General features: G+C 37.9%; 5 protein-coding genes across 8 annotated transcripts; 2 read left to right on the top strand and 3 right to left on the bottom strand.

Annotated features, from left to right (window-relative positions):
* The first annotated feature begins 4220 nt into the window (after positions 1 to 4220).
* On the top strand, positions 4221 to 28253 carry entpd1 (ectonucleoside triphosphate diphosphohydrolase 1). 2 transcript variants are annotated; one of them, XM_032573467.1, is made up of 10 exons: positions 4221 to 4420; positions 13684 to 13811; positions 14227 to 14344; positions 18885 to 19035; positions 21333 to 21492; positions 21612 to 21815; positions 21946 to 22203; positions 23136 to 23249; positions 23388 to 23525; positions 27672 to 28253. In XM_032573467.1, the coding sequence occupies exons 1-10, from the start codon at positions 4405 to 4407 to the stop codon at positions 27876 to 27878; spliced, it is 1494 nt and encodes a 497-aa protein (XP_032429358.1). In that variant the 5' UTR covers positions 4221 to 4404; the 3' UTR covers positions 27879 to 28253. The 2 variants fall into 2 exon arrangements, with proteins under 2 accessions (XP_032429358.1, XP_032429359.1); XM_032573468.1 differs by lacking the exon at positions 4221 to 4420 and adding an exon at positions 11201 to 11779.
* A 675-nt stretch (positions 28254 to 28928) lies between these two features.
* LOC116726651 (potassium channel subfamily K member 1-like) lies at positions 28929 to 35533 on the bottom strand. Its single transcript, XM_032573469.1, has 3 exons — positions 35008 to 35533; positions 31781 to 32185; positions 28929 to 30400 (listed from the first exon to the last, which is right to left on the bottom strand). Exons 1-3 carry the CDS (start codon positions 35357 to 35359, stop codon positions 30099 to 30101), a joined length of 1059 nt encoding a protein of 352 aa, XP_032429360.1. The 5' UTR covers positions 35360 to 35533; the 3' UTR covers positions 28929 to 30098.
* Positions 35534 to 36673: 1140 nt separating this feature from the next.
* LOC116727637 (thrombospondin-2-like) lies at positions 36674 to 54870 on the bottom strand. 3 transcript variants are annotated; one of them, XM_032575170.1, is made up of 22 exons: positions 54417 to 54870; positions 54065 to 54227; positions 53858 to 53923; positions 53621 to 53757; positions 52133 to 52324; positions 51456 to 51549; positions 51211 to 51372; positions 48954 to 49130; positions 48704 to 48877; positions 48237 to 48367; positions 46448 to 46582; positions 46144 to 46362; positions 45947 to 46054; positions 44195 to 44354; positions 43291 to 43409; positions 42958 to 43192; positions 41303 to 41530; positions 41101 to 41231; positions 40643 to 40783; positions 39873 to 39970; positions 38443 to 38582; positions 36674 to 37080 (listed from the first exon to the last, which is right to left on the bottom strand). In XM_032575170.1, the coding sequence occupies exons 3-22, from the start codon at positions 53919 to 53921 to the stop codon at positions 37073 to 37075; spliced, it is 2853 nt and encodes a 950-aa protein (XP_032431061.1). In that variant the 5' UTR covers positions 53922 to 53923; positions 54065 to 54227; positions 54417 to 54870; the 3' UTR covers positions 36674 to 37072. The 3 variants fall into 3 exon arrangements, with proteins under 3 accessions (XP_032431061.1, XP_032431060.1, XP_032431062.1); XM_032575169.1 differs by having other exon boundaries at positions 54065 to 54870; XM_032575171.1 differs by having other exon boundaries at positions 51211 to 51369; positions 54065 to 54869.
* A 4541-nt stretch (positions 54871 to 59411) lies between these two features.
* On the top strand, positions 59412 to 110536 carry psme4b (proteasome activator subunit 4b). Its single transcript, XM_032575103.1, has 47 exons — positions 59412 to 60081; positions 61495 to 61635; positions 64748 to 64864; positions 66862 to 66906; positions 67125 to 67274; positions 67900 to 67963; positions 69894 to 69968; positions 70075 to 70197; positions 70287 to 70379; positions 70488 to 70666; positions 74016 to 74102; positions 74232 to 74418; positions 74773 to 74862; positions 76149 to 76213; positions 76453 to 76603; positions 78283 to 78381; positions 78627 to 78696; positions 79322 to 79389; positions 79838 to 80041; positions 81567 to 81724; positions 82010 to 82105; positions 82187 to 82242; positions 82365 to 82421; positions 82502 to 82557; positions 84160 to 84258; positions 84359 to 84421; positions 84522 to 84617; positions 84714 to 84845; positions 87497 to 87706; positions 87800 to 87936; positions 88151 to 88204; positions 89502 to 89631; positions 92549 to 92630; positions 93443 to 93596; positions 94062 to 94128; positions 94230 to 94355; positions 95543 to 95695; positions 95804 to 95908; positions 97404 to 97495; positions 97646 to 97777; positions 98500 to 98702; positions 100137 to 100222; positions 100417 to 100545; positions 102631 to 102786; positions 104460 to 104598; positions 104751 to 104884; positions 108386 to 110536. The coding sequence occupies exons 1-47, from the start codon at positions 59888 to 59890 to the stop codon at positions 108518 to 108520; spliced, it is 5439 nt and encodes a 1812-aa protein (XP_032430994.1). The 5' UTR covers positions 59412 to 59887; the 3' UTR covers positions 108521 to 110536.
* Positions 110537 to 112050: 1514 nt separating this feature from the next.
* Positions 112051 to 114546, bottom strand: chac2 (ChaC, cation transport regulator homolog 2 (E. coli)). Its single transcript, XM_032575102.1, has 3 exons — positions 114215 to 114546; positions 113124 to 113159; positions 112051 to 112825 (listed from the first exon to the last, which is right to left on the bottom strand). Exons 1-3 carry the CDS (start codon positions 114347 to 114349, stop codon positions 112427 to 112429), a joined length of 570 nt encoding a protein of 189 aa, XP_032430993.1. The 5' UTR covers positions 114350 to 114546; the 3' UTR covers positions 112051 to 112426.
* Positions 114547 to 144179: the final 29633 nt, after the last annotated feature.

The raw sequence follows: 144179 nt of genomic DNA, 5'->3' as shown, positions 1-144179 counted from the left end.
ATCCAACCTCCAAAAATGTAACTGATAATTTATCACATGTGAGTGAAATACATTGTTGGAGCATTAGAACATACTAACTGGCTCGTAGTTCTTTGGTTTGAGTGCACGGTTGTACTAATGCTACAAAATCAATGCTTACAATCTTTATTCCAGCCACGGACATGTGTTGAATGCATGTTAATCTTCTTGTGTACAGTTCAAGGACCACATTACAGATGAGCCTGAAACATCTCTTAAAAACACAGGCGAGGTTCTTTCTAAAACATGAAAAACAAAGCCACACAAATGGAATGCACCACCTTATGACTTTGTACAGGAGGAAGCTTAAATCATTGAACATCTGCGCTGACATGCCAAGCAGCATAATTACACAGAAAAGCCAGCTGAAGTCTTTGATCCAAGTATCAGATGAAAAACAGGAGGTCAGTGTCAGCTGAGATGTCTGTCCAGCTGTCTCTACTCCAGCAGGATGCACACTGAACCCATTTAAATCGCCACAGACATGAACCTTTGATGTCCTTTTAAAATAAGTACAATTCAAACTCTTCAGTTTATTACAACAAACCACTAGTCAGTAAGTAAGCTAGTAAATACAGCCTTCACATGCTATGTGGCTTCTTCATGTGGATAAAACTGTCTATGAGTTAAACTGTGTACATTGTTTCTATTTACAATCTCTGAGCAGGCAAACAGGAAATATTAAACATTAAACATGATATACTGCCTGTACAGTTGGATTTCATTAAGCAGTCGCTTTCCAGCTGTAAGTCTTCTAGCAAGGGAGGTCAGAGATAGAACAGTGATTTATTCACTTTTTATGTGATTAAATTGACAAATATATGTGGTCCAACACGCATAGCTCCCTCATGTTCTTTCTCATCTTCTGGAGGCCCTCACATGTCTGTGAGGAACTGTTACATAAACCCTGGAAGCATTTGTAAAATGAGGAAACACTGACATGTGACAAATGACATTACTGCCTACTTGCACAGTTTCAGAAAGGTAACACTAATAGACAAATGTTAAAGACCTCACTACACCACACTGCACTATTTTACTATTTTTATGAGGGGAACTGTAATGTTAATTGGTAACAATTATCATCCCAAATATTTGAATTTGTAACTCACCATTTTGAAAACTATAGTATATTTTGTCTTTCCTATAAAAACAAAAAAGAATCAAGAAAATATAAGGATTAAGTCCTGAGTAGCTAAAAAAACAAATAAGGAGGTTTGAAAGTGGAAAAAAATATTAAAACTTATTAGGCCTAAGGGTAAAAAGTGTAATTAAATCTTAAAGATGCCTCATGGGAAAAGGCCAAACCAAAGCATCTTAATTGAATTCAAGTCAGACTTGACTTTAATTTGTCATAGGCATTAATTTTTCCAGAGACAACAATAATTTGTCTATGACAAAATAATGTTGTCATAGACCAGGACATCAACATGTAGAGATACCAATGTATTGATCTGCATTTTGTACTTCCAAACTCTGTGGCAACATATTCATTTACTGATGTTGTACAGTAGTCTGTGTGAGGACAATTGTATTTCAACTTCTGGTGCATTTCAGATGAAATCTTCCAAAATGGAACATCAAAATTCTGTGTTAATTAGATTTAGAATAGTATAAGGCATGCATGTAAACATATTTTTAATACAAAGCAGAAGATACATATGATCTAAAAAACAAAACAAATTTTAAGCCTGCTGAAACAGTGGGTCAGTTCTGTACAATAAACAGGATGAGGCTGAGGTGGGCATTGTTTTTAGAAGATGTTTTGCTTCAGTGCAACCATTTCCATTAAAATTACAGGAAGTTAAAAAATAACAGACCCCTGGCTACAACCCCCCATTAAGTAATCTTTTAGTCTTGGATGGAGCACCTCCCAACATCAATTTGTAGCTTAGACATTTTAATTCATACTAGAATATCATATAATTTCTGGAAAATTACACTTTCTGTCAGATAAAGTCCACAAATTACAAAAAATATATATATATATTTTTTCAATTTCATCTCTAACCGTTAATCGTGAAAAGACGACCTCAGTTTCAAATGTGATCTCTGTAAGTTGTTCTGGGCATGTGTCTAAAGGTGTGAATTGCTGTTAAACCTCCTGAGGAGACGAGTCGAGGCTGCATCAAAGGTGTCAGACAGGCCTGAGGTCACCGCCTCCGTTCAGTGTTGGTTTTTATGCTCATCATACTAGATGGCTTCTTTCTCTCCTCTCATAAACCATGTGTCTTTCATGTCCAAAATTCACATTGCCTTTTTTTTTAAAGAGAGCTCCTTGTCCTCGAGTTGTTAATTAACTACAGAGCTGTGTTCTACTTTAGCACTTGTTCTGTTTTGAAAGACTGATTATTTTCAACAGTGTGTTATGGAGGACCTAATTTCAATAATTATCTTAAAATGTAATTAATATTATCAGATGGTAATTTAGGCTTATTTTTATTTTTGTCTATCTTCCTATCAAATCAACAGCTTCTCTGTCCCTGCTGAAGAAAAGGTTCTCCATAGCATATGCATTATTACATGGGATGGTGTGTCTGATCTGAACTGAGCTCTTTCCACATTTTTGTCTTTAGCCTGCTACAAGGCTGGAGCAATCTGGAAACGGAAATTCCTTGGCTTTCTTTTGTCTTGCCATACTTCCATAAGAGCCAATTTAATGGAGCGTCTATGACTAAGAGTTGTCCTGTTGAAAGATTCTGCTATCAGAGCTATGGATCTCTGTCCCTCATGCAAGGGTGTCAAGAACGTCTTGGCTGGTTCTCTGGTAAAAGCTGTCTTACTCTTCCTTTTAGTTTGGGTAGACAGCAACCTCTTAATAGATTTTCTGAGATGTTCAGAGCATAGGAAATTTCTTCCAACTTAACCAAGCACTAAAAAAGGCTTCGCTGCAACACAAACCCATCTACTGTGTTGCAGGGTGGATGCTCTTTGTTCACTAATGCTTTCTAATAAACGGCTACTGTGATCAAAGAGAATCTATATTTATATCGAAATTAACTAACCCATAAGTGAACATTTTATCAAATAGGTGACTTCTAGAGACAAGTGGTTGCACTGGATTTTTATAGAGAAATTGGAGTAGAGAAGACTAACATTTTGAAAAATCATGTATGTATTATTTCTTCCACTCCACTTCTGGGTGCTCCTTTGATTTGGCCAGTCTCATTAAATCCAAATGAAATACTTTAAAGGTTGTGGCTGTAAAGGAATAAAATGAGTCAAAAATTCAAGTGGTATGAACACCTCTGCAAGGCACTGTAAAAGATTTTTCCAACTAATGATGATTCTTATATTAAGTGACAGACTGATGGAGCATTACGGCTAAGCATTAAAACCTTCCTGTAGGAAATATCCTGCCTGTCATTTAGAGCATCATTAAGTGAGGATTACATCTGTCATAACAATGGGTTGCTTTTTATTTCCAAACATTGCACAAAGCAAACATTATGCTCCCTCTGTGGTTTTATTATTAGAAGTACTGTTTCACTACCAGCTGTACAGAATGTGCTGTAGGGACAGCATGAATACAGATCACACCCATATATCAGCCATTTTGTGCTGATGTTGAGTCTAGTTCTCACACGATAAACAAAGCAAGAGGAAGAAGGTTTATCACAGTGGTTAAACAGCAATATCTGTTACAAAAAAAAAAAAAAACACGTGAATGTGACCAGGATTTGATACTGTGTGGCCTTGTCAGAGGCAAGTAAATACACCACACAGGTAAACAGAGTCACGGTCCCAGGAGGGTTGTGGTCATCCTGTGTGAAAAGCTAACAATGCCTGAAAGTTCATTCTGTGGGCATCAATAGAGGTCAGTAGTTTTATTCAGAAAGCTTAAATATAATAAGCAGGATGGTGTTTATGTGCTTTTAGGCTGAAGAAGGAGTTCAGCATGCCTTCAGGTTCAGTTCCAGATTCCATCCAGATCCCAAGTGTGCCTTCTTGTTGACCCAATTTAAAAAAAAACAGACAACAAGAAAGAGAGTTATGACAGTTATAAAGAAGCTGCCAGTGAGGGAAGACAGACAGTTTGGTCAGGGAGAAATATTAAAGGAAGGTGACGAAAGTGGAGACATATGAAAGCTGTGGCAGCCTTTCAAAGAGTGACATTAGTGGAGGGAATGACAAAGGTATAGAGAGGGAGATGAAGAAGAAGGGATAAACAGAAGGAAAAGCTAGAGGCGCCTGGAAGAAGGGGGGACGTGGGCTGAGCAGGAGGGAGGAGAGAAGCTCTGCTTCTCCTAATAAAGAAAGTGTATTTGAAAGGAGGTGCTGTGTTACTACAGAGAAAGAGGAAGAGAGAGAGGAAGAGAGAGAGAAGGGGAAACAGCAAGTGGCATAGGATAGAAAGATCATTGTGTTACTGCTGAGAAAGGACCCATGTCTGCACAAAGAGGTAGGTGTACTTCTGTGACTGGGCGCAAGCTCTAACTAAAGTAGGAAATCCGTTTCTGTCAGCATGACCAGTAGTAGGATGTACAAGCAGCATGTATAGACGTATATGTTGAGCATGTGCTGTATTTAACTGTAAGACTTGTAGAGGATACTGTAACGGTTTGAAGCAGGTGTGTGACTTTTACAGAGTGTGTTATTGGAATCTTACAGACGACAGAACCATGTGCTTATTTATGGCGGTCTTCTTTCACTATGACTGAATTAGTGTGACGAGTGTTCTTGTTTGTTTTTATAATCCAGCCAGTGGCAGATCATTTGGTTAATGATGTTATCTGTTGGGGGTTGCCTTTAGTTTAATTGTTCGCATATCTTAAAAAAGCAAATAGCTGAGTAGAGTTTCAGCTTGAGAATCTATTTTTGTGGAAAAAAATCCCATTAGCAGAGCTTTCAGGTTCAGTTAAAAGTCAATAAAACAGTATTTTTAAATATTCCCTTATCAAGCCAAAGTTATCTCCCTCAAATGTTCAGTTAAAGAAATTAAGCCATCAACAACGGAATACAATAATTTCTTAATTAGTAAAAAATATTGAATTAAAAGATATTTTTAAATCTAAAAAAGATGTATTTAAAAATATATTTGTGTACTGTATGTGACTTTAGGTCAAAGAGTAAGAGGGGGAAAAAAAGTTTTCCAATATGGTACTTCCTATTTATCATAAAATTAATGTTATAACAATAGTTAAAGTCTAACTAGTGTAGTCAGACATTGATGACCCAGTTTTTAGGACTTACTAACTTCTGGTCAAGCTCTATCTAAAGCCCAGTTCACACTACACAATTTTAGAATTGTTGGCCGATCGTCGGCCGATTTTCAAAACCTGAGAGACCACACACTAGCCGACCAAAATTGTAGGTATAATGCGTTCGATCGGCCCGATCGTGCAGTGTGTGGTGTTCAGCTAGCCACACAGCAAGAGCAACACACCACACAAGAAATGATTTCTCACCGACATTCAGATTCCAGACCGAAAGTACAGGAAAAGCCCACTATAACACACGTGAATTTAGAGTAAACAAACATGGCCGTCAACGTAGAAGCAATAGTGACAGTTTGTGAGCTTATTTTAAACATAAAAGATGTAACAAAAAGAAAAGGCATTGGATATAATCACCATCACTTCAAACTGAAATCTTTGGCTGTACCTGTTTAAACTAGTTCAACAGAGAGTTAGGGACAGCCTGTCCACCCTGACTTTAAAAAGGCAAAACCACTTCCCTATGGGAAGCCCACATGCTCTTTGTTTCACTACTGCCCAAAAATAAAGACCATTTGCTATGGTGAAAAAGATCTTTTAAGGTGTTTAAGAAAGATGAAAGTGAGAAACCTAATAATATGTTCATACTGCAGTGATTTCAGTATGAAATCACTGCCACTGATGGCAGAAATAATCCCCATTAATGTATTACATTACATCTGAAAAAGCCTCAATTAGCTTACAGATTTGACGCCAGTACACTAACCAAAAATTTCTAACTCTGGGTCAATTACAATGTTGCCATCACTTGAGATGCATACTGAGGATTTCCTGAGGGATACCTTTCTAATCAACAACTTTCCTAGACCAAAACTAAAATAACCTTTGTTTCAGATATTTAAAATCTAATGTTCAGACAACCATGATTTTGTTTTTCAACCTAAAATAACCTCTAGTTGGCCTGCTTCAAGCCATTTTTGCCCAGTTCATAAATGTTACTGTCACCGATTTGAATCAAGAGGTTCAGGAGGAGACAGCAGGTTCACCCTCATTTGACTCTGTGGTTTCACAACTCCCATTGGTTTGGCATCCTCTTCCTTTCTTTTCTATGTTACTATACAGTGTTTATTTCTGCTGGAAATCCAATACGTGAGTGTTTGCATTATCAATGGAGCAGAAATGGGAAAGTAAAAGAAATCCCTCTTTAGTGGGGATATTTTATTCTCTCATTACTCTCTGCAACAACGCAAATTCACTAGGATTTTATTTATTCTCATTTTACTAACTGTAAATAATACACCTCCCTATGTAAGTCTGACTCAATCTACTATGGATTAAGTTTCACAGTAAACTCAGTCAGAATGGACTGCCATGGAGAGGAAGTTTTAGGCAACTGAATTCAACTCTGCTTCTTCGAATGTTGCAAGTGTTCTGGACTTTTTTAACTATGAACCAGACAGAAAACAGTAAGCATGTACTGGCAGCACCGTGATGCTGCCAGTATATGCTCCCTTACTTTAATTTAATATTAAACAACAATAAAAAGTGTAATGCAGAATTGCGATTTCATTTATTAAGGGGAAAAGATATCCAAACTAACATGGTCCTTTATGAAAAATTAATTTCATTCATTCAGAAAAAGAACATGGAGGTGGTAGTGCGATTGTCTGCGGTTGCTTCAAGATCTGAGTGACTTGTGGTCAGAATTGTAGGGTTGTCAAGATACAAACATTTCAAACTCAAAATTGATGCTTTTTTATACCAAAGCAATTCTACCCATATTTATAAAATGTTTCATCACTTCCATGTCTAGCAAAACAATAGACAAGATAATGTGTTAATATCAAATAATTCAATTCAAAATTAAACTTTAAGCTTTTTTAATAATCCCAAAAGGAGATTAAATGTTGCTTATAAATCATATTATTCAAGGTTCTTCAAGGAGTTGTAATTGCTGATGGCAGAAATAATCCCCATTAATGTATTACATTACATCTGAAAAAGCCTCACTTTTTTTTTAACATTGTTATACAGAGGATAGTTTTTCTTAATTTTATTTTATTTTTTTAAAATCCTCACTCTTTACACCATCACCTCCAGTGGTTCCAGTAGTCCCCAGAACAGACACAACTTTCTATCATGTTGTTTGAGCATTTTAAGTTCCTGGCTCTGATGCTGATGCTCTAACAGGTGGTGGCAAAAGAGATTACACTCATAGTTCTAGAATTTATGCAGCATCTTACCGCAAACATTTAAAGCCTCCTCTGTCCTTTCAGTGTTGCGTTTGACTTTTTGCTTAAATGTTCTAAATGTGATTTAAACTGAGTCTCTAACAGGATACAAGCATTTGTCTTCCCCATGGTTTCAGTGCTGTTGACTAACATGTATTACTCTATAATGACCAAAGACAGAACATGTCAACACAAAGCTGTTATGAGCTGTTTGTCCTAACCACCAAAGAGCACCATAATTTTAGAACCTGCCTTACAGACACATTATTGTGATGTCTTCCTATCATTACAAAACCCCACTGATGATCCACAGCTCTGTCATTTCTCGACTCACTGCTGAATGTAAAGGAACACTATTCAGAAGTCTCTCACTCATCAGATCTTGCCCTCAGGCAAACAGTTAGAAGATCAGATCATCAAGAGTGAACACTCTAGTCATAAAGTCTTCAATTGAGCAAATATATATGCTAGGTTAATAGAACATTACTTTGGTGTTTGAGTGTGTGCAGGTCTCCCGTTTGTTCTTGCAACTAAATGCCATGTAACTTTAAATGACAAGTTTTAATTGTAGCCTGCATGCTTGTTAAATAAGGCTGTTTTGTCTGGTGTCATATGTTACGCAAGTTTTATAGGTTAGAATTAGGGTTTAACATTTTTAAATGTTAAACCCTAACATTTAGGGATTTGTCCAGCCATGTGGTAAGCTGTTATCATTAGGGGAGAGGATTTGAATAAAGATATGTTGTTCATTTACATTATCCTCATGTTCACTGCACAAAATAGGTCATATAAAGATAAATATACATCCTTGAAACACAATTTTAGGGACTTAGTTTGCTCAGAACTGACCAAAATATTTAGTCAAGACTCTTGACATATACAGAGTTTCTAACAAATGGTTTTTGCTCTTGCTTCTCCTGCACCTCTTCTCTTTGATTATGTCAACATTAGGGACATCCTAGTCTGAAGTTAACACTTGAGTTTTTGTTAAGACAGGTCGGAAATGGAAACACTGGCGAAATCCTTGCGCAAGTGTGTCTTGACCTAGAGAGGTGTTTTGAAGCCAGTTTTTGGAAGTAAGATCACTTTAGTTGGTAGCCACTTCTCCTTTTGAAGCCAGTTTTTGGAAATAAGATCACTTTAGTTGGTAGCCACTTCTCCTTAACCGTTTGAGATCCATTATGAAAACATGGAACAGACTAAGACTTGGACTGATCTGATAATTTTGAAGTCATTGATAGGTAAATGCATTATGCAAAAAGAGACTAATTTGCAAGTGTGGGTGTATCCCACAAGTCTGTGGATATTCCAAAAGAGTTTCTTTATGATCTCATGCACTAAAACTCCTCCTTGGCAGAGCCCTTGTCCTCTGCCTTAACAAGCGTTTTTAGGCCGACATTGCTGCCAAACGTGTCAGGAAGCAGAGATGGAAAATGTTGATCTACATGGACTTTAATATAAATTTAGTTTAAATATTTCAAAATGCCCATTTCTTAGATTTGAAAACAATTGTGAGGAAGACTGAACTATTAATTCAGTGAGCATCACATTTCTACTGTAACCACTGACAGTGATGCACTTTGATTTGTACTCTATTAAGGCTTAGAATGGTAGAAAACAGTTATTCATACAAAGGCGTGTTGTTTTCCTCACCAGCATATAAATTCCATGTATCCTCATGCATTTATAATGTGCAACGGATAGGAACTGCTGCATAAATTAGGGCCACATATGGAAAACATGTGATTTCATTCTTTTTTATTATAGCTCTAAGTCTTGGAGGAACATTTTGTTGGATTTCGCAAGACTGATATTGCAGGATGGAGGAGGTCAGACACACATGCAGACACTGTGCTTAAATCAAAGTTGGCTCTAGTTGATGTTGGATGATGTCTGGGTTATATTTCCTCTTTTTTTTTAAGAGAGGTTTTTTTTCCATCCCAGACAGTTCATGTAAATGTTTAAGACATTTTGAAAAATAATTCAGGTGCAATTTAGCTTTAAAGAATATTAGGAGTAGAAATGCACAGATCTGGATGATCTGAATTTTGTGGCCAATTTCCATTTTTGCAAAACTTTGACCTACACATGTTGTTTTTAGCTTAACCCAGTTGTACTTTAAGACAACTTAAGAAAAGCATTGAAAATATTTATTTGGCCTTCCTACTGTGGATTTAATTATTTAAAATAGCAACAGAGGCTATGTCAACCAACTAACTCACTTCTTACAATGCAGTTACATACCTAGTGATGCACTGAGTCACACAGGAAACTGCTTGGCAGGAAAATGTTCCTACTGTTTTGTGTGTGACACTGAGCTGATAATATTGAGTCTGTGCAAGTAGTCACCAGGACATGAAGCATGATTGTCACTCTATGCAGCACTGACAGTTATGCGGTGGCTGCCCTGGTGGAGAAGAAACAGGGCTAGGCACCCAACTAGTTCTTCAAACTTGTTTGTGTCCATTAGGATTGTGGGAAAAGAAGGAATTTGCCACTAGAAAAATAAACAATCGGTATGGTCCAATAGACTAGAGATAGAGACGTTGCTAGAGCTTTTGAGAAAAAAAATCACTGAAGGGGTCTGAAAAGTCACTAAATACAGCGACAATGTTGCTAAGTTGGCAACAGTGTTATTAACAATAAATAAACATATAAATGTGATCCCTTATCAGGTTGTAATGCCCAATTTCAATCGATTCTGATGCCATCTGGCCCAATTTCAGATTACATGATTGGATCGGGACATTCCTAGCGCTATATAAATAAAAAGAATTGAATTGAACACTTGAGGATAATTTAAATTGGTTTTCCTATATACTTTTGAAAATCCAGTGACCTAAACAACATTGCACAGCCTTCCTTTAAGGAAGTTTCATAAGTTAGCCAGAGTTTGTGGTTCTCACAGTATTCAAAAGTCATTCAATGGTTGTCTTTGATTTTCTTCCTTAGCCTGAAGTTAAACAATACAAATCACCATTGATAATTAAACACATATGGTAGTTTTATCAGCCAGATAAAAGGTTTGATTGTTTAAGTGACTCACTTGTAACAAGTCCAATTCATTATTTGTGGTTTTAGCTTTATCAATACTTGCAGACTGACGTATTATGCAGCTCTACTTAGACACAACTAGTTACAAAAAGAGGGACATAAGTGGCTCACTTTTATTATCTCTGATAACAAATGTTCTGCAAAGAGATGCTGCATCTCTATTTTTAAATAATAGTATTTTAAATAGTTAAAATGTAGTTTAGAAAACCTGTTGATTTTAGACTGCATGAACTGCCCAGATTGAAATAGAGTCATGATTTTGTACGTTTTGAAGGTCCAGAGGGAGCGCAATTGCCCATAAACTGCAACGTTCTGTTTTTAATAAATCACCCAAACCTCTCACAGGTTGAGCAAGTTTAATCATAGAATCTAATCAAATTATTGAGTGAATGTGTTTTTAATAAAAAGGCCCACAAGCTCTGGGTCTTCTCTTGTAAACGGAACTTGATGAATTGCGTTATACTTCTGGCTTAAAGTTGATACTTGTCATCAATGAGCAAAGAACATGCTCACACAGCTTTTTACAATTTTCCCAAACACCGTAAAAAGGCAAATTAACACAAAATAATAGGCAATCAGCTCAGCTTTTGAAGTCATTAGAAAAAAAAAATCTAAAAAAATAAAGCCTCCTTAATCTATTGGGTTTAGAAAAATTAGAAGGGGCAAGCTGACTGTGTGTCTCCTATGTGTGTGTAAGCACAAGGGATTGCGTATTTGGAGATGTGTGGCAAGGAGAAGAAATAAACAGCAAGACCATCTGTGAATGGATCAACATATCTGCAGGCAAGTCATGTTTTGAGTCTGCACCAAAGTCAGAACATGCAGACACACGCACAACCAAAAAGAAAAGGGAATTCCAATCAGACAGTGAGATGACATCACAGCCTCCTGGTGATAAAAAGCGAGCCAAACAAGGGAGTCCCCACTTCCCCTCCCACCTAAACGTCCCGCCGGGAGAACTAACAGTTAGAGCATGTGGCTCTCGTTAGTTTAGAGAACTTTTAAGGGGTTCATGTTCGCATGAGCTTGCCCATCAACAAACACTTGGCTAGCTGTGTTTCCACAGTGACCAGTTTTACTGCTCCGGGTAGGGGAGGAAATGCCAAACTCAGACTAGAGAACTGCTCCGACAGCAGTTAGTTTTATTCTAATTCTCTGTCCAGCCACAGACAGAGAACCTCACCTTTATCGCTCTTTCATTTCCCTATGTCCTTTCTCTCCTCTGCCTGTATTTTCTATCTCTCTCTCTCTTCCCTCCCTTTTTCTCTCTCTGGATCCACTCCCCTTCGTTCACTATCATTGCCAACTTCACTGACAGAGGTAAGTGAAGCACTCTCTGTGTTTGCCACTGGCTTGTTGTATTGCTACACTTTAGGTTTTGGAGTTTCTGTGAGGATAAAGGTCAGGGTTACAATCAGAGCTGCAGGTTCTGCTGATGCAGTAGAGCTTCTCGCTCATATTTGTACTGTGTTAAACGCACAGCACACTGTGCTGGGGGTTGTTTGACAGGTCTTGAATAGTGTCTGGCAGTTTGTAATATGCAAGCGTGTGTATTTCTGTGTGTTAATGCAAGTGTGCGTAAACTCAGGTTTTAAAGCATTATCTTACATTACAGTAACTGGATAGAAACAACCTGTTCTTTTTAAACACACTAATGACAACATTGCTCTGCTGGAGACCATTAATCATGCAAACAAAAGTTTTGAAAACTAAAGGAAGTAAAAACAGCTCAAATCTTCCCAAAATGTTGCTGTGTATTTCTGGTTAGCTTGCTGATGGAAGGCTGCTAGAACATTCACGCAGAAGTTGCAAGAAAAATAAAGGTAGATATTTTGCAGCTGCAAAAATAGCCAGTTATGGACTGGAAAGTAAAGAAGTGCAACAGTCAGCTTTTCGGATAAAGTGATAAAATAAGATTGTTACACCTTGGTTCTGTGTACAATGAATGTTAAAACTATCACCATATTTAGCACATCTTTTGGTAAAATATGCAAACATGTGAGACCCCCTCTAAAAATCCTCATAACTCCCAATTTTAATAGTTAAAACACCAAATATACTTTAAGTTTCAATGTTATGCACAGCAGAAACTGTCTTAGAACTATTGTAAAAGCTGGCATCTACAGCTAATCAGCGATAAGGAATATAATTGGAGCTCCTGGCCTTATTGCTTTGCAAATGCCAGCCTATAATGTGTCAAGTAGCACAATGCCAAGGTACTTCAGCTTTGCAAGCTGTATTTTCTATCAAATATTTTACATATGCTCTATGGAAAGATCTGCCAATAGCTGGATTTCTTGCAGTAAACCTTAAAGTCATGTTCGACAGGAAAATACTGAACACGAATAGGCGGGTGTCCTATATTTTGCTTACATCTATGTATCAGAATAAATAACTGTTATAAATTACATTATTGTAAATGTTATGCACAAGTTATTAGATTATTTAGATTATTTTAGCAGTCAAAATAACAATATTTTTCTATTTTAAATATATTGGAGGGAATTATCTCCCTTGTGCTGTGAGACCTGCTGTCACCGGTAGCCTGTCCCAGATAAATGGAGGGCAATGGTGGCATGAGCAGGTGATGCAAATTCAGTTACTCTATGAAACCATGGCAGATTTTATCCAGAAGAAGCCAGAGACAGAAGTAGCAAACCGAAAAATATTCATTTTAAAATTTATATCTCAAATAAGATGCTGTTTAAGATTAATAACTGCTTAGTGACACATATCTAAACATGTCTTAATAGGTCTGCATAGCCCTAATAAAAGCATCTGTTTGATTTCAGCCAACTGTTTCCCTATGCCGTGTAAACAGCTAAGCTATTATTGAAACTAGGTCTTTAAACTCTTTCCAGAGTGGAAATCCTGTTGATCTTTCAGCATTACTCAAATACTTCAGTGGAATAATATCTCAAATGTTCTGTGTCTGAGATAACCTCCCCTAGAGTAAATGAAGAGAATGGAGGGAGATCAGACGCACCAAATCAGAAATCCATCTGCAACCCTTGGTTACAAACAAAACAATTAAACACAATACGCAACCTCCAACAGACTCCCACATGCTGTGACTTAAACATCTGGATGCAAGGCTGGCTTACATTTCCCCCCTAAACCCATATCCAATGTGTTCCCGTCTACCCCTTTTCTACCTTGGCAACCCTCTGCCGTTTCCTTCCTGTCTCCCCCTTCTGTCTGTCTGTATCCACCCCCGCTCTCAGAGATGAAAGAGAAGAACCCCTGGCACAAGCCGCTGACCATCATCATCACTGTGATTGGTGTCATAGCGATTGTTGCCCTGGTGACGGTTGCAGTTTTGCAGAACAGACCTGTCCTCCAAAAGTACAAGGTATGCTAAAAGAAATTCTTGAAGTGTGGAGGTCATGTGTGGGAGCAACCCTAGCCTAAAACCCATCTACCAAATTTGGTATGCAGTCAGTATGACCTCAGCTTTTCAACCTGTACTATTGATTTTAGGAATGCACAAGCAAATACACCCAGCAGATGCTGATAAGATAAATCCTTGTTTTTTGTCAGAGTTTGATCTTAAGCTACCTAATTGTAGTGGACGTCATGCATTTACTTGATGACTCTTTTCCTGTTTCACAAACTTTAATGTGCTTGGGATGCAACTCTAGTATGTTTGTCTAAGTGTTATGCAATCACTACAACTGAGATTCAAAATGGCACATCTGGAAGGAACTGTTTCAGAATTAATGGCTCAAACAGCATAAACAGAAATTCCTCCTCCTGTCTCCGCTCAGTATGGGATTGTGCTCGATGCCGGCTCTTCCCACACAGCTCTTTACATCTACGAGTGGCCAGCAGAGAAGGATAACAACACTGGAAGAGTTGAACAGAAGCATTCCTGCAAAGTAAAAGGTAAAGTATAGACAGCAAAAGCTGTGCATGCATAGTGTTGAATCATTTAATACTACACTACATAATTTCTAATGAATATGAATAGGGTCCATGATATCAGGATAAAATCTGATATGCGGTAATATTGGTGAATGTTGCGATAACAATATGAATTGTGATAAACAACCAAGCCTTGAAGTCTTTCTGTGTTGGCTCAAGAGCAAAATAAGGCATAGAAATAAGTGATATACCAAGCAACTGAGGAAAAAAATGAAATTAACTGCTTCAGTTTCAACAAGGCTTTCCTAGAAAATGTGCTTCTGTCTAAAATCTGTAGCTTTAGCAGTGAAACAGTTTAGTTGTATTTTCTTAACGGCTTCATTAGCCTCTACGACGTTTTATGCTGGATTAGCAATAAGGGTCAACTACTTCTTTAAATTGGTTGGTTCACTAAAAAGAGTCAGCTTTTAATCATAATCAACAACATTTCATTAGGATTGAGGTCAGGACCATTCCCGAAGCTCAGGATGCACGAACACAAGTCTTACTCAATTTTGGTGTTGCCGCTAAACCATCACCCAATAAAAGGTAATCATGGCTTGGGGCTGATCATTTCAAATATTTTAGGAGGCGCTGTAGAGAAATTAGGCCACGCCCACCAACGATTCTTGTGGATTCCTGTCGGGGGGTGAATAAGGATGTACCCTAGTGAGTTTGGTGCAGGTCGGCCCGAAACTCTGGAATTTAGAACCAAACGTATGGCAATGGCGTTACAACTCACTTCGCCACGCCCTCCTGCTCCATCGAAACCGATCAGGGTTGGAATCCACGTCACAACAACATGTCTTCTGTCTCTGAACACAGACTCATGTTGATGAGGTCAAAGGGGTCAGATAGAGATCATTGACAGTAAAACATGACACTTCCTGTTCTCAGGGGGCGTGGCTTAAGTGATGTCATCATTTGACCATTGGGTATTGTAGCGCACCTGATGATAATCAAACACTGAAAGTTTGGTGCCTCTGTGAGTTTTTGTGTAGGAGATATAACAGTTTCGTGTTTCATGGCGGGTAGGTCTTTTGAAAATTGTTAGGTGGCCCTAGCTAGTGTTACCCTGCAACCTCGGATAGCTGAGGGTAACGTAGATGATGATCTTCCCTCAACGTGTGATGCTGCGATATGAAAAAGACGAGACACACACGTTGAGCTCTTTTTAACTTCAACAGGAAGATTTATTCTTCTTATGATGACCATACTCCATATACAATACTTCATATCAAATACTTATATCAAATACTTCAGTCAAATACTTCAGGTATCACTGTATAACTTACACAAATAACCCTTCGATTCATTACATTACAAATGACTGTAATATCCCTTTAAACCGAACGAGAATTATTTTAACATGCTCCATCATGAATTTTATTGAATGGCAAAATATTTTAGATAGTTCTTAATTATCCAAACCAATTAGCTTTGTTTTAACTCAAATACCTTGTCCCTTTTCCTCAGACCTTTTATATTTTTAACTGTCAAAATAAAAATATATGGATTTGCTTTTAACTATTTTAATAGCTTTTACAATTTTTATTCTGCACAACATATACTCATTGAGTTTGACTGACAACATTGTTTCTGTGTTTCTCAGCTAGCTCAACACGTGTACAATGTTCGCTCGCATTAGCATTAGTTAGCCTCCAGAAATACATCCCGTTTTCTACACAATGTCCATCCAAAGCTGTACAAAGTGACCCACCAGTTGACTCTCGAGTCTATAACCTCTTAATTCTTGGACACCACATTTATGCATCAACATACATTTTTACTGACCTGCGATATGAAAAAGACGAGACACACACGTTGAGCTCTTTTTAACTTCAACAGGAAGATTTATTCTTCTGGTGTGCTCAATCTTTCCTTGGTCACTAACGCGTCAGCGCCCCTAGCGGCCATGTGTAGCATTGCACGGACTAACTGAAATAACACTAAAGAACTTATTACGATAAGAAATTAAAGATACAAAATGAAAAATTATGTTGGGGTGCCTATTTTCTTGCTTCTTGGTTTTGTTTACTAACTTGTTTTTCACCCCTCTACACTAGGTTGAGCCGTTTCTTGTGCAATTATTGCGACAACTATAAAATACGTACATTTTTCACAGTCCTGATGTGTCCGCCAAATTTGGTGAGTTTTTGAATATGATAAAGCCCCCCAAAAGTCCCCTCTTTAGGGGGTATTAAGGAAGGATAATTTAATATTAACTTTGGACAAAACGTTTGGCTCTTTCTTCCTTAAACTCCCGAGTCCTCAGCGGGCGGCGTGCAGCGAGAGTGAAACAACAACAAAGCGCGTTGACGTCACAGATCACAGAGTTTAATCCCATACAAAGCAACGCATGAATCAATCAACAAAGCTGCAGAGGAACAGAGATATGCATTGTTTACCCTATAGAAACAAAGACAGACAAGACAAAGACAGACAAAAAAAAACAAAAACAAAGACGAACAAAAAGCAAAGACGCGTCTTTGGAGAGAGCCGATGGAAAAAAGCAAAATAGTGGCCGCTCTCTGAATTTTTAGTGCTGACACGAAGTTTTATACTGTAAGCGTGTTTCTTCTGTTTAATATATGCAAGTAAGGCGTTCCTTTAGTTGACCAACTGGAAACTCCCTTAAGCACTCAGAGAAACTTAGGAACTCCCCCTAATTTACAGCAAAGATCATAGGGCCATCTGGTCTCTGGCAAAACAAAAGAGCGAACCGCTACGCCCTGACCCCCTGTGGCTCCACGGTCATTCTGGGTACAGAACAACCTGAGATAAAATCTCACAGATACCTGTGAAATCTAAAGTCTCTCTCTCCCAAGCTCAATTTATTGCCCTGCAGGAAAATGCTAATTTTATGGCCTCCTGTGCTGTGGGTGCTTGCCCATCTGGCTTAATTTTGAATGCTTAACACAAACCTGTTCAAAATAAGAGTGTTGACTATACCTTTTACACATGCCATAAGATTAACTGTATTAAGCACTAAAAATAATCATTTTTCCTCAACAGGGGGCAGAATCGTAATAATAAGAAACAGTATAAAAACAATAGGCCTTCGCAGCACTGTCGCTGCTCGGGCCTAATAAAAATAAATGAGCTTTGATGTTTGTTCATCAAGTCAGAATTGTTCTTGTCCAAATCTCAATATATTGTGAAAAAGATTTTATCTCACATCCCCAATGAGATATGAAGCAACAAAATGAGCAGCACCACTGGCAAAAGCAGCTGCATCAGCAGTCTTCATTAAACAAAATTGCTACTTTGAAATGCTTAGCTTGACTCCTAGTCTGACTGTTAAAATCTGGAAATAATTTGTGATCCAAACAATAAATTGATCCCTGACCCTCAATTTTGTCCAAAACTTTTTGGATTAGATTAATTACAGTAACAGGAAAATCTGTATTGTGCATCCAATTTGTTGTTTTTTTTTTAAATTACTGAGTCTATAAAATTATGCTTATATGGACAAAGAATGATCCAAAGCTAATAATCTGCATGCCCAATATGAATTTATGCAAATATCTGACTGAAACTGCATATGAAGCAGTTTCAGGAGCAGTGCTCCATATGACTGAAACTGCATATGGAGCAGTTTCAGTCATATGGAACTGAAACTGTTCCATATGACTGAAACAGTCATATGGAACAGTTTCAGTCCATATGAAACAGTTCCATACTGGAACTGTTTCATATGTTCCATATATATGTTCATATATATGTTCATATATATGAATATATATATGAATATATGAAAAAATATGAGTTTCAGTCATATGGAACTGAAACTGTTCCACATGACTCATATGGAACAGTTTCAGTCCATATGAAACAGTTCCATATGCTCCAAACTGCATATGGAGCAGTTTCAGTCAGTTTCACTAAAATTCTTTAGTGACTGGTAAACAGAAAAAAATGGGCAGCCATTATGGGTTTTATGAGCACTGATAAGTTAATAGGAAAAAGGTGGTTGAAATAAAGACATTCTGTGACAGAAAGTCTCGCAGCAGCGAAACACACAGTTTGAGGGTTTTAGCTCATAAAATCCAAGAAACCAGAACAGCGGTAGCTGAAAATACTTCAAATTTTAATTTGAACAGCTGCAGACAGGTCAGACTGCCCATATTACATCCTGCTCACCACTTGAAAGGCTCTGTCATGATTACCATGTAAACTGGACCATTAAGCAGAGAAACAAGATGTCCTCATGGTCTGGCTTTGCTTAACATCTTGTGAACAAGGTCAAATTAAATTAACACTTTAAATCACAAACTGACCAGAAAAACCTGTGAGCTATTTGTTGCTTTCATGGATCAGAACAGGGGGCAACGTACGGTACTTCAACCGTGTCTAATTCACCTCAGCTTTACGAAGACCACCTGTAAAACAACTCAAGTCTGGCCTTTTCGTTGCCACCTGTGGAAAATCCTAGCAGATTATTGTCCAAATATCCAAACTCTTTAGAGCTTCCTGTTTTTAAAGATTTCAGCTTCCTCCTAAAATTTTATTATTCTTACAGGTAAAGGTATCTCAAGCTATGCAGCTGAACCAGAGAAGGCTGGAATGTCACTGACAGAGTGCATGCAAGAAGCCGAGATGCAGGTTCCCTCAAGGAGACACCAGGAGACGCCGCTCTATCTGGGGGCTACAGCTGGAATGAGACTGCTGAAGTAGGTTCAACACATAACTACATATATGTAATGCAACTTAAAACATAATTTTAAAAAAAATAAACAGATTCGAGTGCCAGTTCTCACAAGCCCCAATACACATCATGGCAACATTGTTATGGTCCAGTCAAGCAGAAATGAAAGCAGAGTAATCTCTCTGTGGTAGTTCTACCAGTAACAGAAATCCTGGACCTGAATCTTTATTGCAACACTGATCTCTAATGAGCTCAAATGTCCTGAACTACTGATGAGCTAAACTCTTATTAAATTTGCTTGCCATTTGTAAATGAAATGATACCTAATGCCAACAGTTTTTTGTGAAGATCCAAAGACTGTACTGAACACACAGTATTTTTTGCCAAATCTGACTCAATTATTCTGCTTTATGGTCAAAAAATAAGACTATAAAGCAACTACACATCCTAACATATTCACAAACTCATGGAGAAAGAGTAATACGATCTTCCTTTGATGAGCAGCTAAACCCAGGCCAATATGAAATCTGTTTTGTTCATTTATATATTTTTTCCATATACCACAGATTTCCCTCCTAAATTTTACACAGTCTTTAAACTCAAAAAAGGTTTAGAAGAACAGAAAATAAAATACATTTATTGAAAACAATTTAATGTCATATTATAGCAACAGAACCATTTGTTTAAACTGTACTAAATCTAATAGTTATCTGTAAGCATTTTGTAATAAACAGGTAGTAGAACATGTGCCTAATGAAGCAAAAACAACTCTTAGTGAAAAAGAGTAGTAATATATCTGACTGCTTATAACTGAAATTGCCTAACTAGTGGCTTAAAATATGTAGAAATGATAACATCCACTATTTAAAAGCACAATCAAAAACATAAATAAATGATTTCAAAGCAATAAATTACTGAAATTGAATTCATATATAAGAAAAAAGTGGGCTAAAAATTAAAATCATTTTCATATTAGTGTTGCTCCACCCTGTGTAGCGTTTTATAGAAACAAACCTCGTTTGGGAAATTCAGGTATTAATATTGAAAGTGCTTAGGTGAAAAATAGCTTTGTTGTAATATTTGAATATTTTAATTTTAATAACAGATATGAGAGAAAATGCACTTATTTGGAATAAAAATAACAAATTTATGGTCATAATGTTTGCCTTTAATTGCAGACATGAATAAGTGTTTTCTGTTGATCAGAGTACCTCTTAGACGTTTCTAGGACAACACAAGGATTTATAGTCCCAGTGTTTACTAACAGATTTTAAATTCATTCCTTCACCATGATGTAAATCATGGGCGGGCAATTATTTTTATTCTAAAGGGCGACAACTACAAATGTTGTCCAGCCCCAGTGCTTTGTCTGAACACTGAATTTCCCCCCAGGCATATATTTAATACTAAACCATAAACCTTCTTCTGTCTTCATCAGGCATCAGAAAAACGTTACAACTGAAAAATAATAAATAGATAGCTGAAACTTTATATTTACTTAGTATTAACAAATATTTCAAAAAAAGACAAACTTGTGTTTATCCTGATGATTTAAATTCAATTTGTAATTCCTGAGAACAAGTCTGGGTCCATTTTCCGCAAACACAGTACAACACTTTGAGTTGTCGAACTAAATACTTGGGTACAAGTTTTGGCAATACTATTCTGTCTCTTTTTTCTAAGCATAAGTTGAAAGTTATTATATTAATTTGTATCTGTTTACGGGGAAGTGCTTACAAAAATGCATTGCTGGGGGGGCTGTATAAGGATCCCTTTAATATAAGCCGGGGGGGTTTCAAAATAAAAGCATTTACAATTACCATGTGGGACATTTGATGAGATTATAAGAGGATAAAAAAAGTAACAGAGCTGATCCAAAAGTTTATTTTTCAAATATAGGTTTTAATGGAAACTTTAATTTTAGCACTTAGTGAAACTAGTATTGATGGGTTAGTGTGTGCAGCCAAGTTGAACTTCCCAGTAACATGTCTGTTGCATTGTATGCATTTGTGTACAAAGGGAGACTCAGTGCTTCACATGTAAACACCGACATGATCCCATGAGATTCAACTCTTTACTTGTATTTGCATTGTAAAGAGGAAAATCCAGCTAGCCGCCTTTTCCACTTACAAATGTTATGATTTATGTCCGTGCAAACTTTAGTGACAGGGAAATTAATATCTTGCTGTCAAAGCAATTTTAAATGATACAGTTCATTCATTATTTATGGGTAGCTGCATTGTTTTGAATTATGCATGTGACTCACTGTATGAAATTGCTGATGGTGTGTGTGCGTGTGGGTGTGTGTGTGTGTGTGTACAGTATAGAGAACAGAGTGGCATCAGACAAGGTGTTTGAGGCTGTGGAGAAAGCCCTGCAAAGATTCCCTTTTTCGTATCAGGGGGCGAGAATACTCAGCGGGCAAGAGGAGGGCGCCTTCGGCTGGGTCACCGTCAACTACTTGGATGATCGTCTCAAACAGGTTAGTCAACAGATCTAGAAATAGATCAACTCAAGTCTGTCAAATTTAAAAGTTTTTTTGTGTGTGCAAGGGTGTCACCACTGTGCAATGACTTCATTTCCCGCTTGTTTTTGCTTCAGGGTCTACAAACAACAGGGGCTCTTGACCTTGGTGGGGCCTCAACTCAAATCAGCTTTGTACCTCGTGAATATGACATTTCAGAGTCTCCAAGCAACTCTGTGGCCTTCCGACTCTATGGAAATGACTACAACCTGTACACTCACAGCTTCTTGTGCTATGGGAAGGACCAAGCGCTAAGAATGGCTCTGGCACACCAGACTCGGGTAATCCTTTGAGGTTTTTAAAAGTTCAAAGTTCATTCTATGATTTTCAGTGACTTTGGGTAAAATGTAGAGCAATTTATCAAATTACCTAAACATATTTCCTGTGTCTCTTTTTCAATCTCTTTCCTAGTCAGGTCCAATAACAATGTCTGATCCGTGCTTCCACCCAGGCTATTCAGTGACAAGGAATTACAACACCCTGTATGACAGCCCATGTGTCTCAGAAAGGAAACCCAAAGAAGCTCCTTTAAACTTCACTCACACAGGAGAAGGAAACTTTTTACAATGCCAGGAAGTTGTCAAAAGTCTGTTTAACTTCAAGTCCTGCAAATACAGTAAATGCTCTTTCAACGGGATCTTCCAGCCACCTCTGCAAGGATCATTTGGGGTAAAATAGTTCAGATGTTTGTGTTTTTGTAGCAGTTCACACATCATATGAGTCATTTCTCTAGAGGTCTACAACATTTCTGCATTTCATGATGATAACATTTTTACTGCATGACTTTTTCAATCAACACTTAAATCATTTTCAAAAGAAACCAATTGTTTTTTCCATCAAACAGACTGGTTACTGCATCTTTAAAATAGGTGAAAAAGGCTCTAGGGTGTTTCCACCAACACAGTTCAAGTGTTGGTACCCAGAATTAGAAAAATGTGGGAATTCAAAGTTTTAATAAATAGAGGGAAACAAATCAGTTTTGTCAGTATTTGACCAGCCAAACACTGATCAGAGCCAATCAGGGGACAATTGGCCAATTCCAGTCTTTTTCCCAATCACTGTTTTAATTGTTAAGTGATTACTTTTCCTAAACTTGGTAGATAAAAAGGGAAAACAACTAAATAAGAATATTTTTATTGGTTGTCGGCTTGCATGATCCCGCCTCCTGACAATCGCAGTTCTTTTCTCTGGCCCAGCAAAGACCTGACATACTGTAACACCAATATTTTATGTGAAAGATAGCAATGAAACTGAATTTTAAAAAGATGGTGCTAAAGAAATACAGCTGCCAATGTAGCTCTGGAACCAATTTCCTAGAAATATTCCTCACCATTGTGTGTCAGCTCTATTTTCAGACATATTTTGTAAAACGTTAAAGTTTTTAGAAAAAAACAGTCAAGTTAACAGAATTGTATTTCAAAAAGAAAACTAAAAACCTAATATTTTTATAAGCTGATTCTCTAAAATTCTCCTGGCAGCGAACATAATAAGTCGATATTTTAGCCTTGTGTGTCAAATACAAGAATAGAACAAAAGAGCAATGCTTCATTCTTCTAAATATAAAGCTCATATCCTTTTTCCCATTTCCTCTCTCATTGTAGGCCTTCTCTGCGTACTACTTTGTGATGAACTTCCTCAACCTGACCGATAGTTCCATCCCATTAGAAACTGTGAAGAACCATCTAGCAAACTACTGTGCAAACCCGTGGAATAAGGTTGGGCCATATTTATTTATAAGACACATGTTGAAAACTGATTTGCAGTGTTAATACAGTTCCACTTTTTAATAAACTCCTTCAGTATTTTCTGCACTGTGCATTGATAATATCCTAACATTTAAATTGGTTGAACAGATAAAGCAGCAACACCCAAACATTAAAGAGAAATACCTGGCCGAATATTGCTTTTCTGGCACATACATCCTCACACTGTTGACAGAAGGATACAACTTCACTACGGAGACATTCTCCAAGATAAAATTCATCAAAGAGGTCAGTAGATCACCACCCACACTTTCCTGTTCCCAAACATTCAAGGCCAATGCTTCCTTTCATACTTCTGCTACATCCTGTTATATCCTCACTGTCAGCCATGTCCTTAAACTAGAACTTTTAACGGAAAAACTACTCAGTAGGTATTGATTGGTAGGAGGTTCTCATGGTATGATAATTTAAGTAAAATACAATTTATTTTGTATTTTTGAACGGTATTTACACACTAAATTAAATAAATACCTAAAATGAAACAGCTTTTATTTAAAACTGAAATACATTTTCTTAACTGCTGCAAAAAGAAACATATTTACTACTGGCTGCACCAGATCAAATAGCTATGGCTTGAATGCTTTACTTGACCAGGCAAATATTTCTAACTGAGCAACACGTTTCTTTACTTCGATTACAATCATATAAAAAGAAACAAATCATTTAACATCCACACACTAACTTCAACCAAACTGTGACATAGAAATACACAAGAAAAGCTACAGAAAACTAGTTAAAATAATAATTTAAGAGGAAGAACACTAAGATGCAACCAAACTGACCATATTATCTTGATTTAAAACACTGGAATTGCCTAGGAAAGGTAAACTTTTGTAGTTTAATATGCTTGATTGATATGACTAGACTCATTACTCACATTGAGTAATGAGTCTAGTCTAAACATGCTAAAGTTGTTCTTTTATTCATCTCTTGATTTTGTGACACAAATTAAATGAGCTACCTTATTAGCTGGATTGCTATGTGTGATGGCAACAGCTGGCACATGACCCAGTTTTGCTTTGCACACTTTATCAGCTGGCAAAATATTTCCATGCATGTGACACAGCCTTACTCTTTTTGACTGTCCTGTTCCTCAATCCTGCATGCATGCAATACAGAGTTCCTGTTTTCTCTGTAGTTTGTCCTGCTAAATTTTAATTTTGTCTAATTAATAAAAATGTTTTCCTTAAGTACTTATACTCATCATTGGAAAAGTTCATTTTGAATAAAACAGAAAGTTAAGACACTTGTTCATCTGATTTCTACTAAACTCAAAAGAAATGCATAAACATACATGCTGTTGACTCCAAAGCTTATAGACAAAAAACAGAGAGTGCCCAGTTTTGATCACTTAATGAATAGGAAATATATACTACTATATATTTTATTATACATGACTTAACATTAAGTGAAATTTCACAATTATTTCTGTCCACCTCTATTGAAAACTAAATAAATCATTCTAAATGCTTCATCAGTTATCTGAACTAAAACAATGAAACAACCACTTGCTTAGTCACACAGGAACAAATGAAATAGCAAAACTTCCATAAGACATGGATTAGACTACAAATCTTACAAGAATGTGACTGTAAGGTCCTTAAATTATAAAACAGCCAGCCTCAAGCACAGATTCCATTTCAAGATTTCTCTAGACAATTTTTTGGTCACTTTTCAATATTACATAGGTGTTATTATCCAAATGTTCAAGAATTGTAGGTTGGAGAAAATAAGCTCCTACTGTATGCAGGTACCACAGAGGTTATCATCTTTACTTTTTACTAATCTAATTTTACTAATCTTTTTACATCAGAGGGTGTGTTCAAGGCAGGATAGATCTGTGAAAATGATGAACAAGCATGTACAGTATATCAGTAAAAATGTGCACATCTGAATGGAATACTGCCTGTTCTCTGTCTTTATTTTTAAACATCAGCTGTCAGTTTAGCTCAAGACGGTATGTCCATCTTATATACTGTACTGTAAAAGTAAAGGTAAAGGTAATTTTATTTATATAGCACATTTTCAACAACAAGGCAATGCAAAGTGCTTTATGCAAAAAGCAGTGTTTGTTTGGGTCTTTGATTAGTAGGAAACCTGACATTTTTCTTTATATAAATAAAAATAACTAAAGTATGAACCTCAAGAAAAATTTTCCCAGTCCTTACTTTTCCTGACACATGGAAAATAGAAAAAAATGGTCTGTTACCAGGAGTGAGTCTATTTTGGCTGCAAAGGCTGGATTTGTGATTTTGCCTTCCAGTTGACAACACAGCCAGAAGACAATGATGCTGAATTTTGGGCCAACAAAACTATGTTTGATATTTTCGTCCACTGACTTCCTAAATCAAACAAATAATATGTTAATTGTATGTATAATCAAATTTGATTATACATACAATTTGAGGCAAACACACTTTTTTAAACTTGGTAAGCTCTACTGTCCCTGACAATGCCACCAGACAACGTTTTGTTTTATATTAGTGTTCTATATTGTTCTTTTAAATTAATTGTGAATATATATATATATATATATATATTTTACCAGCACTCCGTGTAGTCAGAAAATGGCAACTACTCTTCTATAAGTGAATATTAAGATGATGAGATTTTTTTCCCCAAATAGCTTCTTTTGTCTATTAGTCTTCTTACTCAATTTTTAAACACCTCACAGATACTGAAAGTAGCTAACTTGTTGGGAGTCAGTAATGTCTACAATGAAGAATATTTCAGGGCAACATGTTTACATCTCTAGATATTTATTATAACATATACATTTCCTCCAAATTTACTGATATTTTTCAGTAAATTGAAGACATTTCAATTTTTATCAAAGTACCAAATGTTGGAAACTTTAGACATTAATGTATTTAAATTCTTTAAGCATCTAAATAATTCCATAATGATTCACAAATATCCAACATCATTCCTGAATGGAGTGGATATCACAAGAAAACAGATGTGCGACACCCAGTATACCACACTGTGGTGTTTAAACGTCGCAAACACACATCACATGACAATATGGGGGGAAATGCACCAATAAATCTACCGGTAATTAGGACCACATTTAGCAGAAACGTCCAAGAGAGACTAAAACAGTGTTCAAACACTGTTCAAAGTAACAACATAAAAACAAAAGCACTGACTAACACTGTTTGCTGTGAACATGATGATTTTTTCTTATGTAGCCATTTAGCTAACGGCTTAGCGGAAACACGCTGATGTGTCTAGTTCTTGTAAATTTGGTGATTTCTAGAGAAGAGGATTAGGGTTACTATTCCCAAAGTTCTGGATTTTTATCATCAGAATTCTGAATTTAATGTCAGATTTCAGGCTTTTTTTTCCACAAAACTCTGATTTTATTATTTTTATTTTTATTGAGCATTTATTTCTGTTGCTTATAATTATGACTTACAATTAATGAAAACCAAAAGGGGGGAAAAAAACTGTCATTTTATAAAACTACAATTTTGTCACCTTTCTAAAGTAATGGCCCAAGTAATTTTTTTTGACAAAAGTGATTTCTTTGTTTTTTTAATTTTATTTTTATTTTTTTATTATTACTTTGTCAAAATAAGTTTTGGCAATAGATGACTTAGGTTATTACTTTGGGAAGGTAGCTAACTATATTACATAATTTAAAACAAATATATGAGTTTTGACACAAATGTGGGCCTAGATAAAAGTATGTCCATGCACTTTACTGTGTATTTATAAAACACTTGGTTAAGTCTCCTTCTTTATTAAAGTACTGGATCAAAGTAGTGTGACATGGAGTGATCAAATTACAGCTCCACAAAGGTTGCTTTAATAGAGGCTTTCACCCTTGTCTGCATTGTTGAGTCAAGAGTGTCATCTTTCTCTAGCTAATACCCCCCCCAAAAAGTGACTTTGATTGTGTGGCTCTCTTCTCTAACAGATTCAGATATCTAGAGTTTTAAATGAAATGCAGCATTTACTTTCCTCTAAAAAAAGGGACTGTGGAACACTGTCCAACAATACAATCATCTTTTTATTCTGCCAAGTAAAGACAAGTAAAGACACCTCTGAGGTTCTATCTGGTTCATGATTGGCTTAGCACAAGGAATGTGACAGTTGTTGTGGATACGTTTATGTGTGTGAGAATAGGCTTTGGATTCCTGTTGGTTGTGCACATTTTTCTACCACACAGAAACAACATTTCGTAAACACTTAAAATAAATATATAATTCTGCATGTAACATATGCACATTGCACATGAACGTGTTTGAATTAAATTACAGCAAGTACCTAACATTTTCTAGTAAACTGAGATGCATCTTTAAGCAATAAAAAGCTTGCTTGAGCGTACTGTGAGAGTATTTAAAGTTATCCTTCGTGTGGTGTTTTCAGATAAAAGGCAGTGATGCAGGCTGGACACTGGGCTACATGTTGAACCTGACCAACATGATTCCAGCAGAGGCTCCAGACTCACCCCCACTCCCACACGCCGGCTACGTCTCCATAGTCACTGTCATCGCATTACTGCTTTTCATCCTTTTCATCCTCAGCTTGCGTCCTATCTGGCCCAAATGCTCCAAGCAACCACAGATTGTATAAACACAATAATGTATCCATGTCTGAGTGCTGTTTCAGTAACGTCTGCAAAGACTTGTGAGTGTGTGTCAGTGTGTGTGGGTGAAAGGTCATCTGACACTGTCAAATGGTCCCTAGCCAAACGGTCCTGCAACTCCTGCTGTTTCAAGGATTTTTCAGAAGGGCATACGTTTTCTCTCATCGGGAGAGTGAAACCTCTGACTGAAGGACATTTTCTCAACTTAAATATGGGGCTGGGACTTAAATGAGCAAAACTGAATGCATGCCTGAAAGTATGTGTGCATCCTCGTTGGTATGCATGTCTGTGTCCTGAATTATGCTGTGAATATGTAACTGTATAAATAAAGTTACCCAGGTTTATATGAAAACCTCCTTGTAGTTACACCGTCATCTTAAACTTTTTCAAATTTTGCGACTTTGCGATAAACTTTAACGTGAATTTTCCGTGATAAAGCAACAAAAAGTCATAATTAGTAGATATTTTTCTACCAATTGTGAATTGGTAGAAAGTGATTTCTATGTTTTTCTATTTGTCTACCAATTATGAATTGGTAGAAAAATATCTTTTTCTTTGGCAAACAAAAATCTGAAAAGTGGGGATGGTATACAGCCCCCTTGCTTCTGATGCTCCTAAATAAAATGTAGTGTCTTATGAAATTACCTAATTAGTAAATAAAGTCTCTCTAAATTCTCCCTAGGTGTGAGTGTGTGTGTGCATGGTTGTGTGTCCTGTCTGTTTCTGTGTTGCCCTGCGACAGACTGGCGACCTGTCCAGGGTGACCCCGCCTCTCGCACGGAACGTTAGCTGGAGGTAGGCACCAGCACCCCTGCCCACCCCACCAGGGACAAGGGTGTTAGAAAATGGATGGATGGATGGTAAATAAAGTTCACTTGTGTGTATTTTAATCTCAGTTCTGTTAAGGTCTCAGCTTCCTGAAGACCAAGAAACAGAAGTTATGTCAAAAGATATAGTTGCCTATGAGTTTATATAAAACTATCCACCAAGGTTGACAAGCGAGGCACTGAGAGCATTAATTAGAGATACAGCCAAGATTATTTAGTTATGTATTCTACATATATGACCTTTATCAAACAGTGCAGGAAGAAAGCCACAAGAGGCTGAATACACATGTACACAACACTTCTCATAATTTTAATTGCGAAATATTTTTAAAACTATGCCTCAGTTTCCTTTCTACTCTAGTTCTGAGCTCCTTTTATTAATCTATAACAAAAAAAAAAGAAATTTATTGTAGGAATACTTTTGCAAGGCATTGCATAAAAACTCAACATCTTTGTACTATGTTTATGCTTCAAGATCTATTTTATACTTAAAAGATTAGGTGAATTTTATGATAACAATTTTGTAGTTGTGTGCTTATTAAAGCCCTCAAACCAGAAAATCGACAATAACAACAGCAAATTGTTGTCTGGAAGTCAGGGCAAACTTTCTCTTTACTCAAATACAAATGGTTACAGGCGTAGAACACAAAAACATCGACTGTGACATTCAGTTCAAAGCAGCAGCATTTTAGCACTTCCTTCATGAAATTACGGGCTGCAAAACATCTGCATCCATATCTTCATTTGAAAGACTTCTCCCTGCAATATGAAAGTGCTGCCCTCTAGTGGCATATCTTGTACACTGCAGTGTAGCTTTATCTACTTGCAAAGGCTGATCCTCCTCTAAAAGAAACCAGGAACTGAAATATTTATTCATTGAAAACAATTGATCTCCTTCCTGGAACACCTGAATGAGATAACAGATGGTAACAGATTCCTCCGACTCTGTTGGCTTTGCTGCTTCCAAGAAGGCAAATTCCCTATGCAAATATGTGTCAGGAATGGATATGAAACCCTCTAGAACTGCCTTTGCTGCTTCAGAGTTAAAGCATGAAGACTTTAGAGTTGGAAACTTGTGAGGTTTCCCTCTGTTGTGGAGCCGGGCCCTTCCTCTGTGATCTGTATCTGCAGTTTAATAAAAGCAACACAGGAGAAAACAATATCGTGCCAATGGTCAGTGGGTGGTTCCTCCTTCCACAACACGTCTGTGTTGGTGTTGGCAGGGAGCAATCAGTTTTTTTAAACAATCTTAACTCCGATAAGTGTCTACTGTCTGTAGATACATCATGCTTCTGCACTAACAAAGCAGGAGTACGAAAGAAAAGTTCATAAACAAGTTCATTAACTTCCACCACACCCTGATATTGCTGTCAGCTGTTATCACAGTTTTTCATTAACAGTGGTTCCTGAAGCCGGAGTGTACGGCGTTGACGTGCCATTCTGGCGAAGCGTATCGGCCTGTTGTGAGACAGAAGAGATGACTGGCAACTGAGTGGCCATTTTATCTGCAGGGTCGGGCTTCTGGTCGCTGAGTTGATCGTGACTGATTATGTTAGTGGTTTCGGAGTCCAACTCCTGAACCTTTTCCTTGTAAAACCTTCGTCTGAAGAGTTTGAGCTGGGGAAGCTCGTAGCAGGTCTCTAACACCACCAGGACGCACACCAAGCCCAGCAGCAAGTAAACTGAAAGAGCAAACAGAAGGAGACAGTGAGGGTGTGAAAAGGCTAAGAACAGTGTGACTAACCAAACCAAGCTATGATCTGGCAAACAAAGAGTAAAGCACTCAATAGCTCTCACTTTTTATAACTCTTTTTAGAAAAAGCACTATACAAGTACAGGTAATAAATATATAGACAGAATCATCACAGCAATGATGTGTAATCAGTGTAAAATAAACCAGGCAACCTCATCTATAGTTTAAATTTAAAACATGGGAATTGTTATTTTGGGGTTTTCACAGAAACAGCATTTATTTGAAACAAACTACTATCTTATTTCAATAGATCTCTGTTTAGTGTAGAACAAGCCCCTTCAGATTAGGTTAAGTATCTTAGGCTTTGAACCAGAGATGTTGTCAAAGTTAAATAAAAAAAAAAGCCTGCCATATTAAAGTCCCTAAAGCTGACCCTTAATTTAGCAACACGAATAATATCAGAATAGAAAATAGAGAAGTTTGTGGTACAAATGCCAGGTATCTTCCTGAATGCTTATGGTATCACAAGCTATATGGTTATCTAAGGCTATAGCGCCATCATGGGCAGTAAGCTACAATTTTAAAAAAACATGGCCACTGACTATATCCCGGATCCACCCTGCTGCAGTTGTTGATTCTAGAGGTGTATCTCTGTTATATTGCACTGAACCAAGGGAGCATTTCCACTATAAGAAATATGGTAGTTTTCTGGGGAAATTGTTCTACTGCTCTCCTTACCGTGGAAGGAGCTAGAATAGTTTCATTGAAAAAATTTTTTACCTGTCATTTACAATTCAGAGGTCAGTGTAGATTTTGAAGGTTGTTCTTCTACTTCTGTTATTTCCACTACAAGAACCAAGGTACTTTTCTGTAGTTGTCGTTTTGCCACAGTTTTTGTCCATTGTAAGGACAGCCGTATTTTCTTGGAGCCATTCTCCCTCCGCCCCCTTTCATTTCTACTGCAGGGATCATGGTAGTTAATAGAGGTTGTTTTTAACCCGTCATTTCCACCAAAGGGAACAGGATAGTTTTTATTTTGTTTCTGTCTTCTCTACACTGCATATTTTCCATTGACTTTAAATTGTAATACAGCAATGACTATCCTTTTTATTTGCAAACAAAAGTCAAATCCAGTTTGTGGTGTTGAATATTTGTAATTTACAATGTTTAAATTGGAATCCATGAATAAAATCAGCTAACCTTAGCAAAAATATTAAATCATAGGATTAAATAAAGTGTGGACTTCCAGTTTCAAATGTCTATGGAGGAAACAGAGAACAATGCTCTTGTATTGAATATTTTTTAGAGATTAAAACACCTTATTTTTTTTGTTTGTTAATTCATCAAATAGTGTTCCACATTTCCTCACCTGTTATAGCCAGCCTATACAGGTGTGGATGTGGGTTGTCCTCTTTACTATGAGTTTCTCCCGGGACATAATCCCCGAGGCCTATGGTCGTCAGTGAGATGAAGCAGAAATACAGAGACTCCAAAAAGTTCCAGTCTTTTTCCAAGGAGAGAAAGATCCAGGCAGGGATAAAGATGAAGAACAGAGCCATGACGATGCTGAGCAAAGTAGCGTGAATTACGGCCAGCTTCGGTCTTGACATGGCCCACCGTCGGTGAAAGTAGGACACTGGGCGTCGGGATATCAGTTCCACCAGCCTCTCTACTATGGCTGAGAGGAAGAAGAGGGTAACGGGGATGCCGATGAGGGAGTAGAAGATACAGAATGCCTTCCCTACATTCGACAGAGGAACGCTGTGGCCGTAACCTTACAAGACAAAAAAAAAAAAGTGTCATCAGCAGTGCCATGTAATCATAGGAGAAGCTTTCCACAAACAACGATGAGATGAAATGCAAAACAAACAGTCTCAGTTAAAAGCAAGACAACTTTTTAAAAAATAAAATAAAACAAGCTTTGAACATGATGGACAAGATCCTAAAGTTAATAATTTGCTTTGTTGTTATCCGCGCTTAAATCACCATGATCAACCAGAGCAGAGCCCACTTTACTGTACACCAGGTCCCAATAAGTCTCACCCCTTCCTTACTCCACCCTACCATCACTCAAGAACAGTACATCAAGATACTTGATCTCCTTAGCTTAAGGCAGCTTGTAGTGGATGACAAAGGTATGTGGAAAAAAATCTTTTAGATTGGTATTAACACTATAGTAAAGTATTGATGGTAAAACTCTCCCTAGCAGCTCTGTTTACAGGTAGAGAAGCAAAGAAGTTAAAGGTCAGCAGAGATGGTGGACATTATTCAGAAGGACATTGAATTATGGCGTCTGAGAGTCTGCAGGAGCAAAAACAATGACAAGGAGCATAGACAGATGTTGGATAAAATGACAGAAACACTGAGGTATAACCAAAAGAAAACTATCAAGGCCACATGTGATAAGAATAATACAAAGGACAGACATGTAAAGGAAAATATCTTTGCTTTCGTTGTTTACACTGCCTGAAAGAAGAGTAAGATGAAAACACTAAATTTTTTAAGATCATATGCTTAGTTTGTGTTAGACTGTAGGTGGTTTGATATCAGTGGATTACAGTGATATGACATGTTGTATTTGAAAATGTTTTTTCATAAATAGTTCCTTCCTTTTGAAACTTCCAGCATCTTCAAGGGTTCTTGCACATTTCTGGTTGCAGGCCTCCTTGAGTCACTCCCATAAACCATTCTTTTGGCCACTATTCACCTTTAATAGGTCATGCCCAAAGCTTAGGGTTGGAACCCAGATGAACAGGTAAATCCAGAACTCAGATCAGCTCTGTTTTCACAGATCGGCCCAACAACCTCCTCTAAAACTCTAAGAAAATGTCCCTGTTATCACTTGAGTTGTGTTTGTGCTTATTCACATTCACTGATGGGGGAAGTTTATCTTCTCACCTTTAACAGATAAAACATGATCATGTGTTGTCTGCCTCCAGGGTTTGATAAGGAGACCCAGTGAAAAAACACATCTACAGTATGGGGGATATTTCCAAGCAATGTTGGTTTAAATTCTGTAGGTCTCAGTTAAGTTGTAGGTCTCAGTTAAGTTGTAGGTACACCTAAATCAGATGTTTATTGGTACCCACCACAAGAAGAGTAAACCAGAAAGGTTAACTGTTAAAAATGCAAACTGTTCTAAAATGCTGCATTCAGGGATATTGATGGAAAGTTGAGTGGAATGGTAGCAACATCAGCCCTGTGAGGAATGTCAAGAATGTCATGGCTTTGAAAACTGACATGGAGGCACACCTGTGGGTGAATTTTAAGGCCACACCTCAAACGCTGTTTTCTGGTTTGACACGACTGTACAGTCAAAAGATATCAGCCAAGTTATCAGGAAGATAACTGTGGAGCTGCACAAGTTTGGTTCGTTCTTGGAAACAAATTCCAGGTACTTGAAGGTGCTACGTTCATCTGTTAGTACAATTATGCACAAACATAGACATGATGGGAATGTCCAACCATCATACCGTTCAGGAAGGAGAGAAGTTCTGTGTTCCAGAGATTAATGTGTTTTGGTTTGAAATGTGTACATCCATATCAATACATCTAAATGTATTGACAGTGAAGTGTGTCCTTCATGTACATGGGCTGACAGAACCGAAAGAAACATAAAGAAAAGCTAAATTGTGAGACCTTCATTATTGTCCTGTGGTCTGATAAAACTAAAGTGGAACTGCCTGGCCATTGTTGTTTCCTCCATTGTTTCATTTGGAGGAAAAGTGTGCAAACCTGGGAACATCATCCCATCTGTAAAGTATGGGAGTGGCATAATCATGTTGTGGAGCCTCTTTGCAGTAGGAGGAACTGGGAAGCCTTATAAAATAGATGACAACATGAGGAAAGAACACTATGTATGGTGTAAGATTATCCAGTAATTGTGTGGAAATATTGAAGCAACATCTAAAGACATCAGCTTTATCCAAGCTTCAACTTGAAGCATGGATTTAAATGGATCTTCCAGGTGGACAATTACTGTAAGCATTGAGCCATTGTGGTTACACAGTGGCTTAAGCCAAACAAAGTAAATGTTTTAGTGTGGCAATCACAAAGCCCTGATTTTAATCCGACAGAGAATGTGTGGTCCGATCTGAAAAGACGCGTTAGCGAGGCGGCTTACAAACCTGACTCAGTTCCACCAGTTCTGTCTGGAGGAATGGGCCAAAATTCCAGCAAACTATTCTGAAAAGCTTGTGGAAAGAAACCCCAAACTGTAGACCCAAGTTACACAGTTCAACAGTAATGCTACCAAATACTGAGGAAAAATAAGAAAACGTCTGACTTTGAAGACATGCATAAATACATCTTTAATAGATTGTCTCTCATTGTTGTGGCATTTACCAAATAATTTCACCAATTTTAACTGACCTAAAACAAGAGAGGTTTGGTCTGATTTAACGTCAGATATATAAAAAAGTGTATATGTCTTTTTTTCTGTGAGTGTAAACTTCCGGTTCCAACTATGTAAACATACACTCTATACAAGTTGTTTTAGGTTTCTCGGGCCTCAAATATTAAGCTATGTGGGGGTCAACATAGTTACAGAATCCCTCCGTTTTAAAGGGAACCACAAAAAGAACAATTTTAGCTCACCTGTTGTGGTCAGCACGGTGCTGGTGAAGAACAGAGCGGACACGAAGTCCCAGTTCCGTATGGTGTCGTTACCAAGGACGGACACCCCATAATTACTGGCCTCCAGCGCTCGAGCCAGCAGCTCCTCCAGTTGCGCGTCGGACACGCAGGTGTTGTTGCTCAGGAAGTCCTGCCTGGTCACTTTCAGCTCCTGCCGAAGCTCGCGTTCATAGGGCAGCTCGATGGCGGAGAAGATCCCGGCACCGATGACGAGGTAGAGGATGTAAAAAACGATCAGCAGCGCAAAGTTGATCTCAGACTGGTGCCGCTCCGCGAAGTGAGCGCACCAGTCTCGAATGCGTCCGATTACCATCACACAGTAAAGCTCCAATTCTTCAACAACTTACACTGAATCCGTCTTATTTAATCAAACTAACTAAACGAAGAGGTTGTTTTATTCCATCTCTGTAACTTATGCTCTTCTCTACCCAGTGTCCGGACTCTTCCTCATTCTTCATCTCTTATTGGGAGCCGGTGGCGTGACGTCATTGACTCACCTTACCAGGTGGAGTGCGGCTGTATGTGTGTGTGGGAGCGCACGCTCTCTTCAAACCGGTTAAGCGGGTTTTGTGTTTCAAGTCAGACGCAACAAAGGATTTGTTTCCTCGGGTCAGTTTTCTCTAGAGACGCAGATTTACTAGTCCTGCAGGTCCTCCATCTTAGTTATGTTCGGAATAACAACAAAATAACAGCATTTCATCGAGTTTATCGAAAGCATACTTTAAGTTTTTCACGAGCCCAATAAGGGTGAAAAAAGCTAGTCTGGTTTTTATTTATTTATTCTCACTGTATCACCTTGCTGAGTTATTTGCACTGCTTTGACTTAAACTTTATCAAACTAATGTTAATTTTTAAGTTTAGCTAATGGAGTGTTTTCCTCTGCTATTTCTCTCTGTGGTGAGATACCTCAGGAATGTTAGGCCATTTTTATATTATGATACGTGATAATTACAAAGTGTAATGTATTATTGATATTTTATATAACTTAACATAAAGCTGAGAAAATTAAGGCATTGTTTTTAGCAAATAAATGTGGGAAAATGTGGTGTGCCAAAAAGGCCTAGAAATTTTTTTACTGTGCATGACTACTGACCTAAATTGGAGCCATAAAATATATCCTAAAAAAAACTATTTTGAAACTAAAAGAAATTATTTGAAACTGAAAAATAAAAATTTAAGCTGGAAATAAAAGCTTTAAAATTGGAAAAACAATGTTAAAACTGAAAAAAGTAAATTAAAAAAAACTTTTTAAAAGATTAATTCAAGAAATTCTGTTTCAACAGTTTTGATCAAACTCATATTTCTATGAAACAAACTGTGTCTTCATATCAGGTTTATGTGCGTAAATGTCTGATTTAAAAGTGCTTCTGAGAAATTTTTAGGTGGATCAGACACAGTACCTCTTGGATATTGGCACATTTTTGCATTGGTCTAAGCTCTACAATATTTTTTTACTTATGAGAAACTGGATACTTTACCCTAAGATTTTCCATTGTTCATCTTCTAATATGCAATAACTTTATTGCCCACCAGAGGGTGCGAGAGACCACTTCTACAGCATCGTGTGCGTTTTAGCGTCACGCACTGTGGCGTCATCAGCCAAAAGAAAAATCATAAAACAAAAGCAGTTGATTAAAAAACATTTTTTTATTGATAAGTTACCACCAAACGTGTGCCCAGTTTACTCGGTCATCATTTTCACCTGTCTTATATCTGGCCTCTCACAATAAATAATTATTTACAACCATTAGGAAGGCGCAAATAAAAAGCAACAAGAAGTGTCATTAGACACGCTGCCAGAGGAGTAATATACAGCGAATGAGACAGACTGGAATCAATACTGTTGCATAAAAAGCTGACAGATGGATAGATGATGGTCACTAGCAGATAGTGTTAGCAGGATAAAAAAAAACTGGTGTATCCTGTTGTCTCCCTCTCTCCTCCATTTGTAACAAAATTCTTTGTGTTTTTGTTGTGGGTCTCTGGCTGTTTTCTGTGCAGCATCCTGAACGTCCCAAAAAGTGCTTCAGTTGTCTGAGAATCAAAAAGAAAGCCAGATCAATGACATGACTTCAAAGGCGCAATGATCTGAAGCAATAATTCAGAGCCCTGGTGCTATGCTTTTTACAGCCGTGAAATATTTCCATTTTCTGCTTCAGACTTTTACTCCATTATACACTAGTTTTACAAACTATGTAAGGCTGTATAACGTACTTCGACACAGAGATATCACCACTACGGATATCTGTTGCTTTAATATTTTCATGCCTTTTTAAGGCTATTCGTAACTCCTGAACATTTTTTTTCTGTGCATCTTATTGGATTTTATTGAGATTACCCCAAAGTAGCTTAGAATTGTGGAGTTGAAGGAAACAAGTTCATTGTTTTTAAAATCTTTTACAAATCAAAATGTGAAAACTGTGGCATATGTTTATATATTTTCCACTTTACTCTGGTCTTTATAAATAAAATTCAGTCCAAACAGCTGCCTTCAGAAGGTGCTCAAGAGATGAAACCAAAATTGAACATTTAGCCTTCATAAAGATAGTGCGTGTAGAGGAATACTAACAATCCACATCATCCTGAGTGCACCAACCTCAGAGTGAAACATGATAGTGGTTTAATCGTGCTATAGAGAGGCTTTGCTTCGGCAGAGACAGGGAGACTAGTCAGAGCTGATGAGAAGATTGATTAAGCTAAATACAAGGCAATCCTGAAGAAAGCCATTTAGAGGAATGGAGTGGCTTAGATCAAAGCATATTTGTGTGTTAGAAAGACCTAGTCATTGTCCAGACCTTTGAGATCAAACCTTTGAGATCAAACATGATCTCAATTCAAATTGAGATCATGTTGCAAAGCTAAAGACTAGCAGCAAAAAGTCTTTGTTCAAAGTGTTGACACAGCGGGCCTAATACAAATGCATGCCACTCTTCCAGATTTTTGAGTTTGAGTTAGAGTTTATCAAACATAGTGTAATAAAAGAATATTCAATGTTATATACAAAAAATAAATTTAAAAAAGCAAACAAAAGCAGAACAGTAATAAAGTATATTCACACGTTCAAAGGAGTGGGTAGAAGTATGAACTTATTTTTTCACCCACCTCTCGTCTAATAAATTACTATTTACTTTAATTTGGTTTTAGAGTTCTTTATAAATTAGTTAGTATTTTCATATCCATATATTTTTGTTTGTAATTTTTAAAAAGGTTTTGTCTTCTGTCTGCTTCATAATGTTGCATGTCTTTATGTTGGTCCAATATACAATCCTGAAAAATACACTGAAGTTTGTCAGAACAAAAATTGGAAAAAGTTCAAGTTTTTTTCACTCCAAGTTTTAATCATTATTTAACAACAGTGATGAGTGGTGAGAGCAAATAGATGGTTGGACATCTTACCTCTGCACTCATATTTTAGATCTGAGAAGATGACCTGCTCCTGAGAGAAGACAAACAGTCCCAGTCTGCCTCCAGCCAGGGTGTGGTCATAAACTGCCCCTGAGTCAGCCAGAATGCCCCGGCCCTCATACACAACCACCCTGCAACAAGAGCACAACACAGGTGAAAACTAGGCAAGTATGAGTTATTCATTCATGTGGTAATCAACTGCCGAAACGTACATTGTAAGAACATTTATTCTTCAAATGTAAACTTTCTACATAGAGAAACTGACCACAACAAGTAAGAGATTAATCAAATTAAACTCTAAACAATGACCCAAGATTTAATGTAAAATTACTGACTAAGGAGTAACACTAGTTGCTTGACTGTCGAGATGTGGCCAAGACTGCTTCCCTCCTAAGTGGTGTTTGATCTAACAGCTCAAGAAAATTAAAGTTCAGTAAATAAACAATCAATAAAACTTGCTGTAATTCTCCAACAACAAATGCAAAATTGTATTTTATTTTGTATTTTAATACATAACAAATGACAAATTGTGTATTATTTGTTGAACAAAGAAAAAAATTAAAAAAATTAAAAAATTACATAATATTTCAACATTACAACCACCACCAATGTAGTGTGTACTTATGCATGTCAATGATCCAATATACTTTCCTATCTGTACAACATCAAGTAGACTATATAGCAAAGGTTACTCTTTTTTTCTGGATACTATAGGTACTAAACATGTATTGTACATCTATAAAGAATATAGAAAAGACTCAGAGCACTTATTCAGAAATGTCAATCAAAATAGGTGTCTTAAAATCAAGGAGTACAAGCTTCTTTTCAGCCTGACCTTTTTAAAATGCCACTTTGTACAAGTGCAAACATTCAGTACCTAGAATGCATGACAAGCGCTTACTGTTTGCTTTAAATTTGATTAAGTAGACATGGCAGCAGAAAAGATTTTTCTCCTTCTAAAGCTAACAGTTTCTGTGGTTTTGATAATCCCAACATCTGCACAGAAACAACACATAGCACAGATACCTCATTTCACAGGGTTGTTTTTCATTTTGTCTTTTACGCTTTTCAAAAGTCATTAATGAGAGGAAGAACTAAGATGAAGCAGATGTTTTAGGTTGGGGTGAACCAAGTACACCAGAAGAAGTGGATTAAGCTGTTATCATAAAAATAACTCCTGGAGATGGATGATATTTCCAAGGCTAAAAACAGTAAAAATCTAGAACTGATTGTGCCAAATGTAAAAACTCTGTTGTCCTGTTAAGAATTTCCTATAAATACAAGCTGGAGAATCTATTCAATTTAACAAGGTTTCCAAATAAGTAAGTCACACATGGCAGCTTGGTTTTTAGTATAAGTGCTAAAGGGCTGAAGGTCTGTTTCACTGAAAAATCAATAACCCATAATAACCTTTACTGTACCTGATGAACCCAGTCTTGGGTCGGTGTATAAGGTGCATGCGATATGCTGTGAAGTCCTTCCAGCCAATTTTATTGGGGTCATGCCACAATGTTCTGACCTGAAACAGACACAACTTTTGTTCTCAAAAGTTTGTTTTTGAAAAACTAGAACTTAAGTTGAGACAATCTCTTTAGTCACAAGTAGAATATTAACTCTTGATTTACCCAATAAAGCCCTACTTTTTTTAATGACCTTATTTCAAAACTATGATTTATCCACATAAATTTTTAAGTATTCTCCCATTGAGAGGTTTCTGGTAAATCTTGGGAGGTTTTTGAAAGAATCCTGATCAGATGCCTGATCCAGATTTACTGATGTCTTTCGATACAAAGGAGCATTGGGTTTACTTCAACAACCCCCAGATAACATTGTTCTTCATCTCATCTCTTAGCGTGAGCCCAGCCTCTGTAGGTAGGAAGCTCAGCACAGCTGCTTTTATTTGGGACCTTGTTGTGGTAGTCCTGATCCGAATCTCGTGATCATAAGTGATGGTTGGAACTAAGACGGACCATTAAATCGAGAGCTTTTCTTTTTGGCTTAGCTCAATCTTCAGAATACCACAATGTGACTGCTTCCAAATTACAGCAGATGAGGCGCCAGACAATGTAGTTCTCCATTCTCCCATCACTGAAGAACCAAGATACTTGAAAGTCTTGTTTGACAGGAACTGAACCCTTTTTATTTTAGTTATTTTTGGATTTAAAGGTTTGTTCAAAATGTTGTATTTTACCTGGTGTCTTGTGTTTCCAGTGTGCCATAGAGCATTACGCAGATACTCGCCTGGTCCTGTGCTAGACTGGACCAGTTTTATTGACAATCCTGCTGTGGCGAAAGCTTTGGAGGGCCTCTGCTCCCAGTAACCCTGAGACACCTGCATGCAAAGAGGGAATGATAATAAACTGACAAGTGAAGGCTGATTAACATTATGTGTGTGAGAGAGGATGGTTGATTAAAAAAAAAGAAAGAATAAAGTCTTTTCTAATGTTAACCCTGACATTTTGTCTGCCAATGAAAGCTGTAATATAAAAAGAAATAGAAGGTTAATACTGAATTAAATGGGTAATTGTGAAGATAATTTTAAGAGTGGTTTTTGATTTAAGGCTTCATGGTGCTGTTGATTAAATATTTATGCAATGTTAGTAATGTCCGTGAAAGGTTTCTTTGCTGAAATCAACATACAAGCCTCACCTGTTTCCACATGACAACGTAGAACCGACTAGTGGACTGATAAGCAAACACAATCCCTGCATAATCGTCATCACGGTTGGTATTCACATAAAATGTCACACTGAAGTCCACAGCGCTGAACTTGTCATACCCTATTCAAATGTAGACATATTAGTTTTCTTGCTAAACCATATCGTGACTATTGCTTGTTTTCATAACTCACCTAAAGCAATTCCAGGGTCAGAGTTGGCTTTCTGCAGCAGCTCTGTCCCTTGACTGCGAATCACCCACAAAGGGTCAGACTGCGTGGTACCTTTGGGGTCCAGTAATACGCCCTGAAACTTCCTGAAGTCTGTCACCCCAATATCCTGGTTGAGAGGACAGGGATCCAGTGCATCTGGAATATTGTCGTTGTCAAAGTCGTCAAAGCATGCATCTCCACTTCCGTCACCTGAGAGTCAATGCACAGGGAGAAAAGAAAGAACTGACTCATGAAGTAATGTAGTTTGGAACTTGAACTAAACTGCCCAGGGCACTATATTGTGAGGGCGTCAAGATTACCTGGAAAAAAGCCTGGAATTTGACAGATACTTCCATAATGAGTTTTCTATTGATTATTTGCCTATCAGTCAGTCCCAGTGTAAGAACTTTAAAGTAACAGTGGCTGTTTGCATATGATTCCTATATTTCACAACTTTTTAAAGTGATCTGGACTGTACAGGCATTTACTAAAAGGTAGTTTGAGATTAATGAAGACTTTATTGAATTTATTTTCAATTAATTCTGGCATCAGGAAATACCTACTAAAGTTAAAGTATAAAGTTAAGGCCCTGATTATTCACAGACATACTCAAAAGAGACTAAAGCAATGTAAAATGAGTATTAACTTTCAAAAAGAAAAACAACTCTTTTGTTATGATTTATATTTTACAAAGAATGCATGAACTCTTCTTAATATTCAGTGGAAAATTTTTTATTGACATTGGAACATCCAAGCAATTCCTAGAATCACTGACCATTTCTTGCATATTTCCACTGGTATTTTAAGAATTTATCTGGTGATGAGCTTCAAGTCTTTGATGTTGGGAAGCGTTATTGCTATTGAAAACACTAGGTATAAAAATAGGCACCCCAACATTATTTTTATTTTTCTATCTTTAATTTCCCCCTGTGATACATTCTTTAATGTTATTTCAGTTATTCAGTGTGATTCTACATACCACCGTTAGGGGCGCAGGTCGCATTCATGGAGTAGAGAAGGTGAAGAAGGCAGAAGAAGAATAAACCTTCCTTTTAGATGCTAAATGAAGCTCAACATGTGTATCTCATCTTGCCTACATCACAGGTCAGTAAAATATATTTTGATGCATATGTATTAACTATCTTTAAGAGTTGAAGAGGTAATTAAATTTAGTGTCAACTGGTGAGTCACGTAACGTTATGCAGTTTGCGATTCGTATTGTGTAGAAAACGGGACATATTTCTGGAGGCTATTTAGTGCTAATGCTGGCCGACTTTGTGGCTGAGGGACTGTTGAGTTCACTTATTCTGAGACGGTTCTCACACAAAGGACATTATTTTGGTCTATTTATTTGTAAAACTGACATTTCTTTATGGGTTATTGCAAGAAACAGAGAAACGGTATTATTCTGACATTCAGTGAGTGAGTAATGGCTGCCTATATGTGAGGCTTAGTAAAGAGACACAACATTAAATTAGCCTTGCACTGAAGCCCACTTTGTTGTATCTGAAGCAATTCAATAGTTAAATGTTGTTAGCCTTAGCACTGTCATGGAAAACAAGCTAACATTAACATTGCAACATTTTGTGTTGTTTTGGTAAATTAAATGTCTCTTAAAAAACTGTGGAAAAACAAACCATCGGAGTCCAGCTGATCTCTATTGGGAACCAGTCTGCAGTTGTCCCGGTCATCGGGGATCCCGTCATTGTCATCGTCATGGTCGCAAACATCTCCCTTTCCATCCTTGTCATGGTCGGCCTGGTTGCTGTTGGCAATGTAGGGACAGTTGTCCAGAGAGTTTTGGTGTCCGTCTTCATCGATGTCCTCGTTGTTGTCGCACAAGTCCCCCACCAGGTCACTGTCAGAGTCAACCTACAAGCCCGGCCACAGTTTTTACACAGTGGTTGTATTCAGTTACAACACTGGGATTTTTGTGCCGTGTATAAATATTTGTGTGTGTTGGTAGGAACCTGCAGTGGGTTGTGTAGAAGGGGACAGTTGTCGCACTGATCTCCAACACCATCCAGATCGGTGTCCCTCTGGTCAGTGTTGTATATAGAAGGACAGTTGTCACGCTCATTCAGTTTCTCTATAGGAAAATTAGGGGAACAGTAAAAAGACAAATTTAGATTTATTACGCCCCGGTTTTATTTCTTCATCTCAGTTCATCTTATAAGGTAAGATGCATCATTGCTTCATTATCTTGTTTTTGGTTTGTCTTATTTTACAATATATTTATACTCACATTTGTGGGTATAAATGTATTTTGTACAATGTATGTTCACCAACAAACATGGTCCACTTACAATTATCTGTATCATCCTAAATCTCAAAAGATTGTCCATACGTTTTATTTCAATTTGTATTTAGGTAATTAAATTCTAAAATATTTTAATGTTTATAATTTTGATTTTGTTAAATGCTTCAAGCCGATTGTTTATTTTTTACATGTATCAGGTCATAGTTGTTTCTCCCATTTAAGCTGAATTGAGTTGTGAAGCATTACATCACCAACAGTCATTTGACATGTTATCCTTGTCCCTTTTATTTATCTTTATTTATTGCTTATGGACAGCTTTCCATAAACAAATGTTGTTATTCACACCCAATAGGTTTTTTAAACTTGAATGTCTTTCAGTTGGAATTGAAATATACCCTTTCTTATACAGTGAAATTGTTTATAGTATGCTGAATGTAATCATAAATCCCAGTCACACTGTCCCCATGAATCAATCAGTCAGGCAGTTTTCCAGCTTTTAAAAGTTGCTCCCTCCCAAAATGTAGAAGTTTGAACTTTCATTACAAAAAGCCAAAAGGCAGCTTGACAGTTGGTTGAAAGTTCCTGCAGATTTAAAGCCACTTTATAGCTTTTACCATCTCCATCAATGTCGATGCTGCAGGCATCTCCTTCTCCATTGCCATCGGTGTCTGTCTGCTTCGGGTTGCTGTCAAACGGACAGTTATCGCAGGAATCCCCGACCCCGTCCCCATCAGAGTCAAACTGCCGAGGGTTGTACCTCAGCGGGCAGTTGTCCTTTGCCAAAAAAACACATTCAGATTCTTATGCTTGCAAAACAACTTCAGATGCTTTGGATTTATGATGCAATAAAACTGAACACAGGTGAAGAAAAACAGAGGAAGGGAAAAAAAGATACAAAATAAAAACAGAAGAAGGCACAGCATGTGAAATGTAACGTAACCAAGAAAATACTAAGAAAAAAAGTTCAACTTAATCTCGACCTCAACATGTGGTACTAGCTGACATTTTGATCCAGTTTTTGGGACAGTACCGCAGATTGCTCTAATTGTTTGGTAATCCAAACATACCAACTTAATCCACCACATTCAAGAAATCGGCACCTATTTTATAACATCATGTTATAAATAACATCAATAAACAATAAAGACTCAGGAAAACAGATTTGAAACTTTTCTGTAAAATGTAATCAAAAAATGCAACAGTGGGAGTAGTATCATTTGCTGGAATTACACACAGGCTTGTCATATCAGGTGAAATGAAATAATTAAATATATTTTTAAATAAAGGTTTTCTTCAAAAGGACATTTGGACACTTTTCTTATTTCATGGTACATTTATTTAATTGCATATTTAAGTATTGAATTCCATATTTAGTTATTGATTGATGTATTTAATTGTTTTTAATAATTAAATTATATATTTAATTAATTATTGGTGTTTTAAATATTTTATGAATTAATACAAGATATACGAGTGTCTTTCATTTTCTAGTTATTTATTTAATTTTGTCACCCCTAGCACTCCATAGAAAGTCAACTGCAGCTTGCTAAAAGAAGTCTTCAGTACTCCTCTAACATTTCTTCACTACAGCAGAAGTTTTATGGTTTGGAGACACTTTGGTGCAGCAGAATCTTTTCACCTTACCATCATAGAATCAACCATAAATTCCACTGTATCAGAGCGTGCTTGAGGAAAATGTGCAACCATCTGTATAAAATAAAAAGAGGCCTATATTGTGACAATGAACAAAAACATACTCGAAAACCCACCGAAGGTTGCATAAAAACTAAGAAATGGAAAGTCTTGAGTCAAAGCCCAGACCTTTATGCTACTGAGATGCTTTGTGCTGATATGAAACAGGCTGTACATGCAGGAAACCCCTCAAACGTCTCAAAGCTGAAACTGAGGAGTGGGGGCAACTTTTTTCAGACTTCAAAGTCTGAAGTCTGAAACAGGGAAAAAATAGAAAAGATGACTATTCATAAAGTTTCAATACCCCTGGAAATTAGATCTTTCAGAAAACTGTTGCCAAGGTCTCAAGGTCTCATATTCAGTTATGTGAGCAAAACTGAATATTTGAGGGGTGTCAAAAATGCTTTTACGCCTATAAACGCCTAGAAAACAAACAAATCCTTTTTTGGCATAATCACAAACAGCGCTAGGTCTTTGTAAATTGGTTGCTTTTTGCTCTGGGTAGAATTTTTTAGACAAACCTAAATATGGGTGAATTTTTCCCTACGTTCATGCACACTGTCTTGTTTAAATTAAGGTAAACTATGTCAGCACAGTGAGGCAAAATTTACTTGGGAATGCAATCAAGCCCTGAATGAGGGCAGTTTGCTTGGTAAGCTGCCAAACAGTCTCACCCTCTCATCTAGGATGTTGTCATTGTCATCATCAGGATCACAGGCGTCCCCCTGTCCATCCTTGTCAAAGTCTTCTTGTCCAGAATTTGGCAGCATGGGGCAGTTGTCCTGCAGCCAGTCAGAACACATCCAGTTATTAAAAAGCATAATTGTAGGAGTATTTTTGTTTTGTTTTTTATTTTTTGTGGTTCTCTCACCTGTTCACAGTGATATGTGGCATTCTGCTTGCAGGGTAGACTCTCATTGGGCCAACCATCCAGATCAGAGTCCTCACCACAGACAGAGCCATCGCCAGCAAAGCCAACAGCACACGAGCATTTAAACAAGACCTCTGATGCCAGGCCCAGGTATATGCAGTCAGCAAACTGGTGGCAAGTGTGTGTGTTTTCTTTGCAAGGATTATATGGTTCACACACCTGGAATTGAGAGTCCAAAAGTCTTTGTTGTGTGTCTGTTGTGGCTAAAAGAAAAAATAAAGGTAGACTTTAAAATCCCACTTACCTGCCTGGTTCTCCTGGCTTCCTGCAATCCAAGGCCGTACAGCTGGTTGCCTTTGTATCGAGGAGGACAAGGAAGGCAGTAGAATCCAGGATCTGTGTTCACGCATTTTGTAAAACACACCTCATCCACTTCACACTGCAGAGACATAGGTAAAGATAGAGGTAAAGACATCATACTCTTGAAACTTTTTCACTTTTTGTGCCATTCCAATTATAAACATTAGTATATTTGATCAGAATTTTATTTGATAGACTCACCAAAAGTAGTGTATCATTGAATGACTAATGTAAACAGAAAGGTAAATGATGTGGTTTTTGAAAAGTTTTAAGAAATAAAAATCCAAAAGTGTGGCATGCATTCCGATTTAAAGACCAAAAATAAAATGGTGCTCAACAAATTGGCCTTAGAAATAATCTAATTAATGCATGCCTAGTGTTTTTTTTATTTGTAAAAGATTAAAAATCATGTACCATTGTCTTTCCACTTAATGTTTACGCACTGCTTTCTGTTTGTTACATAAAATAACAATAAGACACACAAAGGTTTCTTTTATAATATGTCAAGCTGAGAGACATTTTTAAAACTAATGATCAAGCTGATTTGTGTCATAGTGAGAGTCAAAATGTCTTTAGAACACCTAATTAGAGATGAAAGTTATTTAAGCAAAAACATTTACCCGCCAATCATTCCTTAAAATTGACAGCCCATATACAATTTCCACATTAAAAAAGGTTAAAATCAAGATGGCAGCATTTTTAAATTCATTATAGCATGCTTTTATTATGCTAACAGGGAAAAAATTGAAAAGATGACTATTCATAAAGTTTCAATACCCCTGGAAATTAGATCTTTCAGAAAACTGTTGCCAAGGTCTCAAACTTTAATTAGCTTGTCAGAACTACATCTGCAGCCGTTGCTATGAAAGATGCAAATGTCAAGGCTCTTTAAATAATCAGAATCCTCCAACCTTGTTCTTACAGAAAATGTGCTTTGAAAAAAAAAAGAAAAAAATCAATGCGCAAAATGCCAGAGAATGCAGTGAGAGCTGCAGAAATATAGAATATGATAAAGATTTTAGTAAACTAATAAATTGACAATGTTTACATTAAGATTTTTAAGATAACTCATCGGTTATCTAAGCAGACCGATGACTTGAGTTTGTGTTGCAGCCAGTAGCACAGAGAAGCTCACTGTTAAATGTTTTTCAATACACTTGATAGTTTAAAGAAATTTACCTCAACATGTCATCAACCTTGTGCTTCCAGAAAAGTACTTTGAAATAAAGATAATCTATGGAAAAGGCTGTGAAACTTGGAGAAATATATATTTTAGAAAAGATTTTAGAAAACTAACATGCTCAATGTTAATCTTTGGGAGAAAGTAAAAAGAGCAAAAGAGTTCAGACTTTCCTCAAGATACTTCCAACGTTTGAGCACAGGGTTTGGGCTTGTGTTGCAGCCAGTAGCAAAAGAGAGAGTATTTCTCTTGTGTGGGTAAAAATGTTGCTTGTTACAATAAGTTTAATAACATGTAAATGGGATCCCTCAAAATGCACTCGAAGACTAAAGAAAATGTTTTGACTGTCAGTGACTCCTGACTGGAACCCCTGTGGATCTGCAGACTGTATTTCTCCAAAGAGCAAAGACCTCAAATTAGGCCAAGAATTCTTTAGGGGATATTAGAGAGGGCTGACCAAATATTGTCCTCAGATCACTTACTTTTCTAAATCTAAATAAAACCAATTAAAGCTAATTTCATGTCATCTAGTCTGTTGTCTGCCCCCTTTTACCTCATTTTCATCTTTGCAGTGCGTGCCATTCCCCTTCAGACCAACAGGACAATCTCCACATTCCCAAGATCCGTCACTCATTGATGTGCATTTCACCCCAGGAAAACATGGATTTGAAAGCAAACACAGATCTGAAAGAGATTTAAGCAAAGAAAGGATAGTGTCAGTGGAACCTAATATATTGTAGGGTTTTAATTATTTTGTCATTTTTGCCTCATTAATTTCATAAAAGCAGAGCACCTCAGGATTTTATTTAGACCAGTATTATTTTAAATATGTTTCCCAAAATAAAAAGGAGTTACCCATTAATTTTGAGGTTTAGTCTGCTTGTGGAATATTTGCCTTCACAGTTAAAATGAATATTTATTTATTTATTTGTTTCAAGGACAATCCTTTGAGATGTATCATCTCATTTTCAAGGGCGTCCTTGCAAAACATAAAAATATGCTGCTCAAGGTTTGATTTACCAACAGGGCATGGCTGTTTGTTACATGCTTCGTAGTCTGTAGCTTCCCCAGCACAAGGTTTCCCGCCGTTCTGAGGGGCGGGGTTCAAACACTCCCGCCGGCGGCTTATAAGTCCTCCACCACAGGAAGTTGAACATTGCGACCACTCACTCCAGGCTGTCCAGCCTCCTGCGACTACAAACACAGAAACAGAAAATATATAATTTACTTGTAATCCAGGCCTGTATTGAAATCATGTGTGTGTGCTCACCAGGGCAGACTGTGTTGTTGCATGGTTTTGTCTCTCTAGCGTTTCCCTTACAGCCCTTGGCCCCCTTGGATGGTGGAGGATTGTTGCACATACGGACCCGTGTGATGTCGCCTTCACCACATGTGGTTGTGCATGCAGACCAAGGAGACCAAAGGCCCCAGTTCCCATCTGTGCGTCCTAGACATAAAACAATTATACAAATTTAGATAGTAATAACACTGAAATAATTCATCACTTAACTCCCTTTGATTTGATTTGTCTTGGTCAACTTCAGCATATTTAACAAGAAGACTGACCACCAACTTTTATAAAGGTTTCATGCTCTATTTGAATTAAGAGTTAAAGAAAGAAATGGCTCTGAAGAAGAGATTTAAACAACTCCAAAGGCTCAGTCAAATATTGTCTGTATATGGATCATGAATTATCTAAGATATCTACTGGTCTCTCAAAGTGTCGGATCTACCTGGAGTGTTTTTGTCAAAGACTAGTTAGATCACCATCCAAAATGGGAAAACGAGAGTTATATGCTCGTGTTTTATTGTAACCAGTGGAACTGCTGGACTCTGAACTGTAGTATGTTGATAATGGAGACATGCTTGATTTAGCTGGATATCCATCTGCTGTCATCAGTGGGGATCGAAGTTCTAATAAGTCAGAGGCAAAATCAGACAACCCTTGACGTTTTCTAGCTATTCCTTGGGAATCTCAACCGCTTAAAGCCATGTCAGTAGCTTTAAGCGGTTCTTTCCCAGATTCGTTTTGGTTTAAAGATCCTAAGCGGTTCCATCCCATATTTTGGAACCATCTCATAGGCGGTAGAAGCATTGCCATGATATGTATTGTACTCAAGTACAAAAAGGAGGTACACAAAGGTGTCCTGAAAAAAATCCATAACCACTTCAACCCGCTACTTGTGATATTGAGGGTGTAAGCGAGTGAGGATGGAGCACTACTGCTATCTCAAAGGTTTAGCCCAGCCACAGAGGACGCTCATTTTAGTCACTTTTATCCAAGATCTCACACTTTAAGTCATGATCCATATCTCATGATCATCGGTGAGGATTGGAAAGTCAAAATTACCAGAAGAACTGAGGGATTTGGGTTTTTAAAACTTATTGCGTTCTGTCTCACTATCAGTAAAGTCAATATTTAATAATTTAGCATCATCCACACTTTTATATCGGTTAGATTATTTTACAGTTATTTCACTGGATTATTGTTGGAAAACTAATTGGTAGATAGACTCAAATGTTATCGGCAAAGAAATGAAGCAAGTGTTACATTTAGCAAAAGTCTCCCCTAAAAGCAAGATCTATGGCTGGGTTGTTGATACCGCGGTCATCTAAAACATTTTCATCAAACGTGTGAGAAAATAGTTGGTTTGAACCATTAGGTTGTGGTTGCCCAGTGTGGCAGATTCACCAAAGTTTAGGTCTCTCAAGACCAAAAGAAATCTATAGCAAATATCATTTCTATTTCTGCTGTCTTTCATCAAATAAATATTACATTTGTACAGCAAATACAGGCTACTATCAAGAGTTTAACCCGAGAACTGCTGGAGGAATGCAGGATGCCCGAAAGTAATAACACCTTAGGGGGCAACACCACTAGAGGAAAAGCATTGTAAGCACAGCAGAGACCATCCAGAGGGTAGCATCAGGTTCAAGATCTCTTGTGAATACAAGCAAGTCATAAAAAATGAGTTGATTTGGACAGATGTCTAGTCTTCCCACCAGAAAAGATACAAACAGAATTTAGGACAGATGTTGTGGTGCAGTCCCAAGCAACCAAGAAGGTCCAAACAAGTGAGCTTACTCTCCCTAAGGAAATTAGTGCAAATGCGGTGAACAAACTTAACCGGTGCAAATACAAGGATTTGGCTGCAAAGTGCAGGCAAGCTGGCTGGATCAAATCCCTCCACGTCAGCTATCCAGCTGCTGAGAGCAGTTGCTGTGACTGGGGCAATGCTTCAGAAGGTAAATAAAGACCTGGAAGGCAGGGAATGCTGAGAAGGAAAGTTCCTGATGTTGGTTCAAAAGAACGGATAGTACATGAGACATAAAATCCACATAGGGTCAGCGTAAGACAGCAGTAGGGAGAGACTCTGAATAAGCAACTGTCTGGGAGTAGTACTGGATTGGGGCAAAAAAAATATGTCTCCAGCTGTGAGTTTTGCTGCTGCTCTTGATATGAGTGAAATTTCTAAGCAAAGAGGAATTTATTTTTTGTAGAATAGTTATGAAGGCTGATGTCCTACCTTTACGGTCGCACTTCATCAGTGAGCAGCTGCGGGTTTGAAGCGAGGGCCCAGCACAGCCGCTGATGCCGTTGCAAGATCGACCTCGTTGCTGCCCTCCTCGTCCACAGGTGACAGAGCAGTGGGTCCACTCAGACCACGGGGACCAACCGTCTTCATCTTCTTCATAGAGAGAAATCGGCGGTTAAATATTTTTTCACACCAATGGATCCTTGGCAGAAATGAGCGAGTCTAATGCCACTCACCGAGACATACAAGGCAGCATTTTCCATCCACGAAGGATGGACTGATGCAGGAGACTGGGGGACACAGCACCTGCTTACACACCACTTTTCCATCCTGGAATGTGATAAATTGAAATTGGGCGAAAACAGATCATGTTATTCGATCCAGATGTTTCGATTCACGCCAGAGGAATGAAATTCTGTCAGGAATAAGCCTGTCTATTCCCTGAACGCATTCTTGACTTAAACTAATGATATTTTCTAAAGAGAAACAGACTCAGGGAACCGGGTGAAGCAATAGGAAAACAAAGACTGGGTCTCCTTGAGATAAATGTAACCACACTGGACATATTTAAAACTTCCCCACTGAGCAAAAGTTGAAGGTTATGTTATGACTTTCCAGATAAAAAGCTTATTTCCTTCTTTTTTAAGATTGAGACTTAGAGATCGGTATTTTTCGTGTCTAAATGTAGGTGATCTGTTAAAATCAGGGGAAGAGAGCTTGAAACCTTATTTGTTTTAAATAATTTAATGCAGCTTGAGTTAAACACTTTAAAAAATATATCAAAGCTGAAGAAAAATATATTTTTTGGTTTGTTTCTTGCTTTCTATGCTGCTTCTGACAGATCCTTCATCCCACCAGAGGCTTACATTTCACATTTCAGGTTGTCATGACTCCACATTTGCTCTGCACTGACCTGGCAAGCACAGGAGGTGCAACTGTCAACATCCCAGACATCCCCCTGCTCGTACACTCGTCCATCCTGCATGCACCACACCTCCCCGTCCCTGTCCCTGTCCAAATAGTTGTCCTCCTCGTCTCCGTTGACTGTCCTGCTGTCGTTACTCAGCTCAGCCAAGGATATTCGCATACCCTCATTTTCTTTTGACTGACGGGACAAAAAATGAAATACAAGAAATACTAAGAAAGGAAAATAAGATCAAGGTGTTACAAGATATTTCTTGGGGTGTTGAATTAGCAAATGGTCTGCCTTGTGGAAATACTATAAGTCAATATTTTATGATTTGAAGAGAATGTTTTATCCTTTATTTCCCCTCTGAACCACTATGAAGTTCACCATAAATTATAGTTAGTCAATCTCCTGAAAGAAAAGCAGCTCTTATGTTAAAGATCCTTTATTAACATAAGGATCTTTTTATATAATCTCTTTAAGAGAACAGAAATATAACATTTTCTGGTGGGTTTTGCTTATATTTCCAGTCTTTGTCCCAAACGACATCATAAAAAAACCCCATCTTGTACAATCTATTTAAGATTTACAAGTACAGACAAAAGTATCTACTCTAAACTATACTAAACTACATTTTTGGATCATTTAATGATCCCTTGATCCATTTTTCATTATACTTTCAGACATTCACTTAATTACCAGATAAAAATGCCTATTTAAAAAAATTTGAAGTTAAATTGCAAGGATGGCTGAAAACAAAGTAATTATTATTGTTAACCATGTTAATATATGTGTATTGAATAATTATTAAAATAACATAATTATTGAAATAACATAAATCCAAAGATAGGTATTAGCAGCATTTTTTAAGTTGGTAATTCTAGAAGAATAAGAGATTATTGTAGAAGTATATACTATGGTTTCTTTTATGTTGTTATGAAATTAAGTCTTTAAAGCTAATTTTTTTGGAGTACTTTTCCTAAAAGAGGCACCAAACTCTATTTTGATACTGTAAAAAAAAAAAAGTCACGTTTTATTGAAAAATTTAACATAATAAAGTTAATTTACTTTTATAATTTGCAACAAAAAAAAAAAAAAAAAAAAGTTTAAGGGGCTAAATACAACAGCATGCGAAACGTTTCTGCTTTGTAAATAATTTTACAATCCATGTGTCCTTTCCCTTACATTTCATAAGCATAATGCTACTTCATGCTGCTCTGAAGTCCCACCAAAATAAATTAAAGTTTGTGGTAGTAACATACGAGATGTAAAACGTTTCACGGGGTATGAATACTTTTGCAAAGCATCATATGAAGAGCAGAGGTCCAAAAATAGATCCCTGAGGAATCTAATATGTAAAAGAGTCTGCAGGAGAGGAACATTGCTCTACCTGAACAGGAAAAGTAACAGTTCTAATTTAAACTGATAAAATAGTGTAACATAAAAATTTCCAGCAGTTCTGCTACTGTGAGCATCTACTTGTGTGCCTCTTACTACTCTCTCTAGATCTTCCAGCAGGTTGTTAGTCACGATCCGCAGACCGTGGATCTCGGTGATCAAATCCAGCAGCTCATCGCAAGGATGGTGACACATTTCCGTCGACCCATTGTACACCTTCGCACCATCTACACCTGTAAAACAATATCTCCTGGTGATACAAATGAACTGGAAAAGCTGGACTGGTGCTTGCATTTAAACGCAGCGGGGAGTGTTTGTGTGTGTGTGGTCTACCTGCGCACAAAGCCACTGCACACAGGGGAATTAAAAGCCAGGGGAAGTCTCTGAGAGGCCACATTCCTGTTCACAAATGAATCATACTTGTAGCCGCCACGGAAAATGAGATGCATGCATCACTTCAGACAGCTTGCGTGTCTGCTGCCCTCCAGAAAAAATAAAAACACACCTATGTATATCAAAGAGGAAATGAACCTTGCATACCTGCGTATCCCTTGCAGCTCTGCCTTTTTTCCACAATTGAGTATCGCAGATGGTAGGCTCGTCCCCGCCGGAGCTCCACAGGGGCTGTGATGGAATGTCTGTCTCCTTCCCTTTTTCCTTAAATCCTGCTCTCCTTATGTCCTTCTCACCTTGAGATCCACTCCTTGAAGAACATCAGCAAAAACTAGTTCAGTAATTTGTCGCTGTAGCATCCGGACGGCTGAAACCTGAGTGCAGAACATGTGGACAGCTCTGTAGAAACTTTCTGCAGAAACTACGGTGGTTATGTATTTGTTTTAGTGTGTGTGCGTGTGTGTGTGTGTGTGAGGTACGAGCAGGGGTAGTATATTACTCGTCTGTCTGGCACAGAACTGAGCTGCATATCTCCCAGAAATCTCAGAGAAACCCAGCTGGATGGAGGGAGCTGCGTCTGTGTTGAGCTCTGAATGCAGGTTTCCCAGACACATCATTTACACTCCTCACTCCCCAAACTGCGACTCAAGCCATTCAAAGTTATGCACGCACACACCCGCACACACAAACACATAGAGAGAAGCTGATTGGCTTCAAAAATTTTCCCATATTTTTAGTGTGAGAAAACTGGCATCAACAGAAATCATTTGCAAAAACCAAAATGTGTGATGTTGGTATTTTATTGCATGGGGTGTGCATGTGTGTGTGTGTGTGTGTGTGTGTTTCTACAGTGTGCCTTGGATCGTTAGGAAAAGACAACCAAGCTGAAGGAATTCAAAAACATCTTCTTTCCCTGGGATCTCTCTCGCGCTCTGCGTTTGGTCCTCTCCCTGCTGAGTCAAAAAGGCATCATCTTCATCCCGAATCAGATTTTCCATTTGTAGACTCCACTTGTGAAATAACGAGCCTCCCAGATGTGTGCACGTGCCTGTGCCCATACAATCACGCACACACACACACACCTATGGTAATTTCCAACAAAATCCTCTCCTCCCAGGTAAGTAGAAACATCTCAACACAGGACATCCACCATCAGATCACATGTTTCTTCTTGGAGCCGTCTCAACAGACGAGGCTCAGAAAACAGGTGCTGTCTGTGCTCTGGGATAGAGGAAAGAAAAAAGCCTAAAGTAAGAAGATCTGAGGGGACATAAAAGGTAAAGACTTGAACAAGATTGCTTGGCAAAGCCTAGCATGACATTTTTGGACTGATATATATGAGAGGCACAGGCTGTTCTGGGTTTTGTTTGTTTAAAACGGCAAAGCCAAACAGAGGAAACATGGAAATTAATGAAGAGTGATGAGGTTAACTTGAAAACTTCAAGATTCAGATTTATCTATTTGCTTCAGTCATTTTTAATCTTTCCATACACATGTCAAAAAAAAAGACAAGCACAGTGCTGAAAAAAACAACAAAACAATACATCATGCAGACACTTGAGCATCCCCTGTACAAATTAAGATTATTTTAATCGGAGGTATAATGATTATATTTTTGAAGCTTTCAATCTTTCATTAAAACCTAAGATAGAAAATAAAGTAAAATTTGCCCAGTTTGTGGGTTTTGGGCACTCCAGTTATTCTGTGAGTTTATGTGTATCTGATATTGGGATCAAAACAGAAACTTTGCCTTGCTTTTTTCTCACCTCTTGAGAAAGTCCACTGTGTATTTCTCTAATTATCCAGCTGGAAACTTTTTTTTCTGTGTGCGTGCAGATGTGTGATGTTTGCTTCAAGCTCCAACGGCTGACAAAAGCACAATTCATTCATACGTAACAGCTGGTGAGAAGAGATGCTTTTTGGGCCAAGACCACATGTAAGTAACGTGAATTAACTTCAACCTTTTTGTCACTTTTGTAACAATTGTTTCCAGAGTTCCTCCCACTATTTTTGTCTCCTTAAAATATTGTCCTGTACACTTTGTTGCTTGTATTGGATGCAATTCCTCCTGATTTAAAGTTAATTTTGCAGCAGGAGAAACGGCTCACTTTCACACTTTTGTAAATTAAGTCCAACACGACAAGGCAACCAGACTCGCCATGCTGTTCCATGTTTAGATTAGGTTAACTATTTCTCAATAAATAGTGTGTTGCTGGAAAATATAATTATTTGTCTTTTAGACAGCAATATGTCAGTTTTAATCTATTTGGTTATGAATATCTTTATGAATATAACTGTTAACTAAAAGGCACAATAAAAGCTTCAGATAAAGTTTATGTTACTGAGAGGCAATAGGACCTTTCTGGTAGATGAAAATATATATATTTGGTACTGACAGGAAGCCAGAATTATAGAAATGTGATCACACATTTTCTCCAGTTAAAATTTGTGGCTGCATTTTGTACAAGTTGTAAGCAGGATTGAACACTAACTAATTACAAACTGAAGCCCTAACGGCTCCTCAGCGAGAAAAGTGTCGACGCACGAGATCCTCTTGATTCTTAACAGCATGATTTCATTTCAGTTACCTTTAAAATTCAGGTAATACAGTGTCATAAATTTCCTGATGTCAACCAGGCAGTCAAGGAAAGGCAAGGGTGAGTCAGTTAATAGTCGGTGCGCCTAAGAGGAAAATAAACCTGGTAGTCTGCATAAAAAAGAGAGAAAATGCACCAAGTAGCAGCAGGTACACAGGAATCCAGCAAGGCACATTATTGACTCTTGAATGACTCCAAGACTTCCCTAACTTACCCTATTTTTCTCTACTTTAAATCTATAATAAAACAAAAGTGAAACAAGTTTTGACCAGGATCTTTTGCTTTCAGGCTTTTGGATTTAAATTCCTTTGCTTTTGACAGCAGCAGAAATTTGGAAAACAAGAGGCGCCCAGACTTGTGCATTCCGCTGTCATCCTGCTAAAGCAATGAGAGGACTTCTCATGGGACTCAGTCAGAGTCGGATAATCCACGTACTTAAGAAAAAGTAGAACTAAAGCAATTGCCTCATTTCTCTAAAAACAACAGCAAGGGGTTTTCCACCATACTCTAAGCTGCCTTTGTGAGCAGAAACACTTATCCTTCAATTGCCACATAGCACTTGTAGTGGTTGGAGAACTGAATGAGCTTAAAGTAAATTGCTATTCACATAGAACAGTGCACAATGGAGCAAAAAGGGATGAGGTTGGCAGCAGTAGTGCCAGAAGAAAGTGCTGCCCTTTAGTCATGTACACAGACAGACAGGCAGGCAGTGCTCATCTCAGTTTATCTCAGTTACAGAGGGTTACTGGGTCAGTAGAACAGGAGAGGGCATTAATCCAGTTATCAGATCATCCCAATATATTGAGGATTAGCTTTCTATGTTGCTGCTGGGATCCGTAGGTCTGAATGGTGCATTCTGGGACTTCTTGTAGGGATTTACTTTAGTTTTTCAGCTTTTTGACCTACAAGCGTCTTGTGATCTGGACTGTCACTAGTTAAAGTGTGTAAACACCGGCAATAAGCCAATTAAACAAGGGCACAATGACAACACAATCGTCTCATTGAGCCTTTTCTTTTTTTTACTACTGTTTATATTTTATGTGAGTTTATTGGATTATGCTTTCAGCAATGACTGATAGTGATATTTGACTAGATCATCCTTTGGAACCCTGTGGTGTACCTATACTGGCATATTTTTCTTACTGAAATTAAATGGTTATGGTTAAAATTTAGTCATCAATTTGCATGTATGTTTATTTCTTTTTTGTTTGGTTGGTTTTTAAAAAAAAAAAAAAAAAATAGAAGTTTTTTTTTACCTATAAAACCTGTCTGTATTTATCTATAAACAGTTGAGTATTATTTTCACAAATGCAGTGGTTTGCAAAAATATTAACAACTTTGAGCATTTTTAAATTTTGTCAAGATAGGAAAAACTAATTTCAACATATTTTATTGAAATTACATACTTTACGATGCAGATTTCAGGACATGTCTGCAAATTGAAAGGAAGATAGTTTCTCATATTTTTGCAAATATGACAATTGTGGCATGAAAAGATTTTATTTGGGGGAAGTAGACTAAAGAATGATGAACATGCCACACTTTTCAGACTTTTATTTGTTTAAAAAAAAAAAAAAGGCAACCATGTGTCATTTTTGTTCCCCTGTGCTACTGAACTTAAAATGCAGATAAAATACATTGAAGTTTCTGATTGTAACAAAAAATATGAAAAGTTAAAGGAGCATTCACAGATTTGCAAGCACAGATGTTTTCCAGTAGTATCAGTTTAAGAAAATAAAACCAAGTGCAAAATACACAGTTTATTACCTCAACCTTTGCTCAGTTTATGCATATAGCTGGCCACTGTCAGAGTCAGAATTCCCACCTGACGGGGGAAATTCCAGTGGATCTTTACGACTTGGAGCATGGAAATTTTGACTTCTGAGTACAAAAGCCATGTACCACATTTTCTCAAACACCAATGAATTAGAACTTAGCTGATAACTATGTAATAAAAGCAGATCTTTAACAGAACATATATTTTACGGTGATCCTAAAATTTGTGCTTTCCATATTTGTTTGACTTGAATCTGAGCTAAAGATTAGCGGATGATGAAGAGGCCTTGAAACCCCAAAGATTTGGAAATTTGTACCAGAGAAAAATTGTGAACATGTGTAAAGCTCATAAGTAATACTTTGAAGGGTTTGATTGGTGAAATGCCAAGAAAGATTTTTTTCAGATTTTATGAAATATTGCTCCTTTTACATTTTTTTAAATCTTTTGCAAGATGTCAATCTAATTTCTGCGAAGCAGTGTTTTAGTTGGATCCAAAGGTAGGTATGACAGGAGGCAGGAGGTGAAGAGAAGAGTTTTAATAATAAACAAGAAGTAGAACTTACAAAGGGAGTCCCAGGATAACAAGATGTGGAATGATGGCAGGAAGCAGGCAAGAAAAAGAGAATAACAGGAGGAATCAGCTATACTGCATATACACTGAAAAAAAGAGTGGAGGATGACATTTGATGCAGATGAGAAAATCTGGTTATTGGGAACAGCTGTGAACGGGAACAAAATGGCACGCTAAGGGAAGGTGAATACTAAACAGAGGTGGAACAGAATAACACTGATTATTAAGGAGAACAAAATCCAAAAGTACAAATAACAAAACAAAAGGATAAATTAAATAAAGAAAGGAACTGATATAACTCTTTAAAAGTAAATGACCTGGAGAGAAATAATAGAAAAACACAGACAACCAAAACTCTACAACACCCAAGGATCATAAAAATTTCCTGTATAAATTAGTTTTAAATCTAAATTAACCAAAGGTACCAAAGGAGTGACTTTGGGTTTAACTGTAAATGTCAGCAGGTTTTTATTATTATTTTTTTATTGGAAGATCAACCTGTGATTTCTTTTCTACCACAGAGTGATTGACACCACTTTGCTCCTTGTCTGTGCCCTCTACGTTAGAATTAAACATTTACGCCCATGGCTAAACATTAAACGCTTCTTATATCAAAGATCCCACCTTATAATTGGTCTAGGCAGCTCAGACATCAAAGCTTGTCTTTGAGACTATGGCAGACTTTTAAAGGAAAGAGTCATATTCCCACGGACCCCTTGTGGTGAGAAGCGACCCCTTCGACCCCGTTGGTGTTCGGCTGGTTCGGCGCGGATGTGTGTGATATGCGGTGAGAGAGGTGACACCGCGGTCTGACACTGCACAACTGAGAGAAACAGGCCCAGCTCAGGGCTTTGGCCAGCTCAATTAGCGTGACATACTTTCCTCCGGGCTGCTGGACACAGCGGATTATGCCCTCTAACTTCTGCCGCGCTCTTTCCAGAAGGTGCGACATTAACCAGACGCGCGATTTTCCTTAAGGGCCCCTTCAAGAGCCAACACTACAGCGACCCGAGCCACGGTGGGACATGACTGTGGATGGGGTTGTGGAGGGGTTTATTCCCCAGAAGGAGATCGTTTATAATGGCCTGTTGCCTTACTGTGACCGCTTGGACCGGGAGGCTGCGGAGCTGCTGGCGGAGATCAAAGCCAACCTGAGCAGGGCGGTTCTTCTCAGGGAGCTGTGGCCCGGAGTCGCGTTCTGGTCCAGGAAACTCTTCTCGTAAGTGTCCATGCAAAGATGGTTTGTTTTGGAGAACTGAAACCATAATTAGTAACCGGCAATTCTTTACAACTTAAAACTTTTGGTAAACACTCGTGGTGCCATTCAGTTGTATGGAAGTCCAGAAGTGCCACAATTTAATAAATAGATGATTAAAGACAACTGTATTGTGTCATGCATCAATTAAAATAATAATAGAAAAAACATAAATGAATATTTAAAAATCGAATTGTGCAAGTATGCCATTTGTTTTATTTACCGAAAAATAACAATTTCATGGTCAGGTAGTGCTGCACATCAACATTACCTATCAAAGTAATACAATGGAAATCCTAAACACCACAATTAAATGAACATAAATAATTAAGTTATGAATTACTGTGTGAAAAATTAACATTAAATTGGTAAAAAAAATTAAATGCCTCATTATGAAAATAGGTCATTAACACAAAAATATTTGTAAATATTTTATGTCATCTGAAGCAGCGCATCATGGATTTATTTTTTGTGTCAACCTTACCATCAAAGTCATTCTATGGAGATTGAAAATGCCACAATTCAACAAGCATAATTGATTAAATTGTTACATTAATACAAACACTATAAACTGGTAAAAAAAAATTAATAAGCATCTTATTAAATATTCAATTAAACAAATGTGTAATTAATTTATATAAAATTGTAAACACTGCTCAGATTTTAGCTATTTTATGATCATGTGATGTAGAATATCACAAACATTTTTTTTCTGTCAGTCTTATTCATCAAGGTCATCCTATGGAAGTTTGAAAGTGCCTACATTCAACAAATATTGATAATTACATTAAGACAGTTAATATAAATGGATAACAATGATAATAACTTATTTATTCATATTCAGTTACACAGTTATGTAATTAATTAATATGAAATTGCAAACACTGGTTTTGGTCTGAAGTTCACTTGCCATACTGGTTATCCAATGAGCATGGTTGAGTCACAGTAACAGTAATAATTATTTCATTGTTCCCTGCTGTAAATAAACTGTAAAATATTTGGTGAAGTATTGGAATAATGTTTGATTTTAAGATATATGTGTGTATGGAGGTTCAAAAGTGCCAAATTGAGATATAAATAAATTATTTATGTCTTTGCTGTAAGATAAAATTACAAATACTTATCTAAATCATATAATTACTATGCATTATTATTATTATACAAGTTAACCATTCAGGTGTTTTTTGACAAGTCATTGGGGCAGTTTATGTACTATGTTGTGATGCAGAGTATTTTGTCATTTATAGGAGGGATTATGTATTGTTTTGGCTCTGTGGGTCAAAGCAGCTCTTTCTGCAGCTGACCTCTAATGCAGGTCAGCTACATTAAACAGGAAGTGACTAGCTGCTCTCTGACCGCTGTCTCTTCCCCCTCCAGTTTTCTGAAGCTCTATGGCCGGAGGTTCAGCAAAGAGGACCACATTCTCTTCATCAATCTACTCTATGAGTTGGTCACGCTGCCGAACCTGGAGCCCCACATGATGTGCAGCTATGCCAGACTGCTCATTCAGCTTCTCAAGTGGGTGTGGAAACAAAGCATGCACATGCATTATACAATGGTCTCTGTTGAATCCCTGGGCTGAAAGGGCCTTGGGGTTGCTTGAAGAGGAGCTGTAGCTTTATTGAACGAACAGTGCAACAACAAAATAACTGCAAGCTCTGCTAAAACACAAGACAGTTTCACCCTAGTAAGCTGAACTTTCTAGGATGAGCCTCTCCCTTAGCCTTCCTGTTGCTTTAATTAGATCACAGAGCAGCCCTGTTTGTAAATATCACTGTGCTAATAGTGTCGTACCGCCGGTTATCACATGATGTGTTAAAGTGGATTTCTTTCCTGCTTCTGTGCCATTTGGAGGCCATCCAGTTGTTGCTTTAAGCACTCTGGAGAGTTGAGAAAGAAGGATCAATAAATGCTCTGTTAGCTGCATTCAGAGCGAGGACATCTGCACAAAGGCAGCGCAGTTAGAAAGACGTTCAACCTGGATCCTAATCAATAAAATCACAAGGATTTGAAAAAGAGTTACACTGTAGTGCTTAAAAAGCAATAAATCACAAAAACACCTCTATTGAAGTATACACATTGGTTGATAAATTGTGTTAATATTCCGGGGCCCCAGACATGAAATCTGTTATTTGTCATACCCGCATTACTGAACAAGTTCTTTTCACGTAGTTAATATCAAGCATTAATTATAGATACATTCAATATATTTTCACTTTATTTTAATTTCGAGATGACTGGTAATGAGTCTCTTGTGGTTTTGTAATGTCTTTATTCACAAAGTTGACTTGCACTGTTTGAAAACAATATGTATGCAGAAACTGTTAGGGTTTTTCTTTAAGATGCTGATCCTAAACATCTTGTCTTGCCTTTGCAATTCACCTACAGAACATTTTTGTAAAATTCAAGTGCATGATTGCATAATAAATTATTTGATTTGCATTGGACTTTACAAATTTAGGTTAATTGAACAGTGCTACTTAGTCAGATTACACCGTAACCAACAGTTTATTTTATTTAGATCTTATGTTATTGATCAACTCTTACTAAAGCACATTTGTGAAAGAGAAGTGAAATTACACAAAGTTATTAAAATGTTATGTGCATTTGCATTGTATGCTGCCCCAATTAGTCAATACGTGGTAGAGTCTCTTCCAGCTTTGCACATGTACAAACTGGGAATTGTTTTCCCGTTTTCCTTCTCATTTTCTATTAGATTTAGGCCTATACTTTGACTAGACCATTAAAACACATGAAAACTTTTCAATCTAATTCCATTTCACCCAGTTCTGAGTGTTTGCAGCGTCTGACAGGTTTTCTTCCCGTCTTGTCTTGAAATTGGTTCAATTAATCTTCTCATTAGCTCTGGTAAACTGATTTTTCTACTTGAGTCATGCATTGCTGCAGCTCCTCCAGAGTTAGCGTGCATCTTTTTGCTGTCTTTGTGTCCCTTGGTCTTCATGATGCCGTTTGTTCATTAATGTTTTCTGACAAACCTCTGAAACCTCCACAGAAGCATTTATTACTGAATTTAAGTTACATTCATATTTGCAAATTATGGGATTAATTACAAGATTTTGTTTGTAAAACATATAAAAACCTTTAGAGGTCCTTCCACTTAAGAATTTGGCACTACTTTATTAAAATCTCAATAAAATACACAGAAGTTTGTGTCTATAATGCGACAAAATGGTAAAAAGTTTAAGGGATATGAATAGTTTTGCAAGGCGCTGTAGCTGTTCAAAGCGGTTACACTTTTGGTTAGTTCATAATGATGCAGGTCAGTCCATTTCCCAAGCAGTTCCTCTAGAGGATCATAAAATAAATCCTGTGGCTCAAGTCGTGATTAATGAGTGGGGCTTTTGGTTTTTGTGGTTAAAACTTGGAAAAATTATATTTCACTGTGTCTCAAATAGAAATTAGGACAAAGTCAGTGTTAGAAGGAACATATCTCCAGTGACAAATCTGAACAGCTTTTTTTACACTCTGCAGCAACCGAAGGAGTAAAATGTGCAGTGAGTAGGCGATATGTTAGCGAGCTAAAATACATATCCTCACACTCAGAAAGCATTCATTGTGAGCGAGGAATCTTGGCTCTACAGTAAATTTATCACTCTTTAGGCGCCGGCTTATTTGTGTTTCTCTTTGTTTGTGTCTCCTGGATCAGACCCGTCATTCCCCCAGTGACAGGCGAATAGTTTCCGAGGCATTCATCACTTGCTATTAGTCTTCAAGTGCGTTTCTGTGATTTTTGCATCCATCACAAAACAAGGTCTTTATGTTGACGTCAGATGTCTTTGTTTTAGATGAAAAGAGAAAGATCTGGGCTAATGGTGTATCAAGCTTCAGTTCTCGCAGCCAAGTGTTGAACTTGATCCTTGACAGCGAACATCAGGTCTGCAGAGTGTCTTCGTGTCGCACTTTAGAATTTCACGGCCAACTTTGCAGATTGTCTCCTCTTGAAATCTCCCCAGTGAGAGCCTGTTCCTTCATTGATAGATAAATAAGAACAAAAGGACTTTCTGTTCAGAAAAACTGTGCACATTCTCAAGTGAAGGGATTCGGCACGCGTCTGTTGGGTGTAATCCTATAAAACTGGTGATTTAATAAAGAATTGAGTAACTTAGTGTGAAGAAAGCGTGGAAGTTCTCAGGGGGATTTAAAAAAATATTCTTCATTTTAAAAGCTTCTGAGGTGCTCAGCAGTGAAGCATAATTTTGTGGGAAATCTAAAACCTTAAGCGGGTGTTTGAGAAACTAAAAGGAGCAGAGAAAAGGATAATGTTACTTTGCATTAAGGTTTTAAATGTGCCTCATTTTTTTGAAACCACTAACAGGCGATTATTCCAGACCTCTCCTGTGAAGCTGCTAAAGCCTGCAGCTGTCTGTCCAGTTATGCTTTAATAGCTACATAGAATCACCGCATCATGTTGGTGGACATGTTCCTAAGTTGGCAGCCGTGGTGTTGTGAAAGGATGACTCACTCTCCCCTGATGGACACCCTGTAGTGTCCCACCTCGTCGCAACATTTTCACAAACAGGAGGCTTTTCACAGCTTTAAATATCTGAGAACCTGCCAGCGTTTGCACACAGGCGGGCCAGCTGAGGTCTGACTTGTTTTTTCCAAACAGGAAGAAGGAGTTACTGTCAAGAGATGACCTTCAGCTACCATGGAGGCCCCTCTACGAGCTGTACGAGAGACTCATCTACTCTAAAACGGAGCACCTGGGTCTCGTCTGGTTCCCAAAGTATGTACCTTGACCTTCCCATCTCATCAGTCTCTCACTGCTGCAAACCACCCAAATATACACTTTGTTGTTTTTTTTGTCAAATCTCTTGTGGTTTGAAAAAAATAATGCAATAAAGTTAGATAAATGGTGATTTATCAACCAGCTGTAGAGCGCTTTCATGCAGATGAGTGTAACACAAGTGCTTTACAGAGGTTAAAGAGAAATGGACAGGCATGAAAACACATTGGAAATTCATACTAAGTAGTGAATCAAATACAGAAAAAGAAAAACAGCTAAACTGAAAGTCAGAAATTTTACATAATAAAAACCAAATTACAATATGTAATTATAATAGACATTTTTTTTATAAATTATAAAAAAAACAACACTAAAATTCAAAAAGGTTAAGTATTGGTCATGCATCTGATAAATGTGTGGAATAGAATGAAGAAGAAACTAATTTTCAAGTCGTACTGAAACCACTCTGAAGTGACAGCAAAATTATCTACAGACTCCATCTGGTCTCACTGAGCTAGATCTACCTTCATAGAAGGATGATCAAAAGTTTGAGATCTAGATCGGGGGAGTCAAGCTCATTTTCACCTTGAATATTCATATCAAGATCATGAATGTCCTCAAAGGGCTGATTGTTCTGTGCCACAATGTAAAACATGCACCCAAAACCCCTCATATTAATAAACAGCTGTGTCTGCAATTGATAAGTACTTCTTAAAATTAAATATTATTTAACATCTTGGTCTTAGCAATTTGTTTACAATCAAAATCACTAATTTAGAAATGTTTGTAAGAAATTTAGCAATAGGGCTGCGCAGTTGGTAGCACTGTTGCCTTGCAGAAAGAAAGTCCTGGGTTTGGGTCTGCTTGGAGTTTGCATGTTCTCCCTGTGCATGCGTGGGTTCTAAACACTTGACTGTTAGGTTAATTGGTCTCTCTAAATTCTCCCTAGGTGTGAGTGTGTGTGTGCATGGTTGTTTGTCCTGTCTGTCTCTGTGTTGCCCTGCGACAGACTGGCGAACCTGTCCAGGGTTTTCCCCCACCTCTCGCCCGGAACGTTAGCTGGAGATAGGCACCAGCACCTCCCGACCCCACTAGGGACAAGGGTGTTAGAAAATGGATGGATGGATGGATGGAAATTTAGCAATATTTGTTCTTCTGTAATGTGACTTTTCGTAACTTGTCAGTTTGATCATGACATAAAATAAGGTTGAGTATGAACTTAACCGTCACTTAAACTTGATGGTTTTGACCATTTTTGTGGAAAATTTGCAATGAACTTACCATTATGCATTAGCGTGAAAAAAATGCAGAGGTCTGTTTATTTTGTTGTAATTTCTGCACTCGCAAAAGAGTTGAGGGACTGATTAATGTAATTTGGCAGTAAACGTTGATTTGATTGATTAAATAATATTTATGCGTAAAACTGTTTTCTTGAAGGTCTTATTTTTGTGTCCCTCTGGAGACTGGAGAGCCACATAAAAATTTATGGCAGACCCAAAGGCGTTAGAGACATTTCCCAATAGACTTGTAGCTGTTTATTTGTGGAAAAACCTAAAGCTATGTAACATTTTCCTTCAACTTCACAATTATACTCTGATTTACGTTGGTCTATTATCCAATCTCAGTGAAAACACTGCCAACACTGCCAACTGTTTTCAAAGTCTGCAAAAAAAACAAAAAAACACTTTTGAACTGTATTTTAGAGAGGCCTTGCACAGTGGAGCAGTTGTAGTGCAGCAAAAAGATCCTAGGTTCAATTCCCGGCTTGGGGTTTTTCTACATAGAGTTTGCTCGTTCTCCCTCTGGATGTGTGGGTTCTCTCCGGGTATTCCAACATCCTCCCAGAAACATGACTGTAAGGTTAATTATCCTCCATTCCCTCATTTGTGACTTTTTATGAATTAAAATTCTGAATATTCTGTAGTTTTTGCACAAGTTTTTTTAGTGTGACATAAGAGGAAGAACACATGCTCATCCATCTCTTTGCTTGCTTACAGCTCAGTGGACCACATATTGAAGGCTTTGATCAAAAGCTGCAGACTGTAAGTCTCATCTTCTCTCTGATCATATAATCTGTGAAAGCAAAGAATGTTTTCCTTTGATCTTTACTCGAGCTGTGTCCTCCAGATCAATGTGTTTACTCGTATCTTTGCTCGTTCGCATCTATTTATGGCCGCAGCCTTATGTGTTCTGTGCGTGTATGCTTACCGGAGTTTCTCTGTTGTTATTAAATAAATATGTACGTTTTTTTTGCTCCCAGGTATTTCCCAGCATCCTCAACCAAGGAGATGCTGGATGAGTGGCGCCCCCTGCTGTGCGTGTTTGACGTGGTCATGCAGAAAGCAATCAGCAACATGGAGCTGTTTCTGCCCACCATCATGCCCCCGGAGGAACACAGCCAGGGCTTCCAGTGAGTTGGACCAGCCGGAATGGTTCTGTTTGGAAACGGGATCACCCGCTGAGGACTGAGTGTCCCGAGCCAGAGTTAGCTCGCAGGATTTCGAAAGTTTACCAAGAGATCTGCCTGCAGAAAGTGAAAAATATGTAGTTGAAGCTTCTGAGTTGCTTTAAAATGCAGCACTTTAGAAACCACATTATCAGGCTCTGGAAAAACCTGTGCAGTTGAAATTGAAACAGTTTTTGTTTTGCTAATATGTTGCTTTTTATGGAAAAAAATCTCTGCTCCTATCCTTCATTCTGCTCTCGTTGTGGTTGTATTCCAGCTGTCAAGCCTTTTCACGGCTTCTCAGTGCGTTCCACGTTTTTTTTTATTTTTTTGTAAACGATTTGTCTGGATTTACTCTTGGATCCATAAGCAGTTTCTGCACAGTTTCCACAATACATCATCTTTAATGCTCTCTTTTTTTTTTCCATTTTCATTTTGTTGCTCTCCCTCCTCCAGAATACACAGAGGAGAAAATGAGTTCATGTTTAGGGGAAATTGCAGATAAATGAGGGGAATTCAGCCTCAGGTGTATCTCATTAAATTTTAATCTGAAAAGTTATTTCTCTGAGTGTGTGTTTGTGTTTTTTAGGTTGTGGTTTGATGAGTTAATGAATCTGTGGATGTCGGTGCAAAATCAGCCGACCTGGGAAGGGGTGAGTACACACTCGCAGAGCTTCAGGTTGATTCAGATCTTTTACACACACACACACACACCCCCACACAAAGCTTTGGAAAAGAACTGATACCCTTTGAACTCTTTTTTTGACTTTGTCAAAACAAAAAAATGCACTTTTAAGTGATGAACTAACAGAAAGTTGTGCAAAATTGTAAAATGACATGATAGGGGTTCAAGAGTTTCCAAATTTTTACAAAATTAAATCTGTGTCGTATGTATTTGTGTCCAGCCCAATAAGAGGGAAGGTTGCACTTGTTTGCTTTGATATTCAGCAGCCGATTGAGCTGTCAGTTAATTAACATTTTCCTGCACTAACTTGTACTGCAGAGGAAGGGAGCGATGCGGTGTTCCGTGCTTTACAGTCAGGAAGCGCATCTCAACAGTGGTGCTCAGACCAACAGAGTACGCATCTGTGAAGCTAACATTTAAACATTTAGAATTAGCTTGTGTCATCCAGGAGATTTGGTACCTCACTGTTGCAGATGCCGGAGCTTTACTGACCTTTTTTAAGTTGATCTCAAATACCAGTGTTGTAGTGTAAGCTTGTAGCGTCTGTGCAATTAGCATCTGGCATCGTTGTGCATTTCTTTTTTTCCCATCCGTCTGCCTCATGAAGGAAGTACCTTTGAACAGCACAGTTGTGTTTGCTTTGTATTAAAGTGGTCTGGATTTTTTTGTTTTTTTTGGCTGCACTCACAATGTTAGAGTTTGAAACCTCCAGCAGCCGCTCGCTGGGGAGGGGAGAAGTTAATTACTGTCAGAGGAAATGAGACAATTTGGACAAACATGAACGGGTCAGTTTGTGTAGATTTGGATGGAAATCTACGCAAACTTTAAATCATTCATTTTTTTTTAGCTTCAACCCTGAATCACTAAAATCTAGTAGTTTGCAGAACCATTTGTTTCATTTGCTGAAGCAAGTATAACGAGGTGAATCTCTTGACTGAATTGCTTGCTCGTTCTTCTTTACAAAACAGTTCAAGCTCCATCAGATTCAGCAGAGAGCATCTGTGAATAGCATGATACTGCCACTACCGTGTTTCGCCGTAGGGATGAGACTTTATGGTGTTAGATTTCTGTCACAAATTGGGCTTAGCATCCAGTCCAAAAAATTCAGTATTAATATTAGAAAACCACACTACTCCACTTGTATCAAACTGCAAGCAGGACATCTTATGGCGATTTTTTTCAATTGCTTTTCTCATCCAGTCTTTCATAAAAGAACCAAAATTTGTGGGGTGCAATGTTTTCTGAACGGTTCTTTATGGGTTTGCTGATGCAATTCAATGCACAGGATTTTATTCAGGGGTATCAGAGCAAAGAAGGTTAAGTTCAAATGGACCACATATCTTTTGCAAGATAAACAATAATAAAGCTAAATGTCATTTTCCTTCTACCTCTTCTGTGAGAAATTTGTTGTTGTGATGTTACAAAATGTGGAGTATGAAAACGTTAGTAAGGTACAGTGTTCCCTTGGATTTGAAGGAAAATTCCTGATGTCAGAGCAAATTTATGTTATCATGAAAGCAACAAAAAAATTCACCTCTAATGGATTTTTAAAACGTTTTAAATATATTGAGCAAGGGATCAACCCGCCTTCCATTTTCCCAAAGATGGATGGAGTAATTTGGAATGACACGGCTTCTATGTTCCCTGATTGCGATGATTGAAGTGTTGTTGCTGGTTTCCACTCAGCGTGCAGATAAGATTTTCCATTTGTGCCTCCGCTCTGCCTTTATCCAGCCTCCAGGCCCTCAGCGGCCTGGCTGAGCACACGTCCTTCCCTCCCTCTTGAACATCTCTCCAATTTTTCAGGGGCTATATTTAATTCTTGAAATGGCAAACTTCACTTCTGGGAATTTTGCTATAGACTCGGCAGTCACTGTTTTCCTGATGTTGTCTTGTAGCACCTAGTGAACCTGTTTGCTCGGCTTGCCAACGACAACATCGGCTATGTGGACTGGACTCCTTATATTCCCACAGTGAGTCATTAGCAGAATTATGTGGATATACATGTGTTCCTGTTAATGCGTTTTACCAGAGGCCGCTGTGAGTGGAAGGTGAAGCTCTGTTGTTTTGTGTGTGCAGATCTTTACCAGAATCTTGCGAAGTTTAAACCTTCCAGTTGGGGTCAGTCAGATGGTGGCACCGAGATATCTCATCAACTCCTACGACATTGGATACTTGGTTTTATGGATCACGGCACTGCTGGTACACGCTAGTGAAGATTTTGACAAAAATTGTGTCAAAATATTGAACTGCGGCTGCTTACTTACCCATCAATGCTCATTTTTCTGCAGGGCGGACCAGGAAATCCTGCACAGAAAGAATTGACCTGCCTCTTCAACAGCATTGCCTCCTTCTTCCACCCCTCCAACCATGGTCGCTGGCAGGTGAGTTTCTTCGTCCTCTCACTCTTATACTTTTCCATCCATGTTTTGCATGAAGGACTCGATTAAATCCTTGAGGTGTTTATTACAGAAATGTGTGATTTGTTTTAGTCTCGATTGATGAGGCTGCTGCAGCGACTGCCAGCTAGCGTCGTACGCCGCGTGCATCGGGAACGCTACGCTGGATCCAGCTGGATCACTCTGGTGCCCGAGTGTCAAAAACTGACAGATGCAGACCTGCAAGAGTTCACCCGCAGCCTCACTGGCGCCGCCCTCTTGGCCATGTTCAGGTACTGCCTTCTCTTTATCAACTGCATAAGCAACTCACTAAATCTGAATATCTTGAAAAGTTTATTTTAAGTAAAACTGTAATGTAATACTGATTCATGACATACAGACCAATGTTTTTCACATTAATTTGATAATAATAGATTAATAAAAATCCAGGAATCAGTTTTTCAAATAATTACAATATTGCATTAAAACAAATAAAAAAGGATATTTGACACAGAAATGTTATATCCTACACAAAAACAAAAAATACTTCTAAGCTGATAATTGTCCAGCAGTCAGCAATATCTCACCAAGGAGAGCAAGCTACAGATGGTCATCCTTAAAAAGTTATCAGCTGGAGTGTTTTAGCTAAGCATATTTTCAGAAGGTTTACTGGAAGGAAAATGTATTCTATAAAAATGAGCACAAGTAGCAGGGATAACAACGACTTTGCAAGGTTTATGAAGCAAGAGTTTGATTGCCTTCGTGCCGTATGTCATTTGTGCGAAGGGAGCTTCGACTAATTATGACCAATTAGTGCTTTACTGCATAGTATAAGGATATACTGTACTTTACAGTTTTCCAACATTTCTAAAAAAAACAAACAATTTCTTTCTATTTTGCAGATTTTCAGGGACACAATTTTGGGTGTTTTATTAGCTCTAAAAACTGATTGATTTTAATCTGTAATTAATCTATGAAATAGGCATTTCACCTTTTAAATTACTGAAATGAAATCAATGATATTTTAATTGTACGAGATATATCGGGAAGCAATTAGCCTAAACAAATCACAGAATGACTTTAGACCGTTTTTCTAAATGCACTTTGGTATTCCTAATAAAACACGTCCGGGACTCTGGATTTCTGCCACCGAGTCCCTCAGGGCTTGAAAATGGCGTCGTGCATCTTTAGAAGTTTATGGCATGAACATAAATGGCAACAACCTGGCTGGTGCATATTGCTAGGAGTCATCAGGCGAGAGGAGGGCTATAACCTTGAGAGGTCACCAATCTATGACAATGCAACTTAGAGACATGCTGTACAGCATGAAAGAGGCAGATTAACCTAACAGACATGTTTTTGATATTTGGGAGAAAAACTGCAGTGTCAGGATAAAACCCATATGCATCCTGCACACAGAAATTTAAACTCATGAGCCTTTTGTTATACCAGCTTTAGTATTTATTTAGTTAGTTTTTTGACAGGTTTAAAAAACCTCCAAGGGATATAAGTAAAGTTTTACAGATGGAGTTCAGTTTAATAAAAGTTTATTCAGTTAATTAAATCTACAGTTCTCAGAGGTACACCTCTGATTGGCCATAAATGTTGTATTATTTTGGAGCCTTTAACGGTGTATTGGAATAGTTTTATTCTCGGGTGAAAACAACCTTGATGATTTTTAAAGCCAGGGTGTCTGCGCATCCTTGAAAAGTCCTAAAATCATGTACAGTACAGACCAAAGGTTTGGACACAACTGTGTGTCCAAACCTTTGGTCTGTACTGTATCTAAAATTAAGGCCTTAAAATGTTTGAAATTAAAAATGTAAGTTGACCTTAAATACAATAATCACAGGTTTTAAATTTTATTGTGGCAAGACGATTCAATCTTGTATGTAGTTTTTATTGGTTCTGTCAGGCAAAAGTTTAAGGTGCATGCAGACATCTTTACGGCATTTTGTGAATCAAGGCGGTCAGAAACTACCGTAGCTGCTAATATACCCTTGCTATCTACCTTCTTTTGAGCCTGTCATGGGTAAGTGTAAATGTTTCACCAGTTGGCTGGATGATGTTTGTGTTTGCCATTTGCTCACTTGTGTTGCCAACCTGTATGAGCCAGTAAGATCCTCCAATCATCCCATATATTTATAGTTTATTTGTCTTAAATTTCATTCAAGCTACTATTAAAAAAATGTTAAAAAGTCTTAAATTTGGCCCACTGAAACCTGCAGATTACACTAAAAATTGGAACTGGGTGCACATATTTCATGTTATTGAGAAATTTCTGTGATTCACACACAGGGATAAATTACATGTGCAAATTTATAGACACACCAGCCATCAAAAAATGTCTGATATATTTCTGGCTGGAAGGCCAGAAATATATCAGACGTTTCCAGCCACAAACTCTGCTTTTAAGCATCATCCACAAATTTCCATTCATGTTAATGTTGGGGCCAATCCAGAAGCTTAATGTTAGCCTGCTTTCTCCATTCCAAAATTAGTTTTGATGTGTGTTTATGATCACTGTCATGTAGGAACACCCAATTGTGTCCCAGTTCAACTCTCTAAGGTAAACTGTCACACTCAGATGAGAGGAAATAATAATCAAGAGCAAGTCATGACCTAGCCAACTGGAAACTGCTGGAACGTCAGTGTCATGGTGAGGCAACAAATGAACCTCCTGCTTTGAAATTGACGCTTTTAAGCTCAACTAAAATTTGCAGCTGCCCACATGTCAAGTCAAGGTTTTTGTATTGCAGATTTCTGTAACAAGGCAGTTCAAAGTGCTTTTCACCATAGTCAATAATGAAACAAGCAATAAAAGTTACTCAAAATCATCAGGCTAATTTCAGGCTGAATGGTGGTTCTCCATGTTTGGTTCTGGTTCTGGGTATTCAGAGCAAACTTGAACTAGTTTTGAAGCTGTGTGGATTGAGAGGAAACCCAGAATAAATTCAAACTTGCCACCGAAGTGCATAACGAGTGTATTTAAAGTTTTGACCGGAACCGTAGGTTGCTCGCTGACATTTAAAATCTAACAGCCGTTGCCAGATTTAGGCAGGAATGGTGACAGAATAAATTTGTGCTCCTGCAGATACATATAGAGATGTAGGTGTCTCTGTGGGAGGAGGTGTGAGCACTCTGCTGCATTGTCTGAGCCAGTTGGTGGTCTTCTTGGTCGACATTCAGAGATCAGATTTTTTTTTTTAGCTACAGCTTTGATTCAGAAATTCGATCCCAGCCATTTCCACTAATCAGCACCCTCTCCTTTTTAAATGTCAAAAACTGCTCACTGCTGATTAGTAGGTCAAACCTTTCATACCTGGAATCTGCAAATCTCGAGACTTAAAGATTAAAGCGATTCTTTTATGCCTTCTGCTTTATTGTTGTGAGCAGGTCACTGGAGCATGAACAGGTAAACAACCAGTAAACACACATGCAGTCATTTGAGAGCTGTGTCTCATTAGTGAGTCATTGCATGCACTTGGCCTCAGTCACAATGCGCCTAATCTGGACAAGGACAGCTCATCAGTGATTATCTGTCTCCCTGTGTGTATGCGCACGCGGGGGTGTGCGTGTGTGTGTATTGTTCATGCTGTAACTCTGCTGTGTTTCCCTCTGCCCTCTCCTGGTGATCTGCAGCAAAACCGGCAGCACAGATGCAGCCTATGCTCTCCAGAACCTGGCTCTCCTCACACCACAACTCGTCATACCACCAGTCCTTGAAAAGTGAGATCCGTCTGCACTTCTGTGCAATTTTTAAAGTACATTAATGGAGGCTTATTTGAGACTTGACCGAAGTAAGGACTTTTGTGACTTCGAAATGCAAGCAGTAATTAAATGGTGTGTGTAAAACAGGACCTATGCAGCGATGGAGACCCTGACGGAGCCACACACCCTCACCGCCACCCTCAGCTGCATGATCGGCATGGCGCGCAGCCTGGTTTCCCCTGACAACCGCTACCCAGAGGGCCGCGCTCACGTGCTCCCATTGCTCATGGGTTCTCTCCCGGGGGTGGACCCCAACGACTTCAGCAAGTGCATGGTGAGTAATGAATGTGCCGATAAGTAGTGAAGAAAAATTATGAGACGGGATGACAATAGAGCTCTTGCTGATTGAGTTCCCTTCTTGTATACTCAGGTCTGTCCTATTAATTAGTCCAGAAAGTGGAATGAATACCTCAGTTTGAAGAAGTTGTAATTAATGTGTCTTGGTTGTCTGCTCGAATAGTAAAATGGATTGCTTCCCTCGTCTGCTGCTCCCGTTTTCTCCACGCTGTATTAATTATCGCAACAGACCCAATGAAAAGATTTGAAAAATCTTACCTGGCACATTATTTAACGCATGCCGAGATCATGTCAGATGATGTAAATTGATCTGTTCTGGATCTCTGTCCAGATAACGTTCCAGTTCATCACCACCTTCACCACCTTGGTGCCTTTAGTGGACTGCTCATCTGCTCCTTCTCAACAGATGGATCTCACCGAGGTAAAACCAGAACAGATTTCAAACATCTCTGCAGATTAAACACAAACAGGACAACAACCATGCTGACTTTTAAGATACAAGACAAAACAAGTAAATATGAAGACTCCATACATCACGGGCGCCAAGAGGTTTTCTCTAAAGCTTAGTGTCTCAAATCTAAACAAGTGAGCGGTAACTAAAAAGGGCACTGAAACCTTTTTACCTGGAGGCAGAAAAATAATCAAATAATTGTCTATACCTTCTGAAAGATAAAGCTACTCCAACATGCTGCACTTTGACAGAAAGCAGAAAAAGAACTTTGTTCTCCATCATTATTTTTATTCAGAATTAGTGTTGTTTAATCAGCTTAACATATGTGAAAAATAAAGATTGAAACTAAACTTATTGTTCAAAACATAGTTACAGTATTTGCAAGGCTGTTGTGCATCTGTTGTTGTTTAATTCATTATTCTTTTACGTCTCTAACAGTTAGGACAGATGAAGTAAATCTGAAGTCTGTATTTACAAAGTGATGCTTCAAAAGCACCCATCATTACGTCCTTTTTATTTGTTGGGTAACTTGACACATAAGTTAGCGTATGTGCTTTCTGTCTTTCTGACAGTTAGAAGAAAAACTTGCATCACTTTAATGTTCCCACCATAAACATTCAGATGTCAGCTCAGCTTAGCATAAAGCCCGGAAAACAGCGTTTCAGACTATCTGACACTAAATGCAGCAATAAACAACAGACGACAAAATCCACCCCTACACGGCGCTAATTATCTGCTTATCTGTTGTTGTTTTTCTCAGTCGGTACAAAAATCAAAGCGTGAAAACACCATGTTGGTCATTTTTCTCCAGCATGTGGGTCTTTTTCCAGCGTTCGTGCCGAACCACTTATTTTCATATTTAAGGGATGATCGCTGCGGTTGGCTGGGATGTTTAATCCCTCTAGCTTGTGCAGGGACTCGTAGTGGGTCTCCTCTGAGATGGCATCCAGGGGAACAGAGGGGACTCTCAGCATAGATGGGCAGGGGGTCTTTCTGAAAATCTCACCCAATCTCAAAGTGACATCTTGGCAACCCTGCAGCGAAAATGCAATTCAGATTTCTTCTAATCACAGTTTTATTCTTGTAGTAATTATCTAAAGATGATTACCATGCTGATCAAGAGCTTTCCCTTTGAGGCTCACTTCTGTAAAATGTATTTCCCGAGTAGACTAACAGCTTTTTTCTTCAATTAAGCCATAGAAAAACAAATCATAGAGATATTACAGAAAGACATTACCTACATTTCTTCCCTGCAGATTGAAAAAGATCTTTGCTTTGCCTCAGCCGGCTTTGAAGACTTCGTGCTGCAGTTCCTGGACAGGTAGAGATAAATTAGCAAGTCAGCCTGTCACTCTGTGGAGCTTTGTTGTCATCGTCAGAATACGGATGTGTCTCTCTGTTTGAAATGCACTAGACTCCCTGCCTCTGGAGTGAAAAAGCCTTTTTGTGTGTGTATGTGTGTCTGTTTTTCTGTTTTTTTAATCATATCGTTGTTGACATTTTCATCACAGACGAGTGTTTTAAGTTTGTGTTGGCGTGTGTGTGCGTGTGCGTGCACAGATGCTTTGCTCTCATAGACAGCAGCACTCTGGAGCAGACGAGAGACGAGACGGAGACGGATACCCAGACTCATTTGGAGAGCCTGGTGGAGCTGGGACTGTCTTCCACCGTTAGTACGATCCTAACACAGTGCTCCACAGAAATCTATAAGGTAGCGCAGAAATACACTCCGTCACTGATACACACATGTCTCAAAGATAACAAGCCTTCAGTGTGATGTGACCTTTAAAAATGTCTTTTTCAGGTTCAGATTCTTGAAAGTAAGCTTTTTGCTTTGACTGATGACATCTTTCATGAATATGAGATTTCAGTTTCTGTTGTTTTGTGAGTTCTTCTTGCTTGATTTGACAATAAAAAAAAATTAAAGACTTAGTTTAGGTGGTAAAATGTGTCATATAAACTCTACATTATTTACTAGCTAACACCTGATGTTGTGAAGGATTAACCCAGACACCCTACCATTGTGACAGGTGCTCTAAAAGCAGTTTTCTGTCAGGTTTTTGTTTTTTTTTTTCAAATAATTCTGCCTAGTTTTTATTAGACATTAGTTGCACAAACATCCATTGGAGGCTTACAGTCACAAGCAATAAATACAGTCCAGAATGAACTGGTTGTGCAAAGGGTGTAGGCCTAGGTCTGGGTAAGTATGGAAGAGAGAAAACTTTCAAAACTTTATTTCTTTTTGTAAAAAACATAGAAATCAAAATACAAAACATTGCACTTTTGCACTCGATTTCTATTTTTCTAACGATTTATATTTTGGGTTTTGATTTACTGACTGATAAAAAGGTGAATGTATACTCAAAATAGTCATTTCAGTTATTATTTGAGATCTAAGCCAATCCACGTTTAGATTTTAAACTAATGTATTGTTTACATGTCAGCAAACAAAGCATATTTTATTCATAGAAGCAGAAAAAAGCATAAAATTTGAAACATGTTCTTTTAATAACCTATATTTAGCATTACAGATTCTGAAAAAAAGAGTTGATCTAAGTAGTGGGTCAGTAGTAAGTAATTTGTCACCGTCAATTTGAAACTCAATTTAAGATCGAGATTATTCCCTGATTTGTTGAATATGTAGGTTGTGCAATGTTACAACTTTAAAAGCAACCTTATAGTAATTGTTTTATTCTCGAAAGACTATTTTGTAAGAAATTATGAGAAACAAATTCAGATTTGAGTAAATTATGGTATTTCAATGTGTAAAAACACTGTGTGTGACTAGATGTCATAAAAAAAACTAATAATTATTCTTAAGAATAAACAAGAATGCAATTAGTGTTGTATTTTAAGCTAAAATGCTTATTGTTCAAATTGTTAGGTTGTCTCAAGAAGCATAGAAAATGTGAAATATTGGCATTTTTATGTTAAGAATATTAAAACTAGTCCGGATTCAGTCATAGCTTTAATATTAAATTCCCTTCGACTCTCAATGCGAAAACTACCTCTCTATTAACCTCAGGAGGACTGTGAAAAAGGCAAAACTTTAATTTTGTCATTTGTAATTACAGCCACTGTTTAGTAAGATTGAACTAAACTGGCTTAGTGTGCTAAACTGGGCCTGGTGTCATCCTTGAGTAATGTTAATAGTTTGGAAAGAATATAAAAATTCTGCCTGTGCAACTAATTCACGCAGATTTACGAGACAGACTGAACATTCTGTCCTCAATAATGTGTAAAGCCTGTGTAAATTAATAATATTAATTAATTAATGATGCAGTACAAAATTATTGCTTACACCAAAAACTGAAAAAAACCCTTTTGCACAGACAGTTAATACAAATAAAGTGCATCATCTGATTTTATGCTGTATTGCATTTTGATCAGGTTGCGTTGCAGAAGCTGTACAACTTTGCCACCTCCAGCATCTTTGAGACATGTGTGTCAGGCAGAATGGTGGCTGACATGTGCAGGGCTGCAGCAAAGGTAACGTTGACTTTATCTTGTTTTATTTATACATGTGATGCAATTTGCCTTTGTCTGCGTTATTGTACAGAAACCAAAAAAAAGTTAGTACAGCTTCCTAAGGCTATGCATGTTGCAGAATACTTTCATTCCATTTGCTATGCTCATTTTCATTGCTTCTGTTCTCTTTTCTGCGTGAATGTGTGCCTAATTGTGTGTGCTTTTGTATGTTTGGGTGCTTTTTGCATGTTCTTGTGTGTTTGCAGTGTCATCCTGCTGAGTCTCTCCGTCTGTTCGTCCCTCACTGCTGCAGCATCATCTCGCTCATTACTGACAGTCAGTACCACACCGTGTAGAACAGATCTGTGTGTAGACAGGACGTGACGCTGCTCACAAGACTATTTGAGGCCTCAAATGAACTAAGAATAGGTTTATTCAGCAGGTCCTTTCAATTATACATGAAAGCTGAAGATAAATCTTCAGTCCTTGCTCCTTCTTCAAATTTCTGATCACTGTAACCTCAAAAAGTTATAAAATTAGCCATCATCTGAGCCTACAGCACCTCCCCTAAAGGAGTAGTTTGCAAAGTAAATAGATTTTAAGAACATTAAACTCTTAGGTGACCTAGTCAGAGAAAATATCATAAGTTATTTTTTATGCACGAAGGCAGTCTGGTGTACTCTGTGCTACGGCACATCTAATCATAACCACAATCATTTTTACAGTCTTAGTCTTGCCTCTGTTAACAAGTGATATTTATTTTTGATGTGATTTTCTTTAAGTGAAAGCTGTTAATTAAAATACATTTTCAAGGGACATTCAGAGTTTATGTCAAATGTCAACTGGAATAATGTGATACAACACTTTGAACCCAAGATTATGGGTCCAAATTAGGCATAAGAAATAAAGTATTTGATGGAAATTAATAAAGCTTTCTGTGGGTTAATGTGTTTGTGTGTAGATGTGGAGTTGCAGAACGAAGATGAGCTGGATAAGGAGCTGTTGTGGAATCTCCAGCTGCTCTCAGAGGTGAGAGGATAAACTACTGAAGCACCTTAAAGCTTTAAAAAACATTCAGACGATCACTTATTGTCATCTGCACCATGTCCGGAATTTGTATTCATTCTCAAAACGACAAGAGAACAGATGCTTGGCACCAATTTGCATTTTTTTTTCGAAGAAAAAGCGAGAAACAATCGCTTCAGAATTAAAGAAAGGATATTACAAGAGAAAAAACACTAGCCAAAAGACATTTCTTACAGTGTGCACCGTTCAAGGTCATAAATATCAGAGCACTTTGTCGTTAACCAGAACATATTGACACTCTTTCAAGTTTTTTTATTACTCCTGGGAGCTCAACGCAAGGCTGAGTGTGCCAGACGCTGTGATTTACCGAAGATCCTCAAAATTTAAGGCGCAGCTCTCCAATGAATTGAACGTTCTCAGTTATACGTGTGTGCGTTTGTGTTGTATTTAGGTAATCCGTGTGGATGGCGAACAGCTGCTAAAATACCAAGGGGAGCTGGAGCGCATCCTGCGCGTGTGTGTGCATCTTCGCTGTAAGCAGGCCTACACACTTGCTTGCAGTTTGCTGGAGCACACACTCCGCTCGTTGTCTCTCATCTATCCCACCGAGTACCGCAGCACCTCTGGGGGCTTCGATATCGACCTCCCCATCCGGGTAAAGACGCACTGAAACTTTTACAAAAAAAAAAAAAAAAAGACAAAACCGCACTCATCATTATTTAATTCCATTTTTTAGAGACCAATAGCTTTCACTTGTTTTATAGCATATTTTCAGCTCAAATTCAATAATGAATATGTTTAAATTGGGTTCAAATATAAAAATTTATAAGAAAATGACTTTAGAGTACTATGTATATCCATTGGATCAATCTTTCAAAGACTAATAAAGCAGATATCGGACAGTGTAACAATAAATTGGCATGAATTTACTCTTCTGAGAAACTTGACTTTCCTGTAATATATGAAAGTAATTTGATCAGTAACTTGTCAATCCCTCTGATTGTTTTTCTTTTTATTGTTTCATGTTGAATACTTCGAAAGGAAAGTTTTTGTCATTTACACTCTGTTAAACTCTGACTAATGACTCCGACTCATTAAGACTTTGAAAGTCTTGTTCATTTAAGGTGATGGATCAGCACATGACAGAAAATAACCTATTTTGAATAGGATCTTTAGGCACTTTTCTAACAGCGTGTCACAAAAATGAAAAATAACATAGATCGTACAAAATGACAGACATGAAAAGGCATTTCAGCACCAATAAAGTGGTTTCCAAACAGCGACGAGTTACTTGACACACGATATATCATCAGCAGATTGGATGATATATCTGATATAAACTGACACGTCATTTTATATTGTACATTCATTTATTCTCTTTCCTTACGATTTGAAGGACTACACAATATGCTGTTACGGTGAGATTCAAGTGGGAGAACATAAGTAAAAAAGAAGCCAAAAAGAGAAAATTGTGCTGACTTAAAAATATTGCAGTGGCCTTGATTGTTCCTGAATGTTTTTAGTTGTTTGGATTCACTGAGTAAATTACAAGATCAGAGAACTGCATGAACATGTATTAATCTGCAAGTGAAAATTAAAACTTTTATCTGCTTATCATAGAAATTAAGCCATCTTAATCCAAAAATATCCTATTATTAGTCATTTTATGGACCAAAAAAGGAGGATTAGATTCAATTAGAAGTAAGAGTTCTGCTAACATGCACACATAGATGAGACAATTTGAACAAAGATTTGTTCAGATGATGGCAGAATTACTGTTGACTCCTGTTTTTTTCCTAGGGATCTCTGTTCCTTGTTCCTTTTAAACTTGCAAATAATTTTCTTATATTTATTTATGTACTTGCCACCTATTACGTAGCTGTGGTTCAAACAAGTTCATCTAATGCATCGCATAATTTTTCAATTCTATTTAAGCGTAATGTAGTCATTTTCTTATTTGTTAAATTTATTAGTTTGCAGAAAAGTTAGTGGCGTTATTTGTTCTCTTCGATTAGACTTGTCTTCATGTCTGTTGCATCTGTTTTAAATATTTAAGACTTTGGTAGATGACATGGGTCTGTGGTTTTGAGGTTGACTGGCTGTGCTGGTTCGCCTGCCAGTTGTTCCAGTGGAAAAAAGTGGCAACAGCTCATTGCAGCTCTCTGGGTCTCCTCCTGCAGGACTGGGGCCGAGCCGGAGATGTGGCAGCTTTGGGTGTGTGTTGGCATGTGCCGTGCCAGCAGGAGGAAAACTTTGTTTTCCAGCTGCTGTCGTCGCTCCTGCATCCCCAGCTGCAGCGAATCAAAGGCCACGTGTCTGGAGATCAGCCAATGACCAGGTGCGCAGTCGTTTGTCTCACTTTCGGATCTGCAGAGGCAATCCGTCACACACTCACGTTCAAGCCAAACAAACAGGACGGTGGTCCTCCATTACTGATGGATGAGGTCTGTTCACACCAAAAGAGAAGGCAATACATATGTTTTAACTATCTTTCCTGACTTCTCAATCAAGAACGCAGAGTAGGGAAAGTTGTATTTAGCAGCCCAAAGTGTTGGAAAGCCATTGTGGCGTCTCCAGGCACATACTGCAGAGGAAGAAGTGTGATGTGGTGTGTCGTTAACAGGGAGGAGTTGTGGCAGAGCTTAGCGATTGTGCAGCACTGCCTTCTTGGAGCTGGGAGCATGCTGCCCCCATTGGATGGCGCGCACATCCCTGACTTGTGAGGCTGCAGTTCTGCACACTAATAGTATGGAAACACGCTTTTTCATGCTGGCTTGTCTCACGATTGGCCTTTTCTCAGGGTGCCCTCCATGGTGAATCTGGTTGAGATCAAACTGCACGTAGGTGTCGACTATGGTAAGAACACAGCCACGTAGTGCACGATCAAAAGCACCATCAGTGTCAGTGGGCGATAAGTGCAGCTCATTCTACATTCTGCATATATACGGGACGTCTGTGTGTCTTCTCCCCCCCTTCAGATGATTCATGGGAAAACTACAGAGTGTCCATCTGCCAGACCATGAGACTGCTGCTTCGTGAGTGGAGATTTTCCCTTTAAAACTCTTGTTTGAAATGATACTGCAGTGCAAACTCGTATCCTCTTTCTCTAATCCAGATCACATCCTGGAGCAATCAGAAGATGATACAAAATCCCTTTTTGTCATCATTAAGGTGCCCGATCCTTTATTTCTGTCACAATCACTCTAGGGGATGTCAAACTCCTGGAGGTTTTTCCAATTTAAAACCTGAGACCATAAAACATTACTTAAAATGTGACATATCTTGTACAACTTGATTGAAAAAAAAAAACAACATAAGTGGAAAAGTATTAAAAAAATTTAAAAGTTGCAGTAAAATTGTTGCATAAGTTTGTACATCCTAAACTAATTATTAGTTTGATTTCAGTATTCATTGTTCTTTGATGGCAGTCTGTCTTAACCTGACTGTATTTGCCCACACTTCCCTGCAAAAGGTCTTCAAATTTGTCAGATATTTTGGACATAGGCACACAAATTCTCAGTCTCAGAGACGTAAGACAAAACTAACATGCAAGTAATATTTCAGCAAGATGCAATCTTTTTTCTTATCATGATAAAATTCTAAGAAAAGTCAGAATTCAAGAAATTCTGGGATTTTTCTTAAAAGGACATCACTAGCAGTTACTTTTAGCTTTTGGATACCTCAAGAGTACTTGCCTAGTTCAATTTTTGTCTCGATTTCTTTGAGTGAAATCCACTAATGCAACAAAATGTCAAAACATTGTCAAACTATAGCCCATTTTTCCACAAACTTTAGCCAGGCCTTTAGGAAGAAGATGCTTTTTTCTTGCAGCCATGCTTCTTAGTCTTGCTATAAAGGGGAAACCGTGGAGACGGTTGCTGCATTTAGGACACAATCACTATTTGGAAAATTCCTGCAGCTCCTAAAAGTGTTTTGATTGGCAGCTTTCCTGACCAGTTTCCATCTTTTCTTTTCATCAGTTTTATCCCTGCTGTCCCATATTTTCTCCAGTTATTGATGACTGTATATATTGTCATAAAATGACTTGGAAATTTTGATGCCCTTCTCCTGTTTGAATCCATTGTATAATGAGATCATTTTGGTCTCTTGTAACCTTTCTGGCTTCAAGAGAAACTATGGCTTTCGCTGAAGATGTGCAATGGTGCAAATGGGCTATGTCTATTTGAGGTTAGTCAGATTCACTTTAAAGTGGACCGGTTATGCACATTTCACATTTTACACATTTTTGTACTTCCATTTGTGTCTCAGCTGCTTCTAAAAACAGCCCAAGAGATTAAAAAACACCAAGACTTTGTTTGGCAATAAGTTAATGTTTTTTAGTGTTTGGAAAGTGAACCATTTCAAAAACCTCCTGATTGTTATGAAACAATTGATAGGCACTGCACTGCTACCTGGCAACCCTAACGAAGCCCAGCCTGTCACCTAGCAACCTAAGTTGAGCTCCAGCAAATTTGGTCAGCTGGTTTTCATCTGTATGCAAAACAACAAGTGTTTTGTTGTTGACTTACATTCAGAACCCACTTGCTGATTGGTGAGAAGTATGCAAGAGGCTCCACTTCTGCATTTCAAAGATGTATGCATCTGTTTGCAGCCATTTTTACATGAGCGTAAACGTTGAGTTTTGGGGGCGTGGCCAGCAGCAGCTTATTTGGATTTAAAGTGACAAGAGGCCCCAAAACAGCTCATCCTGAAAGGACGTGTGTACACTTTTGAGATCTGCAAAGGGCTCACTGTGCTCCATTTTGCTTGCAGATCGTCAGTGACCTCATGTTTTTCTGCGGCACACACAAGAAGGAGTTTGACTCACGCTGGAAAAGCTTCTCTCTTGTCAAGAAGTCAATGGAAAACAGAGTGAGCTGGTAGAATGACAGGTTTAGGCCTGCTTACTGTCATCAGTTTCAATAAGTAACTTACAGGATGATTTAAACGCCTGGCCTTTTCGTTTTTACAGCTTCTTGGGAAAAAGCAGCACATCAGAGCACTGCTCATCGACCGGGTTCTGCTCCAGCATGAGGTTCGCAACGAGAAACACACTCATGCCAGAAAATAAATCTTCCATATTTTCCAGTGGTGAAAATTGTATTTATTTATTTTTTGTTCTTCCTTGCGAGCAGATGAGAAAACTGGTGGTTGAGGGCAGTGAATACAAAGTGGTTCATCAGGAGCTGCTCTGTGATCTGCTGCTGCTTTCTACCAGCACGTACAGCCAGGTAGAAAACTAAATTCAGAACAAAGTCTGGCTCCCATTTTCGCATGATGCTGGGGTGAAACTGGAGCTAACTGTGCAAACACACATATTCCTGCAGGTACGTAGCAGAGCGCAGAGCGTGCTGATGACAGCGATGGGAACCTATAGCTTCTCTTATAGAGACATGATTCCCCGTATGTTACAACTGCTGTCTCCACAGAACACCGCGGGCACGGAGCAGCAGTTCAAGGTACTGGGAACACACACGTCCAACACGTGACTCCTCAGAGCTGCCTCTCTCTCTGGTGCTGAATATAAAAGACATGCTAAACTGCACCGTCTTAGTATTGATGGCTTGGTTGGTGTCACTGAAATTGGTAATTCTGTGGATTCTGCCCTGATTTTGCATGTTTTCAACCAGATGTTGAGGCTGGAAGCCTGGTTTTTCTTTTCCCTGCTCACACTTTACTTTACAGTTTTTGCTTAATAAGGTCTAAGACACACAAGTCAGAGATGTTCATATCATATTGATATCTGCTACATCACTGAGGTGTAACCAGAGGTATACAGTTTACACAGCAGCCCAACAGGTGGCAATAATTCACTACGAGCATATTTAGCAGGAAAAAAAAGAAAGTTCTTATTAGAAATTTAGCTCAGTTGTTGTATCCCCGAACAATAATTCATCCTATTGTGAATAACAACAATGTCATCACGCAGCTTTTGTTAAATAGTTTTCTGGTTTTGTTTCTCCTTTCCTCTCTATTTCATTTGCGGTCTTGTTGGTGTGTCGTTTCTTTGTCACTGTGTGACAAACACATTTTATTTTATCATTCCAGATCCATTGTGGCAGCACATTTCTTTTAGTCAAACAATCTCAGTTGTTTACAGAAGGGCATGTAATACCCTGCCACACTGGGAAAGATGATGACATTTAGAAAATACTAATGTGAAACCATGAAATGAACACCAAGAGTCCAGAAGGGTGCTTTAGTAAAACTGTGCTCTGTTTGGCATTAACAAAACATAATATGGATGTAATGAAATAAGGGTTTCATGGTACATTTTACTGTTCGGTACATATCTCAGCTTTTATGTGACGTACAGATGAGAAACAGTGACAAAAAGTGCACTTTTTTTGTTTTCATTAGTTGTTTTATGACAGGAACTGTAGCTAAACGTGTTCACTGAATAGAGCAGAGTTCTTGTTTTCAGAAATTCTGGTAACAATGTAACTGGGTATTGCAACACAAATGCTCTTTGACTTGCGAATCGCTACATAGCGCGGATATGATGTAAAAACTGTCAAATTAATAGTGAAAATGTCATATTACTTCCACTCTTTGTTTGAGCTGGCTTTAAAATTTGCATTATTCAAAAATTTATGATATATCTAAAAGAATGGGCTCTTTGCACCTGCCGCGATGACGTCACAACCGCATGCGCAAATGCGGCTCTCTTTTTTCCGCTTTGAGTTACCATGACAGCTAGAAAAGACAATGTCTTATTTCAGACGCAAATAAAACAATACTATGAACATTGCTGCCTTCCTAATATAATGGGCTTTTAAGTTTTCATGGATTTCCAAGCGGTCCTGAATTAAGAAGATGGTGGCTTGTAAATATTGTCGCTACCAGTTAAAGCTAAGGCTGCACAGCAAAGTTTACAGCCTTCACTTCACTCTGGATCAACTTCTTCAGCCTAAAGCAGAAGGTAAAGGAGCCTCCTGTGTTATTTCCATGGAATCACTTCTGTATTCAGCCTGAAAGAGTTTATGGGAACCAGAGAGCAGACCAGAGCCAGACAGCCGAGCTACTGACCCGCCTGTACACACTGCTGTAAACACCGTCCTGCTTCACAAGAACATGCAAAACTAATAAAGCGAAACAACACGGAGACCTTCAGGAACACGGCCATATTTTTCTAAAAGCAACAACTCTGAACCTGAACCGTCAACTGAACTAGAACTCCGACACCAGAGCTGCTCTACTGTTAAGCTATGGGCTTGTTGTTCCTCAGGCTTCAGAAGCAAAAAGCCTGAACCGTAAAATCCCCGTTACTTGGTCTCTGACACTAACGACAATAAACCACGTAATATACTTGAACACAAGGTAAAAACATTGTCCGTTAATGAATGATGAAAAATGTTTAGATACTTAAATAGCACATTTTTACAAGAAAAATGTCTAGCATAAGCTAAAGCTAATGTTAGCCACAAAGTTTAAAGAAAGTAAAACTCACCTTTGTATCTGTGTATAACGAGGCGAACATCTTAAAACCTTTCTCCAGCTTATTGTCGGGGTTTCGGATCGATGTTCATCATTAATTGTTACCTTGGACAAGCCCTGCAAACACCCAGTGGAAAGAGCCTTTTTCAATAGATCGGAAAAGATTGAGCCGCTTTTCCCCGAACGCGGAAGCTGAGGAGCAAAGAGCCCATTTTCAATAATTTCACTGAATTCTGATGGAATCAACTAGGTCTCTTGCTCTTTGGTTACCTAGCAACTCACTCACTGTCTGGTTACCTAGCAACAACTTGCTGAGTAACTTACGCAGCAACGGTTTAAGGTTTCACCACTTAAAAATGAAAAGAAAAAAACGTGTTGAGTCAAAACTGTGGATAAAACTGAAAAAAACATCTTATTTGCTTGTCAGTATTTCAGACATTTAATACAAAAAAGGAATCTATAATTATCGATATCAACAAATATGAAACGCATTATATTGTGACACATTTTTTAGCCATATTGTCCAGTCTATTGACTGACATTGAGGGATTGTGTTTGTCACATTCAGTTTTGAAATCTTTATCTCAATGCCTTCACATCACTGATTTATAGGCTGATTATATTTTTAAGGGTGTGTATCCATTTGACCTCTTTTTGTTCTTCTTTTCTTCAGGGTAGTCTGTACTGTCTCTTGGGTGCTCCCAGTGGTTTCTGTCCAGCAACCACACGGGACTGGGATTGTGTCGGGGAAGTGTGGCCCGCTCTGGTCCGATGCGGACTATCACACTCGGTGACCCTGGAGAAGCCCTCCATTGGTCGACTGTTTGATGACATCATTGATAGGATTCATCGCCTTCACGACACCATTGGAATCTACTTCACTGTGAGACACACATCTATTAACAATCATAAAAACTATCCTTGACTGTGGTCTGTTAACTGTGGGTCTTTCTCCTTTGTTCACCTTCCTGTCTAGGTGTCAGAGAGATGTGTCGAGATCGCCAACCAAATTGCACAATCTAAAAATCCTACACCTTTTTCGAAGCCCCCGTCCAAAGAAGAAATAAAAGAAGGAATTCAGCGGCAGCGAATCAGAAATGTTGTTGCTGCAAGGTAAGAATATTAAAATAAAATAAAATCAAATAGGTGTTAATAGTTTTTACTGTCCAACAGATTTGACATTTTAATGTACTATAGGGTAGAGTTGGGTGAAAAATAGCCAATTTTAATCATCTTATAGGCTACAGAAGAGCTAGTGGGAAATTTTGTTGCTATTATTTGTAGTCAGTTTAATGCTTCTGAACATTGCTTCTTTGTTTTCTCACAGGAAATATGAGAAGCTAGTCAATGACCTGTTGGATTGTCTTGAAGACAGAGACCTGTAAGTTGTTTCCTTACATGTATATTTTGTGCTGTGTTCACACATAGAAACTGAAACAAATGATGAGATTAATAGTGTAATGTCAGCATTAGCAATGCTAGCATTACTACAGGAACCGTGGTGATTTTAGCTCACCGGAGTACAGCTTTTTTACAATATGAAAACTATTTAGGCAATTGCCAATTGGAGCACACAAATACATAAAAGTTAGGGCTAGCTCTCCAGAAAAGCTAGAAGCAACTGGAAGTTACAAAATAGAAGCATTTTAAAACCTCAGTGAGACATTTCGTCAAAAGTAGTACTGGTAGGTTAATTTTGAAGAAGTTTCCTTTCTCCAAAAGGAAACTTTTGGCGAAATAAGAAGACACAGCTACATAAATGCTAGCATTAGCTCTTCAGAAGCTGTGAGAGTTATTGAGAACAGCTGTAGATTAAAACTGTTGTTGGCCATTACTTTATAAGTTGTGGATTATATACATATTTTATGACTTTAGGTACATGACAACCATTAAGGCAGGCAATCATGGCCAAAAGAAAGCTACATAAATGCTAGCATTATCCCTGCAGAAAATAAGAAAACTAGAAAAACTCCTATAAATGCTTATTTTAAAAGTTTTAGAAGGCTTCTAATTCATTTGTTGTTTTTGTATCACCAATCATTAAGGGGGGAAATGACAATAAAGAGGAAGTGATTCACACTTACTGCATTTTACATTGTTAGCATGAGTACTGCAGCTAGCTTCGACAGGAAGTGAGATATGAAAACTTTCATAAGTTCAAAAGTTATGGAGATGATCGTTTGTAGATTTTTACCATCTGGCAATCATTTAGGCAGCTAATAGTTTGAGGAGTAAAAATAACACATTAGCATTAGAAATGCAGCAAAATGAGATGCTAAAGAAAGATAACAAGTATACATTTCAAACTCTCTTGAGCAATTGCTTCAAAAATTAAGTGATCCTTATTTAACAACTTCCAGTATTTCTAGTGCTTGAAAATGTTTTTGTAGTAGCTAATGAAAATCACCATGATAGAAATTCATCCAGCAATGAGTGATATTCTGCCAAGAAACATTAAATACAGTCCTTTATATTGACTACTGGTAGCTTTTTATTTTACCACAGCACCCTCTGGAATAATTGCCATGCTACTTATTGGCTCTTGCTGGCGTAGTTGAATGTTCATTTAAAATGTTTTTTCACCTGAATATGCTTTGTGTTTCACAGAGAATTGCTTTTTTGCTGCCTGAAATTACTTTCTTTTGCCTCTGTGGTCTATATATCTGTTTTTGTTTCAGACCCTGGAAGTTTGAGCACATGGCCACAGACCTGCTGGCTCTTCTTCTGCGAGACGATCATCCTCTTCCACCTGATGCTGTCCTCTACTTCACACAAACCCTTGTTCATGACTCCATTAGCATACGCAAGGTCTGCATCTCTCTGTGTGTGTCTTATTATTGTGTTTTTCTTCATGGTGTATGGAATCTAAACACTTTCCAGGTATCTGCTTTTCCCTCAGGTTATAAAAATGGAAATAAGGTGGCTGAAGTGCTTTTTTGGTGCTACTTTTCCAGCTGGAACATGATGCCTAGAAACATAAACGTCCTTTACTTTCTTATGCCAGAGCACCTTATCAGCATAGATATTGAAAATCTACTCTCACATACAGATTCAGGTGTTATATGACATAGTTTAAACACAGATGTTCAGCTTTCATACTAACATCATAAAGTTTATTCTAGACAGATCTCATTACATTTATCTTCAGCAGTAAATAATATCTAATAACACACAGCAAAGCGTTATCCAAGGTTTATTATGTTAGATCATATCAGATACTATGTGGCAGGAAATTATGTGTGTACACTTGGGTGCAGAGAAAGTTATAGAGTAAGTGATTCACACTTACTGCATTTCAATTTTGTTTAAGACAAATTTACTCAGTTAATTTTTATTGACATTGCACTGTATATTTCCCAGTTCCACACCAGTAAAATTGCAGTCAACTCTACAGTTAATGGCCTGCACTGACAGAAATGTGTTTTAAGGCTGAGAGAAATTAAAATTTAATTCAATCTGATCATGACTAAATTTAGAAAAAAACAACCTATTATCTTAGTTAATCAAAATTGATTTATATAGGGCTTTACTAAATCCAACATTTATTAATTTATAACAAAATTGAAACAAAAATGTATATATATATATATATACACACACAGAGACACAAAAATAAGCACCAGCAAAACATTGAGAATATGTAAAATATATATAAATAATACTCAAATAAATAAATCTTAAGTTTAGGCTTAAACGTATATGATCTACAATAGCAGTTACAATGGGAAGTAGTGCATTCTGGGAGCAGTTTCAGTAAAGGAGCGATCACCCCACTGTTTGTACCTTGACCTTGGGATTTCTAAGTGGCCTTGATTTGAAGATCTTCACACATTTTTTCTGTTTGGGAAAGAAATCTCATATTGCAAGACAATTATTTCATAATTTTTTATACTGCAATGTATCTAAATGCAATAGAAAATTTTATTTTGAAGCTATTTACACATATTTGCTCGGCAGTTTGTACCAGTGAGGGTTTGAGACAAAAATGCAGATCTTCATTAAAGCAATAAAACTCTTAAAACCCCGGATCCTGTTCTGAAATCAGTGTTAATATTACAGCAAACTCTACTGAAACAGACATGATTTGTCCCATCCCTTATGATAGAAGCAGAAGAAACAAAGCAGCAAAGTATATCCACCTTATATCTTTTGTTTCATAATGGCCACTAACAGCTGTTGATCATAATTCAGTAATACCAGTTAAATCTTGCATAAAAGCAGCAGCATCAGCATTTTATCAGCAGCACAGCAGATGGCCAAACTCAGCCAGATCACATCTGCTACTCAACGACTCTCTTGCTTTTCTGCTTTTGGTTTTTATTCTTGCAAGTTGTAAATTTCCTCCTCTTCTTCTTTTGTTGGCTGTAACTTGCTTAAAAGTAACCAAATTTAAAAACAAGGTACTCTGCCAACAGAAACATGGGGAAAATACATGTAAAAGCAGATAAATCAATCAATTATAAATGTCAGTAGATTCTAGTTATGTGGGACCTGTGCTCATTTTACTCTTTGCTAATAACCTGATTTTGTTTTGCTTTGCAAGAGTATTTATAACCCTGGGGTTTCATTTTGTCACATTATAATGATTATATACTGTATATATACTGTATATATATATATTGTTGGGATTTTATGTGTGAAGACCAATGCAAAGTAGTTCGTAATTGTGACATAAAAGGAAAAAGTCTTATGGTTTTCACAGTTGTTTCTAAAAGGAATCTGAAAAGTGTGGTGGGCATTTATATTCAGCCCCCTTGGTCAGTATTTTCCTGAACTTTCACTGCATTACTTTTGGGGCAAGCCTCTACCTGAATTACACATCTAGAGAAAAAGTTTTGCATCTTTATGATGCTGTGTGATTTCTAATAAACAAAACCTAAAAATAATATTCAAAGACTTTAATAATGCTCTTTACCATAGAATTCAAAATGGAAGCACAAAGCCAATATTGTTAACATTCAAACTATACACATTTTTAATATGATGCAGCTAAAATTACCAATGTTTTTATCTGTTACTACTGCTAAGAGGCATTGCTAGGGATATTTCCAGTCAAGTAAATTTAGATGATATTGCACCATAGTGTTTTTAATCTTGAAGAAGTATAATAAGAAACATTATTTCTTATTTCACATAACAGCCACCCATCTAGAGTGAAGCATTCAACTGATCAATATGCCAAAACTTTCAAGAGAATAATGTAGCAAAGAGAAAAAGAAAAAAAACATAAAGGACTGTGAAGGACAACTAAAAAGAGAAATGTGGTTCTCTGGATTTCCAAAAGTGTATAACAACAGAGCAGAAGGCTGTACTGAAAAGCACGGATTTTGATTCAGAAGGGTGATTTAAAGTTTAGCTGTGATGTTAAAACAAAATGTCTGAATTATATTTGTGATATTCTAGATAGCTTTGTTTAGGAATATAACCAAAAGATATCTGCTAAGGTAAAACCCAGTGATATTTGTACTCATTCACAAAAATGAACTTTAAATCTGTAACACAATAAATAATTCACATGCATGTTTTGCCTTATTGTTATTTCCATCAGATAAATTCAGCATTAGATATCTGTGTGTGTGTGTGTGTGTCTGTGTTTTTTTTTTCTTCTTTTATTGGGCTTTTAAGAACAGGGAATAAATTTAGATTTAACATTCTGTATGTGATCCAGAAACTGTTAAGCATTTAAAACATTTATGATAATCAGTTTAACCTTTCTTTCTGCTAGGTCTCAATCTCAGCCATGGCAGGAATCCTGAAACAGCTGAAGAGGCCGAGAAAGAAAGTGACTGTTAAGCCTTCGGATATCAGTGAGTTTATACGCTCCAAGCTAAATCCACGATCAAATTAGAAGTAGAATGCTTGATTCTTGTTGGAAAAGGGCTTTAGAAGTAAGTTTTATAACATAATGTTGAGTCTTGCGTAATTTGTGAAACCATAGTGGATTCCCGCCTATTCATAGCTGTGTATTTGTGGATTTTTCTGTGGAACATGACTCCCAAGTTATTTGTGGATTTTTTTAATGAACATATATAGAACATTTAAAAGAAAATGCAGCTTGGGAAGCTGAAATTCCCCCTGTGCAACACTACTTGACTCACTCCTGGGATTTGTAGGGGTGCCCTGACATGTGCATGTTAAGGTTGTCAAAGTCAAGCTAGCATAACTGACCGACTTCTCTTTTTCTGGCTATTTTATATTAAAACTTTTTAGTGAATTGTGAACTTTATCTAATTGTCGTAGGTTTGACAATTAATAGGAAAGCACTGCATGAATTTTTCTTTTATATATTACATTTAGTACATTTAGTGAGTTGACAACTTGACATCTAAAACTATTGGTAGTCATGGTCGACAAGCAGTTGTTTTGCCCTGCAGCAGGAAACTGGATCTTGATGTCACACTGCATGATGTCACACTGCAATGTATCTATAGACACGCATATTGTTACAGCTTTTATTTGATAACCTTAATCATGCAAAAAAGAGGAAGATCCCATTTTGTCCTTTTTGTAGAGCAATTCTGCCTCTGACACTGTGAGGTAACCAGAGCCATCCTGCTTTTTGCCTAAGCTGACATGTAAATGCATGTGTTGTAAAATAATGGTTTCTTTTTCTTTTTAGGTGGGATCAAGGATCCAGAGGGGATTTGTGTTGGGGATCGTGAGGGAAACTGCTGGCTGCAGTATGACAGCAGCAACCTGCCTCTGAGCCAGGAGCAGTGGGACTCTCTGCAGTACGTGGAGAAAACTCACTGGGGCTACTACTCCTGGCCGAGGTAAATACAAAATGACTAATTGTTGCGCTGGTGGATTTGGAAACTGGAAGGCGGATTAACTGCTTAGTTGGAAGGAGCAAAATAGCTGATTGACTCAAGTGCCTGTTTGATTAGAGGTGGGTCTTTGTGGCTCTGCAGCCACGGTTATGTCCGACTGACTGCCGGATGACTGATCTGGGTTGGTGGATCACTTGCAGGGGGTTGAACTGACTTCCTGTCACGGCCCGGCCCAGATAAGGCAGAATAAACGACTTACTGCCTACCCCAAATAGAAGAATTGATGCATAGGCAGAGGCTTGGCTGTCTTGGTATGCGAACTGTGTGCTGAGTAACTGACTTTGTAATCATCCATTTATCCTCGCCGCTTATTTGAAGACAGTGTGTGTCTATCCAGAAGTTTTTCTCCCTTTGTGTTGTTATCTATAAATCAGAGCAGCCTCTTCTTTTGTCTGCCACTTCTTTCAGAGAAATGATGATCTATGCATCTTCCGAAAAGCCACAAGATGACCTGCCATACGAGGAGATGAGTGAGGTGTGTGCTGATGCTGCACCGCACACATACACACACACGCACAATAAAACAAAGATCTCTCTGTGGCGCATCATTGTAGCATTCACTTGTGTGTCAATCAGGGCGAGAAGATCATCTTTGAGTACTTCTCGGACCCTGACTTCATTGACAAGTTGATAGAGTTTCTGTCTCTGGAGGAGCGGAAAGGGAAGGACAGCTTCAACCCGCGCCGCTTCTGCCTCTTCAAGGTACAAATTTGACCTCTCATCCACTGACAATGTGACAAATACAGAGCAAAAACACAAAATCTAACCAGGTTAGGTTTTCTAGTTGTACAAGACATTTCTCTTCTTGTTGTATGTTGTTTTTAACTTTTTTGTACAAGCACTTTGAATTGTCTTTGGCTGAAAGGTGCTATATAAATAAAGTTGCCTTGCCTTGCCTAGTTCAGGACTGGAACTCACAATTATCTTACTTATTCATGAATCTATTGATTATTTTGACAATTAATTGATTAATCAGATAAAAAAAATGGCCACATTCTGCAGATTTGTCTTTTAACTACATAAGCCTTTTCATACATTATTGGAAATACATTAAAACATGTTATCAAACGGACCTCATACGGACACTTTATTCATCAACATGGCCGTTTTGGGTGCGAGTCCCTGACATTTGTCAAATTAAGTGCCAAAAATAACAATAACAGCGTTCCTTATGTGAATTTAAACCATGCAACTCAAAACTTATGCCACTTGGAGAGCTTTAGTGGAACATATTTACAGACAAAGATGTTTTACCTATATATTATACAGTTTTGGCTTTACTTTTTCCTCTAAATATTTAGTTTTTTCAGCAAATTGTCTTTTTTAACAATTAATCAAAATTAGTTATTTCAATAATCCATTAATTACATTTCAATAATCCATTAATTACAATTAATTAATGATTTCAGCCCTAGTCTAGTTTCTAGTTCAAATATCTTAGGACACATGAAATAAGACAAAAACTGACTTACAAGACAAAAGATCTTTTTTAAGTTAATAATTTGTTATTCAAAAGTACTAGTTCCACTGGCAGATTAGCTCACTTATGACATGGTAAAAATGTCTTGTAAGTGAAACTTATACTTTTTTTTATCAATATTAAGGAATTGTTGACTTAAACATACTTCTATTTCTTGCTGAACTTAGTTTTGTCTTATTTCAAATGTACTAAGAAACTACCAAAAATACTTGGTAAGATTTTGTGTTTTTGCCATGTATTTAACGGGGAAGCGCCGCAGCATGCCGCCTCAGGTCGAGCTCCACCAAGGCTGCAATTACTGTCTATGTCTGCTGTAATTTGTTTTTTCCGCCTAATTAAAAAAAAAAAAAAGACAAAAAAAAACTTCCTACTTACCAGTCAAAACCGAATGCTTACGTTTGATTGGCAGGGGCTGTTCCGTAACTATGGCAACCCGTTCTTGCCAGTGCTGTGGCCTCATCTGGAGCAACTCGCCAGCAACCCCCATGAGAGCTCCCAGCGCTGCTTGTGCGAGATTATGGCCGGACTAATCAGAGGCAGCAAACACTGGAGCTTTAGCAAGGTGCGCAGCAGAAATCCCCTCCGCACAGCTTCTACGTAGCAAAAAAAAAAAAATCCCATCAATATCAGTAAAAACTTTCATTACTCTGTCTGTGTGTGTCTGTGTTAGGTGGACAGGTTATGGCAGCTACTTTGCCCTTTGATCAGGACAGCGCTGAACAACATCACTGTGGAAACCTACACAGACTGGGGCACATGCATCGCCACAGCCTGTGTGAGTCACTCGGCTGCACTTCAGAAAGAAATTGATTTTTATGTAGTTATTTTCAGCATGAATTGAAAAGATCAGATTTGGTATGAGTCACAGGTTAATTTTCAGCAGTTCTGGCTGCTTTGCTCTTGTGATTATTATTACAGTTGTTCCCCATTTGGCAAAATGTCTCAAATGTGTTTGCGGTTCAAAGTTTGTTTATTCTCTCAATAAATTACACAAATTACAATGTCACTGAAAAGTTAATTGTTTAAGCTTTCATCACACACAGAACGATTTATTTCAAGTATCTATCGAAGTTCATTTTGGTTATTTGTGACTTTCTGTTAATAAACACCAAAACCCACCAATAACAAAGACCAATAAATACTAATGGTCTGCAGCTTCATGGGAAAAAAACAAACTTCTGACTTGACATATTTCTAGCAGGCAGTCATTAACACTAAGGCTAGAAAATCATGCAGTTGCAATATTATTGGCAAATATTATATAATGATGTCAGTTGTTTTCCTCACTGCTGTTTTTCTCTTGCTTGTATCCATGGTTTGTTCTTTCGGTCACTGACCGAAGCTTGTGACCACAGATGAGTGTGGGAACGTAGATTTGCCTTTTGGCTCAGCTCAGAAACAAAAGCTTCTGCAAAGCAAAAAGAGAGAACAAACCAAACCATGCATAGATTACAGAACATAAGACATGAGAAACTAAAGACAAAGAAAGGAACTGAGAAAGGCAAGCCTTATACAACAATAAAGTAACAGAGAAAATTAATTGAATGTGGCAAAGGTGTGAATGATAATGAAAACCCAAAAATGATCAGCAGACAAATTACTATTGACCATGAGAAAAAGAACCCACAACGTATTGAGTTCATGTAACGTACACTTCAAGGATATTTCAGACTTTTTCTTCCACTCAATTTTCCACTAATTTGCTGATATATGTCATAAGGATTCAAATGGAAGACACCAAACCTGATACCGTTAATTAGGCTGACATATCTATTATTAAAAAGAAATTAATTTCATGTTTTCAATTAAAAGAAATAAATGCTTAAAATGAATCAATATGTGTGTAAGGAATCTGTCTAATATAGAAGCTTAATTTTTTGATTGAAGAAATTAACTTGTTGACAATATAATATCTTTAGATCTATATTTTAGTAAACCGTTCCAGCTAACGCTGATGCAACTTTGTGATAACTTGTAAATGAAAATATCCTCCTGTCTGATTTTAACTGTATCAATGTGTTTTCTTGATCTATTCTAGAAAATCTCACATTTTTTGAATTTATTAATGTAGGAAAACCAAAAACCTCAGAAGGGCTTGCAAACATTTCCACATTAATAATCCTGCTGACACACAAAGCAGCTGAGTGCATGACAACTATTCGGCCGTGTGAGATAGCCGGGATAAAAATAACACTCTTCTGGTGTGTGTGTGTGTGTGTGTGTGTGGGTGGGTGGGCGGGGGTGTGTGTGTGTGTGTGTTTGTCCAACAGGAGGGCAGAGACCCCAGGAAACTCCACTGGCTGTTAGAGCTGCTGATGGAGAGCCCCTTGAGCGGGGAGGGCGGCTCCTTCAGGGACGCCAGGTATGAGTAACTCTGCGCACGCTGTGTGTTTGTGTCACCTACAATATTTCCTGGGATTCAGATTTCAGGCTGCAGTAGTAACCTGAGCTGACACATGCTGCCGCAGTATAACAAAACAGCCCCCTCCTCTTCCTCCTCTGTCTCTGTCAGTTTGCTGTATGTGCTTCAAGGAGGTCTCGCCCAGCAACAGTGGAGGATTTCTGAACTGCTGCACCGCCTGCTGGCTTACCTGGAGCCCAAACTCACCCAGGTGTATAAAAACGTCAGGGAGCGGATAGGAAGGTAATTACTCGATTAGATCCTCAAGTTTATATTTGGGTGTTTTCACGCCTGATAGTCTGGTAGACTCAACTCAACTGAGTAGCAAAATTGCAACATTTGTTAAATTTTCCTCTGATGTGGTTCGTATGTGAAACGATCCAAACACTTTTGAAAACCTTCTTTACCCCTCACCTGTGGTGGCACTGCATCAAGAACCACTGAAGGAAACGACACAAAGACCTCTGAAGAAGACATGAGCGCAACTGACTTCTTTGGAAAATGTAAACAAAAATGGAGTAGCGTCAGATTTTAGCACTCGTCGGATTTCACTTTTGTCTGGTATAAGACCACGAGCCATTTCTCCTGCTAGTGCTAGACTTGCATGTTTGCTTTGGTTATACTTACCTAGAATTCCCTGCTTTTGGAGCTGTCCCCGGTTCACTTGGCGTTCACATAACGCCAGGGATGTCCAAAGTGATTTGGGGGCCATTTTAGGCGGCTCACAGTTTGCTTATTTTGTTCCACATCAGAGTTCGATTAGGCATTCTCACCTCCTCAAACGAACTGGACGTTTTCGGCAAACAAACTAGAGTTCGATTAAAGTGGACTAAACAGCGCCGGTGTGAATGCATCCATAATCTCTTTCAATCATCCATTTTAAAGCTCAGATTTATCTCAGCTGCCCACTTTGTTTTCTCTCCCCCTATATTACCTCTTCCTCTGCCTTCCCACCCTCTCTCCAGTGTGCTGACCTATATCTTCATGATAGACGTGGCGCTGCCCCACACCAGGCCCACCTCTTCCCCCCATGTGGCAGAATTCGTCACTCGGGTCCTGGAGCGGCTCAAGCCCCTCACGTCGGAGCCGGAGATCCACAACCACGTCCACGAGGAGAACACCCAGGAGACGGACGAGCGCACCCAGGCTGTCAAGCTGCTCAAAACGGGTCAGAATGCGAATGCGGGAATGAGACGCGGGATACGGGGGGGGGGGGGGAATATCTAAACGTGCCGTGACAGCTTGTTCTCTTGTTGAAACAGAGGAACAGACTGAATGACACAAGTTAAAAGCTTCTCATTGATTCACCTTTTTAAATTCATTTTTGAAAAGGTAGTGAGGTATTGATCGATGGCATATTCCAAGGGTGTGTGTTGAAGCATTTAAAAAACAATTTAGGGGAAGGACACCGATTCATTTGTTTGGAGGTTACCTTTAAGATATAATTTTACAGGTCGTACAGTTCAGTAATTGCTGCAGGATTTTGTTTTGTTATTGATTTGAGCTGTGAATAGTTTTAATTTTAGTCTGGAGAGCCTTCTGCTGCTTTCGACTGGATTAAATCAAAAGCATTTGATCTCACCTGGGCCTGTGCATGAAGTGTAGTTAACAGGTTACACCACTTTCTATAGTTTCTAGTGCAATTACCTTAGTACACTTGAAATAAGCCAAAACTAACTTTGAAGTAACTTTTTAGCAAGATATAGGAGCTTGTTTTAAGTCAGTAATTCTTTGATTTCAATAAAAAAGCACTTGTTTCAATAGCAGATTATGTCACTTATAGCAAGACATTTTTTCTCACAAGTCTAATAACCTAAGACTTATTTATTAAAATAAGCAAATATTTCTTGCTGAAAAGTTTGTTCTAAGTTAGTTTTGTCTTGTTTCATTAAGATAATTGCACTAAAAACTAGAACACAAATACTTGGTAATATTTTGTGTTTTACCTTAAAATGTCCTAACTCAGCGTGTTTTAAGACACTTCAATGTGTCTAGCTCCTAATTATATGCTAACATTGAACTTCTTGTTCCAGCAACCTGACTTAACCTTGAAAACATATCTGTTTCCTACAACCATATAGCTGCTTTTGTGCTTCCTCTGACTTTAAACACATGTAAACATCGTTATTTGAAACAACTCAGTGATTTTGTAAATAGTCAACTTAGTCTTCTTTCCTCAGCAATAACTTACACACCAAACAGTGTGGCCATCAGCGCAACAAGGAAAAATATTTTTGTGGTTTTTAACTTCTGAATGGCCATTTCTCCTTTTGTTAATCTCAATCAATTTTGTTTATCTCAGTTTTTTAGATTATATTGACAATTTAAACAAATCTACGAAGGAATCATTTAATTTCCCATGCTAATTTCAGGGAAATGCTAATCTTTCAAGTTCTTTACTCGCCATTGCACAAACAAAATATCTGCTCTTACAAGTCATTACTTACTAAATGAGATGAACCGTTTTTTTACCAACAGATTAATGCAGCAAGACCATGGCTCAGAGTTTGTATGTCAAGTCATTTACCAGTGAAATCTCCTCTCTGTGTTTGTTTGTTTGTGGGCATATCAGTGAATTTAAAAGCATGTTTGTGTTTTGCAGTGTTGAAGTGGTTGATGGCGAGCGCAGGGCGAACCTTCACCACTCCTGTTCAGCAGCAGCTACAGCTCCTGCCTGTGCTTTTCAAGGTAACAACACACACACACACACCCCCACCCACACACGCACACACGCCAACTCACAGGTCCCAGCACGGCATTATTACCCACTCAATCTTACTTGGCCATTAAACACAATTTCTCTCTTCATTTACTGAAAATGGTGCGTTGCTGTGTGTCTTCCTGCCTCTCTGTCTCACTCTTGTGTTTGTCTCCCCCCGCAGATTGCCCCAGTAGAGATTGATGAGAGCTATGATGAGATGAAGCAGGATGCGCGCACGTGTCTCTCTCTCATGTCCCAGGGCCTGCTCTATCCGGAGCACATCCCTCTGGTTTTGGCAGCACTGGAGGAGGTACGCACACACAGCGGGATGCTCATAACGCATGCTGCCCTATGGACCTGCTGTCAGTGTTTCAATCCTAATGCTGCCCAAGATGCCGGGTTAGAGAAAGAACAACCTGGAGTCATTGTAAAAAGAGAAGAAAAAGTAAAAGTATTTTTACTTTAAAGGGTTTCTAAAAGTTCAGGGCTGCTCTTCATCAAATCTGACTGAACCTCAGGTGTTTTACAGAGAACAGGGTAAAGTTTTCTCTCCTTAGCAGCTCCAGATACAGACCAAGATATGTGCAAATATAACTGAAACAAAAAGTGGCCTTATAAAGAATTAACACTTCTGATTTCAATTTAAGAATGTATTCACAACATTCTACTTCACAATTATGTGCTACTCTGTTGTTCATTCACATAAAATCACAACCAAAACCTTGAAGCTTGTGCCTAAATGTGTAAAATGAATGAATATTTTGCTCCCTTTATAGACCCAAATGCAGTGCCTATGAAAATTATTCACAACCTTGGATTTTTTTTAACCCTTTTATCAAATCAAGCATGATCAACAAAATTGTTTGTTTTGATAACAAAAAACTCTTTAATGTCAAATTGAAAACTTTCTACTAAAAATAACTAAAAATATTTAACATAAATTAAGTGATTTCGTAAATATCCTTCCTTTTAAAGTGACTTAATTCAATAGAGATCCAGCCAATTGGTGCTACCAGCCTCCACCAGGAATAGAGGTCACCTGTCTCAAGTGTTTAATAGTATTGTGTTTGGATCATCTATTGACTGAAGATGTGAGAATTCTCCAAGCAAATCAGAGAAATGGTTATTAAAAAGTCAGGGTAGGGGTGAGCATTTATTATATCATTTATCATGAAAACATATGGGGCAAACTTAGCAGAATTCTGATTTATTGTCAAGATAAATTTCAGTTCCTGATGGGAAATAAAAAAGAAAGCTGAAAGTATGATCAGAAATTACATTTTTGCCATTTTCTCCACTGTTCCATGAGAGCATCAATAAATACCAATAACACAGATAAAGTGTACTGTTTAGTGATATAGATCACACTTCTTTTAAGGTAGCATCATGAAGAAGCCTATTTCACATGGGAATGTTTTTCAAGAATAATATTTGAGTTTGTGGCGCTATGAATTGAGAGCCATGCTGTCACGGCCAGTACCCTAAACGTAATAAATAGGTTTTTTTTTATCGTAATTTATCATTATCACAATTAGGTAAACCCTAATATGTCCATATCGCCCACCCCAAATGTGCATCTCTCTCATCATCCTGTTCCAGCATTAAAATTAAATCACATTCTGAACTTTGAGTAGAACACTGCAAAACTCTAGTTTCATATTTTCTTTCAGGATTTGGTTTTACTTTTCTTTCTGTGTATCCTAATTTCAAAGATGCAAACTGTTTTTAAAATGGCTTTCATGAATATCAACACATGCCGTGCTGTTGAGCCTGAATTGCAGCATTTAGATGAACCTGCAGTGAGGATTATGCATCTCTTTTGAATCCACCTGTGCATAATCTTTCTCACAGTTGAATAATGAGCTCGTAAATGTTTGGCAGTGATCCCCAAACCCTGATAGATATTTGCTTCAGATGTCATTCCTCCTCAGCAATGGCCAACACAATCATTCCAGAACAATATTTTTTTATAAAGGAGCTCATATTCCTGATGATCAGCTAATTAATGCGTTTTATGACCTACAGCTGTCTCTGTTTGTCAAACACTGACCAGGTGTAATATGTAAGTTGATGTTAATCTGAGGTTGGGTTTACCGAATTTTTAAACTTGATAAAGAACGATGTTTTAAATTACATCCGGATATTACAAATGCTCTTGACATTTCCTTTATACTAAGCTGAACTGAACAAATTGAGATCTCCTGTGGTATTATTTGGTCTTTTAAGGCTTTTTTTAACATGTGCATATAAAGAACACAACTTCACTTGGCAATATCTCTTCGGTAAGAAAGACTAAAGCGATCCAGAGATAAAATGACGAGGGGACCAGGAGTTTCCATCACATCCTTTTACTGTGACTAAGTCGTTCCTTTTCTGTGTCCTCCTCTGTGTTTAGATGGCGGCCAGCAGATCGTGGCACGCTCGCTTCTCAGTACTGACCTACCTCCAGATCACAGTCTTCTACAATCTGTTCACTCTGCTCAGTTTGCCCGCTGAGGTTCTGTGCATCCGAAAGCTGGTGATGCAGCTGCTCCTGGATGAACAGCTTGAGGTAATATGCTTAAAAAATAAAAAAAATAAAAAAACTGGACAGGAAGCGCAGGTTTGATGCTGCCATTTCTCATAAAGCCTAACTGACAGAGGATTATAAGAGGCCACTTATCCCTTTGCTCATTCTCATTCCTGTCTGTTCATGATTGTTGCTTAAAAATAACATCACTGCTCACTGCTACTACAGAGAAGTTAATGGAGCTGCTTTGCATGCTTTTGGACTTACGTGTTATGTCTAAAGAAGGATATCCAATGACTTGAGGGCCATTTGCGGCCCTTTTGAGTATTATATGTACAATTCTGCAGTGGAGCAAATCTAGCTGGTTGATGCATTTTTTTTTTTTTTTACAGAAAAAGCAGTACAATAAAAATTATTTCTAATTCATTAACCAGATTTCTAAATTCAACTTACTTTTGTAGTAAAGAGAACTGCAGACAGCCAACAATTTTTGGTCAAAATCAGACGTGGGTGCTCCGGACCACTGGTTACTGCAGCAAGAACTTTAGAAGAAAAATTGACTTCCTGTTCTTGTTGTTGAGCTTGGACTAAAATGGCCAAAAAACAAATTAAATCAATCCAAAAAACATTGTGTACATGTTTGTATAATAATGCCAAACCCTTTTTATGTTTTGGAGCGACAATCATTATAGATCACTTTTTTTTTTCTTTTTTACAAAAATCTGATAATTTTGTTCATCTCAGTAAAGTCTTGCATGTTTAATTTAATATTGAGTCAATAAAGTAAAAAAAAAAAGTGAAATGAATTTGATTTAACATTTTTATTTAAAATAAATACATATTTGTTGCCTTCCAAGTGGTTTCAACTTAATCATTTTGACCCTCATACAAAAAGTTTCAAAGTGGATGAAATTATAAACTTATCAATATTCCTACATCTAATGAAAACCCCAAACTCTTAATTCCTTGAAAACTAGATTATTACAAAATACCAACAAAAAGTGATTTATAATGTAGAAATTTAAGTCTACTGAAATCCATCATGTGAAACTTCACCAAACTCTTGAATAAGGTTTGATCCATAAACCTCTTGTTTGTGCACCTTTTTCTGCCACTTAACTTCTCATAAATATATTTGGGACACTAACGTTCAAAATTTTGTCAGAGCTCTAAGCAATAATAATCAAAACAAAAATAAATGCTTAAAATATATGCTTGTGTGAGTAATGAATGCATAACATTGGAGCTTCACTTTTTCAAACAAATTACTAGCATTAATTAGCTTTTTGTGCTTTAATTTGCTGAGATGCACCTTCTTCGGTTTTAACTGTTAATCTTTCAGTAAGTTCTGTGCACCATCTGCTAAAACGTCAATAGTTTCTCTTTATTTGTCTCACTGGCCTTACAGTAAAACCTCTACACTGATTTCTGATCTGGATTCACAGCGCAGGTTAAAAAAAGAAAAAAGAAAAATCAATGGCTGCATCTGAATTACAGTTACTGTTTATGGTATTTACCAGAGTTGATGAATGATTTGAAACTGTTCTCCTTTTGCTCAGTGCTGTTTCCTAATTGATGCATAGAGGATTAGTGATTCCCTCTTTTATTTCCTCTCTGCTCCCCCTTATTTGTCCCTTTAATTTACTGCTTTGGATTTTTAACGGTCTGGTATTCCTTGTTGCTCCTCTTCCCATTTTTCTCTGTCTTCCCTGAAGGTGAGGGACATGGCCTGCACCACCCTCAGTGGTTTACTGCAGTGCCAGTTCTTCCCTCTGGACTCCTGTCTGCAGACACAGCTCCAGACGCTGAGTCAGACTTCCCTCCCCAAGGCCAGGGGAGAGCTGGCCTCCATGGGTACACACATAAAACACACACACAATTACACAGCGAGGCAATCACAGTAATACTTGCCCTGTTACCCTTTCTTCTCACAGGGGAATTGTGAGCCTTGAAATTCTAAAGCCTGTTTTAACTGTGTGTGCGGGGGTGCGCGTGTGTGTGTGCAGACTTGGTGCGGCGCCACGCCGGAGTGCTCGGTCTGAGCGCGTGCATCCTGTCGAGCCCCTACGACGTCCCACAGTGGATGCCGCAGATCCTGATGGAGCTGAGCGACCATCTCAACGACCCGCAGCCCATAGAGGTACGCAAGCAACACGCGCGCGCGCCTGCAGCCAAACGACGCGCTCAAACCAGTGCGAGCTGAAAGAATACAATTTCATTCTCCAATTGAGGAGAAAATTATGTCTTTGGCCTTTCTTCAAGCATGAAGCAGACGTACAATGTAATCCGCAGAGCAGACAGTGCGCTGGTGAGGATAATTTAGTGCTTCTTTTGTTGCAAAGTGGGGGAGATGACGAGGAATAGGCAATAAACGCATCTGGGAGTATATATTCATATGTAAAACAACTAACCACTCTATTCCACAGGATAGTTGGAGTAAAGTCCATAGAAAATGACACTTATTTGAAAAGGAAGCCAAAGGTTTAGGAGCATCCTTTTTTTTTTTTTTCCAAAATATAACCTGGAATTCAAATCTGTTTCATTGGAGTTTTGAATCAAATGTAACATTACATGAGACTTCCAAATATTCATAATTATAAAACAAATGAGAAAATGTTGAAGTTTTAAAATCTTATGTCCTGTTTCCAGACTTCATACATGGATTTGAAAATGCAATGACATTAAATACAATAAAACACAACTTAATGTCATGTTTATGCAATATATTATGTTTGTACAATATATTGTTACGTCATAATGTGAAAGTGTTTGAAGATTTATTTCACTCCATGACAGCAATACACTTTCAATATTTAAAAGTTAAATATTTAGTTTGAAGCTAAATATTTTCTTCAACTATTACTGTAACCATTGTATCGTTGTATATTGTATATTCAAAATTGTTCTAAATATCGAATTCATAATCACAGAAAAACAGCACATACACCTACACAATTATCATAGATTGACGTAAACTGTACAGATTTCTCTGTGGGCTTAGCAGAGACTGAGCGCCCCCCGTCAGGCTCAGTGCCTGAGCTGTGAGCACCAGAAATGAAAACAATCACTCTTTCTTTCACTGTAGAATTGGAAATGATAGCCTGGGTGGCCTGAGGAGAAAATGAAAGGGTAAAAACGTCACACATTAGGGGTCATGTAACGTTACCCACCAGTTTTTTTTGTTTTTTTTTCAGGTCTACAGTTGATGTTTTGTCACAGAAGCTGCTGCTAAGCAAGAATTGGTCTTAATTTGCTTCCTGGTCTACTACTCTACTTCAGTTTCAGCTTTTTAAGGTTGTTTCTGTCCTCTAGCAGTAATTATTCTACCTCAAAATGAATGCGTTGAAATAATAGGTACGATTTTCTGAGCAAAATCCTCAAACATATTGATTTAAAATGCATCTAGAGAATGATTTTATGAGCACAGTAATAAATAAATCTTCGAGTTTGGGTTCCTCCTTTTCTTAAGAGCTCTGAGGGCAATAGTGTAAAACAAACATGCTCCATGTTTAAATGATGAGAACATCTCTGAGTTTCACTGATCCACGGCTTAATGCCACGTTTTGAGCTCTTGTTGAATCAGATGACTTTTCACTCAGAACTTGCTGTCCTCTAAATAATTGCTGCCCTGCATTTTTTAAAGTTATATCTGGCATTTTAACATAAATAAATGATTGTTGCCTCATTAGATTTTTATCAGCGTAAACAAGTAAGACGATCGCTGCTCAAACTCGACCGCTGCTGTTGGATTCAGCTCTGCATATTTTAAATCGCTTTAGCTCACCTTTGTTTTTGCACTCTGAGGAGAAATTTTACGCTGATTTGATGGTCGTTTTATGTTTGCTTAACTCCAGAATTAGGCCTAAGTGCAGGTTTTATTTTTAAAACAATTAGAGCCGTTTGCAAGGTGCAGAAATGTGCTTGTAAAACAGCTGCTATCAATATTGCACTTTATTGGAGGATTTTACCTCAAAGTCGAATGGAAAGCTGCTCCATTTGGGTGGATTTTCTGTTGAACATCTAAGATTTTATATTTTTACCTTCCCAGAACAGTTGCTGTGTTTACAAAATTATTCATGCACCTTGCACTTTTTCACATTTTGTTGTGTTTCTGTGTTAAAGCTACAGACAGTTGTTTGTTACATCACCTTTATTTATAACTTTTGTACAGTACATATCTACAGTTGGAAATGTGTCATTTTTAAAGAACCACCTTTGTTATTTTCATTTTTAGGTCTTATTAAAAAGGAAAACATAAAAGTTCTCCAAAAAGAAGATGAATAGACTTTTTTTCTGCAACTGAAAAACAGCTAAAATCTGCATTTGTTGTTTTACCTATATTGAAAAATATTAGTTGGTTCTTTATCAATTTTAGCCAAAGTTATGAAGAGCCATTGTGGCAAAGCTGCAGGTTGTGCAGATCTGCAAGAAGCAATGAGAAGAAGAAAATAAGACACAAACCTGAAAATCGTGCTGCACATTTCTATTGAACTTAATGAGGACAGGCCACAGTTTTCTAATTTTTATTTGAAAAATAAAGACATAAATCCTTATTCTTCCACTTCACAGCGAAGCACTATTTTGTATTTTCAATAAAACATGATAAAGTTTGGCGTTACATTGTGACAAAATTTAAAATGTCAAGGGGTGTGAATGCATTTAGCTTGAAACAAGTTGAAATTACAAAATTCATCCAGCTTGCAGCTTTGTACAAACATCATTAATAGTGGATGATTTATGCAGGCTCGGAAGCAACATATGCTGACATTTTTCAGTAAAGGTCTTGTTTATTTCAGGACAGCAATATCAAGCTACATCCTGCATCCACCGCAGGAGCAGCAGCAACAGGGCTGCAGTAAAAGGTTCTAAATTTGCTCAGCTGCAGGCCAAAGAGCCTGTAGTAAAAAGCAGGATTAGTGGCTTAGTGAGGAAACTTTTAGGGTCATCTGTGGGATTTTGTGTCACAAATCTGGTTCACTTCTGACTCGAGATAAAAAAAACAATCGCTGAAAGGAAAGAACAGTCTACCATTCAGTTTCTTGGGGAAAACGTAAAACAGACATTAGTACAGCTGTTCTGTACTTTGAGATTAAACAGCAATAGCCAAAAAACAAACAAATCCTGTTTTAATCAAGATTAATCAAGAAATAAATTAACTGTAACTGACTTTTCAATATTGATGTAACTCAACCCAAAACAAATCCATCCATAGTTTATATCTGCCATTTGTCTTTGCACTAATACTTTTAAATTATTTGTAAATCCTTCCCTTCTGCCTGCATCTATGTTATGTCTAATTATTTGTGAAAAATTAGTTTGCAGCATAATTCGGAAACACTACCAGCAGGTTATTTTAATTTCAGTTTTACTAGAGAGGTTGTTTTTTTTTTTCACATTTTCCATGTTCCAAGGTTTTCCATGAGATTTTTAAGCCATTTTTACACGTTAACGTTGAATTCACAACAAATGTCAACAAGCAGGTCCAGTCCAAGTCCAGTTAAATATCAAATCCAAGGATGTTGGATTGTCAAAAATGGATGCAGAACCGCCATATTTCATCACTAGTCTCCGGTTATGTTGCCCTTTTAACTGCCAGCAGGTTGCATGAATTCATAATGTTTTTATCCTTTTTGCTTTAAAGATGACGGTGAAGAAGACCCTTTCAGAGTTCAGGCGCACTCACCACGACAACTGGCAGGAGCATCGGCAGTGCTTCACCGACGACCAGCTTCTGGTGCTCACCAACCTGCTGGTGTCGCCCTGTTACTACGCCTAGACGTCCGCCTACCGCCCCCCCACAGAAAAATAATCCCACCTTTAAGTACTGCTGGGGGCTTCTGTCTGCGATGATAAACACTCATCATTCCGGGGAGGAGATCTCTGTCTGGACCCTCACGTGCCGCTGCTGGCCTTTAGGCAGAAAGCAGCTGGGGACAGAGAGGTTTTCAGTTAGCATGCTGCTCAGTGGGGTTTGTTTTGCACGCCGAGGCGGCCGTGGCGATGATAAAGGTGTGTTTTCAGGCTCCTGCAGCTCTGATTTACACAGAGACTCCAAATTTTCTTCTTCTTCTTCTTTATCGCACCGTCACCTTGAAGGAAGTTTCTGAATAAAATCTGTAAGGTAAAATTCTCTAGTCATCCTGTGAAATATTCAGTTAATTATTAAGAAAAGTTAACATATTGATGTCTACTTTTGTATTTATTTCAGGAAAATAAATTGATTTAACTGCAATTAACTGAGAAATAAAAATTAGCCTTCCTAAAAAGATAAAAAAGTGCCGTTTAGCTAAGAAAAAAGTTAGGACACCCAAACCCTGGCAGCTGGTGTTGCCTTCTTTGAATGAAATAACTCAATAACATCAATAGCCTGCAGACATCTAAACTAATCATTATCAGCTCTGAGGCGTTTGAGGGTTTCCTCCATGTTCAGGTTACTCCAAAGCATCCCATTGAGATCCAGGTCTTTGCTTTGACTCGGCCTATGATGGATGTATTGGTATGTTTTGGGCTCAAGTTTTCTTCAAGCCCCTTCTCACAGATGATAGCTTTCATTATGGATTCTGTGATGGTGAAAATGGGAAGGTCTTGCTGCAGCAACGCGCTCCTAAACCATGACACTACCCCTTCTGTGCTTCTTTGTTAGTTTCCCAAACATGTTCAAAATAACTCAGTTTTAAGCTCCAAAGTTCAGGGCTTTTGCCTCTCTGAAAAACTGGCCTTTGTGTTTTTTTCTTTTTCATGTTCAATCTAACTTAAACAATCAGTAGGACACAGCATTAACTCGATGTTTCAACAAGGTACACCTTCTTTAAAGTATTGACTAATTAATCTCTCACCATCATGTGCAACTGATTTAGTGTATATGTTTCCAGTGTGAATGCATGTGGGGGTATAGAATGAATACTGCCTTCTAAAATTTTAACCCTACACACTGAATTTTTATTTTTTTTTGTAGCTAACGGCTAGAGAAGCACCTCTGGCCATGCCAGACGCACTGGTGTCACGTGATCAAAAGACCGCAATTGATTGGCTAAAAGCCCTCGACTCTTATCTAGTGCTGATTGTTTTGGTTTGGGTCATCAAAAGGCCATCACATTTACAGGCGAGGTTATGAAAGTGATTTTTATTTCTTTTTTCTTTTTTTTTTTTTGCTGGTGAATTTAAAGTAAATACATTGAAAAAAAATCATGTACATAAAAAATCGTGCATAATTGCATGTGATAGAAAAAAAACCCTCAACATTATAAATTAAATGTCTAAAAAAAAATCTGATTCCAATGAGACTATATTTTTTTGTATGAAGGTGTCCTAATTTATTCCTCTCCAGCATTTAATTTAGTAATTGTTTTTCCAGACATTTTCAGTATGTTTTTAAGTTAATAATAAATATTGTGTCCAAATACGGTGGAAAAACATACAGATGCCCTAATCTGTTTATATATATATATATATTTGTTTTTTTATTTATTTATTTATTTATTAGTAATAATGCGAGCCTAATGGTATCAATATAGCAGTATAATATAAAATCATATATGTGATATGTGAACAGATATATATATGTATATATATATATATATATATGTATAAAATGTTATATTGTAAAAACATCACACTGTTGTATTCTAAAACCAGGTACTGAGATATCAAGTTCAGTAGCTGTACATCACATTCTGCAAGGTGCTCAAAGACGCTTTTCTTCTTCTTGCATGGGTAGCTTTTAGTTTTGTGCCAAAAGAAAAATGTAACTTTGTACAGACATCGCTGCATCCAATAAACACCGATAACTGGTTCCAGCTGTCTGTCTGTGTGTCTAAAGAGGAAAAGAGGATCGCATATAGAGCTGTCAGTCGCTTGTTCTGAGTATTGATTTCTTTCTGACGTATCGCTGCCGGGTTTGATGTGTCTTTGAGATACGGTGGCAGGAGGAGAAGAGGCAGATGGTTGATGCTGGCGCTCTGGTAGATGAAGATAGTGAGGAGAGGTGAGTGTGAGTACATGATAAATGCACTGAAATTCAGTCCTTAATAGAAGTTTGTATTCAATAATCTTGGGTATAGATTTATATATTTTGAGCTTTTAGTGATTTGAACAGCTTTTTCTTTCTGGATAAAATTATAATACGGCACGCAAACAAAGTTGGATCTTCTCAAACCTAGACAAGGTCAAACGTTCATACATCCAGATTTATTTATATAAACATATATTCCTACTACTATTTGAATAATATGAGTCAGTTTTACAGCTGGATTTCATGACGGGTAAAACAGCTGGAGGCTCAAGTCAAAGAAACAACTGGGTGACTGAAATTTGGAAACAACTGGGACAAAACAAATCAATGTTAAGCTTTTGGAATGCCAAGACTTCAACTAAAAATGTATGAAAGACTCTTTAAATTAGCTCTACCAGAAATCATAACAAGAGTGGTCAAAGATTCAGAGAACAGGATTTTATGTGGTTTGGCTGTGGCTTGTTATAATCCATTAAACCAGATATTAGTGGTGGGGTCTATGTGTATTTTTGAGCGTTTATCATTTTGACGACATATACCATTTTGCTAATATTTACATTACAATTACATTTATTGAACAGCTGTTACTAGAATCCACAATAAATTTCAATTTGTGGACCCACATTGTATTTCAAGACCCTGCAGTCGGGTTCTACATTATTATCCTTCCCTGGTAAAAGAAAAGTTCCCATTAATCATTAAGCGGCCCAAAATTTGACAATGAAGCAGAAGATAAGTGTGCTGATAACTTCTGATCATGACTGCATGTGGCTTTCGAGTTGTAGCCATTTTGTTTTTTATTATGTCCAACAGACATTTTTAGAAATTAAGCCAAAGTTTCTCCACTCTCCTTTGATCCAGCACATTATAGAGCAAACCAGCTCTATAATGAATTGGAATATAGGGAAATCAATATGGAGACAATGACAAGAAGAATGGATTTATTGGTAAACTACCAAATAAAATGCACCATTATTAAAACGGAAGTATATTTGTAAACGCGTGTGATTGAGTGCATAAAAACAAGGCTGACTGAAGTCTGTCTGGCAGTGAAAGACCACCCTCGCCCTCCTGCTCTGAAAGCCTGCAATTTGTCACAGCGGTGCTTTGAGCTGAGCACTAACATTAGCATGTTAACATAGCAATCTTCCCATGCTGAAGTTTACTTTGTAAATATTAACAGTGTTCACCCATCAGGATATGCAGCCGTGCTGATTAGAGCTTACTGTAACACACAAATCCAACAGGAGGGATTTGATTTTACACCAAATACAAAATCACTTCAGATGGAAATGTTTCATTTTGAAGAGTTTTACTTACAATTCTACAACATTTTACGTAGAAAGGGATCAAGTAACAATGATCGATACTTAACATTAAAGACATAATCAATAAAAGCCCATTCTTAGTTTCTTTGCTTTTATTAAGAACATATATTGTGAGCCATGAGTTGGTAATGTCTTGTAAACATGCAGCAAAACCCATTATTACTTGTGAAATGTGTTTTCAATTATAAATTAAAATCAAAACATTCAATTTCACCATAGTACAATCCTTTTGAGATGAACATTTGTTTCAAAAACAAAACCTGATTCATTTCCTACATCTCAGCCCCATCAGCATTTGACAAAAGTGGTCTTCTCAATAAATACCTGCTACAACGCGTTTTATTTAATCTTGACATTCTATGGCTGGTGATTGTTGGTGCTTTTGTAGCCGTTCCCGCACTATTGCTTCAAGGGAAAACAGATGTCTGTCTGGGTCCTCGGGCATGATAGTCCTGACTGCCTCAGCCAGCTGGAACAGGTACTCCGTGTTTCTCCCACTCGGACCGGTGGAGTTCAGGATCTGGTTGGCTATGTCCTCCAAGGGCGCGGGTCCGAGGTAGTTGGGGTTGTCGTCGTTGCCGATGTAGAGCAACGTCAGGCTCGGAGAGTGGTTGGACTCGGGACGGGGGTAGAAGGTCACCGTGATGACCTGGTAGCCGCCTTTTTCGCGATAGTCGAGGTAGCGTTTGACTTCCTGCTCCTGCCCTGTCGGCAGCTTGTAGGCCACGCCCCAAACGCACCCCTGAAGAAAAAGTGAGACAGAAGAGACAAAGGTGTGTTTGACTTGTGCTGGTAGAAAACAGCTGCTTCATAACCTCTCTGTGGAAAAGTCAAGGCATCTTGACTTGATGCTCATTTCACAAATTGAAATAATAATTTTTAAAAAACCCGTTCTCCTTGATGTAGTTCATCTACTTTTACTGTTAATAAGGATGTAGAAAAATTTAATTCACATTTTCTAACAATTAACAAACTCATTCCAATAATAACCTGACAATGTGAGACGTTATTTCAAACATGCAGAACTGGTTATCGCTCACCTCAGGATCCTCTACCAGAGTAACAACACGACCGGGCTGGAAAGAGAACACAATGAGAGATAATCAGATGAATTGGGATGTCATACATCCAATCATTAATTAGAGAATAAAGCAATATTAATATATATGCGTTCTGTACCTTGATGCCAGTAATCTACTCATTTCTACTCAAAGTGGACTGCAGGCATGATTATTAACCAATTATATTCTAACAGAACCCCACTAAGAAAATTTGTAACCCCTAAACAAACCTAACATATTACTAATAAGCAAACATAATAACTGTATTAGATATTTTTCCGAAGTTGATTTTTTATTACAATGTGTTTCTATTTGCAATAACTTAACTGTCAAACAAGAAGTAGGGAAACAAATAAAACATAAATAACATAGATTTAATTTTTTTAGGTTAAGTTTTAAGAATTGACTGTTGCAGTGAAATTCAACCAACTCCATTCAAAGAATCTGAGATCTAGATTTCAAATACATTTGTTTTGAGCCAAACATAATCTTATCAAGAAGTTTGTATCGTAGTGTTCATGTCCAATTAATTACATAATGTATTATTCCTTGTCTCTCCTTACTTTCATAACTATTTTCACTTAGACATACTCTTAAATGCTATTTGGGTTTCAGTTCAACAAAACATTGATTTTCGTTTGCATGGTGTTTGTAGTGCAAATTTAAATGACTCAAAAGGAGTGCAGAGTCTTCATAAGGCAGCTGGAGGTTCAGATAACGACAATGACCGTGAGAGTGTGATAAAAGAAGCAAGTCATCACGATCTGGCATTAGTCAGCATCAGGTAAAGATAAATAAGCTGCTTATGTAAAATATAGACATGACAAATCTTTGACATGAGCGGCTATTTTTCTGTTCTATCAAGAAATATAATTTGTCTAATTTACAGAGAGACACGTCTTATTAAGGTGGAAAGCTTAATAAGCTGATGAAAGGTGGTACACATTACTAAGAAAGGGTAGATTAGCCCTTGAGAGGAGCTAGCTTTAGCTAAATGTGAACTCCCTCAAACTTTAACTGCTTTTTGTTTTCACATGAAATATAGTTAAAGAGTGTCAGAGAGCACCCACCTTTCCCGGTACTCCACGGTGATCGGTGCTTCCCTGCCAGAACCGGCGGCTGAAGCCCTTTATGTAACCGACTCTCTTCTCCTCGTACGGGAAGTCCACTTTCCAAATCAGGGAGCCGTAACCGAAGACCCACATAATGGCCCGGTAAGCTAATGGTCCGTTTACGACAGCGGCTGGACGGACTGGTACCGGTTTGTTAAGTCATCTACAGATTACAACGATGGTCCTCCCTTTATAGGAACCGGCATATTTACCTGTTACTGCTGTTCAACTACCGGTATCACCGGCCAGCTGTCACCCTGGGAACAAACGGTCAAATCACCCAGATTACGTAACTTTTTCTACTTCCGTTTACTACCTTTCACTGTAAAATGCAGATCTCAAAATTTTGCAAATATATGGATTGATATTTAAGATAACATTTACATACCAACGTATACCATATATTGTCTCCAAGAATTAAAGGTTTAAGGTTTACTTAGTCTTGACAAGTTATTCCTGTGAGGCGCTTGGCTTTTATTTTGAACGGTGAGTCTTTATCCCGGATGTCTTTAGTCGTTTCAACTAAGAACATACGATTTAGGTCAAAAAGTACAAGAAACTGTCTAAAATAAATAAACCAGCATCATAAAGTATGAAGTGACATATTAAGAAAAAACATGCACAGGAAAAAAACTTCTAATAATCTAATAATTACAATTTGAAAGAATAGAACTGAAGAAATAAAAGGGGGTGCATTAGAAGAAAGGGTAGGGTACACAGCAAACAGTTCATTCAATTCCGTTACGTTTACTGATACAGCCACTATTTCACAACAGATTTGATTTCAAGGCAATTACTAGACAGCTCTAGGTTAGACATTATCCAATTAGTCAAACTATGGGTGAATGTGTCATGTGCTATATAACCATGTTTTTTTAAATGATTATTAAATTAGTATTTAAACTTAAAATTAGTATTTAAACTTAATTTTTTTTAAATTAAGTTTAAATACTGTGGATCTTGAAATTTTGCACACCATTTTAGAAATTATTTACTTTTTTTACATTTAAAAACTCACACAACAAAAAATAATTTGAAAGTTTAAGCAATCATGAAAAAAGGCTGTTACTTATTTATTTACCAACCTTTACAGTGTAGATTAAATGTTCTCTGAGCATAATGAAATGATAAAATTAGCTTCAGTTTTTATTAACACTATTGTTTACTTTAATATGGGTACAACTTAAACATATGCCAATATGTCTGGTAGAAATTCATACTTTTTTAGGGCCCCCAGGTTGGAGGGGGTCCCTTTGCTGATGCAAAAATTGCTTATACTGTACAGTGGGAAAGCACTGCTTATCTGAAAGTCTTGTTCTATTGTCTTTCTCATTTTGAGAAGCAGTTAAAAGGAATAGGTTTCTGTGACGTCATATTTATACCCCATGAAAAATGAATTTCATAGATTGCCAATTAAATGTTTCTAAACACTCAAATCAAAATAAAAAACATTGTGAGTTCATTCTGTTCCGATTAACACATAATTATCAGAGATGACAAGAAATGTATAAGGAATTTTTTCTTGATCCAACAAGATGTTATTTTTCAGGATTATGGCAACTTTCCAACCACATTGGACATATATTACATATTAAATGTTTAACATATTTCTAAATACTATGTTTACTCCTTCAAAATTTTTCTCAAAACTGAAAAGGATTTTATGTGTCGCATTCTTTATTTTTCACTCACATGATATTAATGAGAGAATAGCAGTTACTGTTGCCTTGTGCTTTGGTGGTATAAGTCTCATTAAAGTCTCGAATATTTTTCTATCTTTAAACTGAGCGATAAACCGATTAGTGAATGGAAATCGAGGTCAGAAATGTTCCAGCCCTCCACTTTGGTGCAGCCTTTGTTTTAACAGCAGTAAACATCTGGAACAAGATTTAAGCATAAAGCTTTTTTCCAGACAGCAGGGGGTGCTAAATTTCTGCTTCCAACAATGTGTCATGCTGCCAAATAAGATTCTCTTCATGCTTGCATGTGTGCACCGATTCAGAACCAAATAAAGTGAACAGCACCAGTCTGGCTTGTAACAGCGGCCCTGCTCATTCTGCTGCTTCTGACAGAGGACGGTCAGAAAACCTGCTTTTTTTATGTAACCTGCCAGTGTTGGATTGTGGCTGAAATCCCCAGCTGGGATGGAAGATGCTGCAGAGGAAACATCTGCCATACAGAAACACTTGTTCAACCCTCTGAAGGCAAACCAGCAGAAGACCAAGAGTCAGCTTTGCAGAGAGAGGGTATAAGTGTGACGTGCTTATGGAAATGAAAGCAGCAACGATGCACAGAGGCTCTTTGCTTTCCTGGCGCTCTCTTAATCCTTTCACCCTGTTATCCTTTGTCTAAATTGTTGCCATAACACTGGCTTTAACCTAAAACAAGATGTTCTCTATATGCTTTCTGCATTTGAATATAACAAACTAACAACACACTGACAGGAACTGAGAGATGCAGATGAACTGAATTACCTGGTTTGGAATAGGATTCTCTAAGTGGGTTGGTTGGATTTTTGTTATAAACTGGCACAATATAAGAAACTAAATGAAGATAACCATAACACAACCATCACGTTTCAAGCTGTTAGGCCAGTTTAGTAATTTAATACTTTTACTCATTCATACAGTTTGCATTCATGCTGGATTTTATTGGGAGAAAAATCTAGAAAAATAAAACACATCCACATCCTTAAAGCACATTTTGATTGTGTTTCAGCAGTTACAGCAGTACATGTTAATTAAAGTGAATTTGATTAACAAGAAATAAAGTTCAGGTTTACATGTGCAGCACCTAATATGTACCAGTACCAACAGGTCATGAAATGGTGGTGGAATTAAGATGGTCTTGTAAGTACAGCAAGAAGTTTTGACTGGTAATGTACAGTGTACATTGTTCCAACAATGAGGCCCTGTAAATTATTATTTTTTGCTGTGTTGCTTATTTGCTGATCAGTGAGCCAATTTAGAGGATATACTACTAGATTTAGCTGGAAGTCCCTAGGAAGCTGTTAGTGCTGAGGAGCCGCAGCTGCATGTCTCTGCTGCAGGCGGCTCTGTTACAGATTGGTAACATGTTTGAGACGCCTGCAGCCTCCACCTGCAATGCTGGGAAACATTTTCTGCTGTATTTAATAAGATTTATGGTGAGTGAGTGAGATGCAGTACTTCCATAGCATTTAAAAAGCTCATTTAGAGCCTGTCTGCTTTACTTTATTTGTCCACCGCTGTAAAGTGAACTGTCTGGCTTAAGACATCAGGATGGGACTAAACCACTTTAAAGCAGTGAGTCGGATCAAACCAGGTCAAAAATTAAGTAGGGCAGAAATAACATTTCTAAATTATTTCTGCTACTTAATATTTGGAAGAGCAGCTGGCAAATCAAGAAACTGACAAAAGAAGGATTTTTCAGATTTTGTTTTTGATTTGTAATTATTCAAAGGATTTAAAGATTAATTGCAAAAGAAGTATTTTAGTTTAAAATCCGCAATCCTTTGTTCGTAGCATTACTGACTACTGCAGGAGCAGATTAGAAAGCTGTACAATTTCCTGTTGTTTTCTCAGCTTCACGGCAATGACGGCAAACAACAGTTAGGGAAAAGCAAACAGTCTGTTCTGCATCACATTTGTTTTCCAAGTAAAGTGTCTGTTTTTTATGATGAAGAAAATGTCAGATTTTTGCTCCCTTAATCCCTTCAGTGGATTTGAACAGTAAATATTGTACTTCATGTCTGGAAGATGCCAAAGATGTTGCAGTAAAACGTGAATGTAATTCAGGAGAGCTAAATATAGCAAAGAAGAAGAAGAGTGCAAAGTCTTCTGAAATTTGCTTTGTATGGTTCTGAATTCTTTTATAGATCATGAAATCAAGTTTAAATCTCTTCTAATCCGCTCTGTGCTCCCAACGTAATCTCATGAGTCACCATATCAACACGAGGATCTAATAAATTAAATAAATCATTGTTCCAAAACAAATAGGCACTGCTGAAGCATTAGTGGGGCAGTTTTTCCTTCGTTTCTCCATAATTTCAGAATAATGTTATTATCTTCTTCTTCCTGTCTTCACATTCGTCTTATGCCTAACACACCCCTTTTTGGGGGGGTGTTAGCTGTGACGGACAATGCCTGAAACCATGTTTGCTTTATTGTAAAAGCTCAGTTCCTTGAACAAGGCGTGTACTTGACTCAACATGTCAACACACCCAGTAAAGACCGTTCATTACCAGACGCTTCGCCCAACAGCACCCAGACGAGGAGGAGGAGGTCACTTGGTGCCATGAAGTCTGCAGCGGCCAGATTGGGGTGATAGGATCAACAAAACAACAGACCGATGACAGTTAAAATAGATTTTTCTTCAACTGTGATCACAGCTCTTCCTCAGCCATGGCCACATGGTTATTAGCGTTTCCATGACAACAATTGCCCTTCAACCTCAGCAGAGAAGTAGTTTTAATTTACTGATGTGGTAATTTTCAATGCCGGCATCAGATCTTAAAGTGTTTCTTTGCTTCGAAGGGCATGAACTGACGCCACACAACAGCTTGCAGTCTCACATGGGTGACTTGTTGAATAGAAAGCCTGTGTTATGAAATGAGATGACATTGGACTAATATAGCGCTTTTCAGCTCTCAAAGGGTTATAAAAGATGCTTTACAATGAAATCAGTCATTTCCATTCATGCACACACTGATGATGGCAAGCTACTGGATTGTAGCCACAGCTGCCCTGGGGCAGTCTGACAGAATCACACCATATTTTTCGGGCCAATTATTAAACACAGGAGGTTTTAAAACCTATTTTTAATTTAAAATATTGTGGTACTAGTCAGTCTTGCAATGAATCTATAGAGGCTTTTGACTGAAGACTATTGCTGTATGACAGTCTCTTGACTGCAATAATATGCTAACAGCTCAATGTCCGGATAGCAGAGACGATATTTCATAGTCAAGATTGTGGTGTTACTTTGATAATTTCATGCATGCTTGAGGAATCCTTCAATCTTGTATAGCAACCATTCAGGGTGCCCAAAAAGCTCCGCCTATTTCCACAAAGTTCCTCCAACTGAGCTTCCCCCTCCAAATGCACTCCTCTCCTTTATTTTCCCCATTTTTAATGCTGCCCTGGGCAACTACCCACACTGAAAACAGCCACTAAACCAGAGAAGGATATGTTTCCCATCATTTTAATTTAAGTGGCCATGATGCGATGTATTCTAGCATGGTTCCCCCACGGCCTTTGGAGGAAACACAGGCCAGCAGCATCACAATCCTCCATTACATTTACATCTGACTCACTTGATAGTCTAATTAAACAAACTCATTTGATGTATTTACATCTAAAAATAGGATACAGGAGCCTCTACTTTCTTAATGTTCAGTGTTTTCATATAATAATGTTCAACTTTTTTATATTTTTAGACGGCAGGAGAATATATTCCCCTTGATCATTACTGTTTTGTCTTGAGCTGAGTGGATTTCCCTGTTGGAAATGGGCGAAAAACATTTAATTTGTTCTGTGCACTTTTTTTGCCTTCTGTTTTTTGTGCCAAGACTGTTTTCTCTTAACCCATTATGTTTTTTTTCTAAGTAGAGCTTTCAAAACCCAGAGCCTCTCTTGAGTGTTTAGGTTTTTTGTGTTTCTGCCAAAACTGAAGCCCAGGTTGCAGTTCGTCTTCGCCCACTTAATAAGTTTGCAATCAATATCTTCTTGTTTCGATTTGTTGTCTACATTTAGCTCCTTTTTCCTGTCTTTTCTTGTCGTGCTCTGGAGACAGATTTCTTTGGCAAGTGCAGCCTTTTCTTCTCAACATGCACGTTCAGGATCTTTTGACTAACCTCCAATATTTAGTTGTTCTCTTGCAGCGACTGAGTTCTACAAAACTCATCCAAAGGTCTCCCGCATATCGACTCACTCAAGCAGCAGTGGTTTCACACATACACATGCACAAATAAAGCTCTTGAACCTCTGACTCCATCTTCAAGCAGCCATAGTGAGGAATTGGCCAAGGGAGCCATAAAAGTCCCCTATAAGTAAAGAGCAGAGTTGAGAGGGCCATTTCGGGCTCTGGGGCCTCAGTCTGTTTGATCATGAACTGCTCATATGACTCCTGAGATTGCTCTCACAGGCTCAAATACAGGCTTAGTGAATTCAGCCACTTCTATCAGTGGTGCTGTATTCCCCAAAGACTGAGAATCTATTATAAGTAAAGCAGCTAAGGCCTATGAGATAAGGAACATATTCATAACAACTCGGCATATTACGTAATGACACTTTGCATTCATAATCACAAAATCCGATTTTTTCCCCCAAAAATGTTGGCAATATCATCTCTGTATCTGAAATCAAAGAGCAAATGTTAAAATGCAAACGAAAATGTAATAATACATTTCAAATCTTTTGTGTAGAGCTTTAAAAAGAGATTGATTTAACATCTACAGTTTTCAATGAAAATTATTTATCAATTATTTGTTATTTATTTATGACCTGAACTGCAAAATCAGACAATATGATTTTCTACAAAGTATTTAACACATTTTCATTTGTTCAACATTTATTTCATGTGTACTCCATATGGAATCACACCTTCTTACATACTACTTGATATCTGAATAGCCTAATTAGAAATATATTAAGTAAACTTTTTTTTTTCCAATGTAGCTGTGTTAAAATGATTTTAAGACCAAACTGTCCAGTTTCTCATGTCAGAAAACGTCTAGACATAACATTTCCATAATATCCACTCTGCATGATGGGGTTCATCTCAGAAAAAATACCTTTGATCTTAACCGGACATCTGCACTTGCTGATAGCAAACAGCTCTACGTTGGTTTGTCTGTCCAGGGGACATTTGTCCAAAGGGTCAGGTCTGCACCTTTACTGGTTACTGGAGCAAACATTTTTTTCTTCTGTGTTGGACTGAAATGCTGGCTTCTTGGAGGTTATTATTCACATCAGACAAACCAATGTTGAGCTGAATTTAATTGCACAGCCAGAAAGAATAAAGTGTCTAAGTTTTTAAACCCTGTTTAAGTTTCAAAACCATTTTAATGTCTTCCCAGATGATAACCCGGCATTTAGTCAAAAATCTTAACATGATGACAAAAAGATAATCACCTCCTGTCGCTATGTGAGAATGTTCATATTCCTCTCAGTTAATCTGGAAATATGGATCTTGATTATATTAGAAGGATAAAATAAGTGTAATTACTTCACGCACATTTTTCCTGTGAATAACATGTTTCAATTAGTACTTCAGCTGTAAAATTTCTCAATATTGTGCCAGAAGCAAAATTTCACACCTGTGATTTTTATATAGTTTAAATGCTAATTTATTATTTTTAATCTTTGGAAAAGAGTGATTAATTTACAGGTAAAGACCTAAATCAGTCTTGTTTTTCTCAAAAGCCACAAAGTGATGTAGTCTGGTGGAGGAAAAATAAATTGTTCTCTTTAATTATATTTTCGCAACAATGTAAAAGGTCTCTATATTCATTTTTAAACCTGATTTTGTTTTGTTATAGTAAAATTGAAATTAAATTTCCACATTTTTTTAGTCTGTGTCACATGACTATTTATCTAATCCTTTCTACATCTTTTTAACCTTGTATAGGTTAAAAAAAATTTCCAATGAATTAAATCCTGTGCATCCACCTGCAGGTTGTAAAATCATTCCTGAGGAGACATAAATTAATTAATCAGACATTCATGCTCATGATGAGTGGATGTTAAATTCTGACCTGAACTTCATGCACGTTTTAAAAATGAATTACAACCACGCATGTTCAACACACTTTTGCCTAACCATGAGGAGGAGATTTAAGATACTGACTCTGCAAAAATCTGTTTAGATGCAATTTAATCCCAGTCACTCCAACAGAAATGAATTCTCTAAAACCTCATTGAGCCATGCTCCAGCTAAAGCTAGAACTTTATCAGCATGTCTCAACAGTGAAATGTAATAAGAGCCTGATCAGTGGAGTCTCCCTGTGGATTTTTCAGGCTGCCAGATTGTTCAGTTTATAATTAACTAAGTCTTACATTCGTAGCAGTAGCAAGAATAAGTATGTAGCACAATCCATAGTGAAGACATAATGATCTCAAGGCTGCATGGTTTATATAAACTTAATTTTCTTTAAAAGGAAAACATCAGAAAGGATGAAAAAGTTGTATTTATAGGTGCTGCTAGTACAGTTGAGCACTGCTGAAGGTCTAAAAGTTCATGTTAGGCTTCTCTTTTAAAAAAAACAAAAACAAAAAAACAACTTATATCCAAGTAAAAACATATTTGATCTCATATAAGAAAAATGTGCCTCCAAGTTACATTGAAAAATGGATGTCAGTAGGCCGTGGATGACATTTAAATGAAGGTAATTTTCATGCAGGAAACAAGTAATTCATGTGTGAGAGTTAGCTTGGACACTTTACGACCCTGAGCGAGGTTTTATGATAGCTCCTTGAGGACAGGCTTTCAGTTAAAAACATCCTCAGACCATACAAAGGTTGAGAAACATACTTGATGGCCTATACTCAAACACATAATTTTTGTACCCATCGTATGTTTGTTATTTTTAGTTGAACATGTTGGCATATACAGTACAGACCAAAAGTTTGGACACAACTGTGTGTCCAAACTTTTGGTCTGTACTGTATATATTGAAAATGTACTAATAACTAAAAAAAAATGCTGTTTGTGATATGTCTAAACTCATAATTATTTCAAAAAATGTATATCTTTTGTTATATTTGTCACTCTTGGAGGTCGCCATTTTTCACCACACGCAGTGCATGCTGGGTTGATGACGCAGTTGGGTCCATTGCCTACTAGAATCTACAGAGTAAACACAGGAAGTTTAACTTTACCTCAGTTGGTTTTTATCATATTTTGTTTGACTGGTATGAATTCAGACAATGCCACACTGTGTTGCTGTTGGCTATAATAAAAAAGTACTTAAATAAAAGTTTAAAAAATAATGAGATGAGTCTGGATCCTTTTCCACATGAAAAAAAAAATTAGAGTGCAGTGGGAGAAGAGCTGAACACAACTTCTGAAGGACATATTTTTCTGTCCTCACCTTTTTTCTCCAGAAGACTTTGAGTCATTTTTACGAGCAAAAATTATGAAGGATCTAAAACCTGGTCGTTACCTTCGCAAGCTAAAACTAAATCCTGTGCCGACGATTTTTATCCACAACGCGCCTAAACCCTGCTGCCAGCTAGTGAGCGAAAGACTCTGGTAGAACCATCAGAGACAGGAAACACTGGACTGTACTGTAATATCAGATACAACTACTTCTGCTAAACTCACTACAGTCATATTTAATGAACCTAACAATATTTCTTCCACCAGCCTTTGCACTAACTGTGTGTCTCAATTAGCACTGGTCTTTTTGTATCTAATGTTCTTTCTCCTGGCTGCAATTTATAAAATTTATGCTTTTACATCTAAATGCTTGTATAAACTTTAATGTGGGTAAACCTTTGGGCACAAGGGAGAGTTGCTACATAATTACAGGGGATCATTTTTTTCTGTTTTGTTCCATCACTCTTGTGTCTGCAGTGTTTGTGCAGGAGGTCGTATGTAGATTGTGAAATGAAGACAGCTGAGATCTGACAAAAAAAAAAGTGAACAATCACTCATACCTGTTGCACTTGATGGTCTTGCTTGCAATTGTGAATGATATGTGGTCTGTTTCTGAAGGCAAGTTTCACACCAGGAAAGTGCAACTATTCAGGCACAGCTCAGCATAAGCCTCAGAACCACTCAGGCATCACTTTTTGAAAAGAAAATTGGCTTTTTAGGTAAAAATGAATTGGAGCTGGTGGACAGCTGGCAGGGAATCAGGGCCAAAGTGGAGTTTTTTATATTAGAGCAAGAGCCGATGTTGGTGTCAATCTGGCTGAAGAGCCACAGAGGAGATGGAGATGAGATTTAGACAGATGTAAAAAAAAAAAAAAAAAAAAGGAAAGGATAAAACTGATGCCCGTTCTGGAAATGAGTAGGAGTTGATGTCAGAGATGGAGAGATGGAGCCTTGCTTTTGACTAAGAAAGCCGAAGCAGATGACGAAGAAGACGATGAGCGGAGTCTGAGTTGCGTCAGAGTGGAACCAAGCAGATAATTGCTGGAATGAAGCCAGCACCGAGCTGCGGGAGTCTGAACTGAAGTCAGAGAAAGAAGTGAAGTGTGGAGGAGGAGCAGCGAGATGAAGACGTGTTAGTGAGGGAGGATTTGTGATTTTTGTTCTCCTTTTGTTTTATTTCGTCTCTCATCTTAACTGTGTGTTGCCAGTTGAGGTTTTCGGCAGAGAGAAGCTGACAAAGAAAAATTATACTGTCAGTTGTTGTGTTGCTCTTGGCAGGTGAAGAGGACGGATTTGATTTGACAAAACGGAGACTGTTTGTTGCTCTGGAGGCAGAGGATTTCTGAATAGGACACTTGACAGCCTCTTGTTTGTAACCGCAGGAAATAACTCTATTTCTGGAAATATAAACATGAGCAAGCAACTCAATTGATCAGTTATCTCATATATTGTTCCTTTTTCCTCAACTGCACAAATTATTCACAACGATTCACAAAGCTATTTGGAAATGGACTGAGTGGTAAATGTTAACGTGTATCGTTCCAGATCAGATGTTTTTATAATATTTTATTTTTGACAACAATCTTTTCACTCCTTTGTACACTTGGTATTGAAAACATTTAAATGTTCTGATTGGTGTATCCAATCAGAACATAATGCTGTGACTGCTGAGAGGTTAAATGCCCTTAAAAACATATTGTTCGTCTTGGCACAAATTAGAGGTATAGGAAGCAGATGGACATCTAGTCCTGAAAGTTAAGGCAAAGCAGGAAAAAATGGACAAGCATAAGGATTTGACGAGTTTAGCAAGAGCTAGATTGTGATCGTCAGTCGACCAAAACTGGGTCTGCAATGGTCAGTATCTGTCAAAAATGGTCTAAGGAAGGAACAGCGCTAAATGGATGAGAGGTTTAAGGCTCAGGAATGTGGGCTCAAAAATCCACTTGTAAACATCTTAAGAATGTTACTTAAACACGCCCTACCTAACTAAGCATTGTTGAAGGCAATGTCCATCCTTTCATAGAAACAGATAAAAGAAAAATGTTTCAGGAATGGCTCTTTTTTAAATAACCGACACTGCCAGGGGTTATAAGGTCACGATTCATCTTCAGTGATTCGAAAAACATTGAACAATTTCTGTGAAACATCATGAACTTGCTTTATTTGTACATGCAGTAGTGCTCCCAATTATAAATGAAAAGTTTAGAGCACTTCTGTCCAAGATACAAAATTAACTGTACTAGATTTAAAAAATCAGTTCCTTTAGTCTTTTATTTTTCACATTTTAAAAACAACATTTAATAAACAAAATTTTTACAACTGGTTAGACTACAAAGCTTGAGCCTCTTTCATAAAATAAAGTGCAGATGTGACCTGGTAGGCGAATCTGTCAGTCAGCCCTTTCTAAAGACAGAGCAAAAGGGGATAGAGGCTAATATTCAGATAATTGCAAAGGTAAACAATAATCTCACATGAAAGTCTTGTGATTGCCAATCACCCAGAATCAAGAAGATCAGGGTCAATCAATCAGGTGGCCGATTGATATCAATCAGTGCACCCTTACCTGCTACTACTAGACAGGTGGTCGTAATGTTATGCCATATTGGTATAGTTTAGACTGATGTGTTTGGTGTCCTGGAAATTTGTCCCCATGACAAATCCTAAATTTCTCTGTGCTCTGTATCGTCTTCTGTTCCCACGCAACAGCTTTAGTTTCCTCTTTCCAAATCTCTGCACTGCTGAACGGAAAGAGTTAAAGTCCTTCAGTGTTGGTGTGTTAAGCATTTTCGCTTCTCACTTTATTTCAGTACTCAAAGTATTTCACTGTACTCCTTTTAGTGTTTCAGATATTTTTTTTTTCCTGCGGTATCTCAAGGTTATTATCTCATTGAAGCTTTTTTTTTTTTTTTCTTTCCATCTTCCTTTCTCTTTTTTTCTGCCGCAGCCTTGCACTGAGCCCAATTCAGAAGGCTTTCTTTTGGGGTTGATTGAAGAGTACGCTGCATTAAGATGCTCGCTACGTTCGATGTGCATCATACAGATGAAAGCGTTGCGATATGTGCAAACCTTTAGATGTAATCAGATTTTATGATCTTTAAACAACAGATTCAGTTCAACATCGTATTTAAAAGTACACATCTCAATGACAAAGCAAGATTCGGCTTTGATCAAGGAGTTTTGTAAATGCATTGAAACTGAAATGGTAATTAATTTCTTTACTGCAATATGTTATGTTTCTATTAGTGGTACTGGAGATGCTTCAACAACGTGACTGTGCTTAAAAATAACCAACATGTTTGAATGGTAATTGGTGTGGGTTAGAGTGGGGGAAGTGGTTTTTAGCATGTACTAAGTTTTATAGAATCAACTGTGAGCCTATAAGTTTAACATTGAGTTCTAAAGAGTGATCTGAAACACAACAGTAAATCTAAAACAAAATAAATGAACGAATAAAGAAATATGGTGTTATGAAGGCTCAGTCAAAGTCTAGACTTTATCCTGATTGAAAGTCAAGATTTTAAAAAATCTGAACCAAAAGAGACTTATAAGGTTATCAAAAAGCAACTAATTCAAGTTATTATTCCATGCTGAATTATCCTAAATCTTCTGCCATAATGTGAAACCAGTGTATTTTTGCTAAATGTGTTCATGCTGTTTGCAGCTCATGAAGGCCCTTGCCAGGGCAGCACTCCACCAGCCAAGCCTTCATAGTGAAACAGCCCATCCAAATGCGCTAAAAGCTCTCAGCAGCTTATTTAACAAAAGATGCCAAAAAGTACCTGGATGTATCTCAACCCACAAGAAGCAAGATTGTCTGATCTGAAAAAGACAAAGATGGAAAACGTCCTAGTTGGCTGCAACTTGTTAGACTCTGGGCACTGATCATTATCTCATTACTACAATCCCTAGACTACATGGGATAAAGGTAAAGATGGCCGCGGAAAAAATATTGAGCGATCGCAACAGTCTGCTTCGGAGTGCCAAGAAAACATGAGTGGCTTCAGGAAAATTTTGTGACTTAGTGAGAGTTTGGACCAGGACCCACTAGAGCATCTCTAGAGGGATCTGAAAATAGCTGTGCAGTGACTCCCCAACCTGCAGGAGCTTGAATGTTACTGCCAAGACGAATGGGAGTAACTTCCACCGAATAGTAATAATTATCAGATAAAATCATTCCGATGTTTGAGTTTCCTTTCACCAAGTACAAAGTGATGGATCTAAATATTTCAGTCTCATTATTGACACATTTACAAAACTTTTGAAGACCTGTTTTTGCTTTTCTCATGAGAACTCCTACTGGAGTAAAAATAAACTGGCTGCACCATAAGATGATTCTGAAACATGCCAAAATGTGTAAATATTTGAAGGGGATATGCCGTGTTTTTAGTTTATATCTCCAAGAAATAAAAGTAGCACAGAGAAATGTCTTCTTTACACATCTGCGCCCTAGTTTTAATGATGAAGTGGTAAAAGAAAAAAAGACTGAAGGCAATTCTGTGAAGCTTATTTCGTTATTCTTATCATGGTATCATCTCACTTGGAACTATAGTATTATGAAAAAATGTCAAACCGAAGTCAGATTTTCTTGTCAAATTTTAAAATGATCTTGTTCAGTAGTTCCAATCCCAAGGTTTACCTTTGTTTTTTTGTTGTTGTTTTTTTTTTCATTTTTGTCGATCATTATATTCTAGCTGAACTTGACAGCAAATCCTGGAGGGAATGTTTGAAAATTAGAAGAAGTAGAGACATGGAGGACAAAAAAACCCATGCCTAAAAATGTATCTACTGCAGATAAACAGAATCTGAAAATAATGCCTGCAAGTTATAAATAAAATAAAATCCGATTTATACGGAAGGTTTGGTGAGTGTTTATGTGAAGGGATGGAAGCATACATGGGTGTGTGTGCGTGGGGGTGTGCGTGTGTGTGTGCTTGTGAAGCTGAGTGGGGTGTCAGAGGGCAGAGTTTAGTAGGGTGAAGTCTTTAGGGACAAAGCTGTTCCTGAATCTGGTGGTTTTAGTCCAAAGGCTTCAGTAGCACCTCCCATAGAGCAAACAATCTGTGTGCTGGGTGGAAACAGTTCACTAATGTTTATTGCACAGCCGAGATGCTTCTTGCAGATGTCCTACAAAGGGATGCCCTAGTGATACCTGGGGCAATTCTCGCCACCTTTTTTAATGCCTTTCTGTCTGAGAAAGTGTAGTTCTAACACAAGACTGACACAGTTATTAAAGGTGACCCATTATGCTTCCTTGAATAGATTAGGGTAAGTCTGTGGGCTTTATAATACATGTTCATCATATTTTTGCACAATATCGTTCTTAGATAATACATTTTTAGTCTGGTTGAGCTCCTTTCATAATGAGCTGTGTTAGGGCCTCTTGTCACTTTAAATCCAAATATGCTGTTGTTGGCCACGCCCCCTAACTCAACATTTACACTCGCACGTGAAAATGGTTGCAAATAGGTGTGCAATTATACCACTGTACATCTTTGAAAAGCACAAGTAAAGCCTCCTGCACAACCAACAAGAAAGCAGTAAGTGGTTTCTGGATGGTAAGTTAACAAAATATTAGTATTTTCTTTTCCAGCAGCATATAGTGAATACAGCATCAAAACCAGCTGACCAAACATGCTGGGCTTTGCTGGGATTGCTACGTAATGTAGCAGTCGGACTCAACAATCAGGTTGCTTTTGAAATGTCTGATTTTCCAAACACCAAAAAGCATTAACTTATTGCCATAAAATGGCTTTTTTTTAAGTATTTGGACTGTTTTTAGAAGCAGTTGAAACCCAAATGGAAGTACAAAAACATGCAAAATGTGAACCTAATTACATAATTTGTCTCATTTAAGGACGGTCTTGATAGTTCAGTAGTGAAAGTTCATCAGGATGTCTGAAAGGAGATGTTAATGTTAGCTTTCTTCTTTTGTTTTTGTTTGTTGAAAATTCTCCTACAATTTCCTCACGATAGTTTGTTCTTTTTGTGGTTTTAATTAATCCTGAGTGGACAAAACAAACAGAAGGAATTTCCTGTTTCACCAATGAACCTCTTTGTTTTGATTGCAGTAATAATTAATGTGAAGTTTTATAGCAGCCTGGTGCACTGCACTCAGCATGGCTGTTGTTGAGCCTCATCTGCATATACCCTAAAAAAATGTGCTGATTGACTTCCTTTTCCTAGATATGACATTAGTGTTTTTTACTTCTAACACTTTAGGCAACTAGCAGGAAAATTCAACCAAATGAAGGACAATCAGCAGACGAATGCCTTTAAGGTACCACCACCTAAAGTATTTAGACACATTGACTTTTCATTATGTTTTAATGGTAGTTCATCCATTTAACATCACACCATTGGGCATTTTTAACCACTTGCAGGAGATGCCGCTCTTTTTACATCACCATCTTCTCCTTTTGTTTCATTTTATTGTGACAGTGCAAGTAATAAGTGCCAAAGCGGAATCACAAATGGAATGAAGCAAGTTGGTAGCTTTCGATGATGAGGTGGTCATGACTGCGCCATGGGTCAGATTGGAAATTTAGCCGAGCCACCAGGGAAGGTAATTGTTTTCCAGGGATGGCAAGGGTTACATGAAGTGGGGTTGGGGGGGAAGAAATTGGGGAATGATAATGGAAACTGTGAAGGGAGGGTACGAGTAGGTAAAGCAACCCTCAGCGCCGCTCTCTCTTCCTCCTCTTCTCCTCCCCGTTCCTGTCCTTATCAGATAAGCGGACGCCTTCATTTTAAAGCAACTACCAGACATCTCCAATACCCATGGGTGTGTGCGTGAGTGTGTGTGTGTGTGTTTTGTGACAGTTATGGGAGCTTGTCATCATGCCCCCCCATCCCCAGATCAATGGAGCACAGTTTCCTAGCAACCTGCTGATCGGGAGGAAAGAGGCGGGAGGGAGAGGGGAGGAAGAGAGGGAACGGCATCACATTAGGAATGAAAGAGGGAAGGAAAAGAGGGTGAGATCAGCAGTAAAGAATGCTGTGGTTGGATGACAGGAAAGGGGACCTAAGACAGTAGAGCTTAGCGTGTCAAATCTGTCTTTGTGTGTACAGTAAGTTGTGGGAGGAGGAGGTGGAGGGCTGCAAGTGTAACGTGAGGTGTGCAGCAGCAGCAGTTTGGGACTGACGACTCGATGTTGATGCTATCACGCACAGAAAGCGAACATCAAAGTGGTGACGACAGCAGCACAGTTTCTCTCATTTAGCTGCTGATTTAATTATCTTTATCTTAAAGGGGGAACAAAGTGGTTAAACGCAACGCGTTGGCAGGGAGCAACAGCGACAGGAGAGAAAGGAAAACCTGAAGGGGGGGATGAATTTCCACAAAATAGGGAAAAAAACGAGGTGAGGGGAGGAGAGGAGAGGCAAGGACGAGGAGGTAAAAACGGGAGAAAAGAAGAGATAAATAGGAGGGAGTCTGATGATCAGGTGTTGGTTGGCCTCGTGAGAGATGCACACATATGCTCCAAATCGTCTGTGGTATTTGCATATTCTCCCTACTCTCTCTCTGTGCCCACGATGGCAGAAGGAATGAAGAGGAGGAAGAGGAGGAGGAGACAAAGGGAGGATAGGGATGTCATTATGAATAAAAAAAGAAGAGAAGTGAGGGAGAAATAGCTGCACATCCCAGAGGTATCCTCTGTGACTGAGTTAGAATAACATGTGGAGGCAGAGTGGCTGTTAAACTTTATGGAGGATTGAGAATGGACAATTAGCATCTCAACGATTCTCCCTCTGTTGTCATCATACCTCCTCTCCTCCTCCCCTCTATCTGCTCGCACTTCCTAACTCATATTCCCACCACCCACCTCTCTCTTTCATTTGGCCTCAGAGTTCATAGCTGCACCTACACACTCCTGTGCACGCCGACACGCAAATGGGGCACTTCACAAGTAAAATCAATGCAAACGAAATGTTGAGTGCGTCAAGTCTGGGTTGGTTTTTCATTCAGGGAAATCCTAATGGTCATGCATGCAGTGGATCTGAATGAGAACAGGAGATGATGGTTTCCAGAAGGCTCCTTTATGGGTAAAGACTTAACCACACACAGATGCATCTTAATCAACAACCGTAAGACTTAACGTTAGATTTATTACACACAGACTGATCTATTTCACTTATTTATTTCTAATTTTGATGATTATGGATTATTGTTCATGAAAAGTTGAAAGGGGAGTTTTTAGGAGATTCATGAGCTGGATTCAGAGTTTCAAGAGCCACACTGATGTATCCAGGAGATGAACTACAAGTGTCGCATTCCTGGTAAATCAACCAGAAACATCAGAAGCATACCTGGATCAAGGAGACGTTTGACTGAACTGTTGCTCTGTGCTCCAACCTCCTCTTTTTAAATGAAAGTCTACCTAGAAATTTCTGATTGTAGTTTTCAGCCCACACTCCCAAATGCACCAATGCCTGATTTGATGACCCGATGATAGAATGGTCAACAAACTGGCCTGAACCCCACAGAGAATTATTGTCAAGAAGAAGATGGGAGATACCAGAACCAACGATACAGATGACCTGAAGGTGTAAGGATTTGTTTTTTTCTGTGTGTTTATTTAGGTTTCTGTGTTCTGTGGAGTCTCTGTGTTGTCCTATCTATCCCTTGATTAGTTACACCTGTTCCTTGTTTCCCCTGATTGTCTCCCTGTGTATGTAAACCCACCTGTGTTCCTTGTTCTTTGTCGGGTCCTCATCTTGTCTGCTGTCTGTTGTGCTGCAGTCAAGTCTGTCGTCAGTGTATTTCTGCACCAGTTGCTACCAGTATTGTGCTATCAGCCTTCTGCTCATTCTGTGCTGCCTGGACTTGGTATTTCTGACATCGTCATCATTAAAATCATCATTTCATTCCCTACTTGGGTCTTCTGCATCTGCCTCACCACCTCTCGCTGCAAATCATGACAGAAGGCAGCGTCGCTGGCTGATCACTTCCATGCCACATCGCAGTGGTGCAGTGATTCATGCAAAAGAAGTCCAGACCAAGTACTAAATGTACAATACTTGGAAATAATCTGACATTTCTGCATCCAAATAATAATTTGGATGCCCTTCCTGTATATTTATGGGTTCTCTCTGGGTATTCCAGTTTTCTCCCACTGTCCAAAAAAATGCATACTGGGTTTAATATCTCACTCACTTGATTATTTGTCCTCTGTGTCGCCGTGTTGCCCTCTGACGGAGTGACAGACATTAGCCAGAAGAATGAATGCTAGGAAAAGACGTCAATGCACTATTAGCTTTTCAGCCACAGCTACTGACACCACAACAAAAGACACAGCAGTGTCCAGAATTATGACGCACTTGGCTTGAAAAGGTCTCTACTAAGGATCTTTGTAAATGCTAGTCTAATATTACCTTGCTTTTTTGTATTTTTGTTAGGTTTCCTGGAAAATTTGCTCATTATTTGTTCTTTTTGTGATTCTAGTTAATCACAAGTGGACAAAACTCAAAGAAAGAGCTTCCTGCATTACCAGTGGAGTGCTTTGTTGAGTACCCATTTTGCCCTCTGACCTCTGGAAATTTGCATCAAAATCCTGTAACGATTAAGCAGATAAACGTAAGTATTTGAACTTCATGATGATAACTATTTGTTGAGGTGCAGCTGTATGGCAGCTTTGTGTTGAACTCGAATGTCAGCTTCACTGGCTGAACTGAAAACAAGAGACTTGTGTGGATGTCATTGTTATTGCCTGTGCCACAGGCGTCTGCTCCAGTACTCTGACTATACAACTCCAAAGCTCCACCTGGTTGTAGGACTTTGTTATCCAACCTCAAACTTCAACTTGAACTGGAAACAGAAGCTCTAGGAAAGCTGTCAGAGGAAACTGTGCAGTCTCACTCAGAAGGCAAGCATTTAGTCAAACTGCTTCCATTCAATGAATCACAGCTTTGGAATCGTACATATGTAAACAAAAAGCATACAACAGACATGGAGGGGAATTATATAGACAAAAGGGAAAGGAAAATAAAAGGGGAAGATACAATGACATTAAGAAAATAAGCTGGAAAATTACTGTTAATGCCATACGTGTTATTTAGCACAAAGTAATGATGGATAAATTAGTGTGAATGTGTGAGCTACATTAATTTTAAACATAATTATAATAAAACTAATAAATATTTAGAAAATATATGGTAAACAGACAAATAATAAAAAAGTGAATAATGAAATATAGATAGCACCACTATATCCACCCACATACATTCACCACCATCAAAAATTTTTTTCCAATTCAAACCAGAAGTTTACATACACCAAATAAAGATAAATGCGCCTTCTTCTTTTTTTTTTTTTTACTGTTAAATGAGACCAAACTTTTTTTAGGTACATATATTTGAACTGTATCAAAATGTTTCACAATAGTTTGCTGGGGTTCTTGTTTAACATCAGGGCTTTGTGATTGCCAAACCAAAAAATTTATTTTGTTGTCCTTCAGCCATTTTATAACCACTTTGGCTCAATCCTTACGTTCATTGTCCAAGTGGTAGACCAATCTGTGCCAAAACCTTTACTTCCTGGCTGATGTCTTTAGATGTTGCTTCAATATTTCCGCATAATGTTCTTTCCCCATGATGCCATCTCATGTTGTTATTCTCTGTTGGGACCGATGTTCTTACATCCTTTTTCCTCCAGATGTAATGATGCTCATTATGTGACTGGATGGTTATGGTTATTGTCCATTTGAAAGAACTATTTCCAAATGTAACAATAGTCATTATGGCCAAACCGTTCCACTTTAGTTTCATCAGATCAGAGGACATTTCTCCAAAAATGGAGGTCTTTGTCCTTGTGTGGATTTACAAACTGAAATCTGACTTTTGAGGAGTTTTTTAGAATAATGACTTCCTCCTCTCTGAGTGACCTTTCAGCCCATGGCATTTTCATTGTGGAAAATGACAGTTTTAGCATCTTCACAAGGCCTTTGCATTTTGTTCTATAATGGTTGCACAACAGAAAAAAATAATGAGTGAATATGTATTTTATCTTTATTTATGAAATTTCATAAGGCTGGTGTGACTGTTTGCTATTTTGTGCTTGTGAGTTGGTCTCAGGTGGTTCGGTCCAGAGAATGACATTCACACCAGAACAACCCCCAGGAGGTACCCTGTTCATTGGGGAGTCATAAATCGACATTTTTTCTCTCATTTCTGTTTCAAGCAAGGTCTCTATTTTATCTTATCTGTTTTATTATTCATGTTTTCTATGACGCAACTGGAGGAAGGCTGAGTACCAGAACTTGTCTCCCATGCTGTCTGTCTGCTGCGATTCCCTGCAACGAACGTGTTTGTTCCCTCTCCAATCCCCAGTCACTGGAGCCAGGCGATGCAATAATTTATATTTAATACACAGTTACAGATTCAGGTTTTTGGATCATGTTGAGTCCTTCAACATTTATTTTTATTATTATTACTATTATTATTATTATTATTATTGAATAATATTGAAGGTTGATATTCTGTGCCACCAAAATATTATCAGTGGCAGCCATTTTGACAAGTGTATCAACAATCTTTGGTACCTACTGTATCTGCCCCAGTGAACTGGGGTATATTTGACAACTAACTTATTTATATATTCATGTGGTAATGTTGCTTTTTACATTAATTAAAAATAAATTATGTCCCAAAGAAAATGTAACTGAAAAGTCAGAAAATAACACAAAAAAAACATAGTAGAAAACTGGTAGGTGGAAAAGCATCTGAATAAACATGTTTTCTGAAAGAAATAACATTAAAATGGACCAAAATCACTGAGAACTATTTTTATTTTATATACTGATATGTCCAACGTGAAAAAAATATGCCTGGTGTTGTTTGGATGTGGTTGAAAAGTTGTTGGTGCTGATTAGTTGGGTTTGAATTTTAACGACTTTGTTTAAAACAAATTTAGACCCAACATATGGGCTATAACAGCTTAACGATTTCTTTGGGTATAAAGCCATAAAAGACATACTGATAAAAACATTTTATTTTCGTCCAGCTTTTGATACTACGGATCTTTACAATTCTTCCAACTACTTTTTGTCGTAAAATCCATGGAAACAGCAAGGGTGTGCTTTTCCATAGCTATCATGACAGTCATGAAATAGTATTATAACTTATGGCTGCACTTTTGTTGTTCCATCTGCATGTTATATAAGCTGGCTCCTATTTAATTGGATTCACATTACACGTATGGTCATTTGGAAATCTTTTCTTCAAATATCTGCACATTCCTCTGGAGAAGTGAATATTTGGCATGCAGAGGTTGTGAGACCACACATGTGAATCTTAAGGTATTTTTATTAGGAAATATCTTTCCTGAATTGGGCAGTCAAACTGGTGTGATCTCATTTTGTGTCATAGTGGATGAAATCATGTGTAAGCTGCCTGTCTGTTTAATCTGCAGGTGTTCACTTTTGTGAGACACATGCAGCTTCACCATTAAACCACTAAAGGGTTATCTACAGTATGTGTGCTCTGCACCTAATTTGACATTCTGGAGGCCACAAGACAGAAGGCTAGGAGTCCAGGCAAAAGGTGACAGCATGTTCCTTGTTACTAGTTTCCCTGTTCATTATCCACTCTGTGACGGTGGCCCTTGGACGCAAACTGCTTGGACCCTTGACCTCCGTTCCCGGAGCCGTAGGGCATGGTGTGCCGCAGGCTGAATGGAGCTGCATCACCACGACAACCAGCAGCAGCACTTTGGTCAGGATTTGCTGTCGTTTTGCAGCCCACAGACATACACTGAGCCCTGCAAATATGAACACATCATTAAATCAGTAGTACACAAGCTAATCAGCTATGGATCTTTCCTTTTTCCTTTCATTTGGCCACACATGTGAGCACATCCACCCTCATCCATGCAGCCCCTGGCCTTTTATTCTGTCTCTAGTCAGAGTTCCTAAGCATCTTTCACATCAAAATTCAAAACTGTTTTTTGGTCCAAGCAAGGACACAAAAGACCACAATTAATTTGCAACAGATACTTTCTACAGAGGTCGGGCTTTAAATAAGGAAGCTGCAAACATCACTGGATAGATGAGTCCAACATTTAGACAATCGAAAGGGGAATAAAGTCAAAACATACCTCCAGTTTTTCATACTATACTTTCATTCACACACTTATTCAGCCTAGTAAAACTCTTAGGTCTTGGACCAGCAGTCCAGGGATCAGTTCTCCATCAGGGGAGAAAGTATCTTATTCTTCTCTCTCGCCTTTTTTCCTGTCAAGCTATTCTATTGAATAGAGAATTGGTGCTACAAAATCTTAAAGGGGACTTGTGTAAAATTGATATTTTGCACATTTTTATGCTTCCATTTGGATTTTAACTGCTTCTAAAAACAGCCCAAGCGTTTACAAAAACAAAGACATTTTTTGGTTAATAAGTTAATGATTTTTGGTGTCTGGAAAATGAGACCTTTCACTGCACCATTATGTAGCAACCACAGCCGAGCTCAGCCCGTCACCTAGCAACCCAAGTAGAGCGTGAGACCTTTACTCAGCTGGTTTTACAGCTATATGCTCTGTACAGTACAATGGCTACTGGGAAGACCAATGTTTTGTTGTTGACGTACCATCCAGAAATCACTTGCTGCGTTCTTGTTAGTTGTGCAGAAGGCTCAACCTTCTGAACCTTACTGGCTTTAAAGTGACAAGAGGCCCTAAAACAACTCATTCTGAAAAGATCACAACATAGGCAGACCTAAGCAGAATGAAATCTCATTTTCTAAGAATTTTTTTTTCTCTTGCATAATCCATAGTCCTATTTTCACCTGTTCAATCAACCATACTAGGGCACCTTTAAAAGAAAAGAATAACGTAAGTCCAAACCCAGACTACAACAAAACCTTGTGCTTTTCACATACAGACACAAGCACGCAGTCAGACAGGGTTTGTTTGATCCTTGTCGGTCACTCTCCATCTGCTGGTCAGATGATCAATGCTAATGCCTGCTGAGAGTGCTAATGACACACAGATCCATACACAGATGGACTGCACGTTTGCTCTGGTTCGGCCGCGGTGCGTAGGGGCGTCCGGTTGTGCATGCTTGTGCACACATCAGCTAATGTTATTTGTGTTTAGAAACTGCAAATCCTTCGATGACGACAGGTCAGTGGTATTGTTATAAATGAGAGTGAGATTGCCGGGAGGTGACCTCTCCCACGCTCGCACACATGCACACATGTGGCTGTTTGCACTATTGGCAAGCGGAATTAGTAAATGTATGAGCTACACAGAAACTCATTACAACACGATTAGAGACAAACCTCCCATTTAATCACATTTAGAAAAGGGTGGGTGCCTGTCAAACGCACTCACAACGACACGCAAAGACTCACCCACACACGCACTGATACACACTCATACTTACGCAGAGATGACCCTTTCTGTATCATCGTTTTATGAGTCCGACTGACTCATAAAATGATGCTCTTATAATTATGTTCTCCCACCACTCTGGAGGTAAGTGTTTCAAATGACACCAAGAGTCTTTCACTTAAACATAATCCCACCTCTGATATTATATTACAGTAAAGAGCCATATTTCTTTACGTGTTACTTCCATTTACAGCTCAAACTACATAAACCTCACTATCTTAAGCTCAGGTGTATCCTCACGGATTGAGTAGTACTACAGACATCCATCTTTTCCCAATAAATTATTACTAATGGGAGCTATCAAAATAAAATCCATACAATATTTTGGTATTGTATATATATATATATATATATATATATATATATATATAGAGAGAGAGAGAGAGAGAGAGAGAGAGAGAGAGAGAGAGAGAGAGAGAGAGAGAGATAATACTTTTGGATATTTTGTGTGAAATTATATATCTTGATGCTGCTATTACACCTGAATCTCCCCACTGTGAGAAAACAAAGTCTATTCTATTCTATTCTGACAGTATGTAAACTTCAGAACTTTAGGAATTTTCAGGAATATATTATTTTGCAATTTAGTAAATTGCAGTATTCCTATATTATCTGTAAAAAAATTAAAACATCTTATCTGGTTTAATGTCAAATAAAGATGTTTTTTTCTCTCTGTAGATAAAATATATATATATATATATATACAGTAATATGAATATCTGTTGTAAGACAGATTTTGACTCATTTCTTCAGGCAAACTGACTTGATATCTTAAATGGTATAGGGGGCCTACTATCTGATCCTCAGTTCATCCTGTTGATTTTTATTTGGATTATTTGATAAAATCCAAATAATCCAACTAATAAATAATTAAAAACAATCTGTTTTTTAGCAACTACCCAGGTTTTTTTTTACCGTGTGTCTGAGTTTATTGTCTAACTTAAAAATCCATCAGAGGTCAAAAATGCCATAAATACATTTCTCCGTTCATCTTTCCTTTAGTAATGTAAAGTCTTTTTGTGTTGTATGATGGAAAACAACCCAATACTTGATGTAGTGTTTTTGGGTTGATGACCAAACAAAAATTAAAATTTGATCTCATTTGATGATACTTTTCCTGTATTTTGTTGGCTTGTTCAAATGTTTACGAACATTAAATGAGGTTAAACATGTTTTTTCTTCAACAGTGGAGTCTTGTGCATAGAGACCTGTACAGTCCTTTTTTATTTTTAGGAAACCTGTACCATTGCAGCTCCAGGTTTTCCTGAAGGCTTCTCAAATTATATATATATATTATTTACCCTCAGTATTTTTTGCAGCCTTAGCATTGGAGAGATTTTCAGAGAGATTGATAAATTAGTCATTAGAAGCCTTTTTATAGGTATTAGATTGCTTTGTAGATTTCCTTATTTCTGCACCAATTTGTGTTAATTTCTTTGTATGTGTAAACTACTTGATTTTTTTATTTTACCAACATATGATGTAAATTTCATACTCATAGAAACATACTGTATTTACAGAGAGAAACATTGGTATGCTCAATACTTATTCCCGTTTCAATGTGGATGCAAGATCAAAATCTGGATGCACGAACGGCACACAGACACACAAACTGACCGGATGCTGACAGATGAGTTTTTATTTTTGGTTGTATATTCTCTCCACTGGCAGTTTAGACATATATTACCGCTAGCACACATACTGTATATAAAGAAAACCCACACACACATATACAGTGACCTTCTCTCTGCTGAGTAGGCAAAGAGTCAGGGGTCAGCGCTCGCTGTCAGCCTGTCAGAGCGGGGAAGAGAGAAGAGGCCAAGAAAGGCAAAGTGGTGTAGGGGAGTAAAGCACAGAACGAAGCTCTGGCTCATCATTCAATAAGGACTAATGCTAAAAGCTGCAGCCTATATCTGTCTAGCTTAATGTTAGCTGATAGAGTCACAGCAGTTTTAAATGCTTGTGCTGTAATGCATTTTCCCCCCCGTGTGTCTTACAGATGGATGATGCATCACGTCATGCCTTGATGGCTGCTGTTGAAACAGATAACATGTTTAGCAGCATACCCCATTGAGTCTGCCTTATGTCTGATTATTTTCCTCTCTGGTTTTTTTTTATTTGCTGTATTAAAATCTTAAATCCAAAGTTTCCTGAACTCTGCTTCTCTAGCTCTCAGAATTATAGCAGATAATTGCACACTCTGCTTCTGTTTAATCATGCAAAAAACAATGCTCCCATGGTGACCACAAAACTTAGTTATATATACATATTTATTTAATGAACTTCATCTTATTATCTTATAAGAGTAGTGGTCAGTGAATACTTACTGGACATTATGTGTGCTTGGTAATCCACAGTTCTTCTGAATTTTTGCCGTTTCTGTTTGCCAGGCACCTATAGAAGGATATTATTGCTACTTAATGCCATTTGGTCTAAAAGGTCAGCCTGGCACAGTGTGGGGCCAAGAGGTAAAGACGGAGCACCAGCAGAGTATGAGGGAGTTGTGGTGGTCTCACCAATGGGAGACGGTGGGCTGATGTTGAGATAGTTTCCATAGTAACACCTCCTCCACCCTGTCTCCTCTTTCTTCTCCCATGTTTCCCCTCGCACGCAAGAACACACATACACACGGCTGCACTATTAGACTTCCAATCTTTGTGTCGGCAAAGGTTTTTCTAGTCAAACCCTTTCGGTTTTAACTCTGTTGCTCAAATCATTTTGACTCATCCTGCTACAGCTGTGTGATAATACTGATGGTGGTTCAACCATAGAGCTGCTTCTCTGCTCCGTCTAACAGTCGACTGCCTTGCTGGAGCAAATAGAGTATGCACATAAGTAAATACCTCCAAGCACCAAACAACTGTTAGATTAAACAATCCTCCAAAGATGAGAACCACTGTGCAAAAACAGGAGGAAGCAATGTTTTTTGCTGCCAGCTGCACTTCTCCAACAGTCATTGTTTGGAGAGGATCCACAATGATGTCACAGTTTTTCTGCTTTTTACAGGACAGCCCTGCCGCCAGTCAATTCCCCAGCTGCCCTGCTCCCCGGCTTAAGGTGTTGGTAGGAAAAAGCAATTTTAACGGAGCGTCTGAGGGGTGAAGCATGTGTCGGCTTGTCGAAGGCAGACAAACATGGATCCAGGAAATGAGAAGGGGGGAAAAAAGAGCAGCAGCTGCGACGGAGAGCCCAGAGAGAGCACTCCTGAGCTGGGCTCAACCCAGCTGGAGTCCCACAGATTTAAAAAAATACACAAAACAAAAAACACGGTATGATGGACCTCTAGGTTATTGGAAAAACATGTCCATCACAACAATTACATGTAGGAATCAACTTTCAAGACTGATAACATTGGCTGCCAATCAGAGACTGCGGCAGCAGGTGTTGTATTACCAATGCTAGTTTACGGGATTGTTTGTATCCTCAGTTGTTAAAGACTCTTCTGGAAATTTTTGAATAATTTTAAGCCACCAACTCAAACATTTTACTCTGACTTTTGAGTGCCTAAATCTCATCCAGGCAATGTTCTTGCTTTAAAGCAAGCAGATGAACTTACCTACATGTGAGAAACGGATTCTGATTCCAACAAGATGAAAATACTTTGAGGTGAATCCATCCAGCTAAGTTCACTGGACAGCATCAATTGAAATATTCAATTTTTGAAGTGGTTTTGTGAAATGCAGACTCCAAAACCAAACACATAACAGGGTTATGTTGAAGCTAAATCATTATCTGGCATAACATTCTAATCGCCTGCCTATAAAGACTTAGGATGGATTAGTAGTTTCCTGAAAAGCAAAGTTACAAAATCATGAAGAGTACACAAATAAGTATATGGAAGAAAAAAAAACACCAAGCCAAGTAGTGACAAATAAATGCGGGGTAGCAGTCCAGAGATTCTGGTAATGGAAGAATCTGGCAAGAAAATGACTGAGGAGCATTTAAACTGTGGAGGATGCTTACCAGAATCAGAACCAGGTGAGCCTAATTAACAGAACACATCGCTGTTATGTGGGAAGCAAGACAAGAGGAGAATAAGGAGAATGACTAACTGACACAAACCTATGCAAACCACACAAGTATGCATAAACCCCCCCCCCACCAAACTCTAAGTCAGGGATGATGAGAGATGAGAACACTTATTTGTTTTTTCCTTAGGTACAAAATGTTCTCTTGCTGCCTAATGTATGTCACCTACTAACTGGTGCCATGATGAAGAGGTAATCAGTGTTATTCTCTTCATCTGTCAGTGATCACAATGCTGAGCCTGATTAGTGTATAGTGTATATGTACTGTATATTATCTATATAGATGGCAGACATGTATGCTAAAATAAGAAAATCATTGGAAGAAGATATCAAGTAAGTTTACTGAATTACAAGCCTTTATTGTTTGTAAAGGTCTGCTTCAAAATCTGGGGAAAAAAATCAATTTAATTCAAAATACTTCATTTAACCAAAGGGAATTAAATGTTGTCATAACTCATCTTTCCAGGAAGGATCTCAGGTAGCAGTCAGTCTCGCAATGAATTTGAAGAGACTTCTGACTGAAGATTGTTTCTATGACGGTGTCATGATGGTCATGACATGCCAACAGATCGATTTCAGCACCGCAGATAACACAAGCAACTGTTGTCAAGCACTGCTAATCCATGCCATTTGCTTATGCTACTCCTCTTTAAATCTTTGTCAGGTTAGAAAGAAAGGTTGGAGTTGAGGTATGATCCTTGCCCATTATGATCAGTGGAGGAGGCAGGCAGGTTAGATTGAACATCTACCATCATCCTCGAAACCCCCTTTTCAAATCCACCGGGGTTTGGGGTTGTAATTCAGACATTATTGGAGTTTTTAATACCAAACATCTGCTCCCATTTGTAAAAACAATAGGTTGTTGCCACAGTTACACATCCTAACAACCGTCCGAAAGTTAAAAAGTAAGAGCAACAATTTTTTCAGTCGTACAGCCTCCAAAACCAGAGGGAAAAATTTTCCAAATGACTGCACCAAAATTTCTTTTAACAAGACAAAATTTAAAAAGCAAATCAGAACTTAAGTAAGAGAGTTATTTCAATATGCTGCCACCTTCAGTGGCACAATTTTAAGAAATCTAAGTCAACAGTATAGTAATTCAGTGAAGACTGGAAATGTAGAAATGTCACTGTTCATGCTTTTTATTGTGCAAAGTAAAATTATGTTCTTTTCTAGGAAAATCATGTTAATATGCAGTGTACAGAGAGACTGATATATATCTTCTGAACTACAGAGCATGTCTTCAAACATTGATAATAATAAATCTGTGTGAAAGCTGAGCGATGCTTCATATTTTGCATGATTCTGTATGTAGCTGGAACTCATTCAGAGCTATTAGAATGGGTCTTTGTTTTATTTGCCCAGTAATTATGAACAAAACCTACAACTGGTCATTAAAAATGCCCAGAATCCAAATGAGAAAAAGCAAAAACCAGCAAAACAAACAATAATCTATCAATCTGTAAGCGAAGACCCACTGTGGTAATGATTAACTCAGACCATGTGGGTAGAAGATAAAAATGGATTTTCCAACTGAACATTTGGAGGAGCAACAACAAATGTGTTTTTTCTGTAAATCATTTTCAAAATTCTTACTAACAGCATTGTAGAGTTTTAACACATTTATATTAAGCTGTCATAGGTGCTGATTCTTTTATTTATTTATTTTTTCAAAAAGGCTGCATTGTCTAACGTCTAGACACATGGAAGTTGTAAACATTATCAACGAAAATTTGTTAGTGGGGACAGAAATTAGGTCACAGCTCACTGCTCACGTTTTTGAAATCCTGAACAATGAGCACAATTATTGTCATTTAAAATAAAGCATTATTTGATAAAGATCTACTATAATAACATTTTCTCTCGTGAGCAGAACAGACAGCTATCTTAACTAAAATCTTGTAAGGAAGAACTTTTGTTTGTTTACTTTTTAATCACATCGGTCAAAAAAATGGTTACATGTGTGAGTAGGTTTGTGAATGTTTGGGTAAAGACAAATATACGATTATAGGCTATCTATAAAAGCAGAATAATTAGTTTGTTATTAAGCACAAAATCACACAAGACATTGAGAAAAAATATCTGGTGAGCAACATGAAACTACAAGCAGAAAGAGATTTTTATGTTTTGTAATTTGGGTGAAAAAAAGACTTTTGATATGTGAACTAGGGCGTAGGACTAATCAATAAATCTGAGGATCATTTTCTCGGTTAGTTATTTGAGGAATGTAAAAATTTAGGTGAGAGGTTGACTTGTTATATCAACCCTTAGCTAAAGTAACAGGATTTGTTATTATGAGATTTTCATGATTGATTTCAGTTATTTTTGGCATTGCAGCATTTAAATTTTGAACCAGCGAGCTGGGTAAAGTTAACAGTGACATGTTTTGTGGTTATTACTTCCTCACTGCTTTGTATCAAATCGTGGGGATAGA

Source organism: Xiphophorus hellerii, chromosome 10 (genome assembly GCF_003331165.1).
Source record: "Xiphophorus hellerii strain 12219 chromosome 10, Xiphophorus_hellerii-4.1, whole genome shotgun sequence".
In the NCBI taxonomy this organism is placed as follows: domain Eukaryota; kingdom Metazoa; phylum Chordata; class Actinopteri; order Cyprinodontiformes; family Poeciliidae; genus Xiphophorus; species Xiphophorus hellerii.
Note: the sequence above shows the minus strand (reverse complement) of the source record. Positions and strands in the feature narration are given on the sequence as shown.

What these genes read in the sequence shown, in the direction of transcription:
- LOC116726651 (XM_032573469.1), bottom strand. Translation starts at nt 35,359, where the DNA reads ATGGTAATCGGACGCATTCGAGACTGGTGCGCTCACTTCGCGGAGCGG. An exon ending in CACCGTGCTGACCACAACAG is followed by an intron (nt 32,186 to 35,007) that starts GTGAGCTAAAAT and finishes TTGTCTTGTAAG; the next exon opens with GTTACGGCCACAGCGTTCCT. An exon ending in GTATAGGCTGGCTATAACAG is followed by an intron (nt 30,401 to 31,780) that starts GTGAGGAAATGT and finishes TTGCTCTTTCAG; the next exon opens with TTTACTTGCTGCTGGGCTTG.
- psme4b (XM_032575103.1), top strand. Translation starts at nt 59,888, where the DNA reads ATGACTGTGGATGGGGTTGTGGAGGGGTTTATTCCCCAGAAGGAGATC. An exon ending in GACCATGAGACTGCTGCTTC is followed by an intron (nt 82,422 to 82,501) that starts GTGAGTGGAGAT and finishes TCTCTAATCCAG; the next exon opens with ATCACATCCTGGAGCAATCA. An exon ending in TCCTGCCTGTGCTTTTCAAG is followed by an intron (nt 100,223 to 100,416) that starts GTAACAACACAC and finishes CTCCCCCCGCAG; the next exon opens with ATTGCCCCAGTAGAGATTGA.
- chac2 (XM_032575102.1), bottom strand. Translation starts at nt 114,349, where the DNA reads ATGTGGGTCTTCGGTTACGGCTCCCTGATTTGGAAAGTGGACTTCCCG. An exon ending in ACCGTGGAGTACCGGGAAAG is followed by an intron (nt 113,160 to 114,214) that starts GTGGGTGCTCTC and finishes TTCTCTTTCCAG; the next exon opens with CCCGGTCGTGTTGTTACTCT. An exon ending in CTCTGGTAGAGGATCCTGAG is followed by an intron (nt 112,826 to 113,123) that starts GTGAGCGATAAC and finishes CTTTTTCTTCAG; the next exon opens with GGGTGCGTTTGGGGCGTGGC.
- entpd1 (XM_032573467.1), top strand. An exon ending in CTCTGCAAGGATCATTTGGG is followed by an intron (nt 22,204 to 23,135) that starts GTAAAATAGTTC and finishes CTCTCATTGTAG; the next exon opens with GCCTTCTCTGCGTACTACTT. An exon ending in AGATAAAATTCATCAAAGAG is followed by an intron (nt 23,526 to 27,671) that starts GTCAGTAGATCA and finishes TGGTGTTTTCAG; the next exon opens with ATAAAAGGCAGTGATGCAGG.
- LOC116727637 (XM_032575169.1), bottom strand. Translation starts at nt 53,921, where the DNA reads ATGTGGCCTCTCAGAGACTTCCCCTGGCTTTTAATTCCCCTGTGTGCA. An exon ending in GATGAAGTGCGACCGTAAAG is followed by an intron (nt 49,131 to 51,210) that starts GTAGGACATCAG and finishes TTTTATGTCTAG; the next exon opens with GACGCACAGATGGGAACTGG. An exon ending in CAACAACACAGTCTGCCCTG is followed by an intron (nt 48,878 to 48,953) that starts GTGAGCACACAC and finishes CTGTGTTTGTAG; the next exon opens with TCGCAGGAGGCTGGACAGCC.